Here is a 144,179-nt window from a genome sequence, read left to right on the forward strand (position 1 = left end):
GACCAAAAAAAACCACAAAAAAACACAACAACAACAAAAACAAAAAAAAATTAAGAGAATGAAATAGAGGTGGGGAAGAGGCTATTTGTATGGGGAGAGTGAGGGATTGGAAATTAGATATATAAGTAGGGTGAAATTTAGACAGTGGGTAGAAAGAAGGAATAGGTAAAATCCAAAGCAGGAATAGGGTAAGAGAAACAGGACAACAAAAGGGGGAAAGTGAGGAAGAGAGTTTTGGCTTAAGGGTAAATGTGAGATAGAGAGAAATGATGCTAAAGGAACGATGAAAATAGAGTGTAGAACGCTAATCCCAAAATAAAATAAAGAAAAATAATAAAAAATAATAAAAAATAAAATGACCCTTGAAAAAATGGTAAAAGGATAGCAATAATACTGGTTAAAAAATGTAGTAATTAAAAAGGTAAAATCAGGTGATGAAAAAAAATAAAAAATAAATTAAATAGGTTCTTAATGAAATGGTGAAAAAAGAATTAAAAATATATATATATAAAAATATTCGGAAGTGAAGGTGCTTCAGATCTTCCACTCTTCTTTTCGGCATGCCTCAGTCCTGCCAGGTATTCAGGGGAGTGTTGAACTTCCCTGCAATACACTGTCCCTCCGTGTAGTAAACCACAGACCTGATTTTAAGGCAGGTTGTATTTTTTTACCAGACTGCCTTTATTTGTGATCGCAAAAGAGACAGTTCGTGGCTCTGCCTCTGGGTGGCAGTGTGTCTGGATTTACCTCCAAGGCTCTAAGTCCTCTCTATCAGTAGGGTTTTGTCCTCTATGGTATTTGGAACTGATTCTGGAAAGACCACTGCCCAGAGCTGGTTCCTTGCCACTGTCCGCTGTTTCCCAGGCTCCCCAAAAAGAACTTTCCCCTACAAGCTCTGCGAATGTCCCCAACTGGGGAATCCCATGCGCTGGGTTTAATAATCAAATGCACGGATCTAAGGGGAACTGTAACAAGAGCCTGATAGTTGTGCGAATTCGCAAGCCTCCACCTTCCAGGTCTGCGCACAGTCTCCGCGCGCAGTCTCCGCGCACCCACTCGCCCCTGGCACCAAGCAGCCAGCAGATTGGCAAAGTCCAAGGCTGCTCCTTTACATCCAGTCCAGCTATGGGCTCATTTTTCGCGTTCCCTTCTGCCAGCAGCCCTGTGGGGCCCCTTCCCCACTCGCGGGTCACGCTGGTCCCAACGGCTGCGGACTCTGTGGGGCGCAGATTCCGCCCAGCGCGCGCGCGAGCTCGGTCCTCCCTCCAACCCGAACTGCAAACCTCACCTTTAGGGGATGTCCAACCTTTCCGTGAGAAGAAGCAGTGTTCCTCTGAGTTCACTCAGTCACGCTGCTTGAGATCCCTTGTTTCCAGGTTAGTAGCTGGTCTCTGGATGCCAGCAACAACCACCCAAGATGGCGCAGTCTCCGCTGCTTAGCTGGCGCACCAGGAGAGGCTTCAGCCGCAGTCTCCAACCGTCCTTTTTTTTTCCCTGGGGGGTTCTCAGTCTTTCCTAGCTGCAGACAATCTCTCAGCTGAAAATCCTCTACCTATTCGGGCTGAATGTTACCCGTTTCAGCTGCTCACCCTTATCTGCTCCAGGACAAGGCACAGGACACGTCCGCTTATACCTCCGCCATTTTCCCTCCTTGACATTTCAATTTTTAATTTTTATTTTATTATTATTGTTTTGTTAGCTTTTTTTTTTGTTGCTTTTTTTTTGTTCTCCTTTTTATTTTTTAAAATATATTTTATTGATTTTTTTACAGAAAGGAAGGGAGAGAGATAGAGAGTTAGAAACATCGATGAGAGAGAAACATCAATCAGCTGCCTCCTGCACATCTACTGGGGATGTGCCCGCAACCCAGGTACATGCCCTTGACCAGAATCGAACCTGGGACCTTTCAGTCCGCAGGCCGACGCTCTATCCACTGAGCCAAACCGGTTTCGGCCTTTGTTCTCCTTTTTTTGGTGCTTTATTTTCTACTTCTTTTCACATTATTTTTTCATCATTCAATATTATTTTATTTTTACTTGTTATTTTCTATTTTTATACCATTTTTTAAAATCTTTTTTTGTAAATATATTATTTTATTCCCCTTCTGTCTCTTCTTATCCACTCATCCCTTTTCTACTTCCTCTATACTGAAGTGAGGTCCTCCCCATATTTATCCAATTCTTAACCTTATTTCCTGTATATTAGCTTAGCCTCTACAGATTCTGCCCACACCCTCTTTACTGGGTGTTTGGTGTTTGTATTTGTTTGGTTTTTCTATTGGTCCTCAGGTGTTTTCTCCATATATACATATATATATACATATATACATGTATGTATGTGTGTATATATATTTTTTCTCCTTTTTCTTTTCTCTCCTATCTCCTCTCTCTCTCTCTCTCTCTCTCTCTCTCTCTCTCTCTCTCTCTCTCTTATATCATTTGTGCTCTTTTTTTCTCTCCCCTAATTCTCTTTTCTCAGGTGGTCACTTATATTGGGGTTATCGTTGTCATGAGTACATTCATGCTTTGTTCCCTATTGGTCATACCTTGTTAAGGTGAATTTTATCCTGTCTGGCTAAAGTGCTAGAGAGCAAGCCACATAATCAGACACGTGGAGAGGAAACTTTAGTAACAAAGGGGTCAATTACACCCTAGACCCAGCTACAGCCGCAGGAAGAAGGCGGCAGTGAGGGTGCAAAAGAGGAGTGTGTGTGTGTGTGTGTGTGTGTGTGTGTGTGTGTGTGACTGAGGCACAGTTAGACCCCGCAGGACCTTCGGGGGCAGGCTAACCGGGCTCGCCTAACTAGGTAGCCGCTGCTACCATTGCAAACAGGACCAGGAGGCCAGCTCTTCCTCAGAGGCCTCACCTTTTCAAAGGGGAGAGCTGATGTAACTGGGAGTCCAGCCTCACCTCCACCCAGGGTCCCCTCAGGTAACACCTGGGACTCTACAGCCACCCCTGCCAGGGACCTGATACTCTGGCTGTGGTCCCACAGTCACCAAGTCTCCAGCCACCCCTGGCACAGGTTCCTGTGAGTTCTGAACACGGTCCCCACTGATCAGCCCAACGCTTTAGTCCAGGGCACTGCAACCACGTGAGCAGCAGACACGTGAGCAGCACGCTCCTGTCCAAGGAGCATCAGCCCCGTGAGCAACCTGCTCAGGTCTAAGAGCATCAGCTTCCTGTGGCCTGCCCCTGTCCAAGGAGCAGCAGCTGTGTGAGTGGACCGCTCCCCTGTCCATGGAGCAGCAACCACGCGAGCAGCTGACCTGTCCAAGGGGCAGCAGCCGCACGAGCAGCCTTTCCAATCTGAGGAACAGCAGCTGTGTGAGCAGCCCGTCCCCATTCAAGGAGCAGCAGTTCTGCGAGCACCCTGTCCCCACTCGAGGTGCAGCAGCATCCCACCTCGGTCTGAGGAGCAGCAGCCACACGATCAGACTGCCCACGTTCGAGGAGCGGCAGCCCTGCGCAGCACACACTGGTCCGAGGAACGGAGCCACACACAGCCTGCACCTGTCCGATGAGCTGCAGCTGGGTGAGTAGCCCGTTCCTGTCCAACGAGGAGCAGCCACGCATGCAGCTCACTCCCATCCAAAGAGCAGCAGCCGAGCAAGTAGCCCACCCCGATCCGAGGAGCAGCAGACTTGCAATCAACCAGTCCAACTCCAAGGAGCAGTAGCACCACAAGCATCCCACCACATCAGAGGAACAACAGCAGTGTGCAGCCAGCCCCCATTCAAGGAACAGCAGCCACATGAGCAGTCCGCCCCACTTCAAGGAGTAGCAGTTGGGTGTGTAGCCCGCCCCCATCCAAGGATCAGCAGCCTCGTGATCAGCACACCCTCTGTCTGAGGAACAGCAGGTGTGTGAGAAGCCTCTCCCCAACAGCCAGAGGAGCCACCACAGCTGTGAACAGCACCCACCAGAGAAGCTGCTGCCAACTGAGGAGCAGCTGCTACCACACCTGCCTGAGGAGCAACCGCAGACTGAGGAGCCACTGCCACCCAAGGAGCAGCCCCTGAAGGACTCAACATTAAAATTTGTTGGTGAGATCAAACATGGGTAGACAAAGAAACCCCCAAAAGGAAAGAAAAGGAGGACTCAACAGAAAAGCAGCTAAGTGAAACAAGGGATGCAACATGTCAGAAAAAGAATTCAGATTAAGGGTCCTAGAGTGCATTAACCGGATGGAGGAAAAAATCAACAACTTATGCAAGAATCAAGAAGAAACGGATGAAAAAAAAATCAACAACTTATGTAAGAATCAAAAAGAAATGGATGAAAAAAATCAATAACTTATGTAAGAAGCAAGAAGAAATGAAGAGTGATATAGCTGCAATAAAAAAACACCATTGAAAGTTTCAACAGTAGACTAGGAGAAGCAGAGGACCAAATTAGCGAATTAGAAGACAGGGAAGCAAAACACACACAAACTGAACTGCAATTGGAGAAAAAAATTAAAAGACAGGAGGAGATCCTAAGGGAGTGATGGGACAACATGAAACGAAACAACATACAAATAATAGGGGTGCCAGAACAACAGAAAGAGGAACAAGAGTTAGACAACCTATTTGAAGAAATAATATCAGAAAACGTCCCTGAGATGGGAAAGAAAAAAGTCACACAAGCACAGAGAGTCCCAAACAAGATGAACCCGAAAAGACCCACGCCAAGACACAGCATAATTACCATGGCCAATGTTTTTAGGAAAAAGAGAGAATCTTAAAGGCTGCAAGAGAGAAACGGAAAGTTACATACAGGGATCTCCCATTAGATTATGAAATGATTTCTCAACAGAAACACATCAGGCCAGAAAAGAATGGACGGAAATTTACAAAGTGATGCAAAGCAAACGACTGAATCCAAGAATACTCTATCCAGCAAGGCTATCATTCAAAATTGAAGGGGAAATAAGAAGCCTCACAGACAAAATAGGCTAAGGGAGTTCATCACCAAGTCAGCAATGCAAGAAATGCTAAAGGGACTGGTGTAAAAAGAAGAAATAAAAAGGTAAGAAAGAACACAGGCACAAAAAATAGAAATGGCTACAAACAAGTACATTTCAATAATACCTTTAAATGTAAATGGACTAAGTGCTCCAATCAAAAGACATCGAGTGGCTGAATGGATAAAAAAAAACATGACCCATATATTTGCTGTCTACAACAGACACACCTCAGAATAAGGGACTCACACAGACTAAAAGTGAAGGGATGAAAAAATATCTTTCAAGCAAATGGAAATTAAAAAAAAAATAGCTGGGGTAGCAATACTTATATTGGACAAAATAGACCTCAAAGTGAAGGCCATAACACGAGATAAGGAAGGCCACTTCATAATACTAAAGGGATTGATACAACAAGAAGATATAACCCTGATAAACACATATACACGCAATGCAGGAGCACCCAAATACATAAAAAAAAACCTCCTGGAAGATATCAAGGGAGACACCGACAACAAAACAACCATAGTAGGGGACTTTAATACACCACTGACATCACTGGATAAATCCTCTAGACAAAAATCAGCAAAGACACAGCAATCCTAAATGACTCACTAAATCAGATGGACTTAATTGACATCTTCAGAACATTTCACACCAAAGCCACAGAATATACGTTCTTCTCAAGTGCACATGGGACATTTTCAAAAATAGACCACATACTGGGTCACAAGAAAAGTCTTCCCAAATTCAAGAAGATTGAAATCATACCAAGCATCTTCTCAGACCACAATGGCATAATATTAGAAAAAAACTACAATAAAAACATTCCCAAACACTCAAACACTTGGAAGCTGAATAGCATGTTATTAAATATTGATTGGGTTACCAATGAGATCAAAGAAGAAATTAAAAACATCCTGGAAACTAATGACAATGAAAACACAACAATCCAAAACCTTTGGGACACAATGAAAGCAGTCCTGAGAGAAAAGTTTATAGCTCTACAGGCCAAACTCAAAAAAAAAAAAAAAAAAAAAAAGAAAGAAAGAAAGAAAGAAAAAATGGTAGTAATCATCTAACTCTACATCTCAAAGAATTGGAAAGAGAACAACAAGAAAAGCCCAGAGTGAGCAGAAGGGAGGAAATAATAAACATTAGAGCAGAAATAAATGACATAGAGAACAAAAAAACAATACAGAAAATCAATGAAACAAAGAGCTGGTTCTTTGAAAGGATACACAAGATTAATGAACCTCTAGCCAGGCTCATCAAGAAGCAAAGAGAGAGAACCCAAATAAACAAAATCAGAAATTATAGAGGTGAAATACAAGAGACCCCACAGAAATATAAATGATTGTTAAAAATTACTATGGACAACGCTACTCCAACAAACAAGACTACCTGGAAGAAATGGACATATTCCTAGAAAAATACAAGATTCCAAAACTCAATCAGGAAGAATCTAAAAATCTCAACAGGCCAATAACTATGGAAGTAATTGAAGGAGTCATCAAAAAGCTTCCAGCAAACAAAAGCCCAGGGCCAGACGCCTTCACAGGGGAGTTTTACCAAACATTCAAGGAAGAAATAAAACCTATCCTCCTCAGACTATTCCAAAGAATTCAAGAGGAAAGAACACTTCCAAGCTCATTCTATGAAGCCAGCATCACCCTAATACCAAAACCAGACAAAGACAACACAATGAAAGAGAATTACAGGCCAAAATCCCTCATGAATATAGACGCCAAAAACCTCAACAGAATCTTAGCAAATCAGACCCAGCAGTACATCAGAAAGATCATACACCATGACCAAGTAGGATTTATCCCAGGGATACAAGGATGGTACAATATTTGCAAATCGATAAACGTGATATATCACATAAACAAATTGAGTGATAAAAACCACATAGTCATATCAATTCATGCAGAAAAAGCATTTGACAAAATCCAACACCCATTTTTGATAAAAACTCTCATCAAGGTGGGAATAGAAGGATCATACCTCAACATAGTAAAAGCCATATATGACAGACCACAGCCAACATCATAATCAATGGGCAAAAACTAACACCATTTCCCCTAAGAATAGGAACAAAACAGGGATGCCAACTCTCACCACTCCTGTCCGGCCTTGTACTGGAAGTATTAGCCATTGCAATTAGACAAGAAGAAATAAAAGGCATCCAAATTGGAAAAGAAGAAGTAAAACTGTCCTTATTCGCAGATGACATGATATGATACATAAAAACCCTAAGGACTCCATCAGAAACCTATTAGACTTAATAAATGAACTCGGCAATGTAGCAGGATACAAAATTAACGCCAAGAAATCTATGGCACTTCTATACACCAATAGTGAACTCACAGAAAGAGAGACTAAAAAAGCAATCCCATTTACCATCGCACCAAAAAAATTAAGGTACCTAGTAATAAACTTTACTAAAGAGGTAAAAGACCTCCACTCAGAAAACTACAGGATGTTGAAAACAGAGGTAGAGGAAGACATAAACAGATGGAAGAACATACCATGTTCATGGATTGGTAGAATCAACATCATTAAAATGTCCATACTACCCAAAGCAATCTATAAATTCAACGCACTTCCCATTAAAATACCAACGGCATATTTCACAGACCTAGAAGGAACTCTCCAAAAATTCAACTGGAATAAAAAAAGACCCTGAATAGCTGCAGCGATTTTGAGAAAGAAAAACAAAGTAGGTGGGATCTCAATACCTGATAGCAAGCTGTACTACAACGCCACTGTTCTCAAAACTGCCTGGTATTGATTGGCACAAGAACAGACATATAGATCAATGGAATAGAATAGAGAGCCCAGAAATCGACCCAAACCAATATGCTCAATTAATATTTGACAAAGGAGGCAAGAACATACAAGGGAGTCAAGACACTCTCTTCAGTAAATGGTGTTGGGAAAATTGGACAGATACATGCAGAAAAATGAAACTAGACCACCAACTTACACCATACACAAAAATAAACTCAAAATGGATAAAGGACTTAAATGTAAGACGGGAAACCATAAAAATACTAGAGGAATCCAAAGGCAACAAAATCTCAGACATATGCCAAAGCAATTTCTTCACCAATACAGCTCCTAGGGCATTGGAAACTAAAGAGAAAATAAACAAATGGGACTACATCAAAATAAAAAGCTTTTGCACGGCAAAAGAAACCATCAACAAAACAATAAGACAGCCCCTGCATGGGAGAACATATTGGCCAATGTTATCACTGATAAGGGTTTAATCTCCAACATTTATAAGGAACTCATACAACTTAACAAAAGGAAGACAAAAAATCCAATCAGAAAATGGGCAAAGGACCTAAATAGACACTTTTCAAAAGAGGACATTTAGAAAGCCAAGAGACATATGACAACAGGCTCAAAGTCACTACTTATCTGAGAGATGCAAATCAAAACAACAGTGAGGTACCATCTCATACCTGTCAGACTGGCTATCATCAACAAATCAACAAATGACAAGTGCTGGAGAGGATGTGGAGAAAAAGGAACACTTGTGCACTGCTGGTGGGAATGCAGACTGGTGCAGCCACTGTGGAAGACAGTATGGAGTGTCCTCAAAAAGTTAAAAATGGAACTCCCATTTGACCCAATGATCCCACTTCTAGGAATATATCCCAAGAAACCAGAAATACCAATCAGAAAAGATATATGCACCCCTATGTTCATAGCAGCACAATTCACCATAGCTAAGCTCTGGAAATAGCCTGAGTGCCCATCAGCAGATGAATGGATTAGAAAACTGTGGTACATCTACACTATGGAATACTATGCTGCTGTAAAAAAGAAGGAACTCTTACCATTTGCAACAGCATGGATGGAACTGGAGAGCATTATGCTAATTGAAATAAGCCAGTCAATGAAAGAAAAATACCACATGATATCACTCATTTATGGATAATTAAGACCATTATAAACTGATGAGCAAAAATAAATACAGAGGCAGAGCAACATCGAGCAGACTGTCAAACTACAGCGGGAAGTCCGGGGAGGGTTGGGGTGGGTGGGTAAGAGATCAACCGAAGGACTTGTATGCAAGCACATAAGCATAACCAATGGACACAAGACACTGGGGGGTATGGGAGTCTAGAGGAAGGTCATGGGGAGAAAAAAAAAGGAGACATATATAATACTCTTTGTAATACTTTAAGCAATAAAACAATTTTTAAAAAAAGAAATATTCAAAGTGATGAAAAGGAAGAATCTACAACCAAGATTACTCTACCCAGCAAAGCTATCATGTAGAATTGAAGGTCAGATAAAGAGCCTCACAGACAAGAAAAAACTAAAGAACTTCACCACCACCAAACCAGGATTATATGAAATGCTGAAGTGTATTCTTTATGAAGAGTAGGAAGAAGATGATGAACAGAATAAACTGGTGAATATAATAGAAGCAGGGGCACAGAAAAGGAGTGGACTGACAATTCTCGGGGGGAAGGGGGTTTGAGGGGTGGAGGAAGAGATCGGACAGAAATCATACACCTATGGATGAGTACAGTGGTGGGGGGCAAAAGCATGGGGTGGGGTGGGAACCAGGTGGAGGGGAGCTATGAGGGGAAAAAAGAGGAACATCTGTAATAATCTGAACAATAAATATTTATTTAAAAAAGAAGCAAAAAAGGGCCCATATTTTTCTTAATGGTTAGAGCCTTGGCCCATGGACCAGAAGGGTCCGAGTTTGATTCCCGGTCAAGGACATATATTTGGGTTTCAGGCGTCACCAACCTAAGTTGGGACCTGTGCAGCAGGCAACTGGTCCATGTATCTCTCATATCAATGTTTCTCTCTTGTGGCCCCTCCCTCCCTTCTACACTATCTAAAAATCAATGGGGAGATAGCCATTTTGGCTCTTTGGATAGAGCATTGGCTTGTAGACCTAAGGGTCCCAGATTTGATTCTGGGTCAGGGCACTTGCCCAGGTTGTGGGTGTGGGTTGTGGGAGGCATGCAGGAGGCAGCCAATCAATGATCCTCTCTCATCATTGCTGTTTCTCTCTCTCTTTCCCTCTCCCTGCCTCTCTAAAATCAATAAAAATATATTTATTTAGCCCTAGCTGGTTTGGCTCAGTGCATAGAGGGTTGGCCTGTGGACTGAAGCGTCTCAGATTTGATTGTGGTAAAAGGCACATGTCTGGGGTTCATATTCAAAAATATGTATATATTTACTTTTTAAAAAAATCAATGTGAAAATAATATCCTCGGGTGAGGATTAACCAAAAAATAAATAAATAAATAAATAAATAAATAAATAAATAAATAAATAAAAGAGGTTAGAGGGGCTTATAATCGAGATGGCAGCACAGGAAACACGGTACTCGCATCCTCCCACAACCACATCAAAATTATAACTAAACTACAAGACAATCATCATTCAGAATTATGCAAGAAAAAACTGGAAGGATATACATCAACATGGTAACATATCCACATGGTGCAGTATTCACACCTAGTAGTACATATACTATTCTGGACATTTCATATAAATGAAATTTTGCAATATGTGTTCTTTTGTTTCTGGCTTCTTTCATGGAACACACATTTTCAAGGTCCATCATTATTGTAGTATGTATTAGTACTTCCTTATTATGGTTGAATAGTATTTCATTATATATACATACTACACTTAGGTTACTCTTTCATCACTTGATGTGGTTTTGGTTGTTGCCACAGTTTGGCTCTTGGGGTTAGCGCTTCTATGAATATTTAATACAATTCTTGGCACTTCTATAAAAAATCAATTGACTATAAATGTTATGGACCAATGTTCGTGATTGTAAGACCACCAACTCCAATTAAGTCTTAAGCAGCAAGTGAGGATTTATTGAAAGCTGGCCAGCGACTGCCGTAGGAGTGTTTTCCTACGACTGCGCCTACCCTGGTTCTGGGCCAGCCTTTTATTCCCCAAAACCATACAACGGTTGGCTAAACACACACAAAGTTACCTGGGATACATTAATCAACACTGCCCCGTTACCAAGGTATTCATTAATCAACTTGCCCAGTTGCTCTAGCTACTAATATCAACTGGCCCCGTTTCTCTAGCTACTAATATCAACTTGCCCCGTTGCCCCGACTACTAATATTAACTTGCCCTGTTGCCCCAACTACTAATATTAACTTGTCCTGTACCCTAGACCCTCGATCACAGTTGGTTCCATTTCCCCACTACAAGAGGGGCTTAACTGTAACATAAATATAAGGTTCAAATTTTTTTAATTTATTTATTTGAGAAGGAGAGAAATATCAAATTGTTGTTCCATTTATTTATGCATTCATTGATTGATTCTTGTATGTGTCCTGATGAGGAATCGAAGCCACAACCTGTGGCTTATTAGGGCAATGCTCTAAACAACTGAGATACCCAACCAGGAGCCAGGAGGGGGGGGGGCCCTCCCCTTCCTCTCCCCCCCCCCCCCCACCACCATCACCTTTCCCCCAGGACACTACTGGCCCAACCTATTGTTAAACAGACAGCAACCAGCAGCCCGCAGGTCCTGATCACCCAATCAGGTCTGGGCTGTAGGCTGACATGGGAAATTGGGGGTGGGTGGCAGCAACCAACTTCCCAAGGTACCTGAGCTGGGGGCTTCGACCTCTCACAGGCAGGGTGAGAGGGACAGAGGTGTGGTGAGAATGCGGGGTGTAGGCCAAACTTGCTCTCACTCCCTTTGCTACCCTCCCCAGGATGCCAGGGTTCACGCACTGGGGAAGCCCCTGCACTAAGGTGCCTGGTGCCTGCTCCACACCCATGAGGCCTCTTCTGGGTGAGCCAGGACTCAAGCGCCGGGACCACTGGGGCCCGTCGGGCTCCCTGTGGGTTCATGCAGGAGCTGGTCTATGAGGCCGGCCAGGAGAGCGTGTGCTGCCTTCCCAGCTTCTGTGTGGCACCGCTGGCAGCCTAGAGGCCCACGCTGTGCCCTGGCCTGCGGTGTCCAGCTGCACTCAGCGCATCTCCACGTGGGGACTCGGGCACTGTGACTCAGCAGAGGGGGACGCGTGAGGGCCCAGGAGGCCCAGGTGCAGCCCATGGCCCACAGGTCACCTGGGACCCGTCCTTCCATGCCAGACACTTGTGCTTCAATCTCTGGCCAGGTCTAAGGACCGCACGCATGCAAGAATTTCTTGCACCGGGCCTCTACTTAAAGAATGAATGTGTGATCATGATACTCTGTTAGGTTTTTTTGAAGCAACTTTATCTTTTACAGATATATACTGAAGTGTTTATGAATGAAATTATATGAGACCTAGGATTTGCTTCAAAATAGTAAGAAAGGGGGGAACAGGATGGAGTATGTGTGACACATGATTGATCCTGAGTTAATAAATGGTGAGATTTGGTGATGAATACAAAAGGCTTACTATGCTATTCTCTTGACTTCTGCATATGTGTAAAATTTTCCACAAAAGAAAATTTTCCTAAAAATGTACTTCATAGGTTTGTAATGAGTATTATAAGAAAATGAATAGAATGTTTATCACCATGGCTTACAGTCCCCATTGTTTTCTATTGTTATACTAGAGGCCTGATTCACAAAATCCATGCAAGGGGCTCGTCCCTGCTGCCACTGTGGCTGCCTCTGCCTCAGCCCCTGCCACTGCGGCTTTGTCCAGAAGGTCACCTGGAAGGACATCTGGTCTAACTGGCATATGACACTTTTATTATTATAGATTTTCTTTCAATTAATCACACCTAGAGGAAGTACATTATTTAGACCGTGAGCCATGGCCCACATGACTTTGTCTACCTAGTAGAAATTTATTAAAACTTCAAGTTTAGAATTAGGAAATGCCAACCTATCATGCAACAGCAATCAACAATTTCAAAAGCCTCCCTACCACTTCTAGTAAATAGGATTGTCTTCTTATCACCTTGTAGAAATATTTGAGATCATTAAATCATTATTTTTCAGTCATTTATCATGAGTAGGTTCTGAGGGTGCAAATATTAACACAGTGGACCCTTGACTGATTGAATGTATTTCAAGTGCCAAATGAATTCAATAAAAAGTGCTAAGCAACTATTATTGATACATAACTCAGTAATCATTAACTCCCCTCCTAAAAGCTTTTTGATGTGCTTTTTGAGTGAGAGTTAGAGTTATTGCTGCTCCACTGTATGTAACCCGAAGCACGCCTTTTATGCTTTAACCTGAAATCTGAATACACCCGTGGAAATGTGTCAAACATGTGAATTTCCTGCAACCTGTACAGAGGTGGGGGAAAGACTGAAAACTAGGTGCCCTGTGATTCTACCACCCTGCTCCTCCCTTTTGCCATTTGAAACTTTACCTGAAGGTAGAAGGAACTGCTTCCAGAGCTGTTGCTGCCACTCAGGTTTACCCCCTAACCCCCAAACTAGGATGGAAGCCATTTTGTTTAGGATGAAAAAATAACGTTTATTTACAAATGTATATACTGATAGCTCACAGTACCCTAGGGGAGATAAAGAACAAGGACTATACTATCTCTTCTAAGATCAAAACTACCTATTTGGGGTTAAACCAAAGTTGCCCATCCAGTTGGAGAAAAGGTGGGAGAGACCACGGCAGAGTCCAGCACTGACTCTGAATAAACAACTGGAAAAGGCTTCAGCCACCGGCTCTAAATGTTCACAGTGGCTCAGGAGCAACTTGTTTCGGATTCAATTCAGTTTCCTCAGGGGGACTTTCAGACTCTGGTGCTTGTGACTGTGTTGACTTTTCTAAGTTGCCTACTAGAAGGGGAGTATTTTTTACCCTCCCTTGCACCAGCTGCACAGTAAATTTAGAGGGCCTAGGAGCCAATTCCTGGGCCGATCAGTATCATTATCTCCTTCCCGTCTGACAGTCTTAAATAGGTGCCTCTTTCTTTTTTGGGCTTTCCTGGCACATAATCCGAAGAAGCGAGTACTTATAATGGAAGTGGAGCTGTCCTCGGGATTAACATATTCCTCAATATTTTGAAGAAGAGTAGTCACCAGATTCTGGATAGATTCCACAGGATCATTCCTCATACTCTCTAGAGCTGAAACCAGAAAGGAAGTCAACTCAGATTCTCAATCTCCAAAAACTGTTTACCCAAACTCCATTGTTTTCCACCCCACTTGTCACATTATGACTTCATTTAGAATACTTTTTTGTCATTGTAAAAGTGCTATTGTTTGATTATAGAAAATGTTTAAATACAAATTGTTTTTTAAAAAGGAAAGGAAGAAAAAGCACTCAACCCAGCAAAATATATATATTTTCATACCTGTCCTTGCAGTATTTCTTTAATATCTAACATAGACACTTTGTTTTACAAAAATAGGATTAACATTTTTCTCCCCATAAAATATTTCCCCATATAACTTAATATCCAATCACATGATTCTATCATAATTTCTTTGATGAACACCTTATTAGTAAACACTAAGGCTGCTTGCAATTTTTCACTGTTATAAACAATGATCAACAACTCTTAATTGAGATTTACAGTACTATCATCATGCACTGTGCTATAAACAAAGACTATATATCCCATCCTCCCTTGCAGCTAGGTGTGGTCATATAACTAAGTTCTGACCAAGTGGGTGTAAGGGAAAGTGGCATATGCAACTTCCTAGAGATATAGTAGTGAATAAGAAAGACAGATTCCCCACAGTCAAGAACATTCTAGCCCAGCCGGTATAGCTCAGTAGTTTAGCATCAACTTATGAATCTGGAGGTCACGGTTCGATTCCTGGTCAGGGCACCTACCCGGGTTTCAGGTTCAATCCCCAGTGTGGGGCATGCAGGAGGCAGCCGATCAATGATTCTCATCATTGATGTTTCTATCTCTCTCTCCCTCTCCCTTCCCCTTCCTCTCTGAAATCAATACAAAGAGATATTTTTAAAAATAGAACTTAATATTCTAGTGGAGAAAAAAAAGTAAACATAAATTAAGTGCAAAGAAGGAAATTTAACAGTATGATGAGAACACCTAACTGGGAAGGACCCCTTTAGATAGGCCAGTCAGGAAATGCCTCTCTGAGAAGGTGACATTTGAGCTGGGATGCAAAGAATGGGAGCCAGCCTCCAAGGCAGTCCCATGAAGATCAAGGGCAGAAAATGTCCCAGTGGAGTCAGGGATCGCGTCATCCTGCAGAAAATAGCCAGTGTGAGCTGCCCCTTCTAGTGAGGGGGACATGATGTAGGCTAAGGGTAGAGAGAAGTCAGAAGACATACTTTTCAGGGCCTGTGACCCAGGGTAAGGGACCAAACTTTGACCCAAAGAGCAGTGGAGAGCCACTGAAGGGGTTTAAGCAAAGGCGTGCCATGATCCAGTGTACATGTTTCAAGGAGATCCTGGCTGCTGCATGGAGAGTAGTGTAGAGAGAGGAACCGCATGTCAGGAGCTGACAAAGTGGTCCAGTTAAGGAATAGGGGTGCATAGTTCAGAGTTGAGTGGGAACAGAGGGATGGAGACAGGAAATTACTTACTAGTATTGCAAAGGAGAAAAGGGACAGGAAGAATGTGGGCTCAACAAATGTAAAAGCCAACCAGGCCATCAAAGTCTACAGCTTCACGTTGATCTCATTTAGAATAGAAAAAAAGAGAGTTGGGCTTGCACTATATAGAAAAATATACAATCCTTTAAAGAACCACTTCTCAACCACAGGTTTGCTCAGAACTACGTATGGGTGGAAGTGTAATTAGAAGTATTTGTGGGAAGCTGATATAGGGTTAAGCCTCGGACTGACCTGTGGGTAAAGTCACAAACAATTCCCAGCTTAGAGGGCACAGTCCTCTTAGCATAATTAGGCTTGACCTTATAACACTCTCTAGATCTTATCTGGGAAGCTAAGGGGCTGAGGAAGTGCAGGAAGTGTAACCATGGTCAAAACAAGTGAAACTCACAAGAACTGTGTAACTATGGTAACCACTACCTTGTTTACCTCTCACTATAAAAAGCTTGGTGAGACCTGAGCACAGTGGAAGTCCTTCTCCTTGAGTTGGACTTGCTCGCCTGGCCCCCAATATTCCCAAATTATCTCTTGTCTTTTCTATTTCATTTGTTGTGCGGCTCCTCTTCCAGACCCGAACCCTGAACCACGCAGGACGTGGAGGGAAACACGACAAGTATTTTCCTTTGGAAAAATGTCCTCCTATCTAGGTATTTGGGCATCTTTCTAGGAGGCTGGGTGGGAAGAGGAAGGCAAGGGGAATTCAATGATACACATAGGAGTCCAACATTTCCATTCTGGATATACTTTCCCTGAAATTGAACTATGGTAGCTGGAATAGGTGTCTACTATTTAGTAGAGACCTCAACTGTAAAACGTAAGAGAAGGCAGCCAGCATACAAAATGTCAGAGCCAGAAATAAAGCCAGGGTCAAGCCCTCAGAGGGCAGATGCTACCAGCTGATGGTTAATGTGCTAGCAGTAGCATGGTTTCTCTCTGGGAAGCAACAAATACAGTCCCTTAGCTACAAAGATACTCCCTACCTGCCCTCCCACTACCACCCCTCCCCTGGCCTAGAAGCCTGAGTCAGTTCAACACGGATGTTTTGTGGGACATCTATATGCCCAGCAAAGCTCAGTGCTTCCCATGTTTTGTGTTCAATCTTCAAAACAATGTTCAAGATCAGCACTATTATCCTCATGATGCCAATGGAGAAACTGAGGCACCCCAAGTTCACATGGCTCATTATCAAGAGATCTAGTATGTGACAGTGGTCTGAGTAATGCAGACTTTGTGGAAGAAAGTACCCTTAGAAGTCATTTACCATTTTACTCTCTGGACAAAGAGCTGTAAAGACAAGGACTTGTCTCTCTCCAGTTGTCTGCTAGGTATTTCCTCTTAGACACGATTCCAGCACTACTTCACAAACAGCATCCCTCAAATATTACCTCACAGCAGGCACCAGGAAACTTTAACTGGGCTCAAACAAGAGGGCAAAGCCCCTGAGGATAGGCATCTGCAAAACAGCAAGCCTGTGGCATTCATGCCAGGACTTTCAGACAAACACATAACACTCTCAACTACAAAAGGGCTGAGACATAGGAACAGGAGCTAGAAAAGCAAACATTCTCTTCATCTTGTCTCTACATCAAGGAAGGAAACTGTGGTATGAAAAATAGTGAAGAATAAGTAATTCAAAAATCCTTTCCATTTGGTCCTGGAATGAATTATACCACTCACCATTGATCACAAGCAACCTAAACTCTTCCCAGTGTCCATTAGCAGAGTTAAGAACTGTGTTCCATGCTGCACCCTACACTCAAGTAAAACCCTAAATCTTTACCATGGCTAAAGGCCGCATCAACATGACCCCACTGCTGTTCTCTGATCTCATCACCTCCTGCCCGTCCTTTTGCTCACTCCATGCCATCACATTGCTCTTCTTGTTCTTCCTTGAACATGCCAAGTGCTTATCCCTCAAAGAGTCATAGGGTTCACTCCCTCATTTCCTCCGGCTGTCTTCTTAAATGTCCCATAGCGGAGGGGTACCCCGGACCCCACTCCGGCCCTTCTTACCCCTTGCCTTATGGAGATAGTGACCTCCACAGTGCTTATCTAACATCTACGTATTTGTTGAGGGGGTATTCCTCCCTTCCCGACTAGAATGTAAACTGCATGAAGGATAGGTTATCAGTTTTGTTCACTGCAGTATCTCATGCTTAGAATAGGACATAGTATACAGTAGGTTTTCAATAATTAATAAATGTAATTACTAGAGAACAATGGCAGGGAGTCAGCAGAAGTATATCCTATATAAAACATAGGTGTGGCTCTTCAGGGACTGAAGGGAGCAAAGGGTTTTGAAAGGTGAGGTAAAACTTTCTCTTCTGATGGACATTGGGAATAGCAGCTCCTCTTTCTCCACACTACCAACTTCCATTCCCTACCTCTTTTTTAGGACTTTGGTAAGATTAAAAATAATGGAGACCTGGCCAACATGGCTCAGTAGTTCAGCATAGACTCATGAACCAGGGGGTTACTGTTCGATTCCTGGTCAGGCCACATGCCTGGTTGTGAGCTCAATCCTCAGTAGAGGGCGTGCAGGAGGCAGCCGATTGATAATTCTCATCATTGATGTTTCTATCTCCCTCTCCCTCTCTCTCTCTCCCTCTCTCTTCCTCTTTCTGAAATAAAAAACAACAACAACAGCAAACCACATATCTTTTAAAAAAGAAAAGGTGACCATGAATTGCTACTTGCTGAAATTAGAGTATGGGAACCTGGTTACTATATTACTAGAGGCCCAGTGAAAGAAAATTCATGCACTGGATGAGGCTCCTCTCACAGTCCAGGAGCCCTCAGGTGTGGGAGGTGACCCGGCAATCAGGGGCAGGCAACACCCCATCACACCTCTGCTGCTGCCCCTGCCGGCAGCATAAGCATCGGCTAGCCCTAATTCTTAGTCTCAGGCTGGACCTGGGCAGCTGGGGGGCTGAGTGGAGTGGGAGTCTCCGGAAGCAGGCAAGTGGAGCAGCTGTGCCCACTGGGGGCAGGCTCGGCCTTGCTGCGTACCTGCCGCCCTGGGGGGGGCTGAGGGGACTGGGCACCGCCATCTTGTGGCTGTGGGTGCGGCCATCTTTGAGGGCGGGGCAGTCAATTAGCATATTCCCTCCTTATTGGCTGTGGACACTGCCATATTTGCGCTGGAATAAGGGTCAATTAGCATATTTCCTCTTTATTAGATAGATTCTCTATATTTTTAAATAACATTTTAAAAAATCTTAAAACAGCCACAGGAAAAGGAGAGATTACCTACAATGGAAAAAAAAACTAGAATAGTAGGCTTCTAGTTAGCAACAAAGAAAGCCAGGAAATAATAGCACAATGTCTTCAAAATGCTGAGAGAAATTAATTGTTGGTGTAGAATTTTAAAACTAGTAAAGCTATCTTGCAAGGATGAGGGTAAGAAGAAATTCTTACAAACAAAATCTAAGACAGTATATTATCAAGATATCAGCACTAAAATGCAATAACTTAATCAATAAAAATATTAATAAAAAGTGTGCAAAAAAAAGATACCAGCACTAGCCCTGGCCAGGTGGCTCAGTTGGTTGGAGTGTCATTCCCTACACCAAAAGGTTGCAGGTTCCATCCCCTATAGGGCACGTACAGGAGGCAACCGATGGATCTCTCTCTCTCTCTCTCTCTCTCTCTCTCTCTCTCTCTCCTACTCTCCCTTCTCAAGGCAATAAACATATCTTCCAGTGAGGATTTTTGAAAAAGATACCAGTACTAAAGAAACTTCTAAAAGGATGGAGAAAAATGACCCCTGAGGGATGGTCAGAGATATAAAAAGGAATGGTGAGCATATAACACTTTGTAAATCTATAGTTTGTATAAAATAACAATAATCATAGCATATAAATTATGATTTTACAAAAGGAACTAAAATATTGGGTAATAAAAGTCTGTAATTGGGAAAGGCGGTGATTGAAATTCATGTCAACATAGTAGGAAAGATTAAAATGTTGTACTTTAAACTCGGTTAAGTTCAACATGCATAATAAAAGTCTACTTTTTAGTACCTAGTCTGGAGTAAGAATTACACTTGCATATAAGGAGGCATATATAAGAATGTTCATGGTAGCATTGTTTGAATAGCAAAAAAATTGAAATAACTTAAATATTAATATATCAAGGGCTCTATAAGTATAAATTAATTTTAAAATATTTTAAGGCAGTAAAAAAGAACACAAAACTGCATGTTCTTCGGGGGAAAAGTAACCATGTCTGCCTTACACACCTCTGCAGGGTCAGCCCAGAGCACAGGACAGAGGGGCAGTGACAAGAACGTGTTGTTAGCAGAGCTTTTATCTAACTGGTATGATGATAAATAATCTTATCTTTCTCTTACTTCTCTTCACTTAAACTTTTAGATATAACATTCATACTGGTAAGAGTAAACTTTTAAAATAATGGCATATGTACATCAGGAATTGCCCCTTCCTAATTTCTATCTTGCCCCATCCCCTTATGTAACCCAGAACCCAGGTGCGAGGCCCAGACTCACCATTTCGTAACAGCTGCACATCATCCTCATGTATGGAATGCAGGTTTATCTTCTTAGCTATTAATGCTAAAGACAGAACAGATGTAAAGTCTATCCAGAATTCCTTAGCCTTTGGGCCATCCCTTTCCCCAGGCTCGGTAGTGAACAAGGAAATTTATAAAATGATTTTAGCAAGGAATGTATGTAAGAGATGCCTTGCTGGCTACATGTCAGTGACCTAGTGAAAGAACAGCCCTCAGAGCAGCTGTGACCCAGCTGATAAGTGGAGCCTGCGCCAAGGATGTTAAACTTCATGGGGCTCCTACTCCAACAGAAGGATGGACAGGGGGCACTAGGCAATAATTTGCAAAAATAAAATATGGATGGGCAATAAACAGGACAAAATACATAACCTAGCTGTTGATTAAAAAAAAATAATAATAACCAAAACAACAAGCTTCTTTGTTTTCACCTAGGAAATTGGTAATGATTTTAAAAACTTATTACCTAGTGTTGCCAAATGTTTGGCGAAATGGATACTCATATACATACTGGTGACAAGAGAAAATGAATCTAACTTTTTAGAGGGCAGTTCCAAATCCTTAAAATTCTGCATACCCTTTGGGTCCAGGAACTCTACTTGTGTGTGTGTGTGTGTGTGTGTGTGTGTGTGTGTGTTTTTGTTTTGTTTTGTTTTTTCTTTTCTTTTCTTCTTTTTTATTGCTTCAAGTATTACAAAGGATATTATACATGTGTCCATTTTATCCCCCCGCCCTAGACAGTCCCCTAGCCTCCCCTATTCCCCAGTGTCTTATGTCCATTGGTTATGCTTATATGCATGCATACAAGTCCTTTAGTTGATCTCTTACCCCCCTACCTCCTGCCCCCCAACCCTCCCCGGCCTTCCCAATGCAGTTTGACAATCTGTTTGAGGCAGCTCTGCCTCTGTATCTATTATTGTTCAAAAGTTTATAATGGTCTCTATTATCCATGAATGAGTGAGATCATGTGCTGTTTTTCCTTCACTGACTGGCTTATTTCACTTAGCATAATGCTCTCCAGTTCCATCCATGACGTTGCAAATGGGAAGAGTCAGGAACTCTACTTTTAAGCAATGTATCTTAACAAAATAATCATGATGACATGCAGAGATTTAACCACTATGTCCCTGTCTATAAAAACAAAAGATAACACAGTCTCAATATTCAAAAATAAGGACTGGTTTCATAAATCCATCTATACAATAAAATTAATATCATGTAGTCATTAAATAAAATGTTGATGAGTATGTAATGCATGTATTTGTGATAGAGCTATGTACCAAAGTTTACTTTTAAAAAGTTTGCCCTAACTTTTTGCTCCCAGGTTCCATTCTGGTCAAGGGCATGTACCTTGGTTGTGGGCACATCCCCAGTAGGGAGTGTGCAGGAGACAGCTGATCAATGTTTCTCTCTCATTTTTTTTCTAAATCTCTATCCCTCTCCCTTCCTCTCTGTAAAAAATCAATAAAAATATTTAAAATAATCAAATAAATGGAAGTTCTATAGTTCTGCTCCAGTGGGTCAGGGATTGAGCATCGGTCAAGGACCCAAGATATTATGGTTCAATTTCCAGTCAAGGCACCTACCTGGCTTGTGGGCTCAATATCCAGTAGGGGGAATGCAGGGGGCAGCCAATCAATGATTCTCTCTCTCCCTTCTTCTCTCTCTAAAATCAATTAAAAACATATATTTTTTAAAGTGCTATATATATGTGTGTGTGTGCATGTGCATGTGTGTGTGTGTGTGTGTGTGTGTGTGTAGCATATTTTTAAGAAAAATAATTCTATGGTGTTAGTAGTGGTTAAATCCAAATGATGTAAGTTCTGGCATTACTCATTGTCTTCTTTCAGCCAGTCTGAATATTTTATGCTTTCTAACATAAACACATACAGTTATAGTTTAAAACAAAAAATATTTTGAGAAATCCATGGGGTTCCAGTTGAAGCAACAGTTTTTTCCTTCCAAATGCATACATTTCTCTTCCTCACAAAGCAGCATGCTGACAAAGTGTGTAGATGCACACAGAGCCAGGACAAAGGCAGATAGCTTACTACTCCTCCCCAGGCTTTTCTAACACAAATTTTGGATTCTGACAGCATATCTCAAATCAGGTCAGAGCTAGGAAAGGATGTAACCAACTTCTTCATGCCATGGTTCTGGCTTAGCCCTTTAGTGAAAGGTCAAGGAGGGCTTTCCTGCTGGAGAGAAGGGAGGAATTGACAGGAGGGACCCCTTACCTATGAAATGGAGTGCAGCTGTCCGTAGGAAGGACTCGGAGCTCTTCAGGAAGCTGAAGCTCTGAAACAGTAACTCCCCCACTAATTGTCTTTTGCATGTATTCACCTGTGAAGTCAAAGAGGTGTAATGCTGACAAGGAGAGGGGGGCTGCTGGGAACTCTACTGAAGACCGTCTTGCAGCCTTGGCCCTCTCACCTTGTCCACAAGCAGCAGCATTTTCTGTCTTCAGTCCGCTTAAACGATGTGAACCTAGACACTCAGACACCCCCACCCCAGCAACAGTGCAGACTCAGCAGGAAGTTCATTAAGAGAATTTTGCCCCTAGGAACCAACATGATAAGGGAGAAAACAACTGATGTAGAGCCAGGAGACGCACGTTTGAATACTGGTCCTGACACTGGCCTCAGCTTTTTCATCTGAAGTGTTGAAATAAAACCTGCCGAACCTACCAGTGGCTCCAATGGGATAATGGATGTTAAAGTGTACACGGTAAAGTGCTCTATCTATGTAAAACATTCAAATTCATAATATTAGAATTAATCATTTAGTTCCTAACCTACTTGCGTAGCCCTTAAATGTTTACTTTTCAACAAGGATTCCTGCTCTATGGCCTGTTCTTGACTTCACTGAAGTCACTGAAGCTACAGACCGTTACCACCATAATTGTTGATATCAAGCCCTGAGGACTCCTGTCTATATCTCTTCCTCTAACCAGAAGGCTTCTATCCCATTGGCATCTATTAACCTTGCATGGTGTCCCTAGCCTCTGAGGCAGAGTTTGGGATGCTAAGAGGATCAAATATGGAGATCCAGGGACTGGCATCCCAAATGTGGGTTCTCAGAGTTTGCTGATGAGAAAGAATGAGAATCAAGGAAAGGAAAGAATGCATCTTCTGTCAGCCTTCTCCTCTTTGCCCACCAAGCCTGCCAGTGAGTCCATAGCATGCATATTGCAACCGGCTTCCTCAGAGACTCTCACTCACCAAATGGTTGCATGTTTCTTCCAACACCTGCATGTGATCACTGAGGGTGGTATGCTGAAACATCTGTGTGAAGGATGACCAGCCAATCACCTTAGTCCACTCAGTCAGGGCTGCTCCACAGGCCTATGGGATGGAGACAAGGAAATCCTAAGTCTCGCTCCTATAATTCTAGAGAGCCAGGCCTGACCATGAAACTAGCCCACAAGGGGTTTGGTTGGGATTAGTTGCTGGGATTAGGGGCCTTGATCGTGTGAAAAGATGTAAATAACTTCAGGGAGGAGTACCATATCTGTCTAAGACTGATGGCACCCAGTAGAGGGTAAAAGTGCTCAGATTCAGCCCAGAAGATGATACCAAAGAGGTGTAGAGCAGCGGTTCTCAACCTGTGGGTCGTGACCCCTTTGGCTGTCGAACGACCCTTTCACAGGAGTCGCCGAAGACCATCCTTCATATCAGATATTTATATTACGATTCATAACAGTAGCAACATTACAGTTATGTAGCAGCAACGAAAATAATTTTATGGTTGGGTCACAACATGAGGAACTGTATTTAAACGGCCAGAAGGTTGAGAACCACTGGTGTAGAGTGAATGTAGATCCCAGACCAGGCTCATGAAAGAGGACTAAAGGGAAGGGGCTGTGCTCTAGCAGGAAGGGGTTGTATCAGGCTGAGTTTGGCAGGACAGAGATCACCCATACCTTGACCACCTCTGTGTTGTCGTTCTCTAAGCTAAGCAGCAGCGGGACTAAAAAACTGTACAGATGTTTCTTGATGCCATATCCAGGCCTGAATTTGTTGACTCGATGTAGCATGTGCCCAAAGGCAGAGGTGGCTGTGATCCTCACCTGGTCCCTCTCCTGCCATGAAGAGCAAAACGGAGAATGAGGAAGCTATGGTTTCCCTCTGACCCTGCCTGGCTTGGCTTTCATACACCCACATTTCATTTTTCATGTCCAAAGGACGCTGCTTTTACATACTGGAAAGGCAACATGATTTGTGTAGCTGAGTAAATCTCTTAGCCCCCTAGAGCTAATAAGCCTCCTAGGGTTATGGCACTGTGCTAGGGAAACTAAGATTATAATTTCAGTTCTGCCCTGGATCATATCTACAACCTATCACTTTATTCTCTTCTGGGGATTTAGCTCAAGAATGCCAAATTTAAAAAAAATTTAATTGTCCCTGTTATGCTGTAATTGTTTAAATCTATATTAGCTTGTGTTAATTAGCAAGGATCACAAACAGCTAAACTTTATACACTTTCAAGAGTATAGTATATATTAACTGTACAAATATTTTTAAGCACCTATAATGAGCTAGGCACTTACTAAATAGCAGACATGATGGGACAAGACAGTTCCTCAATTTGTAGGATATGGAAAACAGATATTTTAACAAGTTGAATTATATTTTGCACAAAGCACATAATGGTTATACAGAGGGATGATTCAATGTTAGTATTTTAATTAAAAAAAAACCCAACAGGATCCAATACAGTGGTGGAGTAGGTGGAAGTTACACTCACCTCCTCCCAGGATCAAACCAGAAGTACAACTAAATTTTAGAACAATCAACCTAAGTAACCAATTGAAGTCCAGCTGAACAGAAGTCTTATGACCAAGGATTTACAGAAGCAGCCACTTGGAGACTGGTAGGATGGACTGAGGCTCAAAAAGAGGTGGCCCCACATGTGCAGCAGTAGAGAATCTGGAGAGATATTTCACCTAGGAAGTCCTCTGTCAGGAGCAACGGGCTCAACGCAACACAGGCTCCTCAGCCTGGAGCACCACAAAAGGAAGAGAAACCCACCTAATTCCTGGCTGTGAAAGTCATCAGAGATTCCATCTATTAGGGAGAGAAGGGAGTCTGCTGGAATCCCAGGAGCCCCCTTAAAAAGTCAGTGCAGAAAATGTTGTTTGCAGCCTCTCGCCATGGACTCCAGCACAGGGAAGGTGGCTCAGGGCAGACTGGAGTCATACAGGGAGAGACTGGGTTGTGTGGCTTCAGGGAGAGAGCTAAAGGGACAGCCAGCAAGGTCCTTGTGTTGAATCCCTCTCCCACCACAGTCCACAGATGCCATATTTCTTGGGTTGAGCATTCCCCTCCACAGGGCATCAGCCTGGTGGAATGTATTAGTACTCTCTCCCAAATACCTGTTTCCCTGCCCTGCCAAGCTCCCACCAGCCAGCCTGAGCTGGCAGTGCAGACTTCCTTGGCGGGATCTTTAGGATGTGTAGGCAGACAAACGGGATGTCAGATACTGAGTTCTGTGGCTTTAGGGTGAGGGTCATTTTCCCCCTCACATGCTGACTGGAGCCACCATTGCTGTGCAAAGCTCTCTATCCACATGACCAAATATTGGTCTGTTTTAGCCCTATAAACTCTGCTGGCCTCACCCTGATGACTCCCTTAAAAACCCACCCCACCACAAATGTCTGTAGGCCCAATGCAGGTGGCAGCTGGCAGCTGGCTTTGTTGTACCATGACACACTTGCTGAACGGCCTCAGAAGTAGTACTGGCTTCAGGTTTGTATATGTATCAACCTGGTGAATACCACTGGCCCTAACATGAGAACCTACTTCAATTTGCATATTGCCAGAGGCAATTCCAGTGATTTGGTCTAACAGGAAGCCAGCAGGAGAAGGCATATCTTGGAGTGCCTTGAGACTTCTGCTGACCCCTCCCATGGGTTTGGTGCTAGTGGAGCCTGGCCTTGGCATGCACTTTGGCTCCTCCCATATGCACCCCTGTCTTGCAGAGGCTTCCACAAAATGTGGATCTTTTGTAGCTCCTGACAGGTAGCCCAGGGCCAGTCACAGGCAGCATCTGATATTCACCAGCACCAGAGTCCCTCCCAAGAGGCCTCAGGACCTGGTGGCAGGCTTCAGACCACATTAGAGCACAACGCAATTAGCCCCACAAGTGGCACATTGAAAGGAAGATTTTGGCAGATACCAGACCCTGCTGGGGTGAATTCTACTTCATGGGATTAGTCCCTGCCCAGCAGCTCATACAGTGAGATCAGGGTCAATCCTCATATTCAGCCAGCCTGAAGGTAAACCCCACCCATGGATGCACCAACATCAATAAGGGTCAACTACAGCCCTGGCTAGTGTGCTACAGTAGGTTGGTTGTCTTCCTGTGCACTGAAAGATTGCCAGTTCAATTCTTGGTCAGGCCACATGCCCAGATTGTGGGCTCAACCACTTTAGGGAGCAGGCAGGAGGTAGCTGATCAATGTTGCTCTCATACTGATGTTTCTCTCTCTCTTTCTCCCTTCTTTTCTCTCTAAAAATAAATAAATATTCTTTTTCAAAAAGACCCTACTACAACAAGAGGGCTCACATAACACACTCCCGGAACACCTTGCTCTAGTGATCAGGGAGACAGCACTACCAAGCCCCGCTGGACACCTATGAAATAAATACCAAGATGGGGAGACACAGCAGATCTACCTAATACAATAAAGCAAATACAGAGAGGTAGCCAACGTGAGAATACAAGGAAACACGCCCCAAATATAATAAGAGACAAATCCCCAGGAAAAGAACTAAAAACAATTAAGGCAAGCAATCTACTAAATACAGAGTTCAAAACAATGGTTAAAAGGATGCTCCATAAACGCAGGGAAGAACGGATGAACTCAGTGAAAACAAGAAAAGATAGTAATAGAACACAGAAACTATAAAAAAGAACCAGTGAAAAATACAGAATACACTAGAAGGAACCAACTATAGACTAAATGAAGCAAAGGATTGAATTTGCAATTTGGAAGATAAGGTAGCATAGAATAGCAAATCAGAGCAGTGAAAAAAAAGAGAGAGAGAGAGAATTCTTGTTGTTGTTAATCTTCATCCGAGGATATTTTATCTAGTAATTTTTAGAGAGAGTTGGAAGGGACTGGGAGAGACAGAGGGAGAGAAACATTGATGTGAGAGAGACACATGGATTGGTTGCGTCCCGCACACTCCCCAACCAGGGCCAGGTATTGAACCTTTGACCAGAATTGACCCTGTGACCCTTCTGTCCATGGGCCTATGCTCTAAACACTCAGTGAACGAGCCAGGGCTAAAAGAGAATTTTAAAAAATGATAATGCCATAAGGGGCCTCTGGGACAACATCAAGTATACCAATGTCTGCATTATCGGGGGCACCACAAGGACCAGAAAGAAAGCAAGGGATTAAAAACCTATTTGAAGAAATAATGATGGAAAACTTTCCTAACTTTATGAAGGAAAAAGACACACAAGTCCAGGAAGTGCAGAGAGTCCTCTACAAGATAATCCCAAAGAGAACCACGCCAAGACACATCAAAATTATGATTTTAAAAAAACTCTCAGCAAAGAAGAAATAGAGAGAACATACCGTAACATAATAAAGGCCATCTATCACAAACATGCAACTAACATCAAACTCAACAGGGAAAAACTAAAAGATCAGAAACAAGACAGAGATGTCCATTTCCACCACTCTTAGGCAACATAGTTCTGCAATGAGACAAGAAGAAGAAATAAAAGGCATCAAAACTGGAAAGAAATAAAACTGTCATTATTTGCATATGACATGATACTGTATATTGAGAACACTAAAGATTCCAACAAAATAGACTACTAGAATTGATAAATTAATTCAGTAAAGTATCAGGATACAAAATAAATATTCAGAAATCCATTGCATTTTTTCCCTTTTTTTCCTTTGCAGTTGCATTTGTAAAAACCAATAATAAACTACCAGAAAGTAAACCTAAGAGAACAATCTCATTTACAACTGCATCAAAAATCATATAAAATAGCCGAAACCAGTTTGGCTCAGTGGATAGAGCGTCGGCCTGTGGACTGAAGGGTCCCAGGTTCGAGTCCCGTCAAGGGCATGTACCAGGGTTGCAGGCACATCCCCAGTAGGAGATGTGCAGGAGGCAGCTGATCGATGTTTCTCTCGCATCGATGTTTCTAACTCTCTATCTCTCTCCCTTCCTCTCTGTAAAAAATCAATAGAATATATGAAAAAAATATATATAAAATAAAATACCTAGGAATAAATTTAACCAAGGAGATAGAAGAACCATTCTCAGAAAACTATGGAAGACATTAAAGAAATACACTGAAGAAGATACAAATAAATGGAAGATTATACTGGATAGGAAAAATTAACATAGTCAAAATATCCATACTACCTAAAACAATCTATACATTTAATATAATTCCTATCAAAATATCAATGTTTTATTTCCCAGAACTAGAACAAATAATCCACAAATTTATCTAGAACCACAAAAGACCCCAAATAGCCAATAACAATCTTGAGAAAGAAATACAAAGTTGGAGGTATCATGTTACCTGATATCAAAGGCCATAGTAATCAAAACAGCATGGTACTGGCAAAACCCCTCCCCGCCCCCCCCCCCAAAAAAAAACAAAAAAAAAATCAACAGAACAAAATGGAGAGTCCAGAAATAAACCCTCGCCTATATGGTCAAAGGAGGCAAGAACATACAATGGGGTAAAGACAGTCCATTCAATAAATGGTGTTGAAAAAATTGGACAGACACATGCAAAAAAAGAGAAAGAAACTAGACCACCTTCTTACACCATACACAAGAATAAACTGAAAATGGACTAAAGACTTAAACCCATAAAACTTCTAGATGACAATAGAGTAAAATCTCTGACACTTCTCTTAGCAATATTTTCCTTTCTGATATATCTCTTTGGACAAAGGAATCAAGAAAAAATAAACAAATGTGACTACATCAATCTAAAAAGTTTCTGTACAGCAAAGAAAACCATCAACAAAGTGAAAAGTCAGTCCAGCCGGCATGGCTCAGTGGTTGAGCATCAACCTATGAACCAGGTAGTCATAGTTCGATTCCCATTCAGGGCACATGCGTGGGTTGCAGGCATGTAGACATGCAGGAGGCAGCTTAACAATGACTCTCTCATCACTGATGTTTCTATTTCTCTCTCCCTCTTGCTTCCACTCTTAAATCAATAAGAAAATATTTTTTAAAAAGACAACCTACTGAATAGGAGAACATGTTCACCAATGGGTTAACATATTCTGATAAAGGGTTAATATACAAAATTTATAAAGAATTTATACAGCTCAACACCAGGGGGGAAAACTGATTTAAACACTTCTCCAAAGAGGGCATACAGATGGAAAATAGACATGAAAAAATGCTCGTCACTAATCATCAGGGAAATGCAAATTAAAACCACACTGAAATATCACCTCACACAGTCAGAATGACTATCATCAATAAGTAACAATTATTGGCGTGGAGAAAAAAGAATTTTGACGCACTGTTGGTGGGAATGTAGATTGGTGCATGGAAGTGGAAAAGAGTATGGAGATTCTCTCTTTGGCCCTGACTGGGTAGCCCAGTTGGATAGAGTGTTGCTGACTATGGCAAGGTTGTGGATTGATCTCTAGTCAGGGCACCTACAAGAACCAACCAATGAATCCATGAAGAAGGGGAACAACAAAACGGTTTTTCCCTCTCTCCCTTCTCTCTCTCTCTCTCTCTCTCTCTCTCTCTCTCTCTCTCTCTCTCACCAATGCTTCTCTTTTTTTAAAGATTCTCCATTTTTAATCTTTTGCATTTTAATTATGTATTTTGGTGTGGGCTTCTTTGGGTTCATCTTATTTGGCCTCTCTGCATTTTCAGGACTTGTATGTCTGTTTCCTTCCTAGGTCAGGGAAGTTTTCTGGTTTTTTCAAATAGATTTTCAATTCTTTGCTCTCTTTCTTCTAGTACCTGAATGATACAAAGGTTGGTACACTTGATATCACAGAGGCCCCTTAAACTATCCTCAACTTTCTGTGGATTCTTTTTTCTTTTTGCTGTGTTGAGGGGGTGTGGTCTGCTCCCTTATCTGCGAAATCACTGATTTGATCCACTACTTCATTCAATCTACTGCTAACTACTTCTAATGTATTTCTTTATTTTTCAAAGATTTTTAAATTTATTTTTAGACAGAGAGGAAGGGAGAGGGAGAGAGAAGCATTCATGTGAGAGCGAGGCATTGATTGGCTGCCTCCTGCATGCTCTCTACCGGGTATCAATCCTGCAAACCGGGCATGTGCCCTGACTAGGAATTGAACCTACAACCTTTAGGTGTACAGGACACCATCCAATCAACTGAGCAACACCAGTCAGGGCTCTAATGTATTTCTTTGTTATTGTATGTTCATTTCCAAATAGTTCTTTTTTTATATTTTCTATCTTCATGGTTTTTGAAAATATATTTTTATTGATTTCAGAGAGAAAGGAAGAGGGGGAGAAAGATAGAAACATCAATGTCAGAGACAATCATTGATTGGCTGCCTCCTGAATGTCCCCCAATGGGGATGGAGCTCACAAATGGGGCATGTGCCCTGACCAGTAATTGAACTGTGACCTCCTAGTTCATAGGTCAATGCTCAACCACTGAGTCATGGGGGTCAGGCTCTACCTTTGATTTTAGATTTCTTCTGCATTAAAGTTCTCACTGAGACCATTTAGCATCCTAATAACCTGTGTTTGGAATTCTGCATCTGGTAGATTGCTTGTCTCCATTTTATTTAGTAACTTTTCTGGAATTTTGTTCTGTTCTTTCATTGGAACATGATTCTTTGTCTCCTTATTTTGGCTGTCTCCTTGTGTTTATTTCTATGTATTAGGGAGAGCTGCTACATCCCTCACTCTGGTAGAGTCGTCTTATGTAGTAGGCGTCCTATGCGGCCCAGTGACACGGTCTCCCTGTTCACCTGAGCTGGGTGCTCTAGGTATGTCCCTTCTGTATGTTTGTGTGCCTTCTTATTGTAGTTGAGCCTTGATTGCTGTTGGCACATCAATGGCAGAGATTGACCTTCAGGCAGATTGGGTGTGAGGACTGGTCATGACTCCAGTGGAGGAGCTATTGTGCAGGAGTGAACCTACAGAGCAGAATTTGCTTTAGCAGGACTCTGGTACCATGTGAGTCTGCCCTTTGAGTGTGTCATTATGGATGGAGTTGGGTGCTGCTCTGGTGTAGTCTGCATCTGACTACTGGGCGTGTTGGTTCTGGGGCCTATTGAGAGGTGCAGGTGAAGGTTATCTGTGGCTTGTGACCTGCCTGGGGCCACCTTGTATTAGTTACAAAGTTTGCCGCTTGTGGTGGACTGGGAGGTGCCGGGGAGAGGCTAAAATGCAAACTGAGGCCAGATGCTGCTAGTGTCAGGCTTGGAGCTGCTTGGGAAGCGGGGCAAGGCATGCCAGGGCCAGATGCTGCTTCTTTGGGGTTTGTGAACCTTTGAGATATTTCTAGGAATGTTGGCATATGCCAAGACAAGCTTTTTGTATGGAACAGTGTTATCGAGGTTAGTGGAGACTCAGATTTGATGCTTGCCTATACATGCATGGGGAGGGCTTAGCAAAGGAACAGTAGCTTCTGCTAGCACTTCCTCTGGGAGACAGCTGCCCTTCCAGCCTTTCCTTGAAGCCAGATAAGTCAGTTCTACCTCTGGCATCCTTTGAGGTACTGCCCCAGGGCTGGAGATCAGAGCAAGTAAACCCATCAGCGAGTAATTCCATGCAAAAGCCCTTTAAGAGGAATGCTTGGGATTCCAGGAGCCTCGCCCCCTCCACCTGCCAACCCCCTAACCCCCGCCTCACTGAGCCACCATCTCTACTGTTTTTCTTAGTCAGAAGTTAGGGACTTCTCTTGCCAGCACTGGAACTGGAGAGCCTGGTGTGGGGCTGGGACTCCTACTCCACACTGGGAGACTTCACAGCTGAGATCTCTCTCCCAATTTTAACCAGTACATGTGGGTGTGGGACCAGCTCATTCCAGGCCTCTGCCCCTCCTACTAGCCTTGATGTGGCTTCTTCTGTGTATCCTTAGCTATAGGGCTTTTGTTCAGCTAGAGTTCAGGCAGGTATCAATGACGGTTGTTCGGAAGTTTAGTTGCTGTGGTCATGGGAAAAGGGGAGTACAGTGTTTACCGATGCTGCCATCTTGACTGGGAGCGAAAACTACAGTGTTTTAACCAAGTAAATGTATATGACTAGGTCAATGTTAAAGGAGCACCTAGAACCCAAATTTCACAGCCCTTGCCTTTCAGTTTCTAGGTTGCCATTGTGTAGATAAGGGCCATTTACTATTTTTCAGTTAGGCCATAAATCTTGACTTCCCACTCCAGCAATAAGTAAGATAACCTGAGAACCTTCCCATTATAGACATCTTAAAATGCAAAAGAAAATATACTAAGAAATATTTAAATAATTACAATTTCAAGAAAGGGAAATTCCCAGGGCCAAAGATAAAGAGGCTGCTGACACTCCAGCACCCATGGGGTAGAGGGATATCACTGGTTTCTATGACCTAGGGGCCTGGCTTTTCCTGTCGATTGGTCTCCCCAACCTGCCCAGAAGGCAACCAGAAACTGGGAAGCAAGCACCATAGGCTGACAGAATGCTCCAAGAGAAGTCGTCTAGTTAATCTCAAAGAGCCAGAAAGGGAACTCACACTGCTCAAAGAGAGGGGAAACCCCTCAGTTCTTTTTCTCCTACTGTTCTCTCATGCCACAGCCCCCACACAAACCTGGGGGAACCTATAGGAGCCAACACTCTGAGGGAGGGAAACCTTACTTTCCTTTTGAAGGAGCTGAGGCCCCAAGAGGATGGGCAACCCCCCATTTCTTTATTTCCTCTCTCTGCCTTCATGCCACTTGGCCCAAACATAGGCACAGTCACAGAAGTCCCTGGCATTGCAGGCTAACTAAAGCCTCAGCTTTGTGGCCAGGGAACCCCAGGGAACTGTAAAATCAGGGAGGTCACAGAGAGGGAGGACCTAGGGAAAGTGAACATTCGAGGGGGCAATGGCTGGCAATTCAGACTGACATGGAAATCACACTGTGCACACAGAAGGCTAGTCAGAACTTGCAGCCTGAAGTTAAATAGGCCAGTTGCCTTCTAAAGCAAAACTATAAACATCCTCCATAGGATTTCAATGAGACTCAGAGTCACATAACTTAATATTTATAAAGATACGATCAAAAATAACTCTGGCCAGTTTTTCTCAATGATTAGAGCATCAGCCTGTGGACCAAAGGGCCACAGGATCAATTCCTGGTCAAGGGCATGTACCTCCATTACAGGTTCGGTCCTCTTCAGGAGCAGGAGGCAACCAATCTACATGTCTTTCTCATATCCATGTTTCTCTCTCTCTCTCTCTCTTTCTCCTCTCTCCCCCTTCCACTCTCTTTTATAAAAAAAATCAATAGAAAAATTATCCTCAGGTGAAGATTAAAAAAAAATCACTCTGTATATGAAGAGCCCAGAAAATCTTGACTCACATGGGAAAAGCCAATTGAGATGAAACAGTTAAGATGAAACGGATACCAGTTAAGATGAAACAAATGTTGGAATTATCTGATGTAAACCTTCAAGGAGTTATGATAGAAAATACTCCAAAAACAACACTGAATAACCTTGTAATCAATTCAGAAATAAAAACCTCAGCAAAGAAGAAGACAAGATAAAGAAAAATGGGAAATATTTAAACTGATAAATACAAATTAGCAAAACACAGGTGTCAGAGGAAAGACACAGTGAACTTGAAGACAGATCAATAAAAATTTTCCAATCTGAACAAAAAAGAGAAAAATTATTGAAAATGAACTGAATCTTGGGACCGAGGGACAAGAGGAAAAGGTCCAACATTTCTGTCATCAGATTTCTAAAAGGAGAGGAACACGAATGTGCCGAAAATGTTTTGGAGAAATAATGGCTACACACTTTTAAAGTATGGTAAAAGACATAAACATAGAGATTTCCAAAAATTCAGGCTAAATCTCAAGAAATTCATGCCAACACATCCTAAACTGTTAAAAACTAAAGACAAATGTGAGACAAAATAAAGACATTTTCAGACCCGGACTGAAAACATTTGCTATTAACAGCCCCTCACTGATGAAGCCACAAAGAAAAAAGAAGAAAATGAATCTAGAAGGGAGGAGAGAGCTATAAGAAGGAAAGGTAAATGAAGAAATGTGTAAGCAACATATGGGAAAATCTAAATGAGTATTGACTGTATAACATAACACCAATGGTGGTGATTATGTTAAAGACCACATTTGGGGATTTTAAAAGAATGTGAAACTAAACTACTAGACAATATTAATTAATAAAACGGGGGCGGTGTAATCAAGCTTCTAAGGTTCTTATATTGTTTGGATGAAGGGTAAAGATTATTTTTAGGCTTTGTCAAGTCAAATATACATGTTGGGTTTTAAAAGTAACTGAAAAATGGATGAATCATGGAGTGAGTGTCCAGGCTCTTCGAGATTATGAGGCCGATACAAAAATAATTGAAATCCAAGGTTCAAATATTAAAAATTGATAGATCCCAGAACAGGAATACTGTTAAGTAAGCATACACTCAAATGTGAAGTCCCTTCAACTCAAAATGGCTCTGATCTGTAAAGAGGCTGAGACATGGAGTGGGCTGTTACTGGCCTGGGAAGTTCAGATTTCTGATCCTTTGGGTATTGTAACAAGGCTCCTAGCATTCTAGGGTCCCTGTGCTGTTGGGAAGGAGGGTAGAAGTTATGAGTTCTTCCCCCACTCTTTAAGTTTGCAGGAGAAGATCGTTGGAGTCAGAACCAATTTTACATCAGTATGTCACATTTTCCCCTTCAGTGGCTCCTTCAGGAAATTTGTGGTAAGAGAGTAAGTGGATGAGTGCTACATCTGTATGTATAGGGAATGAATTTTGCACCTGTCTAATGCACTGCTTCAAGTAGCCAAGTCTCCTTTTTTCTGCCCCTCAGTGATTTTAGCCTTCCACCAAGTCCCATAGCTCTGCCCCAGGACCCTAAATTCAGCTTCCAGGGTTTACCTTCAGCCCCAACCCATACTGTTCCCAACTAATCCTAGGGACTTAGGCCCATACATCATTGATGAGTGGACGCAGATGCTTGGAGATGCTGCAGAACATCGCCTTGACCTCTTCTCCATACGCATGGACGACGATGTTCCGTAGGGCCTTCACTGCCTGAACTGTCACTCGTGCCTCACTCTTCAGGAAGTCTCGCAAGGATAGAAACACGTTCTTCACAGACTCTGACTGTTTGAAAGAAGGCAGAGATCACTTTCCACCTGGGCATCATGCAACACTTTAGGGACAGGGTTTTGAGAAAACAAGTGGTGCCTAAAAGAAACAGACGTAGGGAATCTAGGGGCTGGATGTGCAGAGGAAGTGGAAGGCTGGTGCTCAGGGTGTTTGGGAGGCCAGATGGCCAGGCTATGTAAGTCTATAAACTGGATGTTGTACTGCCCTAGGATGAGGGGTTGGGAAATTTACTAAGCTCTGAGTAATTAAGAGACCCCAAGGGAAATAAATTAAGTGGTCCAGAGACTGGATGTTGTACTGCCCTAGGATGAGGGGTTGGGAAATTTACTAAGCTCTGAGTAATTAAGAGACCCCAAGGGAAATAAATTAAGTGGTCCAGAGACTAACATTTGATTCCCATTGGGCCCCCCACTTTTACTTGACTTTCATGCAGTGCCAGGTTACTGATTCCACGGAGTCCAATTTCTTTCATGATGAGGTTGGGCTCCTTGGTCCACTTGATTAGATTGCCCACAAAGTCTTGTCCCAGAGTCTGAGCCACTGATTGATGCCAGAGGAGCTGTGGAAACAAGGTGACTATAACCATGGATGGAGAAAAGGTCATGGGTACCTGGTGCTTCCCTAGCTCCCCTCAGGCCCCATACTCAGGTAAGAACTGTGACCAGTTGAGAGCAGTAGATCTATACACATGGGGTAGAGTCTACGGCAATGGTGGATAGCGCTGATAACGTTAGCATTTTGGGCCAGATCCTGGGATCCTAAAACCATTCTGGGAGGACTAATGCCGCTGATCCCCTCCCCAGGCTTTCCCTGCCTTTTTTATTTTTAAAAAATATATTTTATTGATTTTTTACAGAGAGGAAGGGTGAGGGATGGAGAGTTAGAAATATCGATGAGAGAGAAACATTGATCAGCTGCCTCCTTCACATGCCCTACTGGGGATGTGCCCGCAACCAAGGTACATGCCCTTGATTGGAATCAAACCGGGAACCCTTTAGTCCACAGGCCAACGCTCTATCCATTGAGCCAAACTGGTTAGGGCTTCACCTGTCTTTTTTAAACTAGGCTCTGAAGTGGCAGGGAAGCAATCCCACTCAATTCTATTCTTTCCACTTTCTGGGGCAAGTTATTTAACATTTCTGTTAAATGTTCCTCAGCTACAGGAAATGAATGGCTAGGGCTGTGGTCCTCCCTCCAGGCTTTCACCTGTGCATAGACGGCCCTGGCCAAGATCTTCCGATGATTATCTCCGCTGTCAAGGAAGGTCTTGACAAGCTTCATAATTCGGTGCAGCATGACTACTTCACAGTTCTTCACAATGCCACTGGGGTGGGGCAGAGGAAGCCAAGAGTTGCTGGGTGGGGAGTGGGCAGTGGTGGAGGGGAGGTGGCAAGGGAACAGTATGCACAGAACAGGGAAAATGTGGAGGCTGAGGTCTGGGAGATGAGCAAGGGAGGGTTAAAGTCTGCTGTATTTGAAAATTGGGATTGGGGGCTAGAGTGGTATTGGACATGCTGGGGAAATGGTCCCACCTTGTCAGGTCCATGATGCCTATGTAGTAAAATTTAGAGGAGGACAGATGATCCCAGCACTTATGCTCATCTGCATAGACCACCACTCCATCATATGCGGCTGCGAACAACACAAGCTTCACCACCTCCAGGGCACAACTGAAGGCCCGTCGTCACAAGGTTTGTGAAAAGAAAGGAACAGAGGGATGAACAAGGTGTTATGCCCTAGTTTGCATCCTTGTCCTGGCAAGCCAGGAGACAGTTCTCTAATCTGGATCTGGTGCATAGCTGGATCCTGCTTTCCAGCTGATGAAAACCCATGGCTCTCTGAAACCCATCTCCAATTGTGTCTGCTCACCCCTTCAACCTTGGTGCTCATCCAACCACAGTCTTGTAAAAGAGACTATAGAGATGTGCTAGTGCCACAGCTTTCAAATTCAGCTCTCCAGAGTGTAGCAGGGTTAGGATACCTCTTCACCTCCACACCCACCTAACCAGAATGTCTCTGGTTACTGGTCTTCTTTATTTTTTTACTGTAAGATTTCACTTGAATAGAATACCCTGAGGTTTTTTAAAAAGGTCTGACAACCGCTTCCTTAGGAGTTCAACACCCTAAACTGCAGCAGTAACTTCCATGAGATGGCGCAGTTAGTGACAAAGCTAAGCCAGAGGTGATCCAGATTCGAATGGCCACAGCTGCATGGAGAGTATTGAATCTTTCATGGGCCGAGTCATGAACAGAGACCTGAACCGCTGGGTGAAGCAGAGGAGTGCATGCAAGGAAAAGGATAACGAGAAACTTCAAAACACGTGGGAACATTCCAGCACGTGATGTTGGGGCACCCACACCGACATTCTAGCTCTGTGCTGCTGTCAGTCTCTTCTTCAGCTTCCCTAGGGGATTGGCATCAGTTGTCCAGGGCCCTCTGGAGTTGACTAGTCTCATTTCTCCATCACACCAGGGTTAGGCTTACCTACTGGAGTCAAAGGCCTTGCCTAAGCCCCCATCCTTCCTGTAGACCACCACCTTCTGGGGGGTATTTTGTTCAATCACCCAGAAGAGATGACATAGCACAGCCAGCAATAGCCGGGGGTAGAGTTCCAGGATGGCCTCCCGGCACAGAGTCCCGGATAGCATCTCACACAAGGCACACGCCGCCTGGGGAGGACACGTGGAAAGGAGGAAGCAGAATTGACTAGGTCTGGTAAAGACAGAAATGGTCCCACAATCCCACACACTGCCCCTCCCTGTCACTGCCCATAGGTCACAGTGCACTCTGACTGAGGTTTCTAAGAAGCACCCGAAGACTGAATGCCCACAGCTCAATCCTGGGGAAATGAGGGGCCACACACATGTAATCTGCTCTCTCTTTATTGCCAAACATTAAAAACAAAAAGGGAACCAACTCTAATTTTTCAGCAGAAAATAAATTGGGCCACCCAATTTCAGACAACCAAACTTCATCCTCTGCCCCAGCACCGCATGCCCCTGGCCAGGCCCCAGAAATATGGGCGCCAGACACAAACTCAGGAGATAAAAAAGCTGATTAACACTGAACATCAGTTTCCTTGTCTATGAAATGGGATTGATTCCTGCACTTTCTACATCATGCAGTTCTTGGATGTACAAAGTTAAAGTACTAAACGTATGTGCAGTATTCATGAGTCCAGTGTTAACAGTCTCCTCTTCACTGCTCCCTAACAACTGCTCGCACCTGACAGGTGCCCTTTAATCTTCGCCTCTGCACGCAAGTCCCAGACATAAGTCCTCCGCCCCCTGCCCGCCCTCCCCATGCTGACCTCCACGGGCTGCAGGGCTTGCTCCATCGTGCCCTCTGTGGAGTGGTTTTCCAGGATGCCTATCAGCAGCTGCAGGACGTTGATTGTGGTCTCTCGCTCGGTGCCGAACACCTTCCACACGGCCAGAATGGTTCTGCAGGAGCCAGGGACAGCTATGTCATGGGCCCTGGTAATCATATTCTAGTACCAATCTGGTCTTGAGCCTATGAAAGGCCAGTTCTCAGGTTCTAGAGGGAGTGAGGCCCAAGAGGACTTGGCCAAAGAATATGAAGTTTGATTGGCATCAAGAAGAATGCATCGTTGTGCAGTGATTTTAACATGGGCTTGGGTTGGAGCAGGGGAGGGTTTACTGGGATGGAGTGTGCTCCTGGGTGTGGGAGAGGTACCTATCCCAAGGGAGGGGCCTGTTGAGCAGCAGGGGCACAACGCTGTGGGTGCTGTTGCCTGCCAGCAAGCACAGGGCCCGAAGGGTCTCCGCCTTTGTGTTGGGCTCCAGCTGCAATTTGAGCCTTTCCAGGATGCCCGCCACAATTTCCTCCACCTGCAGGGGAGAGCCAGAACACCCGTCAGTCCTTCTTTACTTCCTTCCTTCCTCCTCCCTCTCTACTGAGTCCTCAAACTCAAGAGGCATAGTTGCAATCCTGTCCCTGACTCTCTTCTCAAGGAAGAGTTGCGGGGTGCCAAAGGCCAGAGCAGCAGGGCCCAAAAAGGGAGCTCGGGCCAAGGCCCACTAGAGCAAATGCCTGTCCAGAGCCCCAATGTCCAGAGAGGTGGTCTGAGGTTGCTCAGGAGACAGAAGACCCTCCAGAAAGAAAGCCAAAGCCCTGGAGGCACTCAGGCCTTTCCCCCCAGCTAAGGTCAACTTCCAGTCCTGAAACTGCAGGGACAGTGGCACTGGATGTGGAAAGACCACAGGGTTCTCATCTGGTGCTCAGAGCTCTAAACTATGGACCTCTGGGAAGTCCTTTTCATTGTAATATCTCAAGGACTGTCATGGTGCCCGCCCATTTCTGGTACCTAGGCCACGGCAGTCACATAAATGAGTGAAGGCAACCGGTGTCTGGGGATTCATAGAGAGAAGGGGGTGGACAGCCCATGACAGGGGATGATGGCCACTCAGTACTATGTGACCCGATTTTAAAGTTGTTTTTTTCTTAGTGATGTGAGGAACAGATTTCTAAATGCTAGGCCTTCCCATATTTATGCTAGCTTAAAAGAACATTTATGCATAGGTCAGTCATTCTGTGAACTTCCTTGTTTCCAATCCACAGCCTTACCCCTTCACAGAAGTCTAAGCTCCAGACACCCCAGCAGGTTGGGGTGAGTCCCCCAACAATGCCTACACCCCTGCACATGGCTGTCATTACTGAGGAATCGGCCGCCCAGATAGGAGGCACTGCAGTTACAAGCTCAGGATTACAAATGTCAGAGCTCAGTGAGACCACAGAGGAAATGTAGTGCAAGCCTACATTTTAGAAGTGAATGAATTAAAGCCAGTAGAGGAGAGGGACTTGGCTACAGCCCTTTGGCTGCTTGGTAACAGAGCCAGGACATGAGCCAGTGTTCCTGACATTCAGGCCAGAGCTCCCACCCAGCACCACACTACCTTTATCAAATCTGAGCCCCGCTTTTTCATGACAGCGCTCATCAACTGGGCTGCAGCCAGAGACACGTTAGCCCTGCTGCCCGTCAGCTCCTCCATGGATGTCAGCACCAGGTTGGTGAGCTGCCTCTGGGTGAAGTACTCTGCAAAGGCCTGCAACAGGGTGGGATCACATGGTGCGATGAGTCTGGATGCAGGGCTCCCCCTGCCCGAGACAGCCTGTGCCATTCCTCCTGGTGAGGGAGGGCTTCTCTTGGGAGCTTCTGTGCTTCTGTCCTAGGCTTGTGCTGTCTGCCTAACTCCTAGAAGACCCTTTCCTGGGGACAGAGTCCTGGGGATGGAAGGGAGGAAACACTGGTCTCAAGTGCAATGTGGGGCTCAGAGGTCAGGGGGTGCAGAGCAGAACCCCAGGAGAGGAGGGCTGGGGCTAAGATCCTCAGTGACATCTCTGAGTCTACACATTGCTCACAAAGCAGCATTAGCATGAAGCAAATGCTTCTGGGGGGACAGGGGAAGACAAGGATCAGGACCATTGATGCTCAAGGGGGGACAAATAGTAGCATGTGATAGGAAAATTTCCCCCAAAGGAAAAGTTCACATCCAGTAACAGAATGGGAAGAGAGACAGGATAGGAGTCCCACCCCAGGAGTCTATTACAGCGTGTAAATGAGACGCCCAGGCTTCCCTCACTTTGTCTCTGGTCCTGCTCCCTCACCTCGGCAATTTTAAAGGTGTTGTTATAGAACAAGTTGGCACTATAGACTTCATTCATGTCCTCTTCTATCCACAAGCCTTGTATTTTCTTCTTCATCTCTGAAACAGAGACACCCGACCCCACCTCTCAGACACTCAGAAGGCATGTTAAACTCCTCCTTTCCCACCTTCTAGCCCAAAGCTCCTACTGGGGCTATGTATGTCCTTTGGGGCTGGGAGTAGAGGAATGAGCATTAAGATAAGAAATGGTGGGAGCTGAGGTAAAAGACAAACAAACTATCTTGCCTGCCTCAGAGCAGAGATAGAATTGGGTAAAAGGATGGGGCTAAGCCAAAAAAGGAGAAACTAATTCCAAAGAAGTATTTCCTATGTAGGTATTTTTTCCCAAGAGATTATCTGTAGATGTTTGGGGGTAGGTTCCTCAATGGAAATGAGGTACTCAAGCAGCTTCTTGGCCCTCACTGTCTTGGGATGAGTGTGTGGGGATGGCCAGGCCTAAGTGTGTGGTTGGAGGGGGAGGGGTAAGAGCAGGCTCCTCATACGCTTTTTCTTCAAGAGGATACAGTAGAGGTGATACACAGCCTTGGAAGACAGGAAGCAGATGCTGTCCACTGGGTCCTGGCAGCGCATGGCCAGCAGCTTTACCAGGCGCCCCAGCCGGGTGAATTCAATTGCCATCTGGGGAAGGAAGCTGGAAGTCACAAGTTATCCCAGCCATTCCCTTAGGCCAGCCATGGGCAAACTATGGCCTGCAGGCAGGATCCGGCCCGTTTGAAATGAATAAAACTAAAAAAAAAAAAAATCCGTACCCTTTGTGTAATGATGTTTACTTTGAATTTATATTAGATCACACAAACACTCCATCCATGCTTTTGTTCCGGCCCTCCAGTCCAGTTTAAGAACCCATTGTGGTCCTCGAGTCAAAAAGTTTGCCCACCCCTGCCTTAGGCTGAGCAATCACAGGAAGAACTCAGAGGAGGAAATGCATATACCAGAGACATGAAAGGTGAGACTATGTGAGGTTAATGGGAATGGAATTCGATAGATGAGTTGTGGCCATAAAGGACATCAGAGGTCATCGTTTTATAATTACCTTACTCTATCCCCCATCTTTGCCCCTTGACACCCCACTCATCTGTCAAGTCTAGTTCAATGCCTTCTTCTCTATGACGCATTCCCTGTCCCTCAACTTGTAATTGTTTGTTTTGATCTTTTAGTCCCACTATATTCAGTTTATCTATTCATTATCACCTTCTCTTTAAGTTTGTTCTATGCATGCCTCTCTCCCCAGTGGACTGTAAGGTTCATGAAGTCAGAAACTATCTTGGTCATCTGTGTATTCGCTATAGCACCTACCACAGCGCCTGGCACAAGGCGAGTGTTTAGTCATTGCTTGTTCAGACAAATAACATCAGACTGAACCAAGTGGGATGAAATAAAACTGATGGATGGAGAAAAACACCAAGTAGAAGATGACAGAAGGGGAAAAGGAGAGAACAGGATGGGATCCACAAGAGAAAATAGTATGGGCCAGGGAGAATGAGGATGAGAATGAGTGACTGAGGCTGGGTAATATATATGATGAAGGTAGGGATAAGGGCAACCAGACAGGGTATGAGAATTCAGACTCCACGGCCGCCTCCCACTCACATTGAAGTCCTCCATTTTTGCTGTAAACTCCAAAATACGTGCAGCACACCACATGGCCCGTTCCCGCTCGTTATCCTTCTGGGAATTGAGCCAAGGATCCATAAGCTGGAGGAAGAAGATAATGAAAGGAGATGCCCATTCATCTGTGTCCCAGAGAACAGAAAGATATTCTTGAACCTGGCTTTTACAAAGTTTTAGGACAAGAGTTCTGACAGCAGGACCTCTTTTGTCAAGAGGCAGATTATATGTGGGTCTGGCACCAGAGATTTCATTCTCTCCTCTTTCCTATCAAGTATACGCGGTATTAAATCCTCCAGCCCCATATTTTCCCTTCGTCTAGGTGATAGAAATCTCCTCAATTCCAACCCCCTTCCTTCAGGTTCAACAGTGGCTCTCAAAATATATCCACTCTATTCACTTCAGTGATTCAACATACCTCTGAGTTCTCCTACCCTCTGCCTCCCATTCTTCAGTAGAAAACGAACTTGGTGATAAAAAATAACAGTCACTGCATTCACAGATTCCAGAGTAAAGTGTGTGTAAATCTATTTGAAAAATATCACTATAAATGGTTTCACATGAAACACAATGGAAAAGTGTCTCACCTTTGGTTAATTATGGGTACTAAATACCACTGCTACTTGTCAATCTACAGTCATCAATCTGACAATGATGCAACCACACAGACCATGATATATAATTGAAAAAGAAGAAGAGTAGCAGGTGAAAAATCCACAACCAACTCAAAAGAACACTGATGCTACACTGACCAGAAGAAACACGTCCTGCCCTAGTCAGTTTGGCTCAGTAGATAGAGGGTCGGCCTGCGGAGGGTCCTGGGTTTGATTCTGCTCAAGGACACATGGCCGGGTTGCAGGATCCATCCCCATTAGGGTGTGTGCAGGAGGCAGCCAATCAATGATTCTCTCCCATCATTGATGTTTCTCTCCCTCTATACTTCTCCCTTCCCCTCTGAAATCAATTTTTAAAAATTGTTGAAAATTGAATAAAGTCTATGTCTTAAAATGGCGTGTCAACATCAATTCGCTGGTTTTTTGTGTGTTTTTAAATATGTTTGTATTGATTTTAGAGAGAGAGGAAAGGAGAGGGAGAAAGAGAGAGAGAGAAACATTGATCAGAGGGAAACATTTATTGTCTGCCTCCTGCACACACCCTCAAACCCCCTCAATGGGGATCAAGCCTGCAACCCAGGCATGCGCCCTGGCCGGTAATTGAACCAGTGACCTCTTGCTGCATGGCCCAATGCTCAACCACTGAGCCATACTGGCAAGGAAATTCCGTGGTTTTAATAGACGCTTTATGTAATATTTGTGCAACTCCCAGTGAATCTACAATCCTTTCAAATTTAAAAGTTAAGAAGAAAACCAGTAGCAAAATAATTACAAGCAGTCCAACATCCATCCATAGAGGACTGATTGAATAAACTATATTACATGCACACAATATATAAAACCATAAAAAAAGGAATCTATCTGTGAACTGATGAGGATAAATGAAAAAAGCAAGGCCAAGAGCACTGAACAGAATGTGTTAATGACTGTGTAAAACAGAAAGGGAAATAAGAATACACCATAAACAGAGATTTGCTTATTTTCACAATAAGAAAAACAGGCAGGACAAACCAGAAGTTAATGAAAATGGTTATCTATAGAGGGTGAGTGCGAATAAGGTTAAGAGGATCAGCTTGGGAGCAAAAATCCTCTGAGTAAAGCTTTACATGGTTTTACTAGCAAGTTTTTAACTATGTAAATCTTTATATCATCAAGCCCTTCAGTTAAGTAAAAGAAAAACCCTATAATTTAAGACAAACAAGTCAAAATTATATCAATTGACAATATAATCATACAGAAAAAAATATTTCAAGTAACTTTTAAACGCAATACTCTGAATATAGTCCTCAGTGACCTATATTTTAATAACAACAGGAACTGCAAAGAAGTCTTGAACTCCCTGTGGTAACTGGGGAATAGCAATTTCAAGAGAAAGCCAAGTATCCCAATGACATTAGCATAGAGTACATCAAGTCAATAAAAAGACAATTTTAAAATGGGCAAATCAGTTGTACCTGCACCTCACGTCTTTGAGCCAAGCACTTTGTAAACACCTCACTCATTACCAAATGACTGTATTAACTAGGTGCTCTATGTCATTCCAGTTTCCAAGAGAAAACTGAGGCAAACAGACGTTAAACAACTTCCCAAGACCATACAGCAAACAGCAGAGCCACGATCTGGAACCATAGTGTATGGCAGTCCCCAGCCTGTGTTTTGAACTGTTAACTGCTATGTGGGAGCAGTGGGCAGCTGAGAGAGAAGCTGGCCACAGCTATGGCTGAAGGGGAAGAAGGAGGAAGCTTTCTCCTCTAAAGGCAAGACCAATATTAGTTATTTGATCTTAGCCCTTATTATCATTTCCCTAAAAGTATGCACCCAAATTTCATCAGCAGTTCTACTTCTTAGTTTTTCTGACTGGGAAAATAAGCAGTTCCTAGACAGTTCCCCTGGTCTGTTCCCAACTGCACCAGGTCGATAGTGTCCCCCCAAAATTCATGTCCAGTCAGAAACTCAGAATGTGACCTTGTTTGAAAATAGGGTCATTGCAGATGATTCAAATTAAGGTGAGCTCATACTGGATTTGTGGGTCCTAACCCAATGACTGCTGTCCTTATTAAGAGCCCTAGCTGGTTTGGCTCAGTGGATAGAGGGTGGCCTGCAGACCGAAGGGTCCTGGGTTGGATTCCAGTCAAGGACACATGTCCGGGTTGAGAGCTCAATCCACAGTGGGGTTGTGCAGGAGGCATCCCATCGATGATTCTCTCTTGTCATTGATGTTTCTCTCTCTCTCTCCATCTCCCTCCATCTCTGAAATCAATAAAAACATATTTTTTTTTAAAAAAAAGAAGAGAAACACACACACACACACAGGAATGCCCTGTGAAAATAAATGGAGGCTCAGATTGGAATGATATGTCTACAAGCCAAGAGATACCATGGGTTGCCAGGAGTTCCCAGAAGCTAGGAGAGATGCACTGAACAGATTCTCCTTCAGAGCCTCCAGTAGGAACCAAACCAGCCAATACTTTGATTTGGGACTTCTGTCCTTTACAACTTGAGAGAATGTATTTCTGTTGTTTGACGTCACTTCGTGTGTTATTTATTTATGGCAGTTCTAGGAAATGAATAAACCGACGTTCAGGGACTTCCTCCCACGAACCTGCAAGCAGTTCTGTATCCGGGTGGGCATCTCAACAATAAGTGTCTCCATTAGTCCTAGGAGGGATTGCATGGTTCCCTCCAACAGATCCTGAGGGGGAAAAGAAACTCAAAAAATTACCGACCTATCAGCCCCAACCCTCCTTCTAAACTGCTCAGCATTCTGGCTGTCCCAGCCTTCCTTGAGAAAGCCTGCTCCAAAAACTTCCCTACATTCAAGCACTACTGGCCCATCATTCACTTCAATTAATCCTTCTGTTGTTTCACCAGAGCACAAATGTCTGCCTGGTGTGTAGTTTGTCCTGGTGGACTGGGAGTTCCCCTGCAACATAGCTACCCCCCTCCTCCATCCCCACTCCCTAACTTGAGCTCAGCTGGGACTCTGGTCCCAGGGATACAGCTTCAGTAAGCAGCCAGGACTGACAGGCTGACTGGCTCCAGGTGGGAGGAGGACTGGCCTGGCTGTCTGCAGAGTAACTGATTCACAAAATCTAGGACAGTGGGTTTCTCCCTCTTATCCTTGAATGAACCAAGTGGCCTTGCCCAAAGCCTTATAAAGAGAGTAGGTGATCTGCCAAGGAGGGCTTCTAAACGTAGGGCCTGCTGGGAGAACCAGAGCAACATTGTGATAGATCCCAGCCACAAAAACTGAAAATCAGGGGGGAGAAAAAGAAAGGCAGCTCTCCCTGGAATAAAATACTCGGAAGAAACCTACCTAGGTGTAAAGCTATTTGTACTGGGCAGCTGGAACTCCCAGCTTGCTCCAAACACAGGGAAATCCTGTCAAAATAACTTCCTCATCCAAAGCAGATTCACACTGAGGGAGGCCAGAGAAAACCCACCTCCGCCTTTTCTATATGTACCAGTCTTTCCTTCATGACATAACTGTGAACTAAAAATTAAGGATTACCAGAAATTGGATGAAAAGGAGGCCCAAGAGGAACAAACCAACTGACCGTAAAGAAAATCAAGCTAATTTGGTAAATAATAGAAACCTGTATTTTTAAATTCTTTTTAATAGCTTCAAAAACATTTCAAGAGACTATGGCATCAATAAAACAAGAACGACCAGGCAAGATAAAGGTGTAATCAGAACACATGAAAGAATTCCTAGGAATTAAATATGTGAATATAAATTAAAAACTGAATCTCTCTTTCCTTCCTTAAGGAAACACTGCAGGCACTATAAGAAATAGACTCTGATTGCTTGCTCCTGGGATTTCCTGGATTTACTTACCTGTCAACCGTTAGTAAAATCATATTTGAACCTTCTAGTCTCGTTTCAATCACACAGCAGTTATAAAGGGAAGGATCAAGTGTCTGCCTTTGGGCCAGAGTGTTAAAGTGGTGGCAGTGGTAATCAACGGGTAGAAGGAGGAAGTTAGATCTCAGGAGTAGTGTTCAGACTACATGACCTACAACCTCTTCTTCACAGGAGGGCTTCCTTCCAATGATTTTGTGTTTTTATTAAAGAAGGCAGAAGACTATTACATAAAACTGCCAAACCTATAGTTCCTAACCTCTGAAAAAAATAAAAAATGAGACCAGAGAGACAAACATCAAAGAGTTACTTACCACATTGGCCTGGCCCTTCTTGGGACTAGATGCCTCCTTTCGTAACACTTCTATGGATGGCAGGCAGAACACACTCTTGAAGCATGTTCCCAGGAGCTCTACTCTTTCTTCTATCTCTAAGAGGGGCCGGAACATCCTACGATCCAGGGAGAAGAAGTGTAACCAGTGTGCGCAGGAATAACAACTGAAAAGGGTATAGACAGAGTGATGGAGACAGAGGAATAAGTCGGAGCAAGAAAGAGGAAGATATCAGAAGAAAGGGTATTAAAAGAAGAAAAGGAGTAACAGTAAGAAAGGGTGAAAAGAGCCAGGAAGATGGAAAGAAAGGAACTAGGGAAAGAGAGGAGGCATGACTATTACAGGAAAGGGTGCTGCTAATTTGGGATGATATATTATTACTTGTTAGTTCCCCAGAGCTTTTGAGAGAACGGGACATCACTGATGGAGATGGAGGTGCCTATCAGGGACAGGGATGAAAGCAAAAGGATGCCTGGGGCAGAATTAACAGCAAGTGCCTATAGAGATAGAAGGCCATCTCTACTAGGTCCTTTGAAAATCCAATTCAAAAACTCTTGGCCAAAAGAAGTGGCAGATATTGGCCAGTAAATTTCTACTATCCCCTTATGCTAGAAGCAGAAGCAGAAACTAAGAGGGGGGATCAACTAGGGAATAAAGAGCTGCAATAGAACTGGGTCAAGGAAGACAGAGTGGATGGTGTGTTGTTACCTGAAGTTATTGATGATGTTCATTGCCTTCTGTCTAATAGAGCTGGAAATGGAGTTCAATGGCTCCTCCTTGATTAGGTCCTAACACACACACACACACACACACACACACACACACACACACACACCAAAAGGATGGTGAACATATTTTTCCTGTTTGCCTCTGCCTCCTCCCACTCCAGGCTGTGTTCATAACAAGGTGGAATTTAGAATGTTTAGTGACTTCCAAAGGCTCTGAGGACAGCACCTCTCTCCTACTCCCCACCACACCTTCCCTACAGTACTCACCCCAGCCTTGAGGATGGCAAAGGGAACACTAAGGCGGGAAAAGGAAACTAGAAAATCTGGGCTTTTACCTTCAGCTCCAGCCTAGGAGTGCCACCAATGGTTTCCCTGTGGACCCATCCTCCCTCCTCTCTGCATTCCGGCCTCCATCCTCCTGCAAGATACTTACCAGCATGATGGAAACAATTGCCAGCTTGTGGGGGAACTTGAATTGAAAGGCCACGTGCTGCTGCCTGCCCAGGGCTTTTGTCAGTATGATGAGGGCATTCAGGTAATCCAGCTTCAGGGCCTTATCCTGAATGAACCAGTATGCTCAGGGTTCTCCAAGGTGGCAATGGATCTGTGCCAGGGCACACTACCTACACAGTCTGCGGGGTGAGGACCTAAGCCTTCTTTAGCCTTCCTTAGGCTGATGCTCTGCATCTTCCCTCTGAGGGTAGACCAGTGCATCCCTGTGGTGGAGAGAGCCAGTCCTCTCACCAACCCCCTTCTGAAGCCACCCTCATGTTACTCTGTAACTAGGACACATCAAGCTTCCTGGTCTCTCAAGGTATTGTCTTTCCCTTGAACAAGTTTTACCAAAAGATATCTGACTTGGGAATGGAAAGGGATTCTTCTCCAACCCGGGACCCATGCTTTGGACACATAGCAAAGGCAAGAGAGCAGTATGGCCGCTCCGCTGCCTCTCCTGAATGCTTCTTCCTACAAACACTAGGGAATTTAGGTTTTACTCATCCCTTCATCAGAGAGGGCAGTGAAGAGCTCAATGGCAGGTTACGAAGCTCTGTCAGCAGGAAGGACACACTGTGAAACAGACCTAAAGTTACTGTGGTCTCCTCCTTGGGCCAATTAGAGTCTCCAAGTAGCAGGATTAAGTGAAAGGATTAAAATGTGGGAGAAGTCACTGTACTAGCCTGTGACTCCCATTTAAGGCCAAGCATCTTTTCTTGGGTGGTAAGAGAGGACATGGCAGAAATGGAAAGCTGGAGAAGTAGAGTAAGCAGGAAGTACCTTTTCCAAAATGCAGTTGTGGTAGTGTTGCAGGATCAAAGCCAGCACGGCATCGAAATGCATGAAAATATCTCCCTTGCTCTCTAAAATAATCTTGCTATAGCTTAAGTAGATGGTGTTACAGACAAGCACCCACTCCTTTCGCTGATGTTCCTGTAGGGGGGAGGGGGAAACAGAGGTTCAGAGAGGAAAAGGTTGCTCAGACGATTTGGGAAAGAAGATGGGACTGTGGGATGGCGAGCAGCTTGGGGGACAGGGTGGGCATGTAGCTGGTGATACCAGGGCCTGAAATGCAGAGCAAGAGAAAAGGATCAAGGATGAAACTTTCCCACAGTTGTTTCCAGGGAAAGAGAAGCATTTATAGATGAGTCACAAGGCCTCAGAGAATTGGGAGGCTGGGGTGATGGGGATGCCTTGGAAGGATTTGTATGGGAGGCTGGTAGAGCACCCTGGGAATGACATCACCTTTGCCAGTGTGAGGATGGACGATGACTCCTTGTCAGTGAGGACAGCACTATACACTTTCAGTTGCTCCAGGACTGTCTTCAGATGTTTCTTGGACACGATGCTGAACGCCACAGCAATGCCCTGTAACAAAGAGAGCCTCAACCCCATGCCACAGTTCGGGGTGAGCCGGACACATGCTATGTTCCCCCACAAGCAGGATATACATAGAGGGAGGGGAAGGGGAAGGAGAGGAAAGAAATGGAAAAGAGATTTGGTTCTCCACGTTTGAACTATTGAAAATCCAGGTGGAGCACCAAATATCTTTGCGAGAAGTAATTGAAGAACTAAATTATTAAGAAAAATCATAGTCACAGATTTAGAAACTCTTGGTATTGTCAAACCTAACCCTGTACATTTGAGAATGCTTTTATAGGCACTAGGAATTCAGAGAATGGTTACTCTGAGGAGGGAACAGAAGGAAGAACAAATCCCAGGCACCTTGCTGACAGGATTGGATAGCTAGTCAGAGAGGAGATGGAAGACAGGAAGACTTGCAGAGAATGCCAATATTTCTAGTTTAGGAGAACAGGAAACATCAGTAACTCTGACCAAAACAGGCAGGTGAAACAGAGGCCTGTCTAAGTTGGAGAAAGAGAGAAAAGAGTGAGTTTCTGAATGTGTTGTGTGGGAGATCATGGCAAAACAACTCAGTGGAAATGTTGTCAGTGCCAGTGGGTTTGGGAATCACAACCTAGAGAGAGTCAAATCATGAAGACTTGGGGATTCTGTGGTTCCTGCCAGGAACAGTCTTTAACTTAACCCCTCAGCCTCATAGCAGGCCCTTTTGACAACAGTGTCAGCTGAGTCCCTCCCTAGAGCTTACTCAACAAGGATGACTGGGCACAGAGCTAAGAAAATGCTCAAGCAAACATCCAGGTACCAGCTGTTAGCAAATGGGCTCATTTGTGCTGGAAGGGCCACCATTCGACTTTGCAGCAAGAGCAGACAGATGGAGGGAGCCTCGGGACAGTGACAGGCTCCAGGACACAGATCCTGGAGAGGGAGGAAATTTTAGTGGGACTTGTAGACCATTGGATATCAGGTAGATAAAGGGAAAATTTTACCTCTTTAGAAAAGAGGGACTAGTGGAGCATCAGAAGGGGGTTCTATTCTGTCCCTCTTCTTATGTCCTCCCTTAGCCATGGCTACCACTCCTTCTGGTCATCATCATCATATGACATCATCATCATAACTGACATCATCAGAACATCAGTGCTTAATGTTTACCAGCCTTATACATGTTACTTGATTAATCCTCACTAATACATTGAGGTAAATATTGTCGTCCCCATTTAACAGTCAGGGAAAATATGTTTCCCAAATCTAGACACGAAGCCCAGGTTTGAGATCCTGGTCTACATGCTTCTGTACATGTCCACCTGACACTCCAACCCCTCCCAGTCAAAAACTAACTACATCTACTGCCTCCCCCTTTGTCCTGGGTTTCTGGCCTTAGGGAAGGATACCATTCTCCTCCCACTTGGACCAGAAACCCAAGAATCATCCCAGAGGCCCTTTCCCCTCTTATCTTTTTCTCCTGTATTCAATCTGTTCCCAAGTGCTAGCAAGAGGTCACTTTTACTTCCTTGTCAAAGAACTCTGCACTCCAGTCCCACTAGACCATTGACTGTTCTCTAGATGTGCTCCCCAAAGTCTTGATCCTGAATCTTGACTCAGAATGTTATGTCAACCGGGAATACCTGCCTCCCTCCTTCTCCTAAACTCGCCCCAACCAACCCAAGTCCCAGCCAGCCTCAATGCCACAATGACTGCTCATGTAGCCTTTAGAAGGCCATTGAGTATAGTTAGCCGTTTCCTTCCTGTATATGTCTTTCTCTTCATTGATACTGTTTGCAACTCAGGCTTAGTAAATACCTGTTGCTGATCGTGGAGCTGATGGATGCTCTGAGAATCTGGCAGGAGAAGGGCCCTGGAGAGGGAGGTCCTAGGGCATGAACACCAGCACTACCAGTAATCAGCAAGTAGAGAGTGCTTATGTACCAGCATTGCTCTTAGTGGTTTTACATTTTAATCCTCAAAACCATCCTTCAACACACATCACTTCTGTGGTATTCCACCAACAATGCACACTCTGAATCTAATCACGATGAAATATGACAGAAACCAAAACCGAGAGACATTGTATAAAATAAGTGGTCTGTGCATTTTTAAAATGTCCAGGCCATGAAAGATAAAGATGAGGAACTTGTTCCAGATTAAAGAAGAATACAGAGAAATGACAACTGAATGCACAGCTTGATTCTGAATTAGACCCTGGACTAAAAAAAAAAAAAATTTCTTCTGCTCTAAAACACATTGATGGGACAATTGATGATTTTCAAACTGGGTCTATAATTTAGATATCAGTGGTGTAGCAATGTTAATTTCCTGATTTTGATCATTGTACTGTGCTTATGTAAGAGAATATCTTTATTTTTAGCTAGTAGACAGCAAAGTATTTAAGGGTAAATGAGCTTCATGACTGCAGCTTTCATTTCAGATTAAAAAAATATAGTAATAATGCTAGTAAATAAATTATGTAATTTATAAGAAAGAGAATGATAAAGCAAACATGGAAAAACATTTATATTTTGGGAATCTGGGAGAAGAATAAATAGGAATTCTTTGGGATTTTTTCACAACTTTCCTCTAAATATAAAATTATTTAAAATTCAATAAATCTTTTAAAGAAATATCCTATCAGGAAGGTACCATAGCCTTGTCTTAAAGAGGAGGAAACTGAGGCACAGAGAGGTTCAGTAACTTGCTCAAGGGCACATAGCTAGTAGGTGGCAGAGCTGGAACTCTCACCCAGGTGCTCTGGTTTGCCAGGCCCAAGCTTTTAGCCACCTTGCCATCCTGACTCAACCTGAAAATGCTTTGCCAATGCACTCTGCCTCACCTCCCTCTCCTGCACGTTTTCATGGGAAGTTTGAAGGATGGCGGAGAGCATCATCTTCACCAGTTTCTCACTTCTTGAGGTCCAGAGGGCGAAGCCAAAGAATTTATAGAGAAAAGCCTAGGAAAGGAAGGAGAGCAGGGTCACGCAGAGCTTGAAATGAGGGTAGGGCAGCATTTCCTATACTAGTCACCACCTTTGCCCACAGCCCCATCCTCCACCCTGGCCCTTGCTCTCTAGAGGCATCTGGATAAGGCAGTGATCCTATAGAGCAGGGGTTCAAGTTACAGGGAAGAGAAAGCTGCCTTTCCAATGTCTCAGCCTCTTAGGGATCATCCTTTAGGAACTTGTTCTGACCCCCCTAACTCCCACTTACAGCTAGGAAATTAAAAAGTTCCTTAAACTTGCATAATTTTAAAACCAAAATTATATAATTGAAGAAGTACTTTTAAGTAATTATTTCTCCCTCCTCTGAATGTCAGTGGCCTTTATCCTTGCTTACTGCACACCGTCCTGTCCACCTTGTAATACCAGACTGTGTGGACTCACCACTCCCTTCTTCAGGGTCTCTGCACTCCCCATTTTCTCTGTGTAGAACCCTCTTCCCCAGGCTCTTCAAAATGTCTCATTCTCTTGCCCAAACCGGTTAGGCTCAGTGGATAGAGACCGTCAGCCTGCGGACTCAAGGGTCCCAGGTTCGATTCCGGTCAAGGGCATGTACCTTGGTTGCAGGCACATCCCCAGCAGGGAGTGTGCAGGAGGCACCTGATTGATGTTTCTCTCTCATCGATGTTTCTAACGCTCTATCCCTCTCCCTTCCTCTCTGTAAAAAATCAATAAAATACATATTTTTTAAAATGTCTCATTCTCACTATGCTGCTCTAAAAAGGAAGGAACTCTTACCATTTGCAACGTTATGGATGGAACTGGAGAGCATTATGCTAAGTGAAATAAGCCAGTCAATGAAGGAAAAATACCACATGATGTCACTCATTCATGGATAATAGAGACCATTATAAACTTTTGAACAATAATAGATACAGAGGCAGAGCTGCCTCAAACAGATTGTCAAACTGCAGCGGGAAGGCCGGGGAGGGTTGGGGGGCAGGAGGTAGGGGGGTAAGAGATCAACTAAAGGACTTGTATGCATGCATATAAGCATAACCAGTGGACACAAGACATTGGGGGATAGGGGAGGCTAGGGGACTGTCTAGGGCGGGGGGATAAAATGGAAACATATGTAATACCGTTTGTAATACTTTAAGCAATAAACTAAAAAAAAAAAGTCTCATTCTCATCTTTCAGATATCACCTCAGTGAGCATCTCTGACCTCCAAAGTCCCTCTCCAGCTCATCACCCTGTTTCCTTCTTTCAGGAATTCATCATAATCACTCATCTTGTCTGTGGATTTATTCCGTTACTTCCCAACTTGCACCAACCCCACATCTCAGGTGAGACTGGCGCTCAAGAGCAGTGTCTACCCAGTTCATTACTCTGTCCCATTGCTATCAGTGCCTGAGGCAGTAGGCAAACAGGACATTCCTGCTGTTCAATGAATGCTTAGCTCCCCCTCTTATGGGTATCCTTTCCCCTCTAGCAGATGCTCATGGTGCCTTGCCCAGACCTCAGGGTTCCTTGCCTTCAACTGGCTGCAGGAACTTTTCTGAACAGCTACTCCCTGCAGCCTTGGGGGAGAACTGTCCTGAGGTGACTGGGGCCTCCTTACCCCAGATGCTCAGGCGCTGCATTGTTCTCTCTCCCCTCCCTGCACAGGACCAACCTTGGAAACCTGGAGCCAATGACAAACAACCTGGGGGGCAGAGGGTACAAAAGCCCCCTCACTTGTCTCCAGGCAGGATAGACTGTGCAGTTTCCAAGCAGGGCTCCCATGGGATCAGGCCACATCCTGGCTTGGCTTCTCCTCTCCCCTATCCTGTGTCCTTCACTCTATCACAAGGTCTCCTGAGAGCATTTCCTCGCCAAGTCACTTGACAAGAATCCTCACCTTAGGCTCTGCATCAATTAAACCTGACCTATGGCACCTACTTTTCTGCTTCACTGGCAAAGACTACTCATCTTCCCAGACTTATCCCCTCCTCTGCAGGAGACTCATCTTCCCATTTTGCCCAGCACTGAGGGCTTCCCCGGACACTGAACTTTCAGCACTAACATCAAAACAGTCTTGAGCAAACCTAAACAGCGCATCGCCTCTGACAAAGCTGCTCTGCCCAGGCCCCTCAGGCCTCCTCCCTGCTCCCAAGCACACAGTGCATATTTCCACCCTGAAACCTACAAGGCTTAGAATAATTGCCCACTCTCTTGTCTATTCACTCAAGCAGATGATGCTTTCCTGAAGGCAGAGGCTGGTTTCACATGAAAACCTTGGGCCCAGCTCAGTGTCTGCTCTGCTCTAGGCATTTAGTGCACTTTGTTTTTAATCCTCACCCAAGGATATTTTTCCATTGATTTTTTTTTTTTTAGAGACAGTGGAAGAGAGAGGGAAAGACAGAGAGAAATATCGATGTGAGAGAGACACCTCAATTGTTGCCTCCTGCACTCGCCCTGACCAGGGCCCAGGAAAGGGTGGAGTCTGCCACCAAGGTATGTGGCCTTGACTGGAATCGAACCTGGGAACCCTTCGGTCTACAGGCCAACGCTCTATTCACTGAGCCAAACCGGCTAGGGCTAGTGCACCTTTTAAATAACTGAACTGAAAAGATCAGAATTCTCGCTTGCTTCATTTTGTGTCCCTAATCTACCAACCACAAAGATGTGCATACACTAGGTGCTTCATAAGTACTGTTAATAATGAGAGAGCAAACCGTCTTGGAAATAAGGCCACTTTCCTGGAAACCTCCAGAGCTCAAATAAAGTATTTCTCGGTGACAGGAAAATAGGAATCGAAATCAAGAAACCTGGATTCAGGCCCTAGCCAGTTTGGCTCAGGGGATAGAGTGTTGGACTGCGGACCGAAGGGTTCTGGGTTTGATTCCAGTTAAGGGCATGTATCTCGGTTGCAGGCTCCTCCCTGGCCTGGTCACTAGTCAGGGCATATGCAGGAGGCAACCAATTGATGTGTTTCTCTCACCTAGATATTTCTGTCTTTCTGTCTCTCTTCCACTCTCCCTAAAAAATCAATGGGAAAATATCCTCAGGAGAGGAAGGAAGGAAGGAAGGAAGGAAGGAAGGAAGGAAGGAAGGGAGGAAGGAAGAAAGGAAGGAAGGAAGAAAGGAAAGAAGGAAGGAAGGAAGGGAAAAAAAAACTTGGATTCAGGTGCCAGTTTTACCAATAATTTTCTTAAGATTTTAAATCCTCCTGGATTGTGTTTCTTCAACTTCAAGGTAGGGATGACGACAGCTATAGGTTATTTAGGCTAATATTTTAAAAATCTTTATTGTTGACACTTTATCAAGACTGAATTGGGAGCACATGGAAAAGCCAGGGCAGGACCCCAGGCCATCACCACCACCAACCTTGCACTCTGTGAGCAAAGGAGCCCATATTTCTTCCTCAACTCTGTATCCCCAACATGAAGCACAGTGTATGGGATGCCCTCAAATATTACTTGAATTGACTGCTTAAATAGGACTCTAAAATCAACAATCTTTCCACTGCACCAAGTACAAGCTCCATTCTATTAAGAATATTAGGAGATTTCAATGAAGACAACAGATGGCAAACTTCTTGATAAAGCCTAAAAGGCTAAGCAAAAGTAAGACACTTTGATATTTTTGTCATGCCAGTGTGACGACCAGTTTGTGGTCCTCTCCACCCCTTGATTCCCAGGATGCAGGAACACTGGTTTGTTCTTTCCCCAAGGCCTGTACTCATTCACATTTCCTCAGCCACCTGTGTGAGCACCAGGTTTCTTCAGCACCATCCGCCACCTTCAACGCACCCCTCCGCCCCGGCATTGCAACCACCACACACCCAGACAAACCTTCTCATCACCATCATTGCCGACATAACACATCCTCTCCAAGATGGCTCTGATGAGTTGCTCCTGCCAGCGGTCATCATCAATAGCCACTAAAGAGTGACTCAAAAACTGAGGAAGAAGAAGGGAGAAGAGGACCACAAAGGTCAGTGGTAGGCTGTTCTGCCCCAGAAAAGTTGGGTCAGGAAGGAGCAAGAGCCGTAGCCCGTTGGCTCAGTGAATGGAGCGTCAGCCTGCGGACTGAAGGGTCCCAGGTTCAATTCCGGTCAAGGGCATGTACGTTGGTTGCAGGCACATCCCCAGTGCGGGTGTGCAGGAGGCAGCTGATAGATGTTTCTCTCTCATCGATGTTTCTAACTCTCTATCTCTATCCCTTCCTCTCTGTAAAAAATCAATAAAATATATTTTTTTTAAAAAAAAAAAAGAAGAAGAAGAAGAAGAAGCAAGAGACAGGGCTTATGGCCTGTAAATAAGGAAAAAAGGGGAAACACATGGTGGGAGTTAGGACTGAAGAATGATATTACAGTGACAATGATGGTAATGCCAATTACATGTGTAAAGCCCTTTCCAATTTCCAAGGTCCTCTCTGATATCATCCTTTTTAATTCTAGAAGGCAGGAAGAACTTCCATTTAACCTATGAAGAACCTGAGACATGCAAAGGTTAAATACCTTGCCCAAGGACATACAGCTAGGGCCCTTTCCCTTACTCCCTCTTGATATAGGGTCGTAAGGGTATGGAAGGGGGCTCAAGACTTAGCACACAGTCAGATACTCTGAGGCAGAGGCCAGGAGGCAAGGGGACCACAGAAAGAGGTTTGCTTGAGCAGTTAGGCCCTTCATCATGGCCTCAGTCTCTGGGGGGCTTGGGGCTATCCTCCCTCAGGTTCCTGAAGATGGGAAAGAAGGCAAGTGTGGAGGGAGAAAGGTCTTGGGGAGTGCTTACGCAAAACAGCCTGTCCTCCCACTCCTCCTGATTCAGGCTCTTCTCAGTATGATCTAGGAAAGGAGACAGCATGGGTACCGACTCAACCAGAAGGTCCCAGCCAGGGAGAAGAAAACATTTAAGTACTATGCGGCTCTCAGCCTACAAGGAAACTGCTCTCCCACTTTACAGAGGCTCCAGAAGATGAATGACTTTCCAAAGGTCAAAAACACACAGCTGACCAGTGTCAGAGCAAGGATACAAAACTGGTCTGTCTGTTTCCAAAGCCCACACTCTTCCCTGATCTGCCCATAAGAAAGTGCAGGAGTCATTCTGGGAACCCTGGAGCCACAGAACTTTGGACTGTGTTTCTGCACAGTTCACAACATTGCCCCCAAAAGCAGACCCATCCAATAGCACCTCAAAGGGACAGAGAGACTGGTTCCAGTTCTCCTCACCCCAAGGAAGGTCCATCCTGCACCTCGGGACGCCATCTCTTTTTGAGTCTGGCCACTGCCCCAGCTTCATTCCTCTCCCTGCTAACCAAGCCCTTACCATCTAGTATCTCCAACATCTGTGGGATCACCTTCCTCCACAGCTGGCCAACACTATGGTTTCTAACAGGATGCAGAGAAGTGATAGGATGCAGGGCAGATAATAGCCTCAGAGAGCTTCTACCAAACTCCTTTTCCCTGTAGGGCTTCCGGGAACACATCTGAGAAGCAAGCAGAAGGCAGAGAAAATATTTAAAAGAAGAAAACAAAGAAAATGAAAGCAAATCCATAGAATGGTAGAGCTGGAGCTTAGGCCCTGCCCATTCTTTGCCACCTGTTGAACTCCTACATCCACCCAGATGCTCTGGAAACATCACCTCTTCTGTGATGCCTTCCTGCCTCCTGGAGACCATGTCAGCCTGGTGCTCTTCTAAGTCCCGTTGCACCTTATGTATTCATCTATTAGTACATCTGTCACACTAGACTATAGATAGCTATTCCCACACTTGTCTTCCCCACTAAGTCTGTGAACACCTCAAGGGGAGGTCTACCTCTGTCATTCCAAGTGTGCATAATGTCTAGCACATAATGTCTGGGCTAACAGAGAAACTCAACACAGAGATCCAGAAAGGTATGTGGGCTTGTCCACTGTCAACAGAGAGCAGCTTACAATAAGGCCACATAGGAGAAAGGCAGGCCTTTCCCATTGCCCACATCCTCATCTCGAGGCCTCACCACTATACTCCCAGGTCCCTCCTCCATGCTCTTTGGCCCCTATCTCATTATTCCATATCCAGCATAATGCCTGAGACAAAGTAGTAACCAGCTCTTTGTGAAATGAGTGGATAGATGAGTGGGTTGATGAGTGGATGGAAGAATATATGACTGTGGAACTCATTCTGGCATCACTTACCATAAGATGGGTCAGGAGTCTCTGAGGGGAAACGTACTCGGTAGCTAAGTTAGAGAGAGGATAAAAGAAGAGGGCAGAGTCAGTGCACACTTCAGGATGCTCAACCCCCAGCCTCCACTGGCAGCTCCCCATCAGTACTTCAGAGGAGGAGAAAGAGCAAAGAGGAGAGGGAACATCAGTGTCAATGCCACGGGGGCTGTGACATTTTGATTCAGACTAAAACACAAACCATTACAACTTCAGCCTTTAAAAAACACACACACATCAATGATATGCTGAACAGACATCCTAACTCTAACCCTAAGTCCCACTGGGGTGAGCACAGAGTGAGGCTCAGAGTTAGGGCAAAGGAAGAACTAAGGGTCAGGAGTGTGTGTATTCATTACTTTGTAATTAACAATGTTTGTACATCTTGAATCAAGTGTTTTATAATGAGGAGTGAAGGCAAGAAGGAACTGTGACTTTGAGAGGCATCCCCTTACATTCATGAGGCCAAATGGCCTTAAGTAGTTGCCTTACTCTTCCCATCATGGCCCAAGCATGGGACCTACAACCCTGCCTCCAGCATCCTCTTCATCCTCTTCCCCACACCCATCACCCCTACAGTGTCTCAGCCAGCCCCCAACTCCAACACTCCATGCCCACAAACAGACTTAATTTCACAGTGAGCACCTCTCCACAGGCTGCCCACCCTTGTACTTACGATCCTGGTGAAAGCTGCTGAGGTAAGGAACCTGGCCCAGGGAACGGACCTTCAGAGCCATTTGTGTGGCTGCCTTACACAGAGGCACAAAGGCCAAGATGTTGTTGGGCTCACACACCAATGTGACCAGTTTGGGCAAAGATACCTGGCAGGAGATGTGGCAAGAATTTCAATGCCAAGCCCCAAGTCAGCCCGTCATCAGTCTCCAACCCCAAGACCTTGTCTCCCTTTCAGGACTGAGTATTTGAGGCCTGTATACAGAGCCCCCTTAACCCATTCATATTCATTCTCTCCCTCCTCTTCCTCTTCTTTCTCTCTCTCCCCACCACCCCCACCCCTAACCCCTCACTTCAGGTTGGAAAAGTATAACCAAGGTCCTGATTAAAATTATAGCAGGCATAAGTTGACTTGATAGATGAGGACTTCTTGAAATTTGGAATGTGTGACTTGTAATCACCTTCATTGAGGAACCTTCCAGAGTCAGAGACATGTTGAAGGTCAGGAGGCAGAGCTCACTGGGAGGGAGAATAAATCTAAAGTCCTTTTCCTCCCACAACACAGCCCTTTCCTCAGTGCTGATGCAAATCAGTTCATATGAGCCTCCCAGAATCCCTGGAAGTTGCTGAGAACAGTCAGGAAATATAATCACCCCCTTTTTTATAAAAGAAGACACTGCGGCTGGGAGAACAAGTTATTCAAGATTTTACAGCTAGAAAACTGGCTGATCAGGACTCAGACTCTGGCTTCCAGATCCACACCCCGTGACCCTCCTTTGCTGCACTGAGCACTTCTCAGTGGAACCCCAGGCACTTGTATGGAATGAAAGGTAGGTGGGCTGAGGTGACAGAGACACCACAAGGCATCTGATGCAGGGGGAAGGTGTGAGGTACTTGGGGGTGGGGCCGGGGTCAGGGTAGTGATCTGGGGAGCCAGGGGAGGAGTAAACGGAGAGGTCTGTTTGGCCCTAGCTGTTTATACCATCTGTAGGATTCTGGAACACATTATTCGGATGTCCTCTTCATTCTAGAATGAGAAAGGGAAAGATTTAAATCTAAAACCAATGCTACCTAAGTCTCTGGGTTCAGGGCCTTCCCTGGCTCACTGCTTAGGGTTTTACAGGCCAAAGACCCTTCACATGTGCCAGGCATACCCTCTTGTTTCCCTCCTGCTCCCAACCCTGCCTTCCTCTTGTTCCATCCCCTGAGGTGTGCTCCCATCCTCGGTCCCCTCCCTGCCCAGCCCCTTGCTCACTGATGACTCAGACTCCACAAGCTTGATGACAAAGCTGATTAGAGTGTTCCCCTGGGGCAAAGCCAAGTAGTTATGCTGACCCAGCATCTCAATGAAGTGCACGAGGACCTTCGGCACCTGTGGAGTCACAGACCATCACATGACAAGACAGAAAGGAATGTCAGGGACTACCAGTGTGACCCTTCATAATCCAGGTGAGGACACAGAGGACCAAGGCAGGTGAGGGGATCAGATCTCCTGACACTAAACCCAGTGAGACTCTACAGTGGGCTCTCAATAATGACAGACCACAAGCCACTAACCCTGACCACTTCTGTACTTTGCCCGGAAGTTCTAACCGCTTCAGCTCCCACCACCTCCCTGGAGAACTCTAAGTACTTACCTTGCCCTCACCTTATTTCCCCAGAGATATGAAAATTAGCAGGAGTGTGGGATTGGGGGAGAATCTGAGTCCAGGGCAGTCCCATGGTCTGGCCTTTCTAGTGAAAGCCAGGAATAAATCCCTCAAGATTCCAAGCTTTCCATGAACCTTCTGGAATGTATTTTTAGGGATGATGCTATTGTCATGCATTTGGTACCCCAAACCACTTCTCCCCTCCTCTTCTGTTCCCCTATTCTGTGTGATCCAGAACTGAAGCAGTCTCTGCTGTCTCCAGCCCTGTCTGAAGAGCTTTTTAAAAAATAAGGTTTCTCAAAAAATATTGAGTCATCAATTTGAAAGGTAAGGTAGCAGAAAACACCTAATTAGAACAGCAAAATAAAATGAGGATAGTTTGGGGGCATCTGGGTCAATAGCACACATACAAATATTCGTATCATCAGGTGCCAGAAGGATAAGAGAAATAGGAAGGAATTGAAAACTTATTTGAAAAAATAATGACAGAAATCTTCCTTCACCTGGTAAAGGAAATAGACATACAAGTTTAGGAAGTGCAGAGTCCCAAACACGATGAACCCAAAGAAGCCCACACTAAAACACATCATAATTAAATGCAGAAAGTTCAAGACAAAGAAAGAATTTTAAAGGCAGCAAGAGAAAAACAGTTCGTTACCTACAAGGGAGCTCCCAGCTGATTTCTCAACAGGAACTTTGCTGGCTAGATATACACAAAGTGATGAAAAGCAAAGACCTACAACCAAAATCACTCTAACCTGCAAGGCTGTCCTTTAGAATTCAAGGAGAGATAAGGCTTCCAAGACAAGAAAAGCTAAAGGAGTTCATCAACACCAAACCAATATTACAAGAAATGTTAAAGGGACTTCTTTAAGGAGAAGAAGAAAGGAATATCAAAAATATGAATCATTAAATGGCAATAAGTACATATCTATCAACAAGTACTTTAAATACAAATGAATAACGTGCTCCAATCAGCCGAAACCGGTTTGGCTCAGTGGATAGAGCGTCGGCCTGCGGACTGAAAGGTCCCAGGTTCGATTCCGGTCAAGGTCATGTACCTGGGTTGCGGGCACATCCCCAGTGGGGGTGTGCAGGAGGCAGCTGATCGATGTTTCTCTCTCATCGATGTTTCTAACTATCTCTCTCCCTTTCTCTCTGTAAAAAATCAATAAAATATATTTTTTAAAAAAATAAAGTGCTCCAATCAAAAGACATAGAATGATTGAATGGATAAGAACACAAGATGCTTCCATTTGCAAGAGTCACTTCAGGTCAAAACACACATACACGGACTGAAAATAAAGCGATGGAAAAGGTATTTCATGAAAACGGTAACAAAACAAAAATAGCTGGAGTACCAATACTCACATCAGACTAAATAGACTTTAAAACAAAGACTATACGGAGAGCCAAAGGAGGACCCAGCAATTTCACTTTTGGATATTTATCTCAAGAAACCCAAAACGCTAAATTGAAAAGACATATACATCCACATGTTTCTTGCAGCATTATTTATAATAGCCAAGATCTGGAAGCAACCTACATGTCCATCAATAGAGGAATGGGTAAAGAAGAAGTGGTGCATATATACAATGGAATATGACTCAACCCTTAAAAAGAATGAAATCTGGCCATTGGCAGCATGGATAGAGCTAGAGGGTGTTGTACTGAGTGAAATAAGTCAAACAGAGAAAGACAAATGCAATATGATTTCCCTTAGTTGTGGAATCTAAAAAACAAAATAAATGAACAAGCAGAACTGAACCAGACTCACAGAATCAGAAAACATTTTGATAGTTGGCAGATGGGAGGGGAGTGGGTGGATGGATGAAAAGGTGAAGGAATTAAGAAGTACAAATTGGCAATTATACAATAGTCATGGGATGTAAAGTACAGCACAGGGAACATAGTCAATAATTTTGTAATAACTGTGCTGGGTGTACACAAGATTTATTGGGGTGATCACTTCATAAGTTATATAAATAAATGTCTAATCCCTAGGATGTACACATGAAACTAATATAATATTGTATATCAACTGTAATTGAATAAAAATTTTAAAGAATTTACATATATATGTATATAAAGAAAAGATAGGCATATATTGATAATATATATATATCTTCTCATGCAAGATGTGATGTTTCAGGACTTCTCTCCCTAACCAAACTGTGGATTCTCTGGGAGCAAAATTAATATCTTTCAGAGCTCCATGTCCCTACTGGGCTCACCACAGTATTGCCCACAGAAAAAGCTCAGAAAATAGGAAGCAACCACCTTTCCACTTCTCAAACCTTTCTCAGGTTTTGACAAGCCCAAATGTAACCCAAGGGCAGAAGTCTGAGGCCAGAACTAGATTGGCAAGGGGGCCTTACCTCTCTCTTCATTCACCCAAACCTTCCCCTCTCCATCTTACCACACCTCAAGTTCTCAAAACAGCAATTGCCCTCCCAGCCCCAACATTCTGCCATTCTGCTCACTGGTTTGAGGTCCTCCTGAATCACCAGAATGGTTGAATTCAGTACCATGCGCTGCAGCTTCTTGGTCTGAGGCACTAAAGGAAAGACAGACATGCAGAGGGGTCAGTCTCCTCCCTCTCCCTTTGTTGCTTTAGGAGGCATGAGAAGACAGACAGGCAGGAGAAATTTTAGATACAGTCCTGCTCTTCAAGGCCAGATCAAACCCGAAAGGCTATCTCCCCCACCCCCTGCTTCAAACCAGAATAAAAAGTGACCTAAAACAGTATTTCATCAAGCTAGCGCTTGCCCCTCAGCGCTTGCCAGGTTCCCACAGCTGACCACACAAGTCAACCTCATTGGCGGAGCTCTTCTGCTCACCCTTTGCCTATCTCAACCTTTAGAACTGCCAGCACTGCTCTTCTGTGTGAATTCCTTCTACTCACTCACAGTCTCCTTTCTGCTCCTACACAGTCTACCCTATCTCCTGACTGACGCCTTCTCTGCATTCCTGTTGCCCATTGCCATCGCATTTAAGTAATTTATCACATATTAGCCTGTATCCTTTTGCTGTGTGAACAGTCTCATCTTCCCTCCTTGACTGAGTTCCTCAGAACAAGGACCATATCTTATTTAAGTGTGTACTTTCTGTGCTTCGTACTGTAAGTCACACAGCAATGTTTTGATGGACACTTGATTGAAGTTAAAACCTACAATCCAAGATATGTTTTGTCTTTTAATTCTCACTAAAAATGGCTAAAGGTAGGAATTGTTACCTACATTTTTAGTTTTTATAATCCTCACCCAAAGGATATGTTGTTTTTTTTATTTTATTGAATGGGGGCGGGGGGGGGGGAGAGGAGAGAGAGAGAGAGAGAGAGAGAGAGAGAGAGAGAGAGAGAGAGAGAGAGAGAAACATTGATTAATCACCTCCCATATGCCCCTGATCAGGAAACACACCAGCGACATAGGTATGTGCCCTGACGGGGAATAGATCTGACAGTCTTGGGGTGTATAGGATGACACTCCACCAAACTGAGCCACCCAGCCAAGGCAACTCCATTTTCCAAATGAGGAAATAGAGGTTCAGACTAAAAGTAATCTGCCCCAGTTTGCACAGCTATTAAGAGTCAAAATCAGAATTTGAACCCATTGAGTTTATGTTGAGTTTAAAGCTGTGCGTTTAACTACTCAATGGGACTATCTGCCAGAGCAAGGAGATTTCCTGAGAAGATCCCTAGGACCAGGCTTGTTTCCTACTCACAATCCTGGAACACATCTGTGAACGCCTGAAGGGCTGATTCCATCTTGGCTGGATCACTGGATTCCATGGCGGTTAGTAATAGGGATACCATCTGATCCTGGTATAACTTGGCTATTAGAGGGCATGAATAAAGGGAGTCAGGGGTATGTTTAAGTGGGAGGTGGTATGTAGAAGTAAATCATGCTCACAGCAAACCACTGATGCCATGGGCTGGATAAATTAGGGTCTATTAGGCTGGAGAAAAGAAGCAGGAAGAAAGAGAGCCAGGGTTTGTCCAGCATTTACCATGTGCCAGGCTTGGGGGCAGATGCTTTTCCTAACCTAGGCCTGTCCCTCCCCTGCCCCGCCATGTGCACACCAATTAGGTCAGAACCTCTTTCGTGACCATCAGTGCTCTAATCACAGTATCACCTTTCTGAGCTCAGGATCACCAAAGGAGAACGGGAAGCCAACCACAGGGGAAGGGAGTGGTAACAAAAGGGATAGGGAAGGGAGAATGTCTGTGCCCTTGGAGATTCATTGAATTTCAGGAAAACTTTACATGGATTACTTTGCATCTTGTCTGAAGGAAAGAAGGCTGTCTTGGGAACCTAGCCTCCCATTGAGTACAAGGTCCCCGGGCCCATACCTGGGGTTAGGAAAATGTGTGGACTTACCCAGGATGAAGATAGCCCTCAGGGCGAGGCTGCGGTTCTCCACAGAGTGAGGGTCTGCTGGGTTCACTCGCTCACAGAGCTGTGGGGAGACCAAGGGCATCAGACCTGGGAGCACTGAAAAATCTGGGGCTCTGGGCATGGATGGAGAAACTGAGGTATGCAGCCAGAAAAAGTGCGGCACTTGCCCATAAGAACGTGAAAATAGGGCCCAGGAATACACCTACACAGCCCCAAAGAAAAGAAGACAGTGGCCAGCAAATATATGGACGGTAACACCTTTTAGCAAAATGTTCAATTGTCCTCTTCCTCCTCTAGGCTACAACACAGAAGGCCTGCCATTTCCCACAGGCATAATGGGTCGGTTTGGACTCTCTGCCCTTAACCAGTTTAGAGGGAGCAACAATGGCCTCCACCCCCAGAAACATACAGAACTGTATCCAATTTACCTCATAGAGAATATCCACTCTGTGACTAGAATCCCGGGAGGGAAGCCTGAGGTGTGTGCAGTTACAGTCACCGTGAAAAAAGCCCAGGGCCGTGTGGAGGTAGTGACCTGCCCTGGGGGAACCATCACCTCCAAACAAGAGGGGAAGACCAAGCCCAGGATACCTGCAGCCTCCAGCACTCACCTGCTGGAACAGCATGCCTGTAATGTTTTCCAGCTGGGATTCCAAGTTTACACCTCCACAGCCGCTGAGCGCCAGAGCCTCCACGAGTTGGTAGATACACTGTGTGTGTAAGGACAGAGTCAGCCACTCAGCCAGCCCTTGCCACGGCCTCAACGGAGAGCCTCTGTCCTCAGATCTCCTCTTAGAGGTCGCCCAATGTCACAGTTCACATGCCCTCTTGGACCTTTGCAAGGAGGCCCAGGGGCTAGTTTTTCCACAGACAAATACAGCCATGACCTGTTCTTTCACCTCACCCAAGAAGCTACACTTACTTTCAAATAACCTCATTATTTCACGGTAACTTTTAGAGCAACTCAACATGGCAGGTGTTGGCTGATTTCAAAGAAATAGGATAAAGAAATCATGGTCAAAGAAAGAACTGCTTCTATTTTCCGACTTTCAAAATTCAGAAAACCACGTTTTAAAGCCTAAATATCTACCCTTTACCTAGTGAACTGTACTGTTTTATGGGTTATTCTTCTCACTTGTATGAGAGGCTACAAATAGCCTTACTTTTCACATGTGTAAGCAGTCCATTTTATTTTTTTAATATTTTATTGATTTCTTACAGAGAGGAAGGGAGAGGGATAGAGAGCCAGAAACATCGATGAGAAAGAAACATCTATCAGCTGCCTCCTGCACACGCCCTACCGGGGACATGCCCGCAACCAAGGTACATGCCCTTGAGCGGAATTGAACCCGGGACCCTTCAGTCCGCAGGCCGATGCTCTATCCACTGAGCCAAACCGGCTAGGGCCATTTTATTTTTTTAAAAAAAGGCTTTATTGATGTCTAATCCTATATAATAAAAGGGGAATATGCAAATTGATTGAATGAAAGAACATCTGGTCACTATGATGTGCACTGACCACCAGGGGCAGCCGCTCAATGCAGGAGCTGCTCCCTGGAAGTCAGTGCGCTTCCACAGGGGAAGTGCTGCTCAGCCAGAGGCAGGGCTCATGCAGTTGCAGCTGTATTTGCAGGAGCCTCTCTTGGGTCCATGGCACGGGACATCCCCCAAGGGCTCCTGGACTGCAATAGGGTGAACGCCAGGCTGAGGGACCACACCTCTCCCCCACCGAGGGCATGAATCTCATGCACTCGGCCTACAGTTGATATATAATACACTGCACATATTGAAAATATACTATTTAATAAATGTTAACACCCTTGAAACCATCTCCACAATTAAGATAATAAGCATACTCATCATCCCCAAAAGTTTCCTCTGGTCACTTTCTAACCCCTCTTGCCCTGCCCTCCCAACACCGTTCTTTCCCCAGACAACCACTGATCTGCTCTCTGTCATTATAAATCTCTCACTTACTTTTTAAAAAACTGCCAAACTGTTTTCCTAAATGGTTGTGCCAATTTACATTCTATCAGATGTATAGTGGCATCTCATTGTAATTTTTAATTTCCTAAATGATGTTTAGCAACTTTTCCTGTGCTAATTTGCTATCCCCATATCCATTCAATTTTTGTGCCAATTTTTAAAATACTTTTAAATTTATTTTAGAGGGGATGGCGGGTGGGAGGAGCAAAGGGAGAGAGAGAGAGAGAGAGAGAGAGAGAGAGAGAGAGAGACATCAATGTGAGAGAGAAATATCAATCAGGTGTCTTCCACATGTGCGCTGACCGAACCTAGGATCAAACCAAAACCTGGATATGTACCCTGAATGGAAATCAAACCCACAACCTTTTGGTGTACAGGACAGCGCTCCAACCAATTGAGCCACACTGGCCTAGGCAGTTTTTTAATTTTTTAAATTGCATTTTGAGAGTTCTCTATATTTTCCGGATACATATATATATGATTTTCAAATGTTTTATTCCAGTCTGAGACTTGTCTTTTCATTCTCTTAACAACTTTCAAAGAACAGAATTTACTCACTTTTGGAGGGTGGAGAGAGTGAAGGGGGTGGAGAAATTGAGCAAAATATTTTAAAACGAGAAAAAAAACTCATGGACAGGGACAGCAGTGTGGGGATAGCTGAGGGATGGGAGACAGAGAAGTTGAGGAGGGTATAGAGATGATAAGTGGTGATGGATGGAGACTTGACATGGGATGGTGAACACACAATACAGTGTACAGGTGATGTGTTGTAGAATTGTGCACCTGAAACCTGTATAATTTTGTTAACTAATGTCATCCCATACATTCAATAAAAATGGAAAAAAAATAAAATAAAATTTAAAAATAAAGTATTCACTTTGATGAAGTCCAATTTATTAATCCAGGTTTTAAAAATCATGTTTTATTTTTCACCCTGGCCAATGTGGCATTGTCCCAGGCACTGAAAGGTTGCAGGTTTGATTCCTGGTCAGGCACATACCCAGCTTTCGGTCTTGTTCCCTGATGGGGGGTTGCAGGAGGCAGCCCATCAAAGGATCAATGCTTTGCTCCCATTGATGTTTCTCTTTCTCCCTTTCCCTTCCTATTTATTATTTTAAATCTTTTTAAAATAAATAAATAAAATCAAGTTTTATTTTTCATTTACAATTCACAACCCAGTCACCAGACATTAAATAACTTACAAAGTGGTCACCTCGATAAATCTAGTAGCCATCTGACACCCTACAGAGTTGTCACAGTATTACTGACTATATTCCCTATACTGTACTTTACATCCCATGTCTATTCTGTAACTGCCAATTTGTACTTCTTAATGCCTTCATCTTTTTCACCCATCATTCACCTGCCTCCTATCTAGCAATCATCAAAATGTTCTCTGTATCTATGAGTCTGTTACAATTCTGATTGTTTATTTTGTTTCTTAGATTCCACAAATAAGTGAAATCATATGACATTTGTCTTTCTGTGACTGACTTATTTCACTCAGCACAACACCCTCTGGACCAGTGATGGCGAGCATTTTGAGCTCAGCGTATCAGCATTTTGAAAAACCCTAATTTAACTCTGGTGCCGTGTCACATATAGAAATTTTTTTATTTTTGCAACCATAGTAAAACAAAGATTTATATTTTTGATATTTATTTTATATATTTAAATGCCATTTAGCAAAGAAAAATCAACTAAAAAAATGAGTTGGCGTGTCACCTCTGACACGCGTGTCATAGGTTTGCCATCACTGCTCTAGGCACATCCATGTTGTTGCAGATGTTAAGATTTCATTCTTTTTTATCGTTGACAGTGTTTTTCTACAGGCCGGGCTGGCTTCCCTCTGGCCACCTGTAGGCACCCCGGATGCGAGCTGGCTTCCTTCTGGCCCTGGCTTTGTCCGGAAGGATGTCCAGAATGATATCCTGAAGGATGTCCAGTCTAATTAGCATATTACTCTTTTATTATAGATCTTCTCAGTTCCATTGTTTCCATTGAGAAATCTATTATTGTTATCATTATTCCTCCATATGAAACATCCTTTTGTGTATTTAAGATTTTCTCTTTTTCAAAACATATCCTTCTCAAATTCTTCCAAAACATTGAAGAAAAGGCAATACTTCCTAACACATTCTATGACGCTAATATAACCCTGATACCAAAACCTGGCAAAAATAACACCAAGAAAGAACATTACAGACCAATATCTCTGATGAACACAGAGATATTGTGTTCAATATCTCTGATGAAAAGTCCTAAACAAAATACTAGCAAATCAAATACTACAGTATATCCAAAAAAAAATAATAATACATCACAGTCAAGTGGGGTTCATTCCAGAGTCACAAGTATGGTTCAACATACACCAATCAATCAATGTAATACACCACATCAGCAAAAGAAAAGATAAAAATCATATGATCTTATCAATAGATGCAGAAAAAGCACTGGTTAAGATATAACATCCATGTAAGATTAAAACACTCAATAAAATAGGAATAGAAGCAAAGTACCTCAACATAATAAAGGCCATCTATATTAATCCTCAGCTAATATCGTACTCAATGGTGAAAACCTGAAACTTTTCCTCTAAGAACAGGAACAAAACAAGGATGTCCACAGTCACACCTCTGATTCAACATAGTACTAGAAATCTTAACCAGAGCAAAAAGGCAAGAGAAAGAAAGAAAAGACATCCAAATAGGGAAGGAAGAAATAAAACTATCAGTTTTTGCAGTTGACATTTTCCTAGTGTATATAGAAAACACTAAAGACTCCACCAAAAAAACAAAACTATTAGAAACAATAAACAAATACTGTAAAGTTGCAGGATACAAAAATCAATGTGCAAAAAAACATTGCCTCACAGCCAATGACATGGGGATGGCCAAGTGCACCAGCCAATCAGGCAGCCACTACCCATGTGTGGCCACTGAGCACTGAAAACAGCCAGTCTGAGCTGAGACATGCCATAAGTGCAAAATACACAACAGGTTCTGAGGACTTAAAAACACTTTTAAAAAAGAATGTACAATATCTCATTAATAAACTGCCTGGAGGCTGTGGCGCAATTGGTGGAGCCTCCCCCCATGCACCAAGAAAAAATAAATCCATTGCCTTTCTGAATACTAACAACAAAACTTCAGAAAAGGAAATGAAAAAAATAATTCCTTTTGCAATTGCAATCAAAAGAATAAAGTACCTAGGAAGAAACTTCACAAAGAATGTGGAAGACCTATCTACTGAAAATTATAAAGAAATATTTAAAAAGATTGAAAAAGACACAACAAAATGGAAAAATATTTCATGTTCATTGATTGGAAGAATCAAAAGAGTTAAAATGGCCATATTACCCAAAGCAATATACAGATTCCAATGTCATTTTTTAAAGAAATAGAATCAGAAATCATCAGATTTGTATGGAACCCCAAATAGCCAAGACAATACTGAGAAAAAAGAATGAAGTTGGAGGTATCAAACTATCTGACTTCAAATTATACTACAGAGCTATGATCATCAGAACTGCATGGTACGGACATAGAAACAGACACACAGGTCAATGGAACAGAATAGAGAGCCAGGCTATAAAACCACATGTATATGGACAGATAATTGTCAACAAAGGAGCCAGAAACACACCATAAAGATAGTCTCTTTAATAAATGGTGCTGAGAAAACTGGAAAGTCACATGCAAATGAATGAAAGTGGGTTACAGTTTGGTCCCACGTACAAAAATGAATTCAAACTGGATCAAAAGGGGTGGGGAGAGCAGAGGAAACTAATATATGGTGACATGAGAAGATCTAACTGGGTAGTGAACACATGGAGCAATATACAGATCTTATAATACAGAAGCCCACACCTGAAACCTCCATGTTCATGCTAACTAATGTCACTTCAATAAAGTTAATTTTTAAAAATCCTTTTTTCTTTACCACTGGTTTTGAGAAATTTGATTGTAACATGATTTGGAGTAGTTTTTTTTATTTCTTGTGTTGGGTTCATTGACTGTGTTGGATCTGTAGGTTTATTCTATTCTTCAGATTTCGGAATTGTTCAACCACTATTTCTTCATATACATTTTCTGACTCTTCCTTTATGAGGGGACTCACATTGCACATAAATGAAGCTGCTTAGAGTTGTTGCATGCCTCACTGATGCTTTTTTTCCTAATTTATTGTGTTATTGATTTTAGAAAGAAAAGGAGAGGGAGAGATAGAAACATCAACCATGAGAGAGAATCATTGATTGGCTGGCTCCTGCATGCCCCCCACTGGGGTTCAAGCCTGTAACCTGCTCATATGCCCTGACCCGGAATCAAACCATGACCTCCTGCCTCATAGGTCGACGCTCAACCAGTGAGCCACTCTGGCCAGGCTGATGCTTTCTTCTTTATTTATTTTTTTCACTTTTTCTGTTTCATTTTGTGTAATTTCAATTGCAGTCTTCAATAAACAAGTACTGTCTTTTGCAATGTCTAATCTGTCATTAATAGTATCCAGTGTTTTTCATCACAGATATTCTAGTCTTTAACTCTAGAAGTTCAACTTGGGTCCTTTTAAAATATATTTTCCTGGTTTTTACTTATTTACTTAAACTTTCTTCTAGTTTTTAATCCAATAGAACCAGTTATAAAACATGTTTAAATGTCCTTGTGTGCTACTTCTAACATTTGTGTGAGATCTGGGTCAGTTTTTTATATATTTTTCTCCTTATTATAGGTCATATTGTCCTGCTGCTAAGCATGCCTGGTTATTTTTTAAAAAATTAATGTGACTCACTGTAAACTTCCCTTATTGGGTATTGGACATTTTAGTATTCCTATAAATATTCTTGAGTTTTCCCTGGAACACAGTTAAAGTCACTTGAAAATAATTTGATCCTTTGGGTCTTGCTTTTAAAATTAGTTAGGCAGGAACAGAAAAGCATTCAGCCTACCATTAATTTTGGTCCCCAAGCCACCCATCTACCTAACGACCTATGAATTATAAGGTTTTAAGACTGGTTGGTGGGAACAGGTATAATAATTGGCCCTGTGTGAGTTCTGGCTACTGTTCTTTCAGGCTTGGGCGTTTTCCTCACCTGGAAGCATTTACTCACACACACGGACTATTTAGTACTCCACCCTGTAAACTCTAGCTATGCTGGTCTCCCTGGCCTCTCAGTAATATCTTCTCAAATCAGAAAGTCCATCAACTCTTCCTGGGGTTTCTTTTCCTCTGCCACTGACTGGAAATTTTCTCAAGGAAGTAAATAGGGGCAACAATAGAGCTTATGCAATGTCTCCACTGTCTCTCAGGGACACTGTTGTTTGTTGCCTGCTGTTCAATAGTTTGAGAACCATTATTTCATATATTTGCATAGTGTTTTAGTTGTTTCAGAGAAGAGAGTATTTGTGGCCTCGGTTACTCCATCTTTGCCAGAGCAGAAATCCCTCCACTGGATTTTAAATATTTAACATTTCTTCCCCTTTGGTTTGCCGATAGACCCCCACATTGGGCCAGCCTCCCTAAGTAGAGCTGGCTAGTGCTAGTTACTGTCCAAACAAATTGTACTACAGATTGACAAATATCTCGATTCTTAATCACTATCCCCTGGAGTGACAGAGAAGGAGAGAGGAGGAGGAAGTAGCCAAAACATTTCCACTGTCCGTAAAATGTAGGGTACAATCTCTACCTGCACAATCTGCAGACTAGCAGGTAGGTTACAAATTTCATCCTCTAACTGGCTAACTGACCTCAAAGAGCAAACCTCTGCTCCAGGTTCATAGACCTTACCTGAGGCAACATGCAGACACATGACAGGAGGGTAGGTACTAGTAAATGAGAGACTGGCTGCTCCACTAAAGGACAAAGCTCAGAGCACATACATGAGGAAGGTAAATCTTCCCACACCAAAGAAAGTGCATGTGAGGTGGTAGTGCAATGGTAGACCACAAATGGTGATCCCTGAAAACTTGATGCTAATGGGGGTTGCACTAAAAAGAAAAAAAATCTCCTGTTGGAAATTTACAAGTGCATACTAACATATTGAGCAACCATGAAAAATGTGCCTCTCAGATGCCTATTCTGGAGGGCATAATTGAACGACATCTCCAACTTCTTTACTTGAAAATCCGTCACTGTTTAAAAGTGTGGCTAGATTCCCAAAGGTTTCTTCCAGCCAATGACTGAGTATGGCAGGCCCACTAAAGCAGGCCTACATATGCAAGATGTAGGACATTGGCTTGATGACTCTGTTGGCATTGACTCCCTGTTGGCATTGAGCTTTCTTAGAACGACACTCTAATGTAAAACTTTCCTTTCTTCTTCCCTTCTCCCCCTTCTTCCCCCCTTCTCCTTCTCCTTATCAATGGTCAGAACTACTACTCAGCCTGATGGCTCTCCCAGCCTCCTCTGGCTCCTTCCCTGTTTTTTCCTCACAGGTGTCCCTCCAATAACTCTCTTGCACCTCTAGTCCAGGTTGGTATCTGCTTCTTAGAGGACCAGACTAACCCACATATTGAACACTCGGAGAAGTCCTACAGGTAAGAAATTTGTTTAATTTTAAACTCAACATTTCTCACCCAGTTTACTAAATAACACGCCTTCTTTTTGTGGAATACTCATTAGAAGTTGGGGGAACTCGGTTTGAGAAATGCCATTGAATTAGAAGGAAAACTGAAACAACAATCAGAACATTTGTGTTCTGGTTCTTGAAACTCTGTTCATAAAAATACCTAATATGTGTATAACATTTCTATCACAGGCATAATTCTGAAATGGCCCTTAAAATCCCAGGTCCCTGGTATACACACACCTTCTCCTGGTTTTTCAATCAAGCACTAAGCTTGGTGTTGATGTGAAAGGATTTTGCAGATAAAGGGTGTCCCAAAATTCACCCGAGATTTGAATTTTACACCATTGGTGCCGTCAAGTGTTGCCAATGGAAAAAGAAAAAAGATAGCGTGACAGCTGACAGTTCAGGATTATTAAAAATGGAGCACTGCATGAAAGAACAACACGTTTTCATTGTTGAGCAATATTTTAAAAATAATGGTTTGGCAGCTACAGTTAGCAATTTTCATGCAAAATATGGTCAGAATAGTGATTTTACTTCATCAACTGTGAAGAGATTAATTAAAAAATTTAGACAGACTGGATCAATTAGTGATCTTAAACACTCTGGCCGTCCTTCAACAAGTCGTTCAAGACAAAACATCAAAGCAGTTCATGAGAGTGTAGCTGAGAGTCCAAGGAAATCAATTCGGCACTGTGGTCAAGAATTGGACATTTCGAGAAGCCTTTTACCCAATATGCTATTCTATACATAACCCTATACTGTATACTTCATGAATCAATAAAAAGATTACAATTTTTAATTATAAACCTGTGTTTTCTATCAAAATTACTTCTTGCATCAATTTTGGGACACCATTTATAAGTAAGGTACCATACCAGTTGATTTTAACATAGGGAGGTATTCCAGGTAGGCTTGATCTTATCTCATAGGCCCTTTAAAGCTGGCTCTAAAGGTCAGAGACAAGGAAGTCAGAGAGTTTCAAAGCATGAGGTGAATTCAACAAATGGACATGGCTGAGTTCCAGTAAAACATTCCTTACAAAAATAAGCTTCAGAATGGATTTGACCTATGGGCCAAGCTTTGCCCACTCCAACATTAACTACGCAATAAATATGAAATACATGAACGAGTCAAATTTCCCTCTCACGCACAACCCAATCACCTGGGAAATGTAGAAAGGTGTCACTTTCGTGGACATCAAAATCATTAACCATCGTGTTAACCGGTTTACTTGGTTCTTGAGTTTGGATGATGGCATAAGGAAGAAAAGGTGGCCCATTATCTGCAGAACCTGCTCTGTCACCTGTGCCTACGGAGATATAGAAACTTGCATCAGCAATAGAATGAAGGAAGAAAAGTCCTCAGGGGTTGTGCTTTATTCATATTTGTATGACCAGGGCCTAGCATCATACCTGGCAAATGAGACTAATCAATAAATGTAAATTGAACACTTAACAAATAAGTGAATGGACAGTGCGGTGTTTTTTTACTCTATGTTTTTCTGGAGCATGGTAAGAGGAGCCTGAGGAGGAACACCTGCTCTCCCAGAAGACCCTCGTGAGTCAGCCTTCTACCAGCAAGTGGACAAACTTGAGCCCACCTGTGGCTCAAGCCTTACCCCTTCAGCCCATCCACCCAACCCCTGTTATCTCCCACTCCCACCTTGTCCTTGCTCTTCAAAGACCAACGGTTGAGGAAGATGCGGAAGGTGATGTAGGCCTTCATGGACATTTCCCTTTGACTAAAGCCCGTCACCTTATCATCCCAGGAATCCAGGTGTTTCAGGGCACTGATGGCCAATCCATAGAATACTGTACGGAGGGAAGGGAGTTAGAGCTGCCCATCACCTTTCCCATCCCACAAAGTAAAGCATGCACACCTATATGTACAGTCCTCTCCTCTCCAACCCAAAAAGGGCTTTGGGGGTCCTGTTCTGGGAAGGACCCACCTGCCCACCACCTCCCCAACTATCGTTCCTTTCTGACCTCACCTAGTTCCAGGATAGGCAGGGAAAGTGAAAGAGAAAGGTGGTCAACACCTACAGCCTCCCTATCAAGTTTGCTCCTTGCCCCAAACCAGGCCAAGAAAGGTCAGATGGAGAAGAGCATGTACTCATACCTGGCCTGCTCTCAGCCATCATCTTCCCCTTCCATAGACTGAAGAGATCCAAATTCAGAGGGACCCAGTCTCTTCCTGGCCTTCTTTCCTCCCTCCCGGATTCCAATTAAGCCTTTCCCCAGACCCTCCTGACCCTTACCATGACATATCGCCAACATGTCATTCTTCTCTTGGGCCAACTTCAGAAGAGGCTGGATATATCTCCATATAGAACCAACATAGGAAACTGTATCTGGGAGGGAGAGTAAAAGAAAAACATCCCTATCCCAAGGAAAGGAGCCTCCCGCCTTAGTGTACAAAATCTTATGATTAGGGACCAGGAGGTTTGGGTTCTGCTCCTAGCTCTGCCTCCAAAGAGTCTGGGCAACCCAGAGTAAGATACTTAATTTATGCTAGTTTCCATGTCCTGAGCTGTTAAATAGGACTACAGTTCCTAATGTGCCCACCTCACAGGGCTGTTGGGATAATGAAGCTCCATAATGGATGCTAGCACAGCATGCAGATGCATGGTACTGCCACACCCTACACATGCACACTCCCTTCCAAGGACCCTTATGGAGCAAAGATCTGTGCAGCCTGAAGCTCTCTCACTCTTCTAAAGTGAGAACATTTGCCCTGATTAGATCAAGAGACACATTTCCAGCTTCTGTGTTGTGTCCTCTGAGTTTGCTATGCAGCCCAAACCATAAGCCTTGTCATTTTGAACCTAATGCCCAGAAGGCCAGCTGACTTCCCCCAATATCTCTCTGGCCCAAGGTCCAAGTGGCAAAGAAAGGGCAGGGTCTGGCATTTGCCTGATGACCTGATTTTTTCCTCAACACTTTTTGATTGAGGGAGGGGAATACAATGGGTAAGAGAACTAATGCTGTCACCAACAGCCACCAGGATGGAGATTGTGTGGTGATTCTCTGCCTCATCCTACTACATTATTACCTTCCAAACCTCTAATCAAATTCAAAACTTCAGGTTCTCCTAAGCCAGCCGTGGGCAAACTACGGCCCATGGGCCGGATCCCGCCAGTTTGAAATGAATAAAACTAAAAAAAAAAAGACCTTATCCTTTTATGTAATGATGTTTACTTTGAATTTATATTAGTTCACACAAACACTCCATCCATGCTTTTTTTCCAGCCCTCCGGTCCAGTTTAAGAACCCATTGTGGCCCTCCAGTCAAAAAGTTTGCCCACCCCTGCCCTAAGCAAAGCACTCCTCACTTCTCTTTTGCCCCTCCCCACCTCTGTTGAATGGGGGCTTTCTATTCAGCCTTCCCTCTAGTTCTCCTAGTCTTACCTCCAGCCCCACAGTTTCCTGAGCTTTAATATGCTCTCCTGTGCCACTCCTATTCTCCAGGAACTCCCTCCTGAGTTCCCAATGGTCCCACAGGGATGCTAGTTTTCCCCCCTCGCCCCTACACACACACCCTTGACTAATCTAAGTGGAGATATACTAGTACAGTGAAAGGAGTCAGGAGAATAAAGCTATATTCTAAATTCCATACAGCACCCCCACGGCCTGTAGCCCCTGTTCCTTTCTCAGACAAACTCTTCCACCACGGGGACCAATACCTTGGGAAAGGATGATCTTCCCCACTGCAACCATGAGGCTCCTTGGGGGCAGACAGTATATATTTGGTCTGTCCCATAGCTTGACAATGATCACTTCTGGAAAATGTGACCCCAGAGCCATTAGGACCACAGTGAAGACCTTTTCCAGTTCTCCCTTTGTCTCCTGGAAAAAGAAAGACTCAGTGTTCCAAGACTAATCTCCAAGATGAGTCCCTCAGCTTCTGAGAATTGGCTTTGCTCAGTAAGTGGTTCTCCTCTATCTAGAGGGCAGTAACTATCCTATCTCATCCTACAACCACACTCAACATACACCTTTCCCATGATAGAGGGCAAGAGCTTCCTAGAGTATGCAAGAGGGCAGGAAATGAAAAACTGCAAAGTCTCCGGGCTTGTGTTGGGGTGGGAATGGGGCTTGGCATTTCCAGAGCACAGAGCTTTCCCTGAAGCTACAAGTGAACCGTCATCACAGGTGTGGGTACTTTATGGAGGTAACTTTGAAAATTTCTTGAAGGGTCAGGTCTTGATCAGTAAACAGGTGTGCCAAAGAAGGCAGGTAAAATGGAAGACACCTTGTATGTAGACAGTTAACCAAGAAAATCAGAAACCAGATTTACCCAGTACCAGGAAAATTAAGTATAATAGTATCTGGATAGATGATAGGTAGTGGTCATGAATGTTCAGTCCAAAGTTGGGCTAGCAGGCAAGTGGGTGGATTTAAATAGGTTAGTAAATAAATTGATAGGGGACTGTCTAGGGTGGGGGGAAAAAAGGGACACATATGTAATACCCTTTGTAATACTTTAAGCAAAAAATAAATAAATAAATAAATAAATAAATAAATAAATAAATAAATTGAGGTGATTAGCTGAGTTGCAACAGCAAAGGTGTGACTGCCTAAAATATCCCAGGAGGAGGATTAGGACAGCTTAGATTTTGAGGCCCAAAGCCTAAATCCGTTTCCCCCTTTCCATCTCACTTCTTTCACCCTACCACCTTCCTTCATTACTTTAACTTTTAGGTCACAGTTCTTGAGACATGTTCAGGGTATAAGACATACGCTCTAGGAAACTGTTTAGAAACTTGAGGTACTCATCTCCCAAATACTACTTAACTTCAAAATGTCATCACCCACCAGAAAGGAACTCCTGGCTTTAGATCTGGAATCCTTTCTTTCCCCATAGCCCCCAACCCACAGGCATGAGCTCCTCACCATTCTCCTCAGGTAGTTGATAAGGACACCTGTAATTTTCCGGCAGAATGTATTAGGCATCTTAGTATTTAGAATTTTGACTTCCAATAATTTGAGGGTCTTTATGATATCATCTTCTGACATCTAGAGGAGAGAAGGGATTCAAGAAGAAAGGAAGGTTGAAGGATGGAGGGTTAAAAGAAAGAAAGAAAGAGTAGTGATCCATGGTAGAGAAAGGAAGAGGAGGACTGAGTCTAGAGAGAAGATTAAAGCTGGATCCAGGATTGGGGGGAACTAGGTGGAGAAGTTTATGGGTTAACCTAGGGACATGGGAACCTGACCTGGAGCTGTGAAGGGACTGAGCCAAGTAGTGCTCTGCTGACTGGAAATACTTGCCCCCCTCCTGACAGAATGGGTATGCATCCAACCAGCTACCTTTATGGAGGTGGTTCCACCCTGGGGCCAGTGCCAGGAAGATGTCTGAGATGTCCTCACCTGACCTCCAACTTTGAGTGCCATCATAAATTTCTCGATGTCTTCTTTTGAGATATACTGGCTCAACTTCCCTTTCGAGTTAGCTGAGGAAACTGCCATAGCTCTAAATATCTCTGTTAGGAATAAAGAGGGTTGGTAGAGGGGAACTGTTTCTCTCTTGCTGGAATTGGGTATGTTTTTCTTCAAAAGTGGGTAACATAGTATGATGAAATCATACAAAAAATAATGAAAAACCAGAAGAGACCAGTGTGGTTGCTGATTATGACTTTGCCCTTCACTAGCAATATATCCTTTGGCAATTCATTAAATCCTGGAGACTCTATTCATCATTCGAAAACTTACTGTAATAAAAATCAATATGAGAATCCTAAGAGATTGGATATGTGTTATTAGGTACCAACTTTTAGGATCTCAGCCTGCCCTTTGGATCACATCTTTTTTTAAATTTAAATATATATTTTATTGAGTTCAGAGATGAAGGGAGAGGGAGAGAGAGCTAGAAGCATCAATGATAAGAGAGAATCATTCAGCCCTAAGCCGTTTGGCTCAGTGGATAGAGCGTCGACCTGCGGACTGAAGGGTGCCAGGTTAGACTCCGGTCACGGGCATGTACCTTGGTTGCGGCACATACCCTGTAGGGAGTGTGCAGGAGGCAGCTGATCAATGTTTCTCTCTCATCGATGTTTCTAACTCTCTATCCCTCTTCCTTTCTCTCTGTAAAAAAGCAATAAAATATATTTTTTTTAAAAAAAGAGAGAGAGAATCATTCATCGGTCTGAGATGAATGTCTGAGATGCCTCTCAGACATCCTGCACACCCCCTACTTGGAATTGAGCACAAAACCCAGGTATGTACCCTGACTGGGAATTGAACCAGTAACCTCTTGGTTCCTGGGTCAACACTCAACACTTGAGCCACACCTGGCGGGTTTGGATCAGTGGTAAGAGCATTGGCCTGCAGATCAAGAAACATCTATTTAAAGAATTATAATCTCGCTGGCCAATTTTAGCATTGGCCCTCAGACCAAAGTATCTCAGCTTCGATTTCCAGTCAAGGCCAGATACCTCAGTTGCAGGTTCTTCCCTGGTCCTGGTCAGGGCACGTGTGGGAGGCAACCATCTATGTGTCTCTCTCACAACAATGTCTCTCTCTCTCTCCCTCTCTCTCTCTCTCTCTCTCTCTCTCTCTCTCTCTCACTCTCGTCCACTCCTCCCTCCCTTCCATTCTCTCTGAAAATCAATGGGGGCAGGAGAAAGAATTCATTACAAGTTTAATAAAAATGAAACAACTGAAACCACACCAAGGTTCCATTTCTTCTCATATCAGATTGACACAATTTTTAAAGCATGCAATGCTGGGAAAACAAGCTCTGCCACACAGGACTGGTGAGAACGCACACCAGCACGACCCCCTGGAGTGAAGTATCATAACATCTAACATCAGATTTTATTCACTCTCCCCTCAGCAAACTCTCACTTCTAGAATTTACCCTGAAAAATCCCCTGCCATTAATATGAAACTATATTATGTCACTATAATGAGTAACTTTGTCCACATATCGTTTCATATTTGTAACAGCAAAATATTGAAAACAATGTAACTGCCTATGAGTTGGAGACTGGAGGAATATACTACGGCATATTCCCCAGTGGGGTATTATGCAATCAAAGTGTAAGTAAGATCTCTATGGAACAATGTGCAATTATGCTACCTTTAGAGTAATAAAAAAAATAAGGATAAGTGTACATTTGTGTGCACATATATATTCCTATTAATGTGTATAGTTTTATTTATTAGGAGGGGAGAGGACCACAGAGAAATAAAACCCAGAAATTAATGAAAATGATTACTATTGGGGTGCGTAAGAGGAGAACGGAAGGGCTAAGGATGGCATTAAAACTCCTCTGGGGGGGAGAACCAAGATGGCGGCATAGGTTAACGCCGGAGTTTGCTGCTTTGAACAACTACTTCAAAAGTGAGACCAAAAAACGGAAGGGACATCACCCAGAACCACAGGAACGCTGGCTGAGTGGAAGTCCTACAACTAGGAGGAAAGAGAAACGCATACGGACACTCAGAGGAGGCGCAGTGCTGAAGTCAAATTCTGAGGTGCGGAGTGCGAGGAGCCGGCTGGCGGCGGAGGGCGCGGTTGGCGTTTTCAATCGGGAGGGAGTCGCAGACTCTGAGCTCCAGATACAGGCGAGTCTTTAGGGACCCAGACTCAAACGGGAGAAGCGGGACTGTCTGGCTTCGGTCAGAGCGAGTGCAGCTTTCTCTCCGAGGATTGCAGCCGTTGCTGGGACTCAGAGAGGCAGAGCCCCTGGGGACAGGACTGAGAGCCGCCATAACTGCTCTCTCCGGCCCACCCTGTTGATCCTGTGCGACCCACCCCGCCCAAGCCCTACACAGAGGCATTTGCCGGATAGCCTCAGGCAAAGGCTAGATTAGCACCTCCCTAGAGGACAGAAGTTCTCTCACTGCAGACACAGCTTATTCTCATAGCCACTTGGCCTGGAGGTCAAACCCTCCCTGGTATTAGCTACAACAATCAAGGTTTAACTATAAGACTGCGCACAAAGACCACTAGGGGGTGCACCAAGGAAGCATAACAAAATGCGGAGACAAAGAAACAGGACAAAATTGTCAATGGAAGATATAGAGTTCAGAACCACACTTTTAAGGTCCCTCAAGAACTGTTTAGAAGCCGCCGATAAACTTAATGAGATCTACAAGAAAACTAATGAGACCCTCGATGTTATATTGGGGAACCAACTAGAAATTAAGCATACACGGACTGAAATAACGAATATTATACAGACTCCCGACAGCAGACAAGAGGAGCGCAAGAATCAAGTCAAAGATTTGAAATGCGAGGAAGCAAAAAACACCCAACCGGAAAAGCAAAATGAAAAAAGAATCCAAAAATGCGAGGATAGTGTAAGGAGCCTCTGGGACAGCTTCAAGCGTACCAACATCAGAATTATAGGGGTGCCAGAAGATGAGAGAGAGCAAGATATTGAAAACCTATTTGAAGAAATAATGACAGAAAACTTCCCCCACCTGGTGAAAGAAATGGACTTACAGGTCCAAGAAGCGCGGAGAACCCCAAACAAAAGGAATCCAAAGAGGACCACACCAAGACACATCATAATTAAAATGCCAAGAGCAAAAGATAAAGAGAGAATCTTAAAAACAGCAAGAGAAAGAAACTCAGTTACCTACAAGGGAATACCCATACGACTGTCAGCTGATTTCTCAACAGAAACTTTGCAGGCCAGAAGGGAGTGGCAAGAAATATTCAAAGTGATGAATACCAAGAACCTACAACCAAGATCACTTTATCCAGCAAAGCTATCACTCAGAATTGAAGGTCAGATAAAGAGCTTCACAGATAAGGAAAAGCTAAAGGAGTTCATCACCACCAAACCAGGATTATATGAAATGCTGAAAGGTATCCTTTAAGAAGAGGAAGAGGAAGAAAAAGGTAAAGATACAAATTATGAACAACAAATATGCATCTATCAACAAGTGAATCTAAGAATCAAGTGAATAAATAATCTGATGAACAGAATGAACTGGTGATTATAATAGAATCAGGGGCATAGAAAGGGAATGGACTGACTATTCTTGGGGGGGGGGGAGAGGGGTGTGGGAGATTCGGGAAGAGACTGGACAAAAATCGTGCACCTATGGATGAGGACAGTGGGTGGGGAGTGAGGACAGAGGGTGGGGCGGGAACTGGGAGGAGGGGAGTTATGGGGGGGAAGAAAAGAGGAACAAATGTAATAATCTGAACAATAAAGATTTAATTTAAAAAAAAAGAAACTCCTCTGGCTTTACCTTTCCATAAAGTTTTTACTTTTAAACCATGTAAATGCTGTACATATTCAAAAATAAACTAAATCCAGTTGGATCAAAAACTCAATACAACAAAAAAAAATGAATCTAACTGCATACAAAACTGATTAAATAGCAATGCAGTAAAAAAATAATTCAAGTAACTTTAAACACTGCTCTAACTGGACATCCTTAGTGTGATATAATCTAAGGATAAAAATACTTGCAAAGAAGCCCTGAAACCAGCTTAATGAGTTTGTTATTGGTAGTGTTATTATGGTGGGAATGCTGCACCTATTGTGCATATTGTGCTAAAGGTAGTGATGCTTTTCAGGAAACAGGATTCTTGCCATGGAAAATGTGAGATGTAATGTGTAATGGGAGCCTTACGATGTTCCCGTTGTAATTGGAAGTGTGAATAAACATCCACCACTCATCGTTATCGCTGTTCACTGGAAAAGCCTAGAAGCAATGACACTCCAGCAGCAAAAGCACATCTACTGCCCAAATGCTGCTTCCCACACGTCGTCCCCACAGCACTCGGTAACAAGAACGGCTCCTTGGAGAAGGAGCTGACTACTGGTTGGGAGGAGGAAAAGTGCAATCTGAGTATCTTTTTATGCCAGAACTAAGGAAGTGCTCAACAACTAATGGGTACACATGAAAAGGACAGAAGTTTCCGATTAAAGGGTTCTCCCATTGGTGAAATGAGAAACAATTTGAACATCAAAACAAATAATGATGGGAATAGATTAAAGCCCATTGAATAAAATACCAACTCATGGCCCTAACTGGTTTGGCTCAGTGGACAGAGCATTCAACTCCAGTCAAGGTCATGAACCTTGATTGCAGGCACATCCCCAATAGGGGGTATGCAGGAGGCACCTGATTGATGTTTTTCTCTCTCATTGATATTTCTAATGCTCTATCCCTCTCCGTTCCTCTCTGTATAAAATCAATAAAATATATTAAAAGAAATACCAACCCATGAGTCCAAATTGGAACCAAAAATGCACGATGGCTGGAAGAGGGGATTCCACTCCAAAATATGCCAGCTAATAAATATAGAAGAAATGACAGGATTGCAACTACAGATGAAATAGTTGATGCAGAGAAGAAGCATCAATGAAACAAGAGATAACCATGGCCTCAAGGTATCACCATTCATATTACTTACAAACTGCAAAAGGACAAAAGGTACTTTACAATGGGAAGACCTGATGGAAACCACTTTCACGAAGGGATCAAACTAGGCATCACCAATAATGGAACTAGCTGATATCATGTGCCTTCTGATGATGCAAAAGAAAATATATGACATCACCTATGCAGCATTTTGGCTCAATACATTTAACCTGAATCTCTAATGAGGAAACAATCACTGAAATCCAGATTATGGGACAGTCTACAAGGCAACTAAAGATACAAATTATTGGTGGAATGTTTTGCTAAAAGGGGAATGCAATCCATGATCTTCGTTGGAACTTATGTGGGGGAAACACAGCTATAAAGAAAATTTTGAGGAGATTTGGGAAATTTGACCATAGGCTATATTATATTGACAATGTTATTGTATCAGTAAGTTCCTAGAGTATAATAATTTTATTAGAATTTGCTTTTTTCAAAGGGGATGCATGCCAGAATACTAATAGTATCATAATATAAATCTGAGTTTACTCCAAAATGATTCAGACCTGTGTGTGTGTGTGTGTGTGTGTGTGTGTGTGTGTGTGTGAGAGAGAGAGAGAGAGAGAGAGAGAGAGAGAGAGAGAGAGACTGGAAAAGAACTAGAGAACACCAATATGGCAAAATACTTTAGCAATTTGGTGAATGTAAGTTGAAGAATAATAGGTGCTCATTGTACTGTTCTTTCAACTTTTCTATAGGTTTGGCATTTTCTCAAATCAAATTTGGGAGAGAAATTAAAATCTACTAGTCATCAAAAGACATCAATAGGTGAGTAAAAACTGGTAAACTACAGCATGAAAAAAGGGCAATGTCACCATAAAATCAACAAAGGCTTCACATCTAAAATATATAACACTTTCCTGCATATCAAGAAAAAAGACAAATAGAAAAATTGGATAAGAAGACACTTGTGAAGAATTCATAAAAGAGGATATACTAATGGTCCATAAACACTTAAAAAGTGTGACTCAACCTCACTAGGGATTAGGGAAGTGGAAATGAGAGCCACAAAAATGTATCCTACACTCACCATAATGGCTGAAATTTAAAAGGTTTACAATGAAAAATGTGGCAAGGGTGTGGAACAATAGAAGTTTTCTTATACTACTAGTGGGAGTGTAAAACAAAACAGCCACTTTGGAAAACAATTTGGTATTATCTACTTTATGATCCTTTCCTAGCTATGCGCCTACCAAAAATGCATGTTCACTTATAGCAGCAGACACACATGCCTGTTCATAGTGCCATCATAATAGCCCCAAACTGTGAGTCAAATTTCCATCATCATCATAACAGATAAATAAGTTGTGATATATTTATATATCATTCATCTGATGGAATCGTCTACAGCAATGAAAATGAACAAATGACAATCTTATGTAATAATATGTATAAATCTAACAAATGTAAAATGAATGAAAAAAAAACCATACACAAAATAACACAAACTTCATTACTGCATCTATAAAAAGCTCACAGCAGGCATATATAGACTACTGTGGTTAGGGATGTAAACTTAGGTAGTAAACCTTTCAAGAAAGGCAAGGGAGTGATTTTTATAAAGTTTTCATGGGCTATGCTGGGAGGGAATTGTGACTAGGAAGGATCACAATAGGGAATTCCAGAGTTCTGGTGATGTCAATTTTTTTACCTAGATCAGGGGTCCTCAAACTTTTTAAACAGGGGGCCAGTTCACTGTCCCTCAGACCGTTGTAGGGCCGGACTATAGTTTAAAAAAAAACTATGGACAAATTCCTATGCACACAGTGGCGGCAAAAACACCCGGCGGGCCGGATAAATGTTTTCGGTGGGCCGCATGTGGCCCGCGGGCCGTAGTTTGAGGACCCCTGACCTAGATGGTGGTAACACTGATACCTTCTTTGTGATAAATCATTGAGGTCTACACAATTGGCTCATGTATGTTTTTCAATGTTTATTTAACAACAAAAATATATATTTTTAATTTTTATCCTCCTCTGAATATATGTTTATTTAGAGAAAAAGAAGGGAGAGATAGAAACATCAATGTGAGAGAGAAACATCCATCAGGTGCCTCCTGTATATAAACCCCAACCTAGGAGTGAATCCCCAACCTAGGTATGTGCCCTAAATGGGAATCAAACCCACACCTTTTGGTGTACAGGATGATGCTCCAACCAACTGAGCCACCCAGCCAGGGCAGCAGTTACTTTTTTACATGACAGATACAGAAAAGAAAAACATCGAGATGAATTAAACACCTCAGTAGAAAGATTTCATAGTAGACTAGACACAGCTGAAAGTGAATTCGTGAATTGGAAAGTAGACTAAAGTGACTCAGAACATGGTACAGGTATAGAGAGAGAGATGAAGAAAAATGTTGAGAGAGATGAAAGATAGCATGAAAAACTCCAATAGACACTTAATGGGAATTCAAAAATAATAGAGTGAATGGGCAGAAGGTAATAGTAATAACGGCTGAGAATCTTTCAGAATTAAAGATATGAATCCTCGGATTGAAAAAGCACACCAAGTATTTCACAGGATAAAAATAAATTCATACCTAGATACATTGGAATAAGATGAAAGATCAAGGAGAGTGAGAGAATCATAAAAAGTTCAGAGAAAAAAGATGAACTACAGAGGAGATAACAGACCAACGGCAGACTTCTTGTCAGCAATAGTAGATGAGACAATGCAATAATAGCCTCCAAGTTTTGAAGGAAAATATCTATCAATCTAGAAACTTATCCTCAGCTATAACATTCAAGAGTGAAAGGCAAAATGAATACATTTTCAGATATACTAAGACATGTATTACTCATAAGCCCTCACTGAAAAAATTCTAATATATTTTCTTCACTAAGAAATAAAATAAACATGGAAAGGAGTAGTGGGATGTGAGAAATTATGTACTAGGAATTAGTAAAAACACATGGCACCCTGAATATCTTCTGTTGGCTCTCCAAATCTTCCCTACACCCTGCTCCACTCTAAGTGTCGTGGAGGCTGCCCAGTATGGACTACATCAACTAAGTTCCCTTACTCTCTTGCTTGCAATTGAGTTTTGCCAATGAATAGCCCCAATAGGACACTGCAGAAAGGGAGGATGGTCATGTCAGAGAGTATGGTCTCATGGTTCCTCCTGGCATGATGATCCTTGGCTTGGGAAAAAGAAACAGAGAGTGAGGACGACAGATGGAGTAACACTGATGCCCCCATAATGCATATAAATTGCTGAAACTATCTGAATGAGAAACATATGAGGAACTTTCCCTGAGTTACTATATCACTACGATTTCATGATGTTGATGAAATGCACTATGTTAATTCTCTGAGGCCACTGCTTCTCTCAAGATAACCCCGTACATACATCTCTTCTTTCAGGTTTCTACGACTGCTCCTTTCCCAAATCCCTTCAGGCCTAGCAGTGCTAAAAGTCTGGTTGTTACAAGCTCTGGCACATTAAACTGCCTCTTGTGGGTTTCTTCTTCTCTACCCATACATACTCATTAGATAAAGCTGCTTTAATTAATTAATTTATTTGTTAAACTCTCCTGGAATTGTCCTAATTTGAGTATGTAATCTGTTTTCTATTAGGACACTGACTAAGAAGCTGGCAAATTTAAATAAGTTATTAACTATTATGATGTAGTAATAATCACCTAATTTGAGAGAATTTAAGTCGTGATAGAACTAAAACATTAGCCAACACAACAGAAAAGATGAGAAAGGTGAATTACAGGGCAATTAAGGGGTTGGAGACCCTTAGCTTGTTCAGAATGAATATAGAGAATTAGTGAAATTTAACCTTTGCTAGAAAAATATAGTCAGAATGAATGTTTAAAAATTTTTTAGAGTTACAAAATATATATATCTCCAGTCTTATTTGAGTTGCAAACCCTTCTCTCTATATTTTAGAATTCCTTATTTGTTACAGTTCTTCAAACTGAGTACATCTCACATTGAACTTAGTATCTGCTCTCCATTCAAACTTAATTTCTGTGGCTAGGCAGTGCTTGAGTCTTACTCCTTCTCTCTCGAACCACCCACAGCCCTTCAAGAACAGAAAATTGTACTTAGGAAATACCCCTTGAATCCATCCCTTTGCTATTCTGACACAGCCACTGTCCAACTTTATTTCTCATGTTCGAACTCACCTCCACTCTAGGCCTAAGCCTATTTCTATTCTCTCACCAACACCAATGCGCAAGTAGCACTATGAGAAAGCAGTCAGACGACACAGAAATGTCTCCTGAGACTACTGTTCAGCGGTTGAGTAATATTCGTATCTTAGCAACCAAGCCTAGAATGCCCAACTGTAACTGACCAATCAGCTCATATCTAAAGAACCTAAGGTGGAATGGAAAGCCCCTCCCCCCTATGTTGACTCCTGAGAGAAATGGCACAAAGCAGTTACTCCATAAATATCTGTTGAGATAAAAAATGAGTAAATGAAGGGACAGAATGGAACTTGAAAGAACTAAGCAGAACTAAGCAGAAATGCACCCTCCTCCCTCTCCAAGGACGAAGCAGGGACATACTCTTCTCCCTCTCCTCTATCTTGTCTTGCAAGGCTGGGCCCTCAGCCAGCCCAAGCCGCACCCCCCCCCCCGAGAGTGACCACAATAATAATGCTGGTATTGTCCTAACTCTCCCAACCACCCACCTGAGTGGACCAATGAAGCTCCAGAAATGTAGCTAAGGTCCTAATAAGGCTATAGTGGAGGACGGCTCCAACCTTCAGAATGTGATGGTCACTTCCTCACCCTTATGCTGTAAAACCCTGACCAATCTCTATAACTCACGCCACCCCTAAAGCCCACCCCAAATAGCTAGCCCTATATAACCTTTGTTCTCCTGGGACACGGTCTCTCTCTCTCGCCTCACCGCTGTGCCGGATAGAGGCTGGGAGCCAATTCTAGAATTGATCAATAAAGACTCGTTGCTTTTGCATCAGAGGAGGCTCCCTGGTGGTGGATTATTGGGGACCCCGAGCTCTGGGCATAACATAAATGAACTATTTTTTCTTATTTTGAATCAAAATTATGCACAAGGAGAGATATACAAATATATGTTCACGATGACATTATCCTATATAATAAAAGGGTAATATGCAAATTGTAAGGGCAGAATAACCACTGGACCAGTTACTATGAGGCGCACTGACCACCTCTTGGTCCCTTTCCCCGGCCAGCCGGCTCCCATCGCCCGATGGCCACCTGCGGCAGGTGTGGGGAAAAAGAGCCAGCGGGAACAGCCTACCTCTCAGTCCCTTCCCCCAGCCATCAGGCACTAATCACCTGATGGCAAAATGGGAACGGGGGGTGGGGGGGGCTGGCTGCGGGCACCTGGGAAGATGGTCTTGACCACCAGCCAGGCCTAGGGACCATACCCATGCACAAATTTAGTGCGCCAGACCTCTAGTTTATCAATAAGTAAACTTCAAAATACTCGGCATTTCACAGTATATAGGTACATTACAGTTCAAATACATGATGCAATTCATTAAAATAATTTTTAAATACTTTTTAATGACATAAGAAAATGTTCATACTACATTAAGTTTCAAAAAAGAGGTTTCATGCCCTGGCTGATGTGGCTCATTTGCTTGAGTGTTGTCTCAGGCACTTCAGGTTACTGGTTTGATTCCCAGTCAGGGCACATGGTCAGGTTACGGGCTCGATTCCCAGTCGTGTTGGGCGTGCGGGAGGCAGCTGATTGGTGTTTCTCTCTCATGTTCATGTTTCTCTTTCTCCCTCCCTCCCTCTCTCCCACCCTGCCTCCCTTCCTGCCTCCCTCCTTCCCTTCACCCCTCCCTTCCTCTCTCTCATAAATCAATAAAAAAATATTTTTTTAAAGAGGTTACATTTGGAGACTTCCAAAATGGCGACCAGCAGGAAGGTAGGGAGGGAGAGAGTGTGAGAGCGCAAGGAAGTGATAGAGGAGTGTGTGGACGTGTGTGGTGTGTGTGTATGAGCTAGGGACAATTAGATTCTGCAGGTCTTCTTAGAGTCTGCTAAACCGGGCGGTCCTAGGCGGCAGAGTCCCGCTTCCTGCACGGACACTCCTGGGCGGCCAGCACAGGCACGGAGACCACGCCATCTTGGGAAACAGAGCTGCTTGAGACTATGATCCTGGCCTCAGCACCACCCAGTCTAATCTCAGACGAATACCAGGACCCTGCAGCCACTGGGGACAGAGACCTGTGACCACAGCTACAGACATGCGGACACCAAAAGTTCAGAAATCCCTGCGGCAGATCTGTGAGTAACAGAGCCCATCCCCCCTTCCCGCAGGCTTGTGGGCAGCACCAGAGTAACTAACTGATAGACCCACCCCTTGCCGGGGCCTCAGCGCTCCAGGAACTTTAGCCTGGAAGCGCCCGAGCACCTTGGATCTGATCCTACCCACACTGCCAGCTTCTGAGCCCTGGGTTGGAAGCAAACACTCCAACTCTAGGAACTGAGCCTAAGCGCACTGCCGGCTTCTGAGCCCTGTGCTGGGAGCAAACACAAGAACCCCAGGAAATGAGCCTAAAAGCACTGCTGGCTTCTGAGCCCTGGGCTGGAAGCAAACGCGCAAACCCCAGGAACTGAGCCTAAGCGCACTGCCTGCTTCTGAGCCCTGAGCTGGGAGCAATCGCGCAAACACCGGGAATTTGTCCCACATATCACAGGCCCAGGGACCCGATTCTCTGGGCAGGTGGAAGCACCAAGCACCAGAGACTTGACTGTGTTTCTTTTCACCTGCGCCTGAGATCCTGATTTCCTGTGCATTCATACTAAGAGCCAGTGACTCCAATTCCTGGTGCAAGGGCACACAGGGACCCTGATTCTCAAGGCAAGGTCGCGCAAAGCAACAGAGACTCTGATACTGGATTCTGGGGAACTCTGACTCCTGGCGCACGCTAGGGGGCTCTGGTTTTCAACACGCTTTAGGGGGGTCTCTGTTTCAGCATGGTGCAGGCAGGGTCCCTGATTCTGAGGGCGCATACGAAGACACATTGAGCGCTGACAACACTGACTCTGAGCGAGCCTGGTTCTCACCAACCCACAACAACCACACATCTTAGTGTCAGAGCTCCTCAGTGACACTAGGGAGGTGGGTGGCTCCCACTGCACACAGCCCAGGCCCACGCAACTCGACGTTTGAACCATCGGGAGATAATCAGAATGAAGAGACGAAACAACACCCAGAAAAAAGACAATGAGGAGTCACCAAGAAAGGACATTAATGAAGTTGAAGCATGCAACATGACAGAAAAAGAATTCAGAATAATGGCTGTACAATTCATTCACCGGATGGATGAGAAAATCAACAACCTATGCAAGAATCAGGAAGAAATGAAAAGTGATATAGCTACAATCAAGGAAAGTTTCAACAGCAGACTAGAAGAAGCAGAGGACCGAATTAGTGAATTAGAAGATAAGGCAGAGAAACAAGCTCAATCTGAACAGCAACTGGAGAAAAAAATTAAAAAGCAGGAGGAGAGCCTAAGGGAGCTTCCGAACAACATGAAACGAAGTAACATATGCATAATAGGGCTGCAAGAAGGACAAGAAGAGCAGCAAGGATTAGAAAATCTATTTGAAGAAATAACGTCAAAAAACTTCCCTGATATGGGGAAGAAAAAAGTTACACAAGTACAGAGAGTCCCAGGCAAGATGAACCCCAAAGGACCCACACCAAGACACGTCATAATAACGATGGCAAATGTACAAGACAGAGACAGAATCTTAAAGGCTGCAAGAGAGAAACAGAGAGTTACCTATAAAGGATCCCCCATTAATCATTATCAAATGATTTCTCAACAGAAACACATCAGGCCAGAAAAGAATGGACAGAAATTTACAAAGTGATGCAAAGCAAAGGACTGAATCCAAGAATACTCTATCCAGCAAGGCTATCATTCAAAATTGAAGGGGAAATAAGAAGCTTCACAGACAAAAAAAGGCTAAGGGAGTTTATCACCACCAAGCCAGCAATGCAAGAAATCCTAAAGGGACTGGTGTAAAAAAAGAACTAAAAAGCCCAGAAAGAAAACAGCCACACAAAAAAATAGAAATGGCTACAAACAAGTACCTTTCAATAATAACGTTAAACGTAAATGGACTAAATGGTCCTATCAAAAGACATCGAGTGGCTGAATGGATAAAAAAAAAAAAAACATGACCCATATATTTGCTGTCTACAAGAGACCCACCTCATTAGAAGGGACTCACACAGACTGAAAGTGAAGGGATGGAAAAATATCTTTCAGGCAAATGGAAATGAAAAGAAAGCTGGGGTAGCAATATTTATATCAGACAAATAGACCTCAAAGTGAAGGCCATAACAAGAGATAAGAAAGGCCACTTCATAATAATAAAGGGATCAATACAACAAGAGGATATAACCCTGATAAACATATATGCACCCAATGCAGGAGGACCCACGTACATAAGAAAACTCCTGGAAGATATCAGGGGAGAGATCGACAACAATACAATCATAGTAGGGGACTTTAATACACCACTGACATCACTGGATAAATCCGCTAGACAAAAACTCAGCAAAGAAACAGCAATCCTAAATGACTCACTAGATCAGATGGACTTAATTGACATCTTCAGAACACTTCACCCCACAGCCACAAAATATGTGTTCATCTCAAGTGCTCATGTGATATCTTCAAAAATAGACCACATATTGGGTCACAAACAAAGTCTCCCCAAATTCAAGAAGATTGAAATCATACCAAGCATCTTCTCAGACCACAAGGCCATAATATTAGAAATAAACTACAACAAAAACAACTCAAAATACTCAAACACTTGGAAGCTGAATAGCACGTTATTAAATATTGATTGGGTTACCAATGAGATCAAAGAAGAAATAAAAAACATCCTGGAAACTAATGACAATGAAAACACAACAATCCAAAACCTTTGGGACACAATGAAAGCAGTCCTGAGAGGGAAGTTTATAGCTCTACAGGCCTATCTCAACAAACAAGAAAAAATGGTAGTAAATCATCTAACTCTACAGCTCAAAGAATTAGAAACAGAGCAACAAGAAAAGCCCAGAGTGAGCAGAAGGAAGGAGATAATAAAGATTAGAGCAGAAATAAATGACATAGAGACCAAAAAAACAATACAGAAAATCAATGAAACAAAGAGCTGGTTCTTTGAAAGGATAAACAAGATTGACAAACTCTAGCCAGGCTCACCAAGAAACAAAGAGAAAGGACCCAAATCAACAAAATCAGAAATGACAGAGGCGAAATAACAACAAATCCCACAGAAATACAAATGATTGTTAATAAATACTATGGACAACTCTACTCCAACAAACTAGACAACCTGGAGGAAATGGACATATTCCTAGAAAAATACAACATTCCAAAACTTGATCAGGAAGAATCTAAAAATCTCAACAGGCCAATAACTATGGAAGAAAGTGAAGCAGTCATCAAAAAGCTTCCAGCAAACAAAAGCCCAGGACCAGACGGCTTCACAGGGGAGTTTTACCAAACATTCAAGGAAGAACTAAAACCTATCCTCCTCAGACTACTACAAAAAATCCAACAGGAAGGAACACTTCCAAGCTCATTCTATGAAGCCAGCATCACCCTAATACCAAAACCAGGTAAAGACAACACAATGAAAGAGAATTACAGGCCAATATCCCTCATGAACATAGATGCCAAAATCCTCAACAAAATCTTAGCAAATTGGATCCAGCAGTACATCAGAAAGATCATACACCACGACCAAGTAGGATTTATCCCAGGGATGCAAGGATGGTACAATGTCCGCAAATCAATAAACGTGATACATCACATAAACAAATTGAAAGAAAAAAACCACATAGTCATATCAATTGATGCAGAAAAAGCATTTGACAAAATTCAACACCCATTTTTTGATAAAAACTCTCACCAAGGTGGGAATTGAAGGATCATACCTCAACATAATAAAAGCCATATATGACAGGCCCACAGCCAACATCATAATCAATGGACAAAAACTAACACCATTTCCCCTAAGAACAGGAACAAGACAGGGATGCCCACTCTCACCACTACAGTTCAACATAGTACTGGAAGTATTAGCCATTGCAATTAGACAAGAAGAAGAAATAAAAGGCATCCAAATTGGAAAAGAAGAAGTAAAACTGTCCTTATTTGCAGATGACATGATATTATACTTAAAAAACCCTAAAGACTCCATCAATAAACTATTAGACTTAATAAAAGAATTCGGCAATGTAGCAGGATACAAAATTAACACCAAGAAATCTATGGCATTTCTATACACCAATAGTGAATGTGCAGAAAGAGAGTCTAAAAAAGCAATTCCATTTACCATCGCACCAAAATAATTAATCTACCTAGGAATAAACTTAACTAAAGAGGTAAAAGACCTCTTCTCAGAAAACTACAGGACGTTGAAAAAAGTTATAGAGGAAGACATAAACAGATGGAAGAACATACCATGTTCTTGGATTGGTAGAATCAACATCATTAAAATGTCCATACTGCCCAAAGCAATCTATAAATTCAACACACTTCCCATTAAAATACCAATGGCATATTTCACAGACCTAGAACGTACTCTCCAAAAATTCATCTGGAATAAAAAAAGACCCCGAGTAGGTGCAGTGATCCTGAGAAAGAACAAAGTAGGTGGGATCTCAATACCAGATATCAAGCTGTATTACAAAGCCACTGTTCTCAAAACTGCCTGGTACTGTCACAAGAACAGACAGATAGATCAATGGAATAGAATAGAGAGCCCAGAAATCAGCCCCAACCAATACGCTCAATTAATATTTGACAAAGGAGGCAAGAACATACAATGGAGTCAAGATAGTCTCTTCAATAAATGGTGTTGGGAAAATTGGACAGATACATGCAAGAAAATGAAACTAGACCACCAACTTACACCATACACAAAAATAAACTCAAAATGGATAAAGGACTTAAATATACCACGGGAAACCATACAAATACTAGAAAAATCCAAAGGCAACAAAATCTCAGACATATGCCAAAGCAATTTCTTCACCGATACAGCTCCTAGGGCAATGGAAACTAAGGGTAAAATAAACAAATGGGACTACATCAAAATAAAAAGCTTCTGCACACCAAAGAAACCATCAACAAAACATGAAAACCCACTGCGTGGGAAAACATATTTGCCAATGTCATATCTGATAAGGGCCTAATCTCCAAAATTTATACAGAATTCATACAACTTAACAAAACGAAGATAAACAATCCAATCAAAAAATGGGCAAAGGATCTAAATAGACACCTTTCAAAAGAGGACATTCAGAAAACCAAGAGACATATGAAAACATGCTCAAAGTCACTAATCACCCAAATCAAAACAACAATGAGGTACCATCTCACACCTGTCAGACTGGCTATCATCAACAAATCAACAAACGACAGGTGCTGGAGAGGATGTGGAGAAAAAGGAACACTTGTGCACTGCTGGTGGGAATGCAGACTGGTGCAGCCACTATGGAGTTTCCCCAAAAAACTGAGAATGGAACTCCCATTTGACCCTGTGATCCCACTTCTAGGAATATATCCCAAGAAACCAGAAACACCAATCAGAAAGGATATATGCACCCCTATGTTCATAGCAGCACAATTCACCATAGCTAAGATCTGGAAACAGCCTAAGTGCCCACCTGTAGATGAATGGATTAGAAAACTGTGGTACATCTACACGATGGAATACTATGCTGCTGTAAAAAAGAAGGTACTCTTACCGTTTGCAACGGCATGGATGGAACTGGAGAGCATTATGCTAAGTGAAATAAGCCAGTCAATGAAGGAAAAATACCACATGATGTCACTCATTTCTGGATAATAGAGACCATTATAAACTTTTGAACAAAAATAGATACAGAGGCAGAGCTGCCTCAAACAGATTGTCAAACTGCAGCGGGAAGGCCGGAGAGGCTGCGAGGGCAGGAGGGGGGTGGGTAAGACCAAAGGACTTGTATGCATGCATATAAGCATAACCAATGGACATAAGACACGGGGTAGTAGGGGAGGGTAGGGGATTGTCAAGGGTGGAGGGAAAAAAGGAGACATATGTAATACTTTTTGTAATACTTTAAGCAAAAAAAAAAAGAAACTTTAATACAAAAAAAAGAGGTTACATTTGAAACCTATATATTATTAACCAATATCACAACAATAATTTAAATAAAAAATTTAAAAAGCAAAAACAGGGAGAACCAATATGGCGGCATAAGGTACGTGCCACCCCCCACAACCACATTAAAATTACAACTAGAAGGAAAGAAAAAAGCACATTTAGACTGGTTAGGAGGTGTGGAGGTACCAAGAGCAGAGGTACCGCGGCACGCAAAACAGGCTCTAAGTCGGTGCGCAGTTTTCTTATTCGGAAGGGAGATACAAGCTTTCGACTGCACTGAACTCGTTTCTGGCGATACTCTGGGGACCCAGACTCCTATGGGGAGAAACTGGACTGTCTGGCAGTGGGTCGGAAAGTGAGGGTGGCTTTCTCGCAGAGCTGCTCGCAGTGATCATTGTTACTGTGGGGGCACGGGACACGAGGACGCGGAGTCGCAGAGATGCTTAGATGGCTGAAGGACAGCCATCGTTGTTTGCTCCTCCCTGGTGATTCTCTGTGACCCCGCCTCACCCAATTTACAACCCCACCCACGCTGTGCACAGAGGTGCAAATGAATCGCCTTTCCTTTTACAGCCTAACCTAACAAACTGCAGATGGATCAGAGAGCTCCAAAAACATCCAAACCCCAAACAAGGAGGAGAAATCTGCACATCTCCCTGTAGCTCCTGCTGGGTGGACTCACTCAGCAGCTAATTTTGTACCTCATTGGAGATCCAGGAGCCAGTGTACCCAGTGCTCAGATACCAGATTTCAACTCCTCACAGCCACAAGTGACACACTCAAGAGGCAGACTCAGTGAGCACCAAAGCCCCACTGAAGCAAGTCCTGCCCCATAAGGGTGTCTCCAGCACAGCAGTTCTTCCCCTATATACACAGCGGGTCTTTGTAGTCCATTGGCCTGGAGGTCATTTCTTCCCAAGGATACCAACAACAATCAAGGCTTAACTACAACAAGACTGTACAGCCAACCCACAAAGGGGTGCACCAAGAATGTCCACCTCAGGTGATTGGGGAGGCTGAGCCACTGGGCCCAATAGGACACATACCACACAAAGCCACTCTCTCAACATAGGGAAGCAGCTAAAATGCAGAGACAAAGAAACATGTCACAAATGAAAGAAATGGAGGAAAGCAAACTACTGGATATAGAGTTCAAAACCACAGTTATGAGGTTACTCAAGAATCTTCAACAAACCTCCGAGGAACTTAGTGAGACCTTCAAGGATCTTAATGAGAATGCCAAAAAAATGGAAAAGGACCAGTCAGAAATTAAGCATACACTGACTGAAATAAAGAATGATATACAGAGATCCAATAGCAGACTGGAGTATCACAAGAATCAAGTCACAGATTTGAAATATGAGGAAGCAAAAAACACCCATCCTGAAAAGAAAAAGAATCCAAAAATAAGAAGATAGTGCAAGGAGCCTCTGGGACAACTTCAAATGTACCAACATCTGAATTATGGGGATGCCAGAAGAAGAGAGAGAGCAAGATAGTGAAAACCTATTTGAAAAAATAATGACAGAAAACTTCCCCTACCTGATGAAAGAAATAGACTTACAAGTCCATGAAGCGAAAAGAACCCCAAATAAGAGGAATCCAAAAAGGACCACAACAAGACACATCATAATTAAAATGCCAAGGGAAAAAGACAAAGAGAGAATTTTAAAAGCAGCAAGAGAAAAGCAGTTAGTTACCTGAAAGGGAGTACCCATACAACTGTCAGCTGATTTCACAACAGAAACCATTCAGGCCAGAAGGGAGTGGCAAGAGATATTCAAAGTGATGAATAGCAAGAACCTACAACCAAGATTACTATACCCAGCAAAGCTATCATGTAGAATTGAAGGTCAGATAAAGAGCTTCACAGACAAGAAAAAGCTAAAGGACTTCATCACCACCAAACCAGGATTATATGAAATGTTGAAGGGTATTCTTTTTTTATTTTTTAAGCCAATTTGATTTTCAAATTTACTTAGCTGATTTTTTTTTTTCATTTTTATATTTCTTTATTGATTTCAGAGAGGAAGGGAAAGGGAGGAGAGATAGAAACACCAATGATGACAGAGAATCATTGATCGGCTACCTCCTACATACCCCCTACTGGGGATCGAGCCCACAACCCAGGCATGTGCTCTCAGCTGGAATCGAACCTGGGACCCTTCAGTCGGCAGGCTGACACTCTATCCACTGGACCAAGCCGGGTAGGGCTGAAGGGTATTCTTTAATAAGAGGAAGAAGAAGAAAAAGTTAAAGATAAAAATTATGAACAACAAAGAGACAACAAATACGTATCTGTCAACAAGGGAATCTAAAAATTAAGTCAATAAAAAAAATCTGATGAACAGAATAAACTGGTGAATATAATAAAGCAGGGACATAGAAAAGGAATGCACAGACAATTCTCGGGGGAAAAGGGGTGTAAGGGGTGCGGGCAGAGATTGGACACAAATCGTACACCTCTGGATGAGTACAGTGGTAGGGGGTGTGGTGGGAACCAGGTGGAGGGGAGCTATGGGGGGAAAATGAGGGAACATCTGTAATAATCTGAACAATAAAGATTTATTTTTTAAAAAAGCAAAAAAGGGCCCATTTTTCTCAATGGTTAGAGCATTGGCCCATGGACCAGAAAGATCCGGGTTTGATTTCCGGTCAAGGGCATGTGTCTGGGTTGCAGGCCTCAGCAACCTGCATCAGGACCTGTGCAGGAGGCGACTGGTCCATGTATCTCTCATATCAATGTTTTTTAGTCTCGCCCCCTCCGCCCCTCACTTTCACGCTATCTAAAAATCAAAGGGGACCTAGCCATTTTGGCTCTTTGGATAGAGCATGGGCCTACAGACCTAAGGATCTCAGGTTTGATTCTGAGTCAGCGCACTTGCCCGGGTTGTGGGTGGCATGCAGGAGGCAGCCAATCAATGATTCTCTCTCAACATTTCTGTTTCTATCTCTCTCTCCCTGCCTCTCTGAAATCAATAAAAATATATTTATTTAGCCCAGCTGGTTTGGCTCAGCGGATAGAGGGTTGGACTGCGGACTGAAGGGTCTCAGGTTTGATTCCGGTAAAAGGCACATGTCTGGGGTTCATATTTAAAAATATGCATATATTTAAATTTTCAAAAATAAATGGGAAAATAATATCCTTGGGTGAGGATTAACCAAAAAAATAAATAAAAAAGTAAGTAAGTAAGTAAGTAAATAAATAAATAAAAGAGGTTAGAGGGGCTTATAATCGAGATGGCAGCACAGGAAACATGGTACTCGCATCCTCCCACAACCACATCAAAATTACAACTAAACTACAAGACAATCATCATTCAGAAATGCAGGGAAAAACTGGAAGGATATACATCAACATGGTAACATACCCACATGGTGCAATATTCATACCAAGTAGTACATATACTATTCTGGACATTTCATATAAACTAAAGTTTGCAATATGTGTTCTTCTGTCTCTGGCTTCTTTCATGAAACACACATTTTCACGGTCCATCATTATTGTAGTATGTATTAGTACTTCCTTTTTATGGTTGAATAGTATTTCATTATATAGACATATTACACTTAGGTTATTCTTAAATCAGTTGATGGGTGTTTGATTGTTGCCACAGTTTGGCTCTTGTGCTTAGCGCTTCTATGAATATTTAATACAATTCTTGGCACTTCTGTAAAAAAATCAGTTGACTATAAATATAAGGTTCAAAATTTTTAAATTTAATTATTTGAGAAGGAGAGAAATATCAATTTGTTGTTCCATTTATTTATGCATTCACTGATTGAGTCTTATATGTGTCCTGATGGGGAATTGATGCTTAAGAAAAAATAAAGTTGGTTGCAATTGAAAGGTATGAAACAACCAATTATCTTAAAATTGTAAATAAAAAGAATAAATCAAGCTATATACAGACTTTTACATATATATATATATATATATAACCACTGGGTAACAAAACAGTTTATAAGGGACAGTATATCTTTACAGAAATATACCAGCTAATCAATGAAGAAATAATATAAGAATACCACCATTTTTCAATCCATAATGGATCAACAGTTAATATCACCAAAAAAAAAAATAGACAACCAGACATTGTGTACCTCCTCATAGAACTTAGCAAAATATTTGTTGTCCCTCCATATTTAACCTGAATTTGATCAAGCCTTTATTTATGTTTAAAAATATTTATAATATGTTTTCATTGACTTTAGAGAGAGAAAGGGTAAGAAAGAGAGGGACAGAAACATCAATGATGAGAAAAAATCACCGATCGCTGCCACCTGCACAACCCCCAATGAGGAAGGAGCCCAAACCCCGGCATGTGCCCTGACCAGGAATCAAACTGTGACCTCCTGGTTCATGGGTTGACACTCAATTAGTGAGCCACACTGGCCAGGCCGATCAAGCCTTTGGATCAAACTACTAATTTATAGTAAATACAGAGAACAGAAAAACATGTTAGACAACTGCATGAAGACATAATTAGCAAAATCCAAAATATGGAAAAATGACCTCGTTTCTTCAATAAATAAATTTCAAGGGAAGAAAAACAAGAGATCAAAGTAGAAACCAAAGTTCAAAAAAATCCAAGAAGTCCAGGCGGTATGGTTCAGTGATGAGTATCAACCCATGCACCAAGTGGTCGAAGTTCAATTCCCAGTCAGGGCACATGCCTGGGTTGTGGGTTTGGTCCCAGTGTGAGGCATGCCGGAGGCAGCTGATCAATGACTCTCTCTCATCATTAATGTTTCTATGTCTCTCTTTCCCTCTCCCTCTCTCTAAAATCAATAAAACCATAGTTTTAAAAGTGTTTTAAAGTAAAAATAAATTAGAACAATTGCTTTAAAAATGCAAGAAAACAAATTCAAAAATCATAAAGTAGGACTTTATTTGGATCGTGGTTCAAAAAAATACATTATATAAAATATGTCAGACCATTGGAAATTTGGAATACTAGAGTATTTGAAGATGTCGTATATAATAAAAGCATAATATGCAAATTGTCCCCTCGACCGGGAGTTAGACCACTCGCTATGATGCACGCTGACCACCAGGGGGTGGCGTGGAACATGGCAGGCTTCAAGGATGCATGACCTACTATATCCAGCAATCCACAGGGGGACTGAAAACTTTGCAATGATGACAATTAGTGAAGACATTAATCAACAAAAATAGTTGACAGAGACAATTCTTACATCTTTGAAAATATCTACATCAAATTTGTTTAAATAGATTTTCATCTGCATAATAGAATACATTCTGATAAGACCACCACTACCGTGGTCAGTGTTGTGCCGATAAACGTTTAGTAACTGAGGGAACCCCCAAGTGCACAAATTTTTGTTCACCGGGCTACTAGTAAATGTATAAAAGCCTAAGCGACCGGAATGCCATAACAACTGGAATGACCAGTAGCTATGACACACACTGACCACCAGGGAACAGATGCTCAATGCAGGAGCTGCCCCTTTGTGGTCGGTGCACTCCCATAGCCAACCCAGCTCTTGCCTGTCGCCTGGGTTTCCGATCACCGTCAGCAGCAGGTGGCTTCTTCCGTCCTTCTCCTTTCGACTCCTGGCATTGCGCCTACGTATGTAAATTAACCGCCATCTTTGTTGGCGGTAAACCGCCATCTTTGTTGGAAGTTAATTTGCATATTGCCCGGATTAACCAATGGAAAGCGTAGCAAACGTACGGCCAATTACCATGTTTGTCTATTATTAGATTAAACTACTGGCCCGGTGCATGAAATTCGTGCATGAGGGAGGGTGTGTTCCTCAGCCTGGCCTGTACCCTCTCCAATTTGGGACCCCTCAAAGGATGTCCTACTGTCAGTTCACAGGGATCGGGCCTAAATCGGCAGTCGGACAGCCCTCTCGCAATCCGGGACTCCTGGCTCCTAACCGCTCACCTGCGTGCCTGCCTGATTGCCTCTAACCACTCTGCCTGCCGGCCTGCTCGCCCCCAACTGGTCGCACCCCCCCCCCCCCCGCCCGCTGCCGGCCTGCTTGCCTCCAAATGCCCCCTGCCAGCCTGATCACCCGAAACTGCCCCCCCTGCTGGCCTGCTTGCCCCTACCTTCCCTCCCCACTGGCCTGCTCAACCCCAACTTTCCCCCTGCTGGCCTGCTCACTCCAAACTGCCCCCACCCCTGCTGCCCTGATCACCTCCAACTCACCTCCACTGATGGCCTGCTTGCCCCCAACTGGCCCCCCTGCTGGTCTGCTTACCCCCAACGGCCCAGCCCCCCACAAGCCTGATCACAACTGCCCTCCCTCTTGGCCTCTAACCGCCTCTACCTCGGCCCGCCACCATGGCTTTGTCCAGAAGAACATCTGGAAGGTCTCCTGGAAAGTCTCCCAGTCTAATTAGCATATTACTCTTTTATTAGTATAGATATATTTGTCTGTAAATATGGTTATGATTGCAGATATGAGTAGGACCAGGTAAAATTTTATAGAATGGGCCTTTTATTACAGATGGTGCACCATGTATGCATTTTTTCTAAAGAAGTAAAAATTACTTTAAAAAATGTTTCAGGAAGACTTTGAGAAATTTACAGTATCTGCTTTTCTTCCAAGAGAAGTTGTCACTTTTATGCCAGAGTGAGAATTATTTGTATGCTTTGTATGTCAGCATTGGGCCACTGTGATTGGGAGGCACTTAGCTTGACTTGAGAGTAATTATCTTGCTCACTGGCTGGGAGGGAGGGTGTGTGGCAGAGGAGATAAATACTGGGTTCTGGATTATTCATAGATTGCTGACTTTCTGGATTGATTGTGCAAGCCCCTCCTTTTATTGATGTCCACCTTCTGTTGACAGACATCTACCCTGGGAGAGAAATGAGATGAAACTCTCTTTCTTTTCATTGTAAAAAGCATTTGAATTCCTAAGGTGTGATAAGACCACCCAGCCATCCACAGACACTGTGCACATTTTCATGATGTTCCCACTCTTGAATAAATTAAAACAATTTTTTTCTTTTAATTTAAACTTTCTTCTATAACTGTTTTCTTGTTACTTAAAAGCTAGTTTTTTTGAAACTACTTCCAAAGCTTTTCAAGCTGTACATGTCCTTGGAATGAATTTATGAATAAGAATTGAGCCCAGCAGAAACCGGTTTGGCTCAGTGGATAGAGCGTTGGCCTGCGGACTGAAAGGTCCCAGGTTTGATTCCGGTCAAGGGCATGTACCTTGATACGGGCATATCACCAGTAGGAGATGTGCAGGAGGCAGCTGATCAATGTTTCTCTCTCATCGAGGTTTCTAACTCTCTCTCTCCCTTCCTCTATGTAAAAAATCAATAAAATATATTAAAAAAAAAAAAGAATTGAGCCCAGCCAGTGTGACTCAGTGGTTTAACATCGACCTATGAACCAGGAAGTCACAGTTTGATTCCTGGTCAGGCCACATGCCCGGGTTGTGGGCTTGATCCCCAGTACAGGGTGTGTAGGAGGCAGCCGATCAATGATTCTCTCTCATCATTGATGTTTCTATCTCTCTCCCTCTCCCTTCCTCTCTGAATCAGTGAGAATATATTTGAGAGAGAGAGAGAGAGAGAGAGAGAGAGAGAGAGAGAGAGAGGAGTATATATGTTTGTAAATAAGAAAACATGTATTTGATGCTCTTAGAGAGTCTTATTTTCTTTCATTAAAACTTGTGCAGTATAGGGAACGCCATACATTCTCTTAATTTGAAGAAAGTTAGAGGGAAAGGTACTAATTCAGAGTTCCTTGGGAAAATGTGTCACATATTTTTTTACATTTATTTTTTTAAAATCAAAAACTGAAATATTTTCTATTCAGAAAATATATTTGGATCTAAATATCTTCTACAATTTTTAACCCCAAAATGTCAATTTAAATATTTTAAAAATGGTTGGGATGTTTGTTTGTTTTAAATAAGTTAGGTTACTGGAGTTCTACATGTTACTGGATCACCTGGGGTAATTTTCTGATTGGAAAATTAAGAATTATAGTCAGAGGGGAGGACATGAGAAATTTAAAGAACATATTCAATTTACTTTAGAAGCCAAAACTCTCTTATCATGTGACTTGTTTTGTGTTTGTTAAACTATATTATCACATAATCATTGCTGCTATTGGGACAAACAGTGACAGTTGATTTGGGTCATTTGAATGTTCACTGTCTTTATTTTTTTTTTAAATATATTTTATTGATACTTTACAGAGAGGAAGGGAGAGGGATAGAGAGTCAGAAACATCAATGAGAGAGAAACATCAACCAGCTGCCTCCTGTACACCTCCTACTGGGGATGTGCCTGCAACCAAGGTACATGCCCTATACTGGAATCGAACCTGGGACCCTTCAGTCCGCAGGCCGACGCTCTATCCATTGAGCCAAACTGGTTTGGCCCACTGTCTGTTTTAATTTGTCTGTTTGTGTTGACTCTGTCATATGCTCAAACTTCAGTGGAAGTCATGAGAACCTATTATTTTTGCCTGCTCCCTCCTTTACTTTGGAAATATTCTTTTTTACTCAGAGGGACCTTCACTTTGATGTAAGGGATTGTTTCCGTTGCCAACTGTTTTCTTCCTTGCCAAGTAAGACGGTTGTTGTGAACTCTTCAGTGATGCCTTCCCCAGGATATTTGCAGATGTGGTTGGGAAAAGTCATTTCACCCCCAACCTTTGCATTTCAGGTGCTGAGGTGCTGGGGTCGCCATGGCGATCACGGGGAAGCAGGCCAGCCTGCACCCGGCCCCCCGGGGGATCCGGGGATGCCAGCTGGCCTGCGTCCAGGCTCTCTCTCCCTCTGATAGCCATGGCGATCACGGGGAAGCAGGCCAGCCAGCACCCCGTCCCCCCGCCCCCCGCCCCGGGGATCCAGGGATGCCAGCTGGCCTGCGTCCAGGCTCTCTCTCCCTCTGATAGCCATGGCGATCACGGGGAAGCAGGCCAGCCGGGCTCTCTCTCCCTCTCATCCACACTGCGATCACAGGCCACAGGCAGCCCGCACCCCCAGCCTGGGGTTGTTGCCTCGCCTGCTGCCAGGCTTTCCTATGGCGATAACCTGCTGGGGGTGGGAAAAGACTGCCGGCAGGGCCGCCTTTGCCCAGCCCCCAGCTTTTGTCTGCCGCCTGGGTTTCCGATCCCTTTCGCCTCCCATGATTGCACCTATGTATGCAAATTAACCGCCATCTTTGTTGGCAGTTAACCTCAATCTTGCTTGGCAGTTAATTTGCATAACGCCCTGATTAGCCAATGGGAAGCAGGTCGGAGGTACGGTTAATTACCACGTTTGTCTATTATTAGATAGGACTAGAGGCCTGTTGCACGAAGAGATTCGTGCAATAGACCTTCCTTTCCCCTGGCTGCTGGCACCGGTTCGCCTCCAGCACCCAGGATCCAGGCCTTCGCTCTGGCCGGGCTCCAGCCGGAGCCGGCCCCGGAAACGTCAGGCCTCGCTGCTCCGCTGGCCCCATAGCCATGAGGCCTCGTGGATCCTCCGGCCCCGGAGAAGTCAGGCCTCTCTGCTCTGCTGGCCCCGGAGCCGTGAGGCCTCGCTGCCCCGCCGGCCCTGAACACATAAGGCCTCTCTGCTCTGCCGGCCCTGGAATCATCAGGCCTCGCTGCTTCACCGGCCCCCAGGGCCGAGAGGCCTTGCTGCTCCGCCAGCCCCTGGGGCTGTGAGGCCTCGCTGATCCGCCAGCCCTGGGCCATCAGGCTTCACTCCACCGCTTGGAGCATATGTATGCAAATTAACCGCCATCTTTGTTTACTTAATTTGCACTCTCCTGATTGGCTGGTTAGCAGAGCGAAGGTATGGTCAATTTACATGTTTGTCTATTATTAGGTAAGACTAGAGGCCCAGTGCACAAAAATTTGTGCACTCGGGGGGGGGGGGGGGCGTGGTCCCTCAGCCTGGCCTGTGCCCTCTCGCAGTCTGGGACCCCTTGGGGGATGACCACCTGCTGGCTTAGGCCTGATCCCCGGAGGGTTGGCCCTAAGCTGGCAGTCAGACATCACTCTGGCAGCCCAGGAGCCCTCGGGGGATATCCACTTGCCAGCGGGGAGGAGACCTAAGCTGCAGTCAGATATCCTTAGCGCTGGTGAGGAGGCGAGAGAGGCTCCCACCACCAACACTGTATGGGCAGCCATCAGCCTGACTTGTGGCTGAGCAGAGCTCCCCCTGTCGGAGCACAATGAAAACCAGGGGACAGCTCCTGCATTGAGCGTCTGCCCCCTGGTAGTCAGTGTGTGTCACAGTGGCCAGTCATTCCCAGTCATTCTGCTGTTAGGATCAATTTGCATGTTACCCTTTTATTATATAGGATAGAGGCCTGGTGCATGGGTGAGGGACGGCTGGTTTGCCCTGAAGGGTGTCCCAGATCAGGGTGGGGGTCCTGCTGGGGTGCCTGGCCAGCCAGGGTGAGGGGCTGATGGCTGTTTGCAGGCTGGCCAAAGCCCCTTCAGGGTGGGGCTCCCTGCTGGGGTGCCTGGCCAGCCAGGGTGAGGGGCTGATGGCTGTTTGCAGGCTGGCCAAAGCCCCTTCAGGGTGGGGCTCCCTGCTGGGGTGCCTGGCCAGCCTGGGCAAGGGGCTGAGGGCCATTTCAGGCTGGCCACACTCCCTTCAGGGTGGTGGGGGGTCCTGCTGGGATGCATGGCCAGTCTGGTTGAGGGGATTATGGCTGTTTGCAGGTTGGCCACGGCCCCCAGCCACCCAAGCTCCCAGTAGAGCTCCCAGTAACTGGAAGCAGGTATCTGGGATTTATTTATCTTCTATAATTGAAACTTTGTTGCCGTGAGCAGAGGCCACAACCGACCAGGGCAGGCGGGAAGCTTGGCTTCCTCCATTGCCGGGGCAACCAAGTCTCCTGCTTGCTCCAGCTCCACGGCTGGCAGCCGCCATCTTGGTTGGGTTAATTTGCATGTAATCGCTCTGATTGGCTGATGGGCATGGCTTGCGGCATAGCAGAGGTTCAGTCAATTTACATGTTTCTCCTTTATTAGATTAGAATAGTGACCCAGTGCATGAAATTCGTGCACATTGAGAAGGAATTAATTACAGGAAATATTTTAATATTGTTATTTGCCCTTTCTCTATAGTAAAAGTGTGAGAAATAAAAGGAAATGAGTACATTCTATATGAAAATAATACATAATTTTATTAATAAATAATAACAACAAAGTCACGATATAAAAACAATATTGATGCAAATAGTGACTGATAAAGTGATTAAACTTATTCTAATATCTCCCTGTATACCACGTTAAGAGTGAAAACACTTTCAGAGTGCTTGACTAATTTCCCCTGGGATAAAGTATTTACAACTTTAACATCCCACGCTCTTCGAACTTCAGAGTATGCAACATATAACTGCCCATGTGCGAAAATGGGTTCAGGTAGGAATATTCATACTTTGTCTAGAGTAGCGGTGGGCAAACTATGGCCTGCGGGCTGGATCCGGCCCATTTGAAATGAATAAAACTGAAAAAAAAAAAAAAAGACCATACCCTTTTATGTTATAATGTTTACTTTGAATTTATATTAGTTCACCCGAACACTCCATCCATAGTTTTGTTCCGGCACTCCGGTCCAGTTTAAGAACCCATTGTGGCCCTGAGTCAAAAAGTTTGCCCACCCCTGGTCTAGAGTTTGTCCTTGTGATTTATTGATAGTCATTGCAAATGCTGGCATCATGGGAAACTGTCGTTGAATTAATTTAAATGGTAGGCCAGTGTCAGATGGGGACAAATCAATTCTTGGAATCAGAACAACCTCTCCCTCTGCAGATCCTGTTAATACTTCAGCTTCAATAATGTTGGGTCGTAATCTTTTGATAATAAATCTGGTACCATTACAAAGACCCCATTTACTATTACGATTTCTCAATAGCATGATGATTGCATGCACTTTATATTTTAATTTAAGACACGGCATTCCTGAAGGAGTAATACTATTAAGAAATTCAATGCGAATATTTTCCTTTTCAGTATCACCTGTTGAGTCAACGGAATCATCACTCAAATATGTGTGAAATTCTCCATCAAGTATATCCAAAATTTCTTCATTTAATTTTTGAACATGCTCATTTTTTGAACAAAAAATTGCATGTTTAGATATATTTTTAATATTATCTATAGATATACTATTTCCAAAGGTGGCTTCAATAATAGAGCCATTACAAATCATTTCATGGGGGATTTCAATAATATCCATTCCTAAATGAAAACTGCTATCAAGTTTTCCTTCTCCAACTTTGACTAACCATTCACTATAAGCAGAATCCTCTGATCTCATATTTGTTTTAAGAGACAACTTTCAAAAACATCCCTAATCATCACAGTACTTTGAACTTGTGTGTACTATGGCCGATCGCATAGCATGTGGTACAGTACTGAGGCATTGTTGAAAATCCCCTTTGAGAAGGAAGGAGAATTTCCCAACGAAATGCAACATTCAAATTCATAATTTCTCTTAGTAATCTGTCTATCGCGATTATAGCATGACTAGATGCCATCGTGCATTCATCAATAAGAAGAAGTTGGGCCTTTTTAATGGTTTTAGCAGCTTCATTCTTTATATCAAGTCTAGAAATTGAAGTTTCATTTAATGGAATGGGTAATTTATATGTGGAATGAAAGGTTCTTCCACCAAGAAGTAAATTTGCAGCAATTCCTGTAGATGCTGTGGGCAAAACAGTACCACCACAACCTCTAATATAATGTGTTAAAACTTTTTACAGATATGTTTTTCTACTACCACCTGGACCATCCAAGAAAAAGCACTTGGGGTGTACAGTTTGCTCTTTGATGGCTGAAGTTATAGTCTGAAAGGCTGCCAACTGTTCATCATTCAGAAAATTTATCAAAACCTCTGCCTGTTGTTGCTCATACAATTCATCACATGTATTTGCATTCATTAATAAAGGACAGTCCTGAAGTTTGAAATGTGAACATTTCATTCCATGCAATGTGAATACCTCCTGAATTTCGTTAAGGGCATGAATTTCACAGTTCACACAGGCACCTTCTCTTCAGTGTAATTTCCAACAGAAATCTTCAATAAAATGAGATTTATTCTCAACTTATAATTTGTCTGAGCTGAAGGACATCCAAACACACATATGCATGCAAAAAGTTGCCGTAGTTGTTTGGGCATATTAAGGATGATTGCATCGTCAGTCGTATCTTTCCAGATACTGTTGTCAAGTAATAATCCTTGGTGTTTAGCAGCTTCATGAAATGTACCATAAGTTAAACCTCCTACAGTTCGCAGATCCTCAAAACTTATCGCAACTTTTACATGCAGAAGCAAAAGTCTAAGGTAATATCGTTCTGGTTCTCTAAAGCTCACAGTGAACAGTCTACCTGATACTTTATTCCCACCCTTTCGGTGTTTTGTCCACAAAGAATTATTAAACACATAATGCTGTGGAATCTCCCAAAATAATAATTATGTGCTTCAGAGTCTTCTCTATTCAATAAGAACCAAGCCATCAAAGTCGACTTATGCCTTTTAGCCCTATCCAAAACTTCAGCAAAATCATCGGCATGAAAATACAAATGCTGATCATTTGGCAAATGAATAGCTAATCTTGTGACTGCATGAGATTGGACATGCATTTGCATTCCAAAAAGTCTACAAACAGCCTCAGGAGTGCTCACATACCTGGAATCAATGAAATCCTGTACTTCGTCATGATTGATAATATTTTTTTTTCAGAAATTTGAATATTTGCACAAGCATGCCCTTTATAGATGTATTTAAATAGATATTTGAGACTTCTCATTGATGCACACACTTCAACATTTATATGACAGTTATATTAGAGACACAAATACAGGTTATAAGGGACAATCCAAGTATTATCGACAATTTTATTTCCAATAGAAATGGTACTACCAGATCTTTGTTTGTATTTGGGATATCCATCAATATTTCCAATGGTCGCATTTTGAAATTCTTTTGGATATCCCTTTGAACATTTTCCATTTTCCATACATGAACTATTTGGATTTTGTATTCCACATGGTCCATGTACCATATTTGATTTTACAATTTGAAAAAGTCGAGGACACTGGTCCTCATCTGGAATTTCTGCCTTAACTATACGGTCAATGTCATCTTCTGAATGTAATTTGGACTCACTATCTAATATCAATAATATGTGAGCGTGAGGCAGTCCACATTTCTGAAATTCAATGACATGAATCTTAGCTATTACTTTGCCAAATAAATGGAATTTACATATATCATTTAAAAGAGCGCTCCGCTTAATATTAAAAACTCTGGCTACCAGGTCAGGTCCGTTTTCAACTTTTTGCCAGCGCTGTAAATTGTTTGTGATATCTGCCCATTTGGGGTTGCATGTCATGGTTATAAATAAATTGGGCTTGCCATACTTCGTTATAATTGCCATAGCATCTTGATATCGCTGCTGCATATTTCTGGGACTACACTGAAGAGATGATGGAAGTATTATCATTTTACCAATCGGCACATTGTCACTTTCAGATCTAGATTTGAATAATCCATCAAACCACTATATTTTTCAACTCTCAACTTAGATTGGTTTGCTTTGATGAAATTTATCCGATTGGCCTCCATTTTTGAATACGAATCCACAATAAACTGTTAATTTTCCTGCATTTAAAATAGCATTGAACGTGTCCCTCACAGAGAGATGAAATCATAATACTGCATTTGTTTGACCCGTGTCCTTACATTTCACCTAGTATTATTGTCGATTACACTGTTGTCTCTAAGTCTTAATGCAGTATCTGTTCCCCAGCCTTTTTCACCATGAGGAAAAAGAATAGAATATGTCATTGCATCTAATGTAGGAAACAGGATACTGATTTGTTTCATTTTAGTGGCACTTGGATTATTGGGATCTGGTTTACAATGAATGAGCAAGTCCCTTTCAAAAGGAGGTTCTCCATCTTTGTTTCTGAATATGACAGCAACCTCGGTTACACGGGGAGAATTATATCTACCTGGGTCACAGTTACGATCGAATTTAATTGCCATTGTTACTGCTGTGGGAGCAATACCTTTTGCTGCTGCTTCAGATTGGGCTTCCTATTCTACCTCATGTAGCACCTTGTACGATTTTGTTAATTCATTTATTTCATGCATGAGGTTGTTGATGTTGATCATGAGTCTTTCTAAGCAGCCCTGATTTTCTGGCATTGCTAATCTTTTACTTGTAGCTTCGGCTGTATCCAAAATACAGAGTTGAGCAAACTTCCGAGAAACACCATCCAAAGGATGTAAAGTTCCAGTATGGTGATAAACTTTTCCAGGTATTCTAAAATAGTACGGCCCATACCCTGATAGCGATGCAATATTTGCACCCATGGAAGCAAATGCAAAAGAACTATTTATGGATCGAATATTTTTCATGAAATTTTTACGGTCACAATCCTCATGTGTCATTAATCTTTTTAAATATGCCACGTAATCTGGAAAATGTATATCATTTGGACAGACTTTCCCTTTGCTACAACATCAAGTAAATTTCCCATCGGATGGTTTTTCAACAGAGAAATTTAGGGATCGGCAAAATTCACATTGAACAGTCATTCCACCACACCTGTGTTCGAGAATTGCATCCTCATGTACAACATTTTTGCTGAGAAGGCAGTTCCTACCAGTATTGGTAGTACTTGTTGATGACTGTTCTCTAGACTGTCATCACCACTGCCTTCTTTCAACCTGAAAGGCACGTGGGTCTTTAGACATTTTCTGTCAATGACATCGGTGTTTTTCAGCTTCACAGTGATGTTTTTCCAGTAGCTGGTCTTCAGATATATTCTGTAGCAGGCGCAGCCTTCTTTCAAGATCAGACACAGGTTGCTCTTCAGACATTTTCTATTGATAATGCAGGCATCGTTCGGCTGCAGAACTACCTTGTATCAACAGTTCTTCTTTGGACATAGTCCCACCTCTCTACTGTCATGGTCTGAGACACAGGGGAATGAGAGTCCTGGCTGTCAGGCGGCTGACAGCTGTGTGACCAACGGCTGATTCTGGCTAATTCTGTGGGGGTGGGACTTCCTCCTCCCTGCTGTCAGTTTCCACAGCTATGATGAGGAAGCTGGATGACAGAGGGAACCACGCCCCCCAAGACACCAGTTTACTCGCTCTACTGGACCCTGTGGGCAGCATCTCGCCCATCCCTGATCTGGGGCCCGGACCCCACAGGTGGTGTCTGGCGCTACCCGCCCTGACTCCCCGGGTGGCGTCGGGTGCTGCCCACCCAAGCTACCCTTCCCCGGTCTGGAACCCGGACCACGTGGGTGGCTTCTGGAGCTTCCCACCCACCTCCCCAGGTCCCAATCTGGGGCCCGGACCACAGGGGTGGTGTCTGGCACTGCCCGCCCTGCCTCCCCCGCGTCCTCAATCAGGGGCCCAGACTCCACGGGTGGCATCTGGAACTGCCCGTCCATCTCCCCCGTCCTCAATCTGGGGCCCGAACCCCGCGGGTGGCTTCTTGTGCTGACCGCCCCGCCTCCCCGGGTCCCCGATCTGGGGCATGGACCCCACGGGCGGTGTCTTTCGCTGCCCGGCCTGTCTCCCCGGGTGCCGTTCAGGGGCCAAGACCTACTAGCAGCGTCTGACGCTGCCTGCCACACCTGGGTATGCTATCTTTGTTGGGTTAATTTGCATAGTCACTATGTTTGGCTGGTGGGTGTAGCAAAGGTACGGTCAATTAGCATCTTTCCCTTTATTAGTGTAGATAGAGGACTTAGTATTTGCACATAACCTATGCACATCCTCCCATATACTTTAAATCATGTCTAGATTACTTATGATAATATAATGTGAATGTTATATAAATAATTGCTATACTATATTGTTTAGGGAATAATAATAAGAAAAAAGTCTCTACATGTTCAGCAACTGTCATAGGTCTAACTACATAGTACATGTCAGCAACAAGGTAGCTTTTTCCCCCCAATATTTTTGATCTGGAGTTGGTTGAACCCATGGGTGCAGGACCCACAGACAAGGGCCAACTATAGTTCTGGACAATGTGAAAATCTGCATCATATTGAGAGACTACTGGATGATGTGTGTGGTATTAGCATAAGCATATTAAACACTAAACAAGCTTTTAAAAGGCAATTATTAACTCTAGAAAAATAACATTATTCCATGAAAAAACAATCATAGTATAATGACTTAGCAGAGATGAAAAACAGCTAATGACATCAGGAGTGGCAAGGAAAAGGCATGGTAAGAAAGCTACATCTTATCCATCACAAGAGGCAGGTACCAATCACTAAAATCCACAAATCAGGAAACAAGAGCACATAGGTTATAATTTCAAAATGTGCTATGAGAAAAGTACATTTCTTAAGAAACAGACAAAAGAATTAAAAGCACCAGCCCATCACGCCAAATTAGATAAATTTGACTTTTTTTAAAAAAATGTTTTCATTTATTTCAGAGAGAGGAATGGAGAGGGAGAGAGAGAAACATTAATGAGAAAGAAACATTGATCAGCTATTTTCTGCATGCCCCTACTGGGGTTCAACCCACAAACCAGGCATGTGCCCTGACCAGGAATCAAACCAGTAACTTCCTGGTACATGGGACAATGCTCAACCAACTGAGCCCAACCTGGCAGGGCAATAAATTTCTATGTTGCTCCCTGAAGGAGAACCACTGCCATTCAAATTCTCCTTAGCCTGTAGCCTAACTTTCCTTAGAACCCGGGGTTGTGTTTAACAATTTAATAGAGGGAAGTGAGCATTACTCAGAAAGGTAAACTGAGAAAACTACTTTGCCCAACTCCAAACCATGAAAATCTCTGCAGAGGCAAATAAACCTCTGACTAGTCGTAATCAGGGTCTCCCAAGAGCCCTCTTGGGGCAACTGTTCATACTTACAGTGCCAGCTGGACTCTCAAATATCCCAATCTTGCCATCCTCCAACACCTGGTACAGCACTGTCATGAAGTCTATCTGGATGGAATAGGGTGTGAAGGGAAAAGGGGAATGGGTGTCACCGATCTCCTGGTTTTTATCAGCCATGATCCTAAGGGGAGAAAAATATCTGGTAGTTCTCTGATGAACCAGGAAGAACAGGCTTGAAATCTAGAACAGTTCTTAAGAGCAGTCTCAATACTGATTACGGATTTTCTCCTTAGGCTCTACATTATTTGGCAAGCAGAGATCATGTTCTCCATCATGTGCATATCCCCATGAAGCCACACCAAATCATGCAATCCACCCAGCGACATTTATCACAAAGGGCTCTAGAAGAATGCAGAATACGAAAGCCCTTATACAGAAACTCCCTGCATTTCACCTGAGGTACTTTTGCTGCCTGGATAGCCTTCTAATGCCTCTTCGAGAGGCTTGGAGATTTCTTCTCAAAGACCTGTGCCCTGGGATCAAAGATGTTGCCTGTATTCACTTCTGCAGCAGTCTTCCCTCACTTCTGCACAGGGCGGTATTTGCATGACAAATGCTGCTTTATCCTGATGGGAGACCTGTAAATAGAATCATGACACACAGAGAATTAAAAGTACAATTACAGTTTTTCTGACATGGCACAGGTTAATGTACATAACTTTGTTTTACAGACACCGTTAGTTTGCTGCTTAGTTCATTCTACCTTCCATTTCTGTACAAACCAGAGCTGCCTCCAAAAAATGTTTTGGCCTCAAGAATCAGAGCCTTCTGTCTGGCTCCTGCCCTTTTAAAACAGATCACAGGTCAGCCTACAGATATCTAAGGCATCCAGCCTGATCTTATCAGCTCTGCACTTTCTGTCCCTCCCCAGGGAATGAGGAGTCCTCAACGACAGCTCAGCTCCTCAGGAAGTCTCTCCCTTTAGTTGGCCCCCCTACAGTGCTCAAACACCCTCCCTCCAAATACGTGTGCATGCACACACGCAGGCCGCTCTACGGAAAGTCACTCTTTGATGTCATTACCCTGCATTTAATTTCTTCATAGTTCTTAGCACTCAACTCAATTCATTTAGTCCTCCCCACTACAGTATAAGATGCATAAAAGAAAGAACTCTGTCTGTCTTGTTCTTCCCTGCCCCTAGTACTCAGCATGCCAGGTGCTGTGACAAGTAGCAGGGATTCAATAAAAATTCGATGAATATACAGCAAGCTTGACATGGGGGCTGTAGGTGGAGGTTTCTGTTATAGAAACCTCTTCAGAGGTGTCAGTGGAGGATGTCCCATAACTTAAATATCTAGTGCAAGGCCAGTTCTTTAGTCGTTTCAAACTGTCTTCATATAACCTCACAACAACCATGTGGTCAGTATTATTACTAGCTCTATTTTACAGATGAAGAAACTGACAGGAAGATTAAGTCACTTGCCCACTTGGTGTGGCTCAGTGGTTGGGTATTGGTCTATGACACTAGGAGTCACGATTCAAATCACGGTCAGGGCACATGTCTGGGTTGCAGGTTGCATCTACAGTAGGAGGTGTGCAGAAGGCAACGATCAATGATTTTCTCTCCCTTTCCCTTCCTCTCTGAAATCAATAAAAAATTTGTTTTCAAAACAAAAAGTTAAGTGACATGTCGATAGTCACATAGCAATTGCCTGAATCCAAGATTTGAACGCACATCTGCCAGACCTTCAAGCTCCTAAGCTTTGTATTTCCTCATTCTTCTCTCACCAGGGTAAGGTGAAAATAGACTTGTTTACCAAACTTTAGAATAACAACAGGAAACAATACAGAAAAAAATGACTGACCTAGCTGGTTTGGCTCAGTGGATAGAGCGCCAGCGTGTGGACCAAAGGGTCCCAGGTTTGATTCCAATCAAGGGCACATACCTCAGTTGCAGGCTCTTCCCCGGGCCCAGGCCCTGGTTGGGGCATGGCAGGAGGCAACCCATCGATATGTTTCTCTGACATCGATATGTCCCTATCTTTCCCTCTCTCTTCCACTTTCTCTAAAAATCAATGGAAAAATATCCTCAGGTGAGGATTAAAAGAAAAAAAAGTAATTATTATTTCATTCCCCGTGGATGGTAATTATGGATCTCATTATTCCAGAAACAGCACAAGCTCAGTCAGAAGTTAAAGAAGGGTTTACATAAATCCACAAATAGTAGATACACTATGTGTGCTTTAAGAATGCTTGGTGTAGCTTTTTCTGACCTCTTCAGATTGGCTGCCTGAAGGACAACCATGACCTTCCACACAAGTTCTCCCTAGAATTCCCCACCAGTGCTAAGGCACAAACCTCATGCTCATTAAATGAGGTAATAAGAGGTTATGTGGAAGTGTAAGTTTTGAAAGTGTTCATTTTCTTCAGTCTTCAATTACCACTTGTTCTTTACTTGGGGATAAACTATCGCTACAGACTGAACTGTGTCCCACCCTCCCTCAAACTCATGTGTGAAAGCCCTAACCCCCAACATGAGACTCTATTTTATTTGGAGGAGGGCTTTTAGGAGGCAATTAACATAAAATGAAAAGGGTAATTAAGATTAAATTAAGGTATAACAGTGGGCCCTAATCCTTATTACAATTGGTGGCCTTCTAGGAGTAAGAGAGAGCTCTCTCCTTACCAGCCATGTGAGGACAAGTACTAGTAAGAAAGGAACCGACCTTCTGCAAGACAGGAAAAGGGTCCTGGACAGGGAACAGAATAGGCTGGACCTTAATCTTCGGCTTCCCAGCTTCTAGAACTGTGAGGGGAAAAAAACAAAACAAAACAAAGAACTGTGGCCCTGGCCAGTCTGCTAAGTGGTTAGAGAATCAGCTTGCAGCCCCAAGGGTCCTGGTCAAGGGTACCTCAGTGGCAAGTTCCCCAGCCCTGGTAGGGGCGGGAGCAACCAATCTGTTTCTCTCCCATGCTGTTTCTCTCTCTCCCCCTCTCCTACTTCCTTTCCACTCTCTCTAGAAATCAATGGGGAAAATATCCTCGGGTGAGAATTAAACAGAACAAAAACAAACAAACAAATACTCTGTTGTTTCAGCCACCCAATGTATGGCATTTTGTTATGGCAGCCAGAGAAGACAGAAACAATTTAAAAGCACAATCCCCATTTTAAGCCCCTAAAATGCTTTAACTTCACACACCTGGGAGACAACACAGCCCCAAAAGAACACGTTTTCTGCACCTACAGTTAATCCAGGCACAGCACCAGCGGGGCTGCAATGCTCCCACAGCAGGGGACATGGCCCGGCCTCCCACCTCCAGCCTCAGAGCTCTCACATCCTGTAGAAAAAACCTGCTACTTGGTGTTTTATCCACTTTTCATTGCACATCCTCCAACAATCTGGTCAATTCCATTCAACCGAACCCTCTTGACTGGACCCCACTCCACCTTGCTTTTCTGAAGGGCAGAGCCATTAACAGTGTGGCCTCTGAGGTCAGGCTTCTAAATTTGGGACCCCAGCTGTATTCTTGCCTAAGTTAATAGCCCTAACCCTCAGTTTCCCCGCGTGTAAAGGAGAGACAGATAAAACTGCATATCCATAAGGTTGCAGTGACCACTAAATAAGTAACTTATAAAAAGCGGTTAGCACAGATGGGTTACTGAAGTCCCTGGTGCGTGTTAGTTATTATTACTCCAAAGCACCACTCCAGTTCAACTGCAGATCCCGCCCTCACTCACCTCCCATTCGCCCTTGCACGGGTTTCTCGCCTATCAATCACACGTTAGCTCCGCCCCTCCGTGCCGGAAAGGTTTTCCCCGCTCCCGACGCCCCCCGCCCCTCCGCAAACAGCCACTGGTTAGCACTTACACCGGAGGACGTCCTTTCTCATGTAGGTTCTCCTCGTCCTAAGCTTTGTTACCACGCGACACCGTGACCACTCTCTTCTCGGGCAAGACAGCTTCGCTTCAGGCCAGGCGGCTGAGGTATGAGAGATGAGGTCGTGGAGCTTAAGAGGAGCGTGCTGCGTTTCCATGTCCCGTGCCACTGAGCGTGCTCCCTTGGGGACTTGGGCGTGGTCTCTTTTTGCACCACTGCGCTTGCGCGGCTGGCTCCTGCAGGGACTGTTTCCTGGAGATAGGAAAGCTGCAGGTGGTGGACCCTGGGCCAGCCTTTCTGACCACACACAGCCTTTGGGGTTCATGCCAACCTGCGACCTCCTTGCAGTCCTGTCCCGTGCAGGATGTTTGATCCTCCGCCTTTTGGCGCAGATGTTCTAATCTCCACAGATGATTGGCTGGAAGAAATGGGCTCATATTTACCAAACACTGCAGGCAAAAAGGCTAGCAGAAAATTGAGAAACCAGTATTCTGATCCTCGCTGTTGCCGGGCCTTAATATGTGAACGTGTTATTTTTACCTCTGAATGGACAGTACTCGCCTCAACTGGGTTGTACAGTAACTTGGACGTCTTTTTTTTCCAATTTCAATTGTCATGCAATATGATATTAGTTTCAGGAGTACAACAATACTGATTGGACATTTATGTGACTTACCTAGTGATCACACAATTAAATCTAGTACCCTTCTGACACCATACTTACCTATTAAAATGTTATTGACTTTCCTGTATGCTCTACTTTACTTCCTCTTGACTGTTTTTATAACTGGCAATTTTTTAAATATATATTTTTATAGATTTCAGAGAGGAAGGGGAGGGAGAGAGAGACAAAAACATCAATGATAAGCATCATTGATTGGCTGTCTCCTGCACACCCACTACTGGGGATCACCTGCAACCCAAGCATGTGCCCTGACTGGGAATCGAACCTGGAACTCTGAGTCCAAAGGCGGATGCTCTATCCACTGAGCCAAACCACATAGGGCTATAACTGGCAATTTGTACTTAATTTCTTCACCTTTTCCCTGAACCTCCTTCCATCTGGCAACCAACGATTTGTTCTCTATGTGATTTTGTTTTTGTTTTGCTTGTTTGTTCGTTTTGTAAATTCCCCATATGAATGAAATCCTGTGTTGTTTGTCTTATTTCACTTAGAATAATACCCTCTCGGCCTATCCGTGTTGTTGCAAGTGGCAAGATTTCATTCCTTTTTATGATTGAGTAATATTCCATTATATATGTACCACATCTTCCTTATTCATTCTTTATCAATCTATGGATGGACATTTAGGCTGCTTCCATATCTTGTTTCTTGTAATAATGGTGCAGTGAACATAGGGCTGCATATATCTTTTCAAATTAGTGTCTTGGATTCCTTTAGATAAATATCCAGAAGTGGATTTTTTGGTCATAAAGTAGTTCTATTTTAAATTTTTTTGAGGACCCTCAGTACTGTTTTCTACAGTGGCTGCACCAATTTACAATCTCACCAACAGTGCACAAGTATTCCCTTTTCTACATCATTGCCAACATTTGTTTGTTGATTTAATGATGATAGCCATTCTGACAGGGGTGAGGAGATATCTCATTGTGGTTTTAATTTAATTTAATTTGCTTTCCCAGATGATTCATGATGTTTGTTGAGCATCTTTTCATATGTCTAATAGCCATATGTATGCCCTCCTTAGATAAGTGTCTAATGAGGTCCATTGCACATTTTTAAGTTGGGTTGTTTGGGGTTTTTTGGTGTTGATGTATCATTGGCAAATATGTTCTCCTGTTCAGTGGGTGGCCTTTTCTTTTTGTTGGTTGTTTCCTTTGCTGTCCAAAAACTTTTTGTTTGACAGTCCCATTTCCTTTTTTTTCTTGTTTCCCTTCCCGGACGAGATAACCACCCCCCTCCCCGCCCCCCTGCCACACACACACACAAAACCATTAAGAGCAATGTCAAAGTGTTTACTGCCTATGTTTTCTTCTAGATGGTTTATGGTTTCAGGTCTTACATTTAAGTCTTTAATCCACTTTAGTTTATTGTTGGATATGCTATAAGAAAGCAATCCAGCTTCATTCTTTTGCATGCATCTGTCCAGTTTTCCCGACACCGTTTATCGAAGAGGCTGTCTTCACCGCATTGAATATTCTTGAGTCCACTGTGTTAGATTAACTGAGGTGTGGGTTTATTTCTGGGCTCTCTATTATGTTGCATTGATCTATGTGTCCTTTTATGCCATAGCATGCTGTTTTGATTACTGTAGCTTTGTAGTATAGTTTGATATCAGGTAACTTAATACCTCATCTTTGTTTTTCTTTCAGGATTGTTTTGGCTCCTCAGGATCTTTTGTGATTCCATTTAAATTTTAGGCATACTTGCTCTAATTTTGTGAAGAATGACATTGGTTTAACTAATAATAATAATAATAATAATAATAATAATAATAATAATAAAAGAATGACATTGGTAATTTGATAGGGATTGCATTGAATCTGTAAAATGCTTTGGGTAGTATGGGCATTTTAATGATGGTAATTCTTCCTATTTATGAGCATGCTATACCCTTCCATTTCTTTGTATCTTCTTCAGCGCATTTCTTCAATGTCTTACATAGTTTTCTGAGTGCAGGTCTTTTACATCCTTGATAAAATTTATTCCTAGGTATTTTATTTTTATTTTTTATACAATTGTAAGTGGGATTCTCTTCTTAATTTCTCTTTCTGATAGTTTGTTATCTATCTATTTATGAAAGACTAGTATGCAAAGTGTCCCTTCAGGAATTCAACCAGGAGTTCACTCACTCACTATGACATGCACTGACCACCAGGGGGTGGCACAGAACATGGCAGGCAACCAGTGTCAGGGCACTGAGGGAGCAAGAGAAAGCAGGAGATAGGGACCCAAACAATGACAGCAAGCAGGCAGTGAGGGAAAGAGGAGGCAGGAAGGCAGGGAGACGAGGAACCTGATGGGCCCTGATCACTGGCCAGGCCTAGGGACCCTACCCATGCATGAATTTCATGCACTGGGCCTCTACTTGCTGTATAAAAATGCAACACATTCCTGCATTTCTTTTTTTGTTTTGCATCTTGCAACTTCACTGAATTCATTTATTAGTTCTAATAGTTTTTTAGTATATTCTTTAGAGTTTTCTATATATAGTATTAAGCCACTTGCAAATAATGACAGTTTTACTTCTTCCTTTCCAATTTGGACGCCTTCTATTTCATTTTCTTGTGTGATTGCTGTGGCTAGGACTTCCAAGATTGTGTTGCATGAAAGTGGTGAAAGTGGACATCCTTCTGTTGTTCATGATCTTAAAGAAAAAGCTTTTAGCCCTAGTCAGTTTGGCTCAGTGGATAGAGTGTCGGCCTGAGGACTGAAGGGTCCTGGGTTCAATTCTGGCCAAGGCACATGCATGAATTGCGGCCATGATCCCCAGTGTGGGGTGTGCAGGAGGCAGCTGATCAATGATTCTCATCATTGATGTTTCTATCTCTCTTTCCCTCTCCCTTCCACTCTGAAATCAATAAAAATATATTTTTTAATTTTATCAGATATTTAAAAATTTTACAAAGAAAATAAAAAGCTTTTATCTCTTCACCATTGAGTATGATGTTAGCTCTGGGTTTGTCATATCTGGCCTTTATTACATTGACATATGTTCCCAATATACCCATTTTGCTGAGATTTTTTTTTAATCACAAATGGATGTTGGGTTTTCTCAAATGATTTTTTTTTGCATCTATTTGATATGATCATGTGATTTTAATATTTCATTTTTGTTTATGTGGTATATCATATTAATTGATTTCCAGATATTAAAACAGCCTGATGGATTAAATCCCACTTGATCATGTTGTATGATCTTTTTAATGTATTGCTGAATTCTGTTTGCTAATATTTTGTTGAGAATTTTTGTATCTATGTTCATCAGATGTTCATCAGAGATATTGGCCTATAATTTTCTTTTCTTTCTTTCTTTCTTTCTTTCTTTCTTTCTTTCTTTCTTTCTCTCTTTCTTTTTTTTTTTTAGATCTTTTGTCTGGTTTTGGTATGAGAGTAATGGTGTCCTCATAAAATGAGTTTAGATCCCTTCCCTGCTCTTCAAGTTTTTTGGAATAAATTATGAAGGCTAGGTATTAATTCTTCTTTGAATATTTGGTAAAATTTGCCTGTGAAGCCATCTGGTCCAGGGCTTTTGTTTGTTGGAACTTTTTGGTTACTGATTTGATTTTGTAGTTATCAGTCTTTTAAGATTTTCTGTTTCTTCCTGATTCAGCCTTGGAAGATTGTATATGTCTAGGAATTTATAATCTCTTCCAGGTTGTCCAATTTGTTAACATAAAATTGTTCATAGTATTTCCTTATAGTGCTTTGTTTTTCTGTGGTGTTGATTGTCACTTCGCGTTCATTTCTGATTTTACTTATTTGGGCCCTCTATTTTTCTTGATGAGTCTGGCAAAGGTTTATCAATTTTATTTATCTTTTCAAAGAACCAACTCTTGGCATTATTGATATTTTATATTGGTTTTTTTTAGACTTTATTTCCACTCTGATCTTTATTATTTCCATTCTTCTACTTACTTTGGGCTTTGTTTCTTGTTTTTTTGGTTCCTTTAGGTGTCATGTTAGATTGTTTTATTGAGATTTTACTTGTTTCTTGAGGTAGGCTTGTATTGCTGTAAGTTTCCCTGTTAGAACTGAGTTGGCTATGTCCAATAGAATTTAGGTTGTTTTGTTTTCATTTCCACTTGTCTCAAGGTCTCTTTTGATTTCTTCTTTGATGTCATTCTTAACCCATTCATTGTTTAGTATCATGTTATTTAGCCTCTACATGTTTGTGTTTTTCAGTTTTCTTCTTGTAATTGATTTCAGTTTCATACTATTGTAATTGGAGAAGATGGTTGAAAGGATTTCAATCTTCTCAAATTGATTGAGACTTGTTTTGTTGCCTAACATGTGATCTATTTTGGAAAATGTGCACTTGAACAGAATGTATATTCTGCTGCTTGGGGTAAAATGTCGTAAAAATATCAACCAACTCCAGCTGGTCTAATGTGTCATTTAAAGCCACTGATTCCTGGTGCACGAATTCATGCACCGGGCCTCTAATAGTGTGATAATGTTGAGTAGGGTTCCGAAATAACCCAAAAAAACCACATATGGTATAAGCTCACTAGATGGGGGTCTTGGTTGTTGGGGACTATCTGAAGTAGGAGGGAAGATGAAGTAGAAGAAGGAAAAGTTTTTTCTTTCCTATTTCTTGGAGTAAGATCTTTTAGATCATTGAGATCATTATATCTCTGCAAGAACTTTTTGGGTTGTGATTGAGGAATGTGCCCAGCATATCATGAGCAGCTGAGATATGCTGATGTCATGCAGTTCCCAGAATAATTTCACGCAAAGAAGCATTATCATTTGTCTTTTTCGACTTTGGAATGTTGTTGATGGTTATGTGGGTGAATTACCTGTTTAGATTATATAAACCTAGAATCCAACTGTTTTGCATATAAACACAAAGTATTGGCACAACTTTAAACTATAGTGAATTCCAGGTCTGCAACTGGGGGAAGATTGTTTTGAACTTTCCCAAGTGTTTGTCACCATTTTAGAAAATGTAATTCTTGGCAATACCATTCCTGGAATTGAATCTGTTTGGGTAGAGAACCACTGATTTAGACTAAATTCTGAAACAGCTGAAGTTTGCTCTTGATACACTCTCTTTTCTCTCCTTTATGTCTCATTTTTACTTACTAAGGCCCCTGTTCACATGCACCCCATTTGTGCTGATTCTACCTTCACTCATCTGCTACCATACCCTCTCTCCCAACCAGGTGGACATGCTCTGCTCATCTCACTTTCTCACCAAAATTCCCAATTCTTTAGATATAGGATTTTAGCTAAGTCAAAGGGGGAACAGTAGAGTACATATTTTGGAGCAGGAATGCTATTCTAAGTAGACCAACTCTAATTCAGAATAAGTCCTACAGGGTCAGCTCACCTCATCTACTCTTCTTTTCATAGCTTCTGAATCCACAGGTACTCTGGAAGTTCCTAGTTTGTTTTTGATTTTCCAAAATGATTTCTGTTGCAGTGGCAGTGGGCATGGGATAGGGTCTGGGCAGCTGTTTGTGGTATGTATGAGTCATTTGAAAGTTGGGGGATTCCAATATGTAGAAAATCCAAATTAGGGTGGGCTAAGTTCATTCAAGTTGGCTGCCTCTAATCATCTGGTCTAGTGCTTTCCCAGGCAGAGCGGAAAACATACATTTTCCTTTTCTAAGAGAAATGTTTTTTCCTTTCTTCCTTCCAGGCAGAGGAAGATCGTACTGATTTGAGAGGTTATGAGACTGCATATGGTTTTGTGTCACTGGACTGTAGAGTTTGAGGGTAAAGTACAGCTAGAAACGGTATTGGAGAGATAGGCTAGATAATAGAGGCCTATGTGCTATGTCAAGGGATCTGAATATAAGGCTCAGTTTGGTCTCTGTTGTCATTGACCTGGACCTGAGGCAACTGGAATTTCTCTAAACCTCTATACTTTGTTAATTTTGTTGAAAAGTAGATGGTAAAGTGTAGTTAAGTTCTTGAGCCAGGTGGCTTTTTTCTTTTCTTTCCTTTTCTTTTTTTTTTTTTAAGCCTACAGCACCCAGTATTCCCAGGCAGTCTCCCATCCAAGTACTAACCAGGCCCGACCCTGCTGGCTTGTTTTTTTAAAAATCTTTTTTTTCAATTACAGTTAATATACAATATTATGTTATATTCAGGAGTATACCCCAGTGATTAGACATTACATAACTTACTAAGTGATCATCCTGGTAAATCTCACACCCATTTGACACCATACATAATTTATCAGAATAATATTGACTATATTCCCTATACTGTACTTTACATACCCATGACTATTCTGTAACTACCAATTTGTACTTCTAAATCCCTTCACCTTTTTCACTCATCCCACTAACCCCCTTCCCATCGGGCAACCATCAAAATGTTCTGTTTCAGTGAGTCTGTTTCTGTACTGCTTGTTTGTTTATGTTGATTTTTAGATTCATTTGTTTTAAAATATGTATTTACTGCCATTTTATTCATATTTTTTTTCTTCTTCTTAAAGAATACCCTTCAATATTTCATTTAATACTGGTTTGGTGGTGATGAATTCCTTTAGCTTTTTCTTGTCTGGGAAGCTCTTTATCTGTCCATAGGTTCTAAATGATAGCTTTGTTGGGTAGAGTAATCTTGGCTGTAGGTCCTTGCTTTTCATCATTTTGACTATTTCTTGCCGCTCCTTTCTGGCCTGCAAAGTTTCTGTTGGGAAATCCACTGACAGTATTATGGGAGCTCCCTTGTGGGTAACTAATTGCGTTTCTCTTGATACTTTTAGGGTTTTCTCTTTGTCTTTAACCTTTTGCACTTTAATTATGATGTGTCTTGGTGTGGGCCTCTTTGGGTTCATCTTTTTTGGGACTCTCTGTGCTTCCTAGACTTGTATGTTATTTCCTTTTCCAGGTTAGGGAAGTTTTCTGTCATTGTTTTTTTCAAATAGTTTTTCAATATTTTGCTTTCTCTCTTTTTTCTCCCAGCACCTCCATGATGCAAATGTTGGTATGTTTAAAGTTTGTCACAGAGGCTCTTTACATTATCTTTATATTTTTGGATTCTTTTTTTCTTTTTGCTGTTCTTATCGGGTATTTTTTTTTTTTTTGCTTCATTATATTCCAAATCACTGATTTGAATCTAGGCTTCATCTACTGTGCTGTTGATTCCCTATAAATTATTCTTTGTTTCAGTTAGTATATCCTTCATTTCTGACAATCTAGATGAAATGTGCAAAATTAATTGAAAAACATAACTTACAAGACTAACAAAATGAAATAGAATATCTTAGTAACTCTATATCTATTAAAGAAATTGCATTTGTTGTCAAAACCTTTTTCACAAAGAAACCTACAGGCCCAGATAGTTTTATTGGTGATATCTATAGAACACTTAACGAAAAAATAGTACTTAATTAACACAGGCTATTTTAGGAAATAGAGAAAGGAAACACTTCCAAACTTGTGTTGCTTTTTACATTGTTGTTTGTTTGTTTTAATATTTTTATTGATTTCAGAGAGGAAGGGAGAGGGAGATAGAAACATCAATGATGAGAGAGAATCATTGATTGGCTGCCTCCTGCATGCCCTCTACTGAGGATTGAGCCTGCAACCGGGGCATGTGCCCCTTGACCAAAATCAAACCTGGGACCCTTCAGTCCACAGGCCAACACTCTATCCACTGAGCCAAACCAGCTAGGGCTTTTTGTTTGTTGTTAATCCTCACCCGAGGATATTTTGCCATTGATTTTTAGGAATAGTGGAAGAGAGAGAGAAAGACAGAGAGGAACATCGATGTGAGAGAAACACATCAATTGTTCGCCTCCCATATGAGCCCTGACCAGGGCCCAGGCCGGGGAGGAGGCTGCAATCAAGGTATGTGTCCTTGACCAGAATCAAACCCGGGACCCTTCAGTCGATGGACTGACGCTCTATCCACTGAGCCAAATAGGGAAAGGCTTCAAACTCATTTAATAAGTCTGTCATAATTCTGGTACAAAATCTTGACAAAGATGTTATAGGCAACATGAATGAATGTCTATGTTGAAAAAAAAAAATAAAGCCACTGTTTCCTTTTTGATTTTCTGACTTTTTGATTGATCTATCCATTGATGTCAATGGGGTGTTAAAGTCCCCTCCTATTACTGTATTACTGTCGATATCTTTCTTAATGTCTGTCAATATTTGCTTTATGTATTCAGGTACTCCCACATTGGGTATAGACAGTTACAAGAATTTTGTCTTCTTGTTGGAGTAATCCCTTTATCATTATGAAGTGCCTTAGTCACTTGTTACAACCCTTGGTTTAAAGTCTATTTTGTCTGACATAAGTATTGCTACCATATTTTTATTTCATTTCTTTTCCACTTTTATGAAATACCTTTTCCCCCCAACCCTTTATCTTTAGTCTGTGTGTATCTTTCCATCTAAAGTGGGTCTCCTATAGACCATATACTATGGGTCTTTTTTATCCATCCCGCCACCCTATCTCTTTGATTGGAGCATTTAGTCCATTTAGATTTAGAGTATTTATTGGTAGGTACATAGTTATTGCCGTTTTATTCATTGGTTTCTAATTATTTTTGTTGTTCTTCCCAGTTTGTTTTTATTCCCTTGCTTTCTCTCTTGCATGTTATTGACTTTCAATAGTGTTATACTTAGATTTCTTTATTATTTTTTATATCTCTTGTCAATTTTTGGTTTGTGGTTAGTATGTGCTATACCAGTGGTCTTCAAACCGCGGATCGCGAGCCCCATGCAGCTCTTTGGCCCCTTGAGTGTGGCTCTTCCACAAAATACCACGTGAGGGCGCACATGTACAGTGCGATAGAAACTGAGGCCTATGGGCAGAAGTGGGTTTTCAGCCTGGGCAAGTCTATTTTGAAGAAGTGGCATTAGAAGTGAGGGGTGTCAGTCTGTCAGGGGAAGGGAGACTAGGCACAGGCGGGCCGCGGATACGCAGCGCTGGGGAGGCGCGCAATTCATGCAGGAGTTGAGTGAGCCAGTCAGTCAGCAGTCTCATCGTGCAGTGGTTAGTGCTAGTCCGTGCAGTGGTTAGTGCTAGTCCTGTGCATGGTTAGTGCTAGTCCTGTGCAGTGGTTAGTGCTAGTCCTGGCCGCAAATCGCGCGCAGGTGACAAAAGATAGGCAAAACAAGTATACAAGAGGAGTGTGGAGAGAACCAAGATGGCGACATAGGTTAACGCCGGAGTTTGCTGCTTTGAACAACTACTTCAAAAGTAAAACTAAAAGACTGAACGGACATCACCCAGAACCACTGGAACGCTGGCTGAGTGGAAGTCCTACAACTAGGAGGACAGAGAAACGCATACGGACACTCAGAGGAGGCGCCGTGCTGAAATCAAATTCTGAGGTGCGGAGTGCGCGCATGGAGCGGGCTGGCGGCGGAGGGCGCGGTTGGCGTTTTCAATCGGGAGGGAGTCGCAGACTCTGAGCTCCAGATCCGGGCGAGTCTTTAGGGACCCAGACTCAAACGGGAGAAGCGGGACTGTCTGGCCTCGGTCAGAGCGAGTGCAGCTTTCTCTCCGAGGTGTGCAGCGGGGCTGGGACTCAGAGAGGCAGAGCCCCTGGGGACAGGACTGAGAGCCACCATAACTGCTCTCTCCGGCCCACCCCATTGATCCTGTGCGACCCACCCTGCCCAAGCCCTGCACAGAGGCATTTGCCGGATAGCAGGCAAAGGCTAGATTAGCACCTCCCTAGAGGACAGAAGTTCAGACCACTAGGGGGTGCACCAAGGAAGCATAACAAAATGCGGAGACAAAGAAACAGGACAAAATTGTCAATGGAAGATCTAGAGTTCAGAACCACACTTTTAAGGTCTCTCAACAACTGTTTAGAAGCCGCCGATAAACTTAATGAGATCTACAAGAAAACTAATGAGACCCTCGATGTTATATTGGGGAACCAACTAGAAATTAAGCATACACTGACTGAAATAAAGAATATTATACAGACTCCCGACAACAGAACAGAGGAGCGCAAGAATCAAGTCAATGATTTGAAATGCGAGGAATCAAAAAACACCCAACCGGAAAAGCAAAATGAAAAAAGAATCCAAAAATGCGAGGATAGTGTAAGGAGCCTCTGGGACAGCTTCAGGCGTACCAACATCAGAATTATAGGGGTGCCAGAAGATGAGAGAGAGCAAGATATTGAAAACCTATTTGAAGAAATAATGACAGAAAACTTCCCCCACCTGGTGAAAGAAATGGACTTACAGGTCCAAGAAGCGCGGAGAACCCCAAACAAAAGGAATCCAAAGAGGACCACACCAAGACACATCATAATTAAAATGCCAAGAGCAAAAGATAAAGAGAGAATCTTAAAAACAGCAAGAGAAAGAAACTCAGTTACCTACAAGGGAATACCCATACGACTGTCAGCTGATTTCTCAACTGAAACTTTGCAGGCCAGAAGGGAGTGGCAAGAAATATTCAAAGTGATGAATACCAAGAACCTACAACCAAGATTACTTTATCCAGCAAAGCTATCGTTCAGAATTGAAGGTCAGATAAAGAGCTTCACAGATAAGGAAAAGCTAAAGGAGTTCATCACCACCAAACCAGGATTATATGAAATGCTGAAAGGTATCCTTTAAGAAGAGGAAGAGGAAGAAAAAGGTAAAGATACAAATTATGAACAACAAATATGCATCTATCAACAAGTGAATCTAAGAATCAAGTGAATAAATAATCCGATGAACAGAATGAACTGGTGATTATAATAGAATCAGGGACATAGAAAGGGAATGGACTGACTATTCTTGGGGGGGAAAGGGGTGTGGGAGATGCGGGAAGAGACTGGACAAAAATCGTGCACCTATGGATGAGGACAGTGGGTGGGGAGTGAGGGCGGAGGGTGGGGTGGGAACTGGGAGGAGGGGAGTTATGGGGGGGAAAAAGAGGAACAAATGTAATAATCTGAACAATAAAGATTTAATTAATAAAAAAAAAAAAAAAAGAGGAGTGTGGATGGGAGAGTTGGAAGGGGTCGACCTCAGCGAATGTACTTCAATCAGATTGAGGACGTTTTTAGCAAAGGCCAGTTTAGGTGTACCCTAATTAAGTTAATAACAATGTACCTACCTATCTAGTTTAAGTTTAAAAAATGTGGCTCTCCAAAGAAATTTCAATCATTGTACTGTTGATATTTGGCTCTGTTGACTAATGAGCTTGCTAACCACTGTGCTATACCAAGCTATGTTTTTTTTGTTGTTGTTGTTGTTTTTTGGGGTTGGATTATTTTATTTTATTTATTTTTTTAATTAAATCTTTATTGTTCAGAATATTACAGTTGTTCCTCCTTTTTTTCCCCATAGCTCCCCTCCACCCGGTTCCCACCCCCACTCCACCCTCACCCACCACTGTCCTCATCCATAGGTGTACGATTTTTGTCCAGTCTCTTCCCGCATCCCCTACACCCCTTTCCCACCCAAGAATAGTCAGTCCACTCCCTTTCTATGCCTCTGATTCTATTATATTCACCAGTTTATTCTGTTCATCAGATCATTTATTCACTTGATTTTTAGATTCACTTGTTGATAGATGCATATTTGTTGTTCATAATTTGTATCTTTACCTGTTTCTTCTTCTTCCTCTTCTTAAAGGATACCTTTGAGCATTTCATATAATCCTGGTTTGGTGGTGATGAACTCCTTTAGCTTTTTCTTATCTGTGAAGCTCTTTATCTGACCTGCAATTCTGAATGATAGCTTTGCTGGATAAAGTAATCTTGGTTGTAGGTTCTTGGCATTCATCACTTTGAATATTTCTTGCCACTCCCTTCTGGCCTGCAAAGTTTCTGTTGAGAAATCAGCTGACAGTCGTATGGGTATTCCCTTGTAGGTAACTGAGTTTCTTTCTCTTGCTGCTTTTAGGATTCTCTCTTTGTCTTTTGCCCTTGGCATTTTAATTATGATGTGTCTTGGTGTGGTCCTCTTTGGATTCCTTTTGTTTGGGGTTCTCTGCGCTTCCTGGACTTGGAAGTCTATTTCTTTCACCAGGTAGGGGAAGTTTTCTTTCATTATTTCTTCAACTAGGTTTTCAATATCTTGCTCTCTCTCTTCTTCTGGCACCCCTATAATTTGGATGTTGGTACCCCTGAAGCTGTCCCAGAGGCTCCTTACACTATCTCCTTATTTTTGGATTCTTTTTTCATTTTGCTTTTCCGGTTGAGTGTTTTTTGCTTCTTCATATTTCAAATCTTTGACTTGATTCTTGCGATCCTCTAGTCTGCTGTTGGAACTCTGCATAATATCAGTGTATGCTTAATTTCTAGTTGGTCCTTTTTCATAACCTCAAGGGTCTCACTAGATTTCTTGAGGGTCTCACTACATTTATCGGCAGTCTCACCAGTCTTTTTGAGGGTCTTACTAAATTTATCGGCGGTTTCTAGAAAGTTCTTGAAAACCTTCAAAGTGTGGTTTTGAACTCTATATCCAGTCATTTTCTTTCCTCCATTTCCATCAGTTGTGACCTGTTTCTTTGTCTCCGCATTTTTTATGCTTCCCTGTGTTGGTAGGGTGGCTTTGTGTGCTAGGTGTCCTATAGGACCCAGTGGCTCAGCCTCCCCAATTACCTGAGGTGGACACTCTTGGTGCACACCTTTGTGGGCTTTGTGCATGGTCTTGTTGTAGTTAAGCCTTGATTGTTGTAGGTATCACTGGGAGGAATTGACCTCCAGGCCAATTGGCTGTGAGATTCAGCTGTGTCTACGGTGGGAGAACTTCTGTGCTGAAGACACCCTTATGAGGCAAAACTTGCTTCAGTGGAGCTTTGGTGCTCACTGAGTCTGCCCACTGAATGTGTCCTTTATGGATATGAGGAGATGTACTTGGATTGTCCCACTCTGACCACTGGGTACACTGGCTCTTGGATCTAAGGAGGTGCTAATTTAGCCTCTGCCTGAGGCTCCCCAGCAGGAGCTACGAGGAGATCTGCAGATTCCCCTTCCTTGTTTGGGGTTTGGAGGTGCCCAAATGAGGCCCAGCTATGAAGCAATGCAAGCTCCTGTGGGGGCTTGGGCCTTCTCTTGGAAGTTCTGGGTCTGTCTGGCCCAGCTGCAGTCTTTTAGGTAATTTTCAGGTTGCAAAGGGCCAGGGCATTCATATGCAAAAGCCTCTGTCACAGCTTGGGTGGGGCGGGGTCTCAGGGAATCAACAGGGTGGAGCAAGCAGCTATGGCTGATCCTCAGCCCTGCCCTAAGAGGCCCCGCGTCTCAGTGTCCTGGTAATCTCTGCAAGTACCTCTGAGAGAAAGCCGCCCTCGAGTTCAGAGTTCTGCCCACTTCCAGACAGTCCAGTTGCTCCCCGAATGAGTCTATGTCCCCAGAGTCTTACCCGCAACTGGAGTTCAGAGCAGTTGGAGGCTTGTGACTCCCTCCGAATTCAAAAAGAAAGCCGCATCCTCAGTTGCCAGCCCTTGCCCCATGCGCCTCCGTACCTCTGCACTTCCGCACCTCCTCTGAGTCTCAGTGTGCTTTTGTCTTTCCTTCTAGTTGTAGAATTTCCACTCAGCCAGCCTTCCTGTGGTTCTGGATGATGTCTGTTTTGTCTTTTAGTTGTATTTTTGAATTTGTTGTGGGAGGCAGCAATTTCCGGTGTTTACCTATGCCGCCATCTTGGTTTTCCAGGGTTGGATTATTTTAGTTGTCCCAAGCTATGTTTATAGCAGTCTATTTTAAGTTGATAGTCACGTAAGTTCAAACACATTCTAGAATCACTACAATTTTTACTCATCCCCTCTACATTTATGTTTTTATCATTACTTTTAGTTCTTATGTGTCTCTTAATTTATTGTTGTAATTATACATGATCTTCCTACGTACCTTTTAACCTTTGTACTAGCTGTATAGTTGGTTGATCCACTGCTTTTATTGTTTGCCTTAATCAGCTTTGTCTTTCCTGTATTTTCTTTTTTTAAAAATTTTTATTTTATCCTCACCTGAGGACATGTTTTTGTTGTTTTGTTTGTGGAGTGTTTTCCTTTTTTTTTTTTTTTTTTTTTTTTTTTTAGAACGAAAAGGAGAGAGAGAAACATCAATTGGTTGCCTCCTGAACAGGCCTGGAATTGAACTCATAACCTAGGTACTAGCATGTGCCATGACTGGGAATCAAATCCATGACCTTTTGGTGTATATGGGACATTGCTCTAACCAACTGAGTCATACCAGCCAGGGCTTCCCTATATTTTCTTATTCATATTTTTGATCTTTTCTCTTCTCCTTAAAGAAGTCCTGTTAGCCCAGCCAGTGTGGCTATAGAAGAAATGGGCTCAGGAAAAAAAATAGGCAATAGACAGGTTCAATTAAGGGAAAGATTCTTTTGTCAGGGAAGATTCTAGCCTAAGACATGACTACCTGTCAAGAACTGCTTTTGCTTAGAGTTTTAATTTCAGACCATCCTATGTGGTTACTTCAGGTCTCTGAGTTTGTAAGGCCTCCCCTGAGCTTGTCAGGTTTAGATGTGGCCCCTTTTTGTCCACATCAGGGGTCCTCAAACTTTTTAAACAGGGGTCCAGTTCACTGTCCCTCAGACCGTTGGAGGGTTGGACTATAGTTAAAAAAAAAATTATGAACAAATTCCTATGCACACTGCACATATCTTATTTTGAAGTAAAAAACCAAAATGGGAATAAATACAATATTTGTATTTGCATGTGGCCCGCGGACCGTAGTTTGAGGACCCTTGGTCCACATAATTTACAAATATACTTTCTATCACTCAACAGTGAGAGCTATTTAAACCTGTTATGTATTCCTCTTTGCCTTTTTCCTAGTAATCACAGAGTTAAATACTGTGTGTCTTTTAAATTCTTCGTTGGCCAGCATTGTTTCTTTTCCTGTTCTCATTACTTCTTGCTAATTTTAAGTGTTGGTGCTAGTAAGCGTCACACTGCCTGGATTCAGATCCCTCCTCTACGAGTAACTGGTTGGGTGGCCTCGGATGTTGTTTAAACCCTCTGAGCCTCCGTTTTCTTAGTTATGAAACAGAGATAATGATAGGACCTGTCCTAGAGATCTCCCTCCTGGAAGCACACCTGTGCCTTTCCCCTCCCCTTCCCCTCCTCTCTCTTCTTCCCCCCAGGCTGGTCCTCCTTGCCTCTCTCTTTCTCCTAAGTTCAAAGTGTCCTTTTCTATTGCCTCCCCAACTTGTTTCTGGAGCCCATTTTTCTATTGCTCATTTCTTCTACCTCTGCGACTTTCGAAATAAGTTTTCTCTTAGAGCTTGGGGGCGGGAGGGAAGGACCTATCCCATGGGATTTTTGTGGGATCATTGAAATTCTCTTGGTAACATAAAGGGCTTAGCACCTTGCATGCTGCATTATAAAAGCTAGAAAAGGTTAACTATCACTAATATCAATTGGAGTTAGTTAGTGGACAGAGACAGGGCCCACAGCAGTCTGCCTCAGGCAGGCCAGTTGTATGTTTGTTCTTGACTTACTGCAGGAAAGATTTCACAGCACAAATCCAGGTATTTCAAGAGGATATTTATTAACAGTGGGGATAGTAAAAGAGGAAGGGCTTAGGATAGAAGAAGCAACAGGAGAGACCTAGGCGGTCTGCTTTGGCCTCTGGAAATGTTATAGGAAAGAAATTAGCTGAGGCAGGGCTACTTTGGCTCAGAGTAAAGGGGCCTTGGAGACAGATTGAGGGGTTAGCCCAGGATGAGATGTCGCTGCCCATTGCTCCCCTGGTTGCAAGTCTCCTGGAGGCCCTTAGAGTTTAGGAGTTGCACACCTGTGGGGAATGACGAGGGCAAAGGGAAAGGCACAGGCACACTCCCTGAGAGCTGGGTCCTTGTCTTGAGGGTTTTAAAGGCTGGGAGTTTAGGGGAGTTCTTAGAGAAGGGTCTCAATAGAATATTCATCTGCTTTTCCAGGCATATCCTTTCAGGGTCATGGTCTCCACTGATTGGTCAATGCCAGGGAAGGGGGTCATTCGTTAGCTGGTCCTGGCTTGCCCCCCTTGTTTTGCTGCTTTTCTGGCCCTGGAATTGAAATAAAACTGAGGCCTAGATGTTATGTCTAGGGAGGAAAGGTCATGGTATCTAAACCACATGACCAGCTATAGGAAACGTCATTAACTGAGCATCAGTCCAGAAACTGAATTATCTTAGCAACTCAGAAAGTATCAGGTTCACGACAGATACATAATCACTCAATTTATATTTGCTAATGGATGTGTATTTATAAAGGAGCCCTTTCCAGTGAGCATAAGCTAATTTTCTACTTGGGAAGCGGATGTGAGTTGGAATTGCTTATTGATCATAGACTCAAAACCAGGAAAACATGGATTTGAGTGAGACATATTACCTAGGCCCGAGAAAGTCCCATGAAATCTGCCTGTCCTGTAAGAGAAAACACCTTTCTAGAGACCAGTTGTTCCCATCCCCCAAACCCCATGTGCCTCTCCCTGGAACAGTACAACGTGTACCCTAATAATACTTGTCTCTCTGGACCTCAGTTTCTTTGATAACTGTCCAGTGTACATCTAATTACACTACTTCTGCTCATTACGCCACACTGTAGTGGGCATGGGACATATTCTCTTTCCTCATGTAATAGTCAATAATTAATCAAACTGAATTTCCAGGCTGCCCCACTTTCACTGACTCCAATTGGTATTCCATGGTGTTTAAAAATGGGGGACTAGAATTCAGGAAAGAGGCAGTCTAGATGTATGGATTTGGTCACCCCTGAATAAAAGAACTAAATCTATGGTAAGTGATAAAACTAAACCCTATGGTAAGTGATTTCTAAAGAGTGAATAGCTTAAAAAAGAGGGGGGGGGAGGTTATATCCCCATGGAAAAGAATAAAGTTGGAACTTACACCATTTATAAAACTTAAATGGATTTAAACATAACTATAAACTATAAAAGTCTTAGAAGAAAATGGGGGGAAACTTCAAAATATTGGATGGCAATAATTCTTGGATATAACACACACAAAGGCTAAAAAAATAAAAATCGGTAACTTGAACTAAAACAAAATTAAAACTTCTGCACATCAACAGACACAATCAACAGAGTGAAAAGACAGCATATGGAATAGAAGAAAATATTTTCAAATCATATATCCAATAAAAGGCTACTACCTAGAATATATAAAGAACTTGTACAACTCAACAACAACAACAAAATCAGATAACCCAATTAGAAAATGGGCAAAGTAGTTGAAAAGATAATTCTACAGAGAAGATATACAAATGGCCAGCAAGCACATAAAAAGGTGCTCAACATCACTAATCATCAGGGGGATGGAAATCAAAACCATAATAAGATACCACCTCATGCTCATTAGGATGGCGGAAGGAAGGAAGGAAGGAAGGGAGGGAGGGAGGGAAGGAGGGAAGGAGGGAGGGAGAAAGAAAGAAAGAAGGAAGGAAAGAAAGAAAGAAAGAAAGAGAGAGAGAGAGAGAGAGAGAGAGAGAGAGGGAGGGAGGGAGGGAGGGAGGGAGGGAGGGAGGGAGGGAGGAAGGAAGGAAGAAAGAAACCAGTAAGGGAGGAGAATAAGAGGGAAGGAAGGAAGGGAGGGAAGGAGGGAGGGAAGAAGGAAGGGAGGGAACAAGGGAGGGAGGGAAGGAAGGAGAGAGAGGAAGATAAACAAGGGTTAGCAAGGATGTGGAGAAATTGGAGCTCTTGTGTCTGCTGGTGGGAATGCCAAATGGTGCAGCCACTATGGAAAACAGCATGGCAGTTCCTCAAAAAATTGAGAATAGAATTACCATATGATCCAGCAATCCCACTTCTGGGAATGTACTCAAAAATGTGAAAGCAGAGACTTGAGCAGATTTTTTAATCTCCGTGTCTTTAGACACATTATCCACAACTAGAAGCCCCGTGCACAGTAATTTGTGCACTGGCGGGGAAGGGGGGGTGTCCCTCAGCCCAACCTGTGCCCTCTCACAGTCTGGGACCCCTGGAGAGATAACCACCTGCCTGCTTAGGCCCACTCCCCTGGTGGCAGATGGCAGGCCGGATCCTGCGCTGGGGCGGGTGTCAGCTCGGGATCGCGCTGAGGTCCCTGTGGATGTTCAGGCTCCAAAAGCGTAGTTTTTCTTTCTTGGTTTTGTTTTTACTTCTTGAAATTGAAATGTGTTAAAAATATATTTTTAAAAGAATTGCTCAAGGGCTTCGGAAAATGGCGGAGGTTTAGACAGACGTGTCGGTGCCTTGTCCCGGAGCAGATAAGGGCAGGCAGCTGAAACGGGTAGCATACAGCCCGAATAAGCAGAGGAGATTCAGCTGAGACAGTCTGCAGCCAGGAAAGACAGAGAAATCCTAGATAAAGGGAACGGTTAGAGGCTGAAGCTGAAACCTCTCCGGGTGCACCGGCACAGCCGCGGAGATCGTGCCATCTTGGGTGACTGTCACCGGCATCCAGAGACCAGCTACTAACCCAGCAACAAGGGCTCTCAAGCAGCGCGACTACGTGAACTCGGAGGAACTCTGCTTCTCCCCACAGAAAGGTTAGACTTTCCCCAAAGGTGCGGTTTGCAGTTTAGGTTGGAGAGTGGAACGCGCGCAGGGGGGTGGGGGCTCTGCGCCCCACAAAGACCGCGGCCGTTGGAGCCAGCGTGACCCACGAGTGTGGAAGGGCACCCCCAGGGCTGCTGGCAGAAGGGAACGCTATAAATAAGCCCACAGTTGGACGGGACACAAACGGGCAGCCTCAGATTACGCCAGTTTGCCGCCTACTCGGTGCCAGGAGCCAGAGCGCGCGCAGAGACTTCGCGCAGATTTGGAAGGTGAAGCGTTGCGAGTTTGCACAACTTCCCAGGCTCTTAAATCTGTGCGTTTGATTGTTGAACCCAGTGCAAGGGACTACCGAGTTGGGGTCAGTCACAGAGCTTGTAAGGGAAGGCTGTTTTGGGGGAGCCTAGGAAACAGAGTGGGGAGTGACTACTGGAAAACCAGCTCTGGGCGGAGGACATTCCAAACCAGCTTCCTGTACAATAGAGAACACCTGGTCAGAGAGGTCCTATACCCTCAGAGGTCAATCCCGACGCACTGCCACCCAGAGGCAGAGCCACGAACTGACTCTTCTGTAAATACAGATAAGGGCTGTCTGGGAAACCGATGTAGCCTGCCTTAAAATCAGGACTGTGGCTTACAACACGGAGGAACAGTGTATCAGAGGGAAATTCAACATTCTCCTGAATACTTGGTGTGCCAAAAAGAGGAGCAGAAGATCTGAAGCACCTTCATTACAGCCCATTTTTTTTTAATTATTTTTTTTTAATTATTGTTTCACCTTTTAACTAAGAAACCATTTATTTTCTTTTTTCATCACCTGATTTTACCCTTTTAATTACTACATTTTTATTTTTAACCAGTATTATTACTGCTGTCATTTTACCATTTTTTTTTAAAGTGTCATTTTATTTTCTCTTTATTTTATTTTGGGACTAAGGTTCTCCATTCTATTTTCATCATTCCTTTAGCATCATTTTCCTCTACCTCAATTGTGCTGCCATGCTAAAACTCTCTTCCCCACTTTTCCCCTTTTGCTGTCCTGTTTCTCTTACCCTATTCCTGCTTTAGATTTTCCCTATTCTTCGTACGCCCTGTCTAAATTTCACCCTACTTATATATCCCTTTTCCAATCACCTGCTCTAAATCCTTAGCCACCTCTCCCTTATCTTTCTTCACTATCCAAATTTTTTATTCTCTCCTTTTCTCTATTGTTCTGTTGTTGCTTGCTCGATTGTTGAGTATATTGGGTTTTTTTTTCTTTTCTTTTCTTTAAGGATTGTATGTGAGGTTGTTCTGCTTTTTCTTTTTCTTTTTCTGTATCCCATCCCCCCCCCCCCCGGCCAGTTATTTTTGTGCTTCTGTTTTCCCTTGCCTCACTTGATATTATTGGCTGTTTGTAGTTTGTATTCACTCCAGGGATCCATTGCTGGAATTTGTTGGGATTAGTGGCAGTTCTATCGGAGTTTTCTCCTCATATGAATAGTCTCCTCCCCTCTTCTACTTCATTCTATTTTTCTTTTCTTTTTTTCTTTTTCTTCTTTTTTTTTCTCTTTTTTCTGTTTTTCTCTCTATCTTTTTCTCTTCTTTCTTCCTTACCCCCCAACTCTCTTAGCTCAGGTGGCCATCTTTATTTGGGGTTATTAATACCGTAATTCATTTGTGTTCAGTGCCTGGTACGTTGTGCCTTGTTGTGTTGTATTTTGTGCCTTTAAATCAACGCAGCAGATCCAAGCAACAGCGGGCTCCTGATCTCCACACGCTCTGTCTGAGGAACAGCTGCTGTAGGTGAAGCCTCCCTCCACCAGCCAGAAGAGCCACAACAGCTGTGAACAGCACCCATCAGAAGACCCGCTAACAATAGAGGAGCAGCTGCTACCACAACCGCCTAAGGAGCAACCACAGCCCGAGGAGCCACTGCCACCTAGGGAGCAGCCACTGAACGACTCAATATCTATATACGTCAGTGAGATCAAACATGGGTAGACAAAGAAATCCCCAAAGGAAAGAAAAGGAGGACTCACCAGAAAAGCAGCTAAGTGATACAGAGGCATACAACATGACAGAAAAAGAATTCAGAATAAGGGTCCTAGAGTGCATACACCGGATGGAGGAAAAAATCGACAACTTATCCAAGAAGCAAGAAGAAACAGATGAAAAAATCGACAACTTAAGTAAGACCCAAGAAGAAATGAAGTGCGATATAGCTGCAATAAAGAACACCATTGAAAGTATCAATAGTAGACTAGGAGAAGCGGAGGACCGAATTAGTGAATTAGAAGACAGGGAAGCAAAACACACCCAAACTGTACTTCAGTTGGAGAAAAAAATTAAAACACAGGAGGAGAGCCTAAGGGAGCTTTGGGACAACATGAAACGAAACAACATATGAATAATAGGGGTGCCAGAACAACAGAAAGAGGAACAAGGATTAGAAAACCTACTGGAAGAAATAATATCAGAAAACTTCCCTGAGGTGGGGAAGAAAAAAGTCACACAAGCCCAGAGAGTCCCAAGCAAGGTGAACCCGAAAAGACCCACACCAAGACACATCATAATTACCATGGCAAATATTCAGGACAAAGAGAGAATCTTACAGGCTGCAAGAGAGAGATGGAAAGTTACATACAAGGGATCTCCCATTAGATTATCAAATGATTTCTCAACAGAAACACATCAGGCCAGAAAAGAATGGACGGAAATTTACAAAGTGATGCAAAGCAAAGGACTGAATCCAAGAATACTCTATCCAGCAAGGCTATCATTCAAAATTGAAGGGGAAATAAGAAGCTTCACAGACAAAAAAAGGCTAAGGGAGTTTATCACCACCAAGCCAGCAATGCAAGAAATGCTAAAGGGACTGGTGTAAAAAGAAGAAATAAAAATCCCAGAAAGAAAACAGCCACACACAAAAAAGAAATGGCTACAAACAAGTACCTTTCAATAATAACTTTAAATGTAAATGGGCTAAATGCTCCAACCAAAAGATATCGAGTGGCTGAATGGATAAAAAATCATGACCCATACATTTGCTGTCTACAAGAGACCCACCTCATTAGAAAGGACTCACACAGACTGAAAGTGAAGGGATGGAAAAATATCTTTCAGGCTAATGGAAAAGAAAAGAAAGCTGGGGTAGCAATACTTATATCCGACAAAATAGACCTCAAAGTGAAGGCCATAACAAGAGATACGGAAGGTCACTTCATAATACTAAAAGGATCAATACAACAAGAAGATATAACCCTGATAAACATATATGCACCCAATGCAGGAGCACCCAAATACATAAAAAATCTTCTGGAAGATATCAAAGGAGAGATCGACAACAATACAATCATAGTAGGGGACTTTAATACACCACTGTCATCACTGGATAAGTCCTCTAGACAAACAATCAGCAAAGATACAGCAATACTAAATGACTCACTAGATCAGATGGACTTAATAGACATTTTCAGAACACTTCACCCCAGTGCCACGGAATATACATTCTACTCAAGTGCTCATGACACATATTCAAAAATAGACCATATATTGGGTCACAAGCAAAGTATCCCCAAATTCAAGAAGATTGAAATCATAAAAAGCGTCTTCGCAGACCACGATGGCATAATATTAGAAATAAACTACAATAAAAACAACCCAAAATACTCAAACACCTGGAAGCTGAATAGCATGCTATTAAATATTGATTGGGTTAACAATGAAATCAAAGAAGAAATTCAAAACATCCTGGAAACTAATGACAATGAAAACACAACAATCCAAAACCTATGGGACACAATGAAAGCAGTCCTGAGAGGGAAGTTTATAGCTCTACAGGCCTATCTCAAAAAACAAGAAAAAGTAGTAAATCAGCTAACTCTACAACTCAAAGAATTAGAAAGAGAGCAACAAGAAAACCCCAGAGTGAGCAGAAGGAAGGAGATAATAAAGATTAGAGCAGAAATAAATGAAATAGAGACCAAAAAAAATAATACAGAAAATCAATGAAACCAAGAGCTGGTTCTTCGAAAGGATAAACAAGATTGACAAACCTCTAGCCAGACTCACCAAGAAGCAGAGAGAGAGGACCCAAATAAACAAAATCAGAAACGATAGAGGCGAAATAACAACAGACCCCACAGAAATACAAATGATTGTTAAAAAATACTATGAACAGCTCTACTCCAGCAAACTAGACAACCTGGAGGAAATGGACAAATTCCTAGAAAAATACAACATTCCAAAACTCAATCAGGAAGAATCTAAAAATCTCAACAGGCCAATAACTATGGAAGAAATTGAAGCAGTCATCAAAAAGCTTCCAGCAAACAAAAGCCCAGGACCAGACGGCTTCACAGGGGAGTTTTACCAAACATTCAAGGAAGAACTAAAACCTATTCTCCTCAGACTACTACAAAAAATTCAAGAGGAAGGAACACTTCCAAGCTCATTCTATGAAGCCAGCATCACCCTAATACCAAAACCAGGTAAAGACAACACAATGAAGGAGAATTACAGGCCAATATCCCTCATGAACATAGATGCCAAAATCCTCAACAAAATCTTAGCAAATCGGATCCAGCAGTACATCAGAAAGATCATACACCATGACCAAGTAGGATTTATCCCAGGGATGCAAGGATGGTACAATATCCGCAAATCAATAAACGTGATACATCACATAAACAAATTGAAAGAAAAAAACCACATGGTCATATCAATTGATGCAGAAAAAGCATTTGACAAAATTCAACACCCATTTTTGATAAAAACTCTCAGCAAGGTGGGAGTAGAAGGATCATACCTCAACATAATAAAAGCCATATATGACAAGCCCACAGCCAACATCATACTCAATGGACAAAAACTAACACCATTTCCCCTAAGAACAGGAACAAGACAGGGATGCCCCCTCTCACCACTCCTGTTCAACATAGTACTGGAAGTGTTAGCCATTGCAATTCGGCAAGAAGAAGAAATAAAAGGCATCCAAATTGGAAAAGAGGAAGTAAAACTGTCCTTATTTGCAGACGACATGATATTATACATACAAAACCCTAGAGACTCCGTCAAAAAACTACTAGACTTAATACATGAATTTGGCAATGTAGCAGGATACAAAATTGACCCGAAGAAATCTGAGGCATTTCTATACACCAATAGTGAACTTTCAGAAAGAGAGATTATAAAAACAATCCCGTTTACCATCGCACCAAAAAAACTAAGCTACCTAGGAATAATCTTAACTAAAGAGGTAAAAGACCTCTACTCAGAAAACTACAGGACATTGAAAAAAGATATAGAGGAAGACATAAACAGATGGAAGAACATACCGTGTTCATGGATTGGTAGAATCAACATCATTAAAATGTCCATACTACCCAAAGCAATCTATAAATTCAATGCACTTCCCATTAAAATACCAACGGCATACTTCAGAGATCTAGAACGAACTCTCCAAAAATTCATCTGGAATAAAAAAAGACCCCGAATAGCTGCAGCAATCCTGAAAAAGAACAAAGTAGGTGGGATCTCAATACCAGATATCAAGTTGTATTACAAAGCCACTGTTCTCAAAACTGCCTGGTACTGGCACAAGAATAGGCATATAGATCAATGGAATAGAATAGAGAGCCCAGAAATCGGCCCGAACCAATATACTCAATTAATATTTGACAAAGGAGGCAAGAACATACAATGGAGCCAAGATAGTCTCTTCAATAAATGGTGTTGGGAAAATTGGACAGATGTATGCAAGAAAATGAAACTAGACCACCAACTTACACCATACACAAAAATAAACTCAAGATGGATAAAGGACTTAAATGTACGACAGGAAACCATAAAAATTCTAGAAGAATCCAAAGGCAACAAAATCTCAGACATATGCCGAAGCAATTTCTTCACTGATACAGCTCCTAGGGCACTTGAAACTAAAGAGAAAATGAACAAATGGGACTACATCAAAATAAAAAGCTTCTGCACAGCAAAAGATACCATCATCAAAACAACGAGAAAACCCACTGTGTGGGAAAACATATTTGCCAATGTCATATCTGATAAGGGCCTAATCTCCAAAATCTATAGGGAACTCATACAACTTAACAAAAGGAATATAAACAATCCAATCAAAAAATGGGCAAAGGACCTAAATAGACACCTTTCAAAAGAGGACATTCAGAAAGCCAAGAGACATATGAAAACATGCTCAAAGTCACTAATCATCCGAGAGATGCAAATCAAAACAACAATGAGGTACCATCTCACACCTGTCAGACTGGCTATCATCAACAAATCAACAAATGACAAGTGCTGGAGAGGATGTGGAGAAAAAGGAACACTTCTGCACTGCTGGTGGGAATGCAGACTGGTGCAGCCACTATGGAAGACAGTATGGAGTTTCCTCAATAAACTGAAAATGGAACTCCCATTTGACCCTGTGATCCC

General features: G+C 42.8%; 2 protein-coding genes across 4 annotated transcripts; both read right to left on the bottom strand.

Moving 5' to 3' along the window:
• Positions 1–13,729: 13,729 nt before the first annotated feature.
• Positions 13,730–79,856, bottom strand: LOC308513851 (maestro heat-like repeat-containing protein family member 1; the record flags this gene model as incomplete). The annotated part of the gene is made up of 37 exons (XM_081083951.1): positions 13,730–14,001; positions 19,972–20,037; positions 22,229–22,334; positions 23,213–23,335; positions 23,914–24,072; positions 35,130–35,303; positions 35,728–35,868; positions 36,516–36,633; positions 36,842–36,979; positions 37,795–37,979; positions 38,621–38,753; positions 39,007–39,161; positions 40,227–40,376; positions 40,939–41,036; positions 41,480–41,615; positions 42,588–42,692; positions 45,822–45,911; positions 47,396–47,579; positions 47,795–47,910; positions 48,575–48,700; positions 49,417–49,569; positions 49,882–50,004; positions 52,826–52,942; positions 56,765–56,872; positions 57,707–57,759; positions 58,241–58,400; positions 60,774–60,818; positions 61,047–61,163; positions 63,924–63,997; positions 65,164–65,274; positions 65,820–65,898; positions 66,449–66,547; positions 76,054–76,202; positions 76,649–76,741; positions 78,074–78,236; positions 79,284–79,406; positions 79,758–79,856. The coding sequence occupies 37 exons, from the start codon at positions 79,854–79,856 to the stop codon at positions 13,730–13,732; spliced, it is 4,641 nt and encodes a 1,546-aa protein (XP_080940077.1).
• A 34,151-nt stretch (positions 79,857–114,007) lies between these two features.
• Positions 114,008–118,807, bottom strand: LOC308513672 (uncharacterized protein). 3 transcript variants are annotated; one of them, XM_081083858.1, is made up of 4 exons: positions 118,627–118,807; positions 117,484–117,563; positions 115,212–115,395; positions 114,008–114,865 (listed from the first exon to the last, which is right to left on the bottom strand). In XM_081083858.1, the coding sequence occupies exons 1-3, from the start codon at positions 118,790–118,792 to the stop codon at positions 115,297–115,299; spliced, it is 345 nt and encodes a 114-aa protein (XP_080939984.1). In that variant the 5' UTR covers positions 118,793–118,807; the 3' UTR covers positions 114,008–114,865; positions 115,212–115,296. The 3 variants fall into 3 exon arrangements, 1 of the variants encoding a protein (XP_080939984.1); XR_013995564.1 differs by having other exon boundaries at positions 114,357–114,938; positions 118,627–118,749; XR_013995565.1 differs by lacking the exon at positions 117,484–117,563 and having other exon boundaries at positions 114,357–114,938; positions 118,627–118,722.
• Positions 118,808–144,179: the final 25,372 nt, after the last annotated feature.

This window comes from Myotis nattereri (genome assembly GCF_964212035.1).
Source record: "Myotis nattereri genome assembly, chromosome: 2".
In the NCBI taxonomy this organism is placed as follows: Eukaryota; Metazoa; Chordata; class Mammalia; order Chiroptera; family Vespertilionidae; genus Myotis; species Myotis nattereri.

What these genes read in the sequence shown, in the direction of transcription:
- LOC308513672 (XM_081083858.1), bottom strand. Translation starts at nt 118,792, where the DNA reads ATGGAAACGCAGCACGCTCCTCTTAAGCTCCACGACCTCATCTCTCAT. An exon ending in GAGAAAGGACGTCCTCCGGT is followed by an intron (nt 117,564 to 118,626) that starts GTAAGTGCTAAC and finishes TTCCCCTCACAG; the next exon opens with TTCTAGAAGCTGGGAAGCCG. An exon ending in CTTTTCCTGTCTTGCAGAAG is followed by an intron (nt 115,396 to 117,483) that starts GTCGGTTCCTTT and finishes TTCTATTTACAG; the next exon opens with GTCTCCCATCAGGATAAAGC.